This window comes from Rana temporaria, chromosome 6 (genome assembly GCF_905171775.1).
Source record: "Rana temporaria chromosome 6, aRanTem1.1, whole genome shotgun sequence".
Classification (NCBI taxonomy): Eukaryota; Metazoa; Chordata; class Amphibia; order Anura; family Ranidae; genus Rana; species Rana temporaria.
In genome coordinates, this window is record NC_053494.1 from 149,965,952 (window position 1) to 150,092,811 (window position 126,860).

At 43.7% G+C, this 126,860-nt stretch overlaps 2 protein-coding genes across 10 annotated transcripts; both read right to left on the reverse strand.

Annotated features, from left to right (window-relative positions):
- Positions 1-3,204: 3,204 nt before the first annotated feature.
- LOC120943901 (UDP-glucuronosyltransferase 1A1-like) lies at positions 3,205-108,687 on the reverse strand. 9 transcript variants are annotated; one of them, XM_040357570.1, is made up of 7 exons: positions 38,153-38,737; positions 33,154-33,162; positions 25,819-26,119; positions 19,011-19,142; positions 8,192-8,279; positions 6,863-7,082; positions 3,205-3,617 (listed from the first exon to the last, which is right to left on the reverse strand). In XM_040357570.1, the coding sequence occupies exons 1-7, from the start codon at positions 38,686-38,688 to the stop codon at positions 3,323-3,325; spliced, it is 1,581 nt and encodes a 526-aa protein (XP_040213504.1). In that variant the 5' UTR covers positions 38,689-38,737; the 3' UTR covers positions 3,205-3,322. The 9 variants fall into 9 exon arrangements, with proteins under 9 accessions (XP_040213504.1, XP_040213498.1, XP_040213500.1 ...); XM_040357564.1 differs by lacking the exons at positions 33,154-33,162; positions 38,153-38,737 and adding an exon at positions 32,102-32,205 and having other exon boundaries at positions 25,819-26,824; XM_040357566.1 differs by lacking the exons at positions 25,819-26,119; positions 33,154-33,162; positions 38,153-38,737 and adding an exon at positions 107,802-108,687.
- On the reverse strand, positions 84,257-85,166 carry LOC120942718 (UDP-glucuronosyltransferase 1A1-like). Its single transcript, XM_040355644.1, has one exon. The coding sequence runs from the start codon at positions 85,136-85,138 to the stop codon at positions 84,257-84,259; it is 882 nt and encodes a 293-aa protein (XP_040211578.1). The 5' UTR covers positions 85,139-85,166.
- Positions 108,688-126,860: the final 18,173 nt, after the last annotated feature.

The window sequence follows — 126,860 nt, forward strand, 5'->3', positions numbered from 1 at the left end:
ATGATGGGGGCAGAATTCCTCCCAGTGATGGGGCAGAATTCCTCCCAATGACACCAATGATGGGGCAGAATTCCTCCCAATGACACCAATGATGGGGCAGCATTCCTCCCAATGACACCAATGATGGGGCAGCATTCCTCCCAATGACACCAATGATGGGGCAGCATTCCTCCCAATGACACCAATGATGGGGCAGCATTCCTCCCAATGATGGGGCAGAATTCCTCCCAATGATGGGGCAGAATTCCTCCCAATGACACCTGTGATGGGGCAGAATTCCTCCCAGTGATGGGGCAGAATTCCTCCCAATGACACCAATGATGGGACAGAATTCCTCTCAATGACACCAATGATGGGACAGAATTCCTCCCAGTGATGGGGCAGAATTCTTCCAAATGATGGGGCAGAATTCCTCCCAATGACACCAATGATGGGGCAGAATTCCTCCCAATGACACCAATGATGGGGCCGAATTCCTCCCAATGACACCAATGATGGGGCCGAATTCCTCCCAATGACACCAATGATGGGGCAGAATTCCTCCCAGTGATGGGGCAGAATTCCTCCCAGTGATGGGGCAGAATTCCTCCCAACGATGGGGCAGAATTCCTCCCAATGATGGGGCAGAATTCCTCCCAATGACACCAGTGATGGGGCAGAATTCCTCCCAATGACACCAATGATGGGGCAGAATTCCTCCCAATGACACCAATGATGGGGCAGAATTTTTCCCAATGACACCAATGATGGGGCAGAATTCCTCTCAATGATGGGGCAGAATTCCTCACAATGATGGGGCAGAATTTTTCCTAATGACACCAATGATGGGGGATTTTGTACTCCTGATGGCCACAGTCCGGCCCCCTTGAAGTCTGGAGGACAGTAATCCGGCCCTTTGTTTAGAAAGTTTGGAGACCCCTGTGATAGACCAACATAAAGTGGCACTCTATATACGAATTAGGTGACTTCTGAAGGCAATTGGTTCCACTAAATTTTAGTAGGGGTATCGGAGTAAAGGGGGCTGAATACAAATGCACGCCACACTTTTCAGATATTTATTTGTAAAAAAAAAAAGAAAATCATTCATCATTTTCCTTCCACTTCAGAATTATTGTGAAGTGGAAGGAAAATGATGAATGATTTTCTTTTTTTTTTTACAAATAAATATATGAAAAGTGTGGTGTGCATTTGTATTCAGCCCCCTTTACTCTGATACCCCTACTAAAATTTAGTGGAACCAATTGCCTTCAGAAGTCACCAAATTCGTATATAGAGTCCACCTGTGTGTAATTTAATCTCAGTATACATACAGCTGTTCTGTGAAGCCCTCAGAGGTTTTTTAGAGAACCTTGGTCAACAAACAGCATCATGAAGGCCAAGTAACACACCAGACAGGTCAGGGATAAAGTTGTGGAGAAGTATAAAGCAGAGTTAGGTTATAAAAAAATATACCAAGCTTTGAACATTTCACGGAGCACTGTTCAATCCATCATCCGAAAATGGAAAGAGTATGACACAACTACAAACAGTGGCGGCCCGTCCATAGAGGGTGCACGGGCATGACCCCCCTATCCATGTGTCCGGACCCCCGATTTACATGTCACGGCGCCGGACTATGGATTCCAATGCCAGAGGCTCTAATAGGCCTCAAAAAGGGTGGGCTTGGGGCGCAGAGCTTTGCGCCCAACCCAGTTGTGAGATAATAGTAAATACATTTTTGCTATTTTCACACTAAAGTTTCTCCCGTTAATCAGAAGGCAGTCATGAGACCTGTTTCCCGATTGTCCAAAGCGTCAGGCGAGGAACAGAGAGGAGAAACGCAGCGGAGGAAATCTTCCTTCAATCGATCCTTCCTTTCTTGGAGCGATCACTTTAGACCTTTGTCCTGGTCTTGCCATTTTCCGTGAAATGTCCTGGGAAATTGCTGTTTTCCCAATTTTTCCCCGTCTCTGCCGCTAGAGGCACTGGTCAATTCTGTCTCTGTTGCCATTTTACAAAAGTCCAGCTCTTGAGGAAGAAACAAGAGGCAGAGCCCGGGTGGCAAAGAAAGCAGCTGCCAATAGAAATGGAGCTCCATTTCTATTGGCAGCTGCTTTCTTGCCACCCGGGCTCCACCTCTTGGTTCTGTACATGGTGTGGAGACCAAACCACACCATTCTGAGTGGCACCGGGGCCCGATGGAGAGTCCTGGGTCCCGGCACTGTTTCACTCTAGCTGGCTGCCTCCTGTCACCAGGCGGCTGCACTCTGAATCCTCCTCCACTACCCGGGGAGGATCTGTACTATTACACACACGGGGCCCGTGTGTGGGCCCCATCGTTTTTTTTTCCCATCGGTGAAAAAAAATAGAACCTGTTTTAAATTTTTCTGATGGTTAAAAAAACGATTGAAAAAAACGATCGTTTGTGGGGAAATCCATCGGTCAAAAATCCTTGCATACTCAGAATCAAGTCGACGCATGCTCGGAAGCATTGAGCTATGCATACTAGCTCATTATGCCTCTGTCTTGCAGGATTTTGTTTTTCCAAGGGTTTACAACCACTCTCGAGCCGTGTTTTATAAACACTCCCTGTAGCACACATTTCAGGTCTTTCTACTGGATGGGAGCATAGGTAGGGCATTGCTTAAATATTGGAAAACTAAGGCTTGAGTTGAGGGTTAAAAATCAATAAAATCACAAACCACCACATATTACAAGATTTATACATTTATTTAAGCCAAAAAAAACATATCCAATCCATCACCATATCTGTCACTTACGTTTTCTTTTAGTAATTTACTGTGATGATCGCCTGAAATACTGTAGACAGTTGGTGAAATATATATATATATACACACACAGTATATACCGGGTGGGCCATTTATATGGATACACCTTAATAAAATGGGAATGGTTGGTGATATTAACTTCCTGTTTGTGGCACATTAGTATATGTAAGGGGGGAAATTTTTCAAGATGGGTGGTGACCGTGGCGGCCATTTTGAAGTCGGCCATTTTGAATCCAACATTTGTTTTTGGTGTATCCATATAAATGGCCCACCCTGTAGATCTATATATATATATATATATATATATATATATATATATATATATATATATATATATCTCAGAGCTGTAGATCTACTAGCACTTTAGAGTCTAATGAAGGACATGGAAATGCTATTAATTTGGAACATGTCACTAAATCATAAAGGATGTCCGTCCCCCCCCCCCCCTCGATACCAATTACAACATATGGAACATAAAGCTACAATTTTGAAAAGTTTAATATGAACTGAATTTCGATGCCTCTCATTTTGTTAGTCTAAAATAAATTTGTTCTCTATTCTTTTTTGGACTTGGACTTTCCTTTAGAAGACTTTCGTCTACAGCAGCATCTAAAGGTGAAGGCGCAGCATTTAATACTTATGAATAGTGAAGTGACCAAGACTGCAAATAGGAAGGCAAAGACATCTATGGAGTGATACTGAATCCAGTTCAAGTCATGGGCAGCTGGGCGCAAGTGAGGAGCTCCTTTGTGTCTCATGACAAACTCTACCCAGTGCACTGCCAGGTCCAGAGGGTGGATGGGCCGGTCAAGATGCAGATCAGAAAGCCGCTGAATGTTTTCTTTGTAACTAAAGAAAAAAAGAAACATAAGTTGTCTTAGAGTCTTACAGTTTAACTATAGATAAGTAGAAGAAGCTCAAATAAAACCAGGTTTACTTTTCTTATCTAATGTTTAGTTTCTGGCTACAGTCCACACAAACAAACCTGAAAATTATCGTACAACATCCTATTGGCCAGAACTAGTTCAGGAATTTTAAACATTAAATAATAAAAATAAAAAGCAACTACACCAAAAAGCGATTTCTCATTTTTCGTTAAAGTGGAGGTTCCCCCTAAATTTTTTTTCTAAAAATACATTCAGAAGACTGATTACACTGCGGGTATGCTGTTTTTTTTCCCATACATACCTCGATATCGCCGTTTCATCCCTCGGCTTCCGGGTATGATTCTTGTGGGGCTGGGCGTTCCTAGTTGATTGACGTTCCTCCGACCGACGCATACTTGACGTCATGACTTTCCGAAAGAAGCCGAACGTCGCTGCGCAGGCGCCGTATAGAGCCGACTCTATACGGCGCCTGCGCAATGACGTTCGGCTTGTGTCGGAAAGTCGTGACGCGCAGTATGCGCCGGTCGGAGGAACGTCAATCAACTAGGTCCAGCAAGAATCATACCCGGAAGCCGAGGGATGAAACGGCGATAACGAGGTATGTACGGGAAAAAAAACAACATACCCGCAGTGTAATCAGTCTTCTGAATGTATTGTTAGAAATTTTTTTTTAGGGGGAACCTCCACTTTAAAGTGGATCCCTTTAAATATTTAGGCTGAGTCGTTAGTTGGGCCGGGGGGGCAAGGGACGAACAACAACACACTAGCAGCTAATCAGAGATCAGCGCGTTACCGGTGAATCTGTTGGCCATTTGGCACTTTATGGGCCTGTGTCAACAGTGTTTTTTCTCCCACTACCAGTCTATGGGAATTCAAACCCAACTTAAAGGATACGTTCACTATCGGGAACATGTTACACATTTCACCCATTTTAGGGTGGAACATGTAACATGTTCTCGCTCCTGCAGCTCTCCCTTCGGCCCCACCCCCTTCCTTGTGACATCAGGCCAGAAAACTTCTCCCTTCACCCACTGTCACAATTTAAAAAAAGCATGGCTGTGTGGGGCTCCGCCCACACGGCCGCATCATTCATTCACAGAGTTCTGGCAGCCTTTGCGGCTGAAGTCTTGTAGTCAATGAACTACAAGGGTGCTGGTTAGCATCCTGGACTGAAGTAACTGCCTGCCTATAATAGAGGTACGGGAAGACAGCTATGCTGACAATCTGCAGGAGCCTGACATTACACCCGTGATCTTCTGATCGCGGTTGCAATGCTTTACAGGCTCTAAGATTTTTTTTTTTATAAATGTACATGTTTTTACCTGCAAAAAAGGCAAACTTATCCTTTGAAGTAGATCAACTGCAGTTCAAATGCACCTGCAAAGAATTCTGGTTGATCGCGGAAGAGTTTTAAACTGATGTCAGAAACATGTGTTTTCTGATCTAAGCCCATCGACATCTAATGGTTTTTATTACATCACTATAGTAACAACATATTACAGTACATTGGGGTTGATTTACCAAATGCAAATAGGCTGTTTATTTTGCAAGGGAATACACCCCAGAGCTTAGTGAAAGAGGTGAAGCTCTGCTGACTTCCATCATCCAATCATGTGCAAGCAAAAATGCAGTTTTTTTTTCCCCTTGCACGTGATTGGGTATTCTTTGACACATTCACTAAACATTGGGGCAAATTCCCTTGCAAAGTGAACAGCCTATTTGCCTTTAGTAAATCAACCCCATTGTGTCTATACAGTATATGGACCTGGGTCCATTATCTAGCCACCAAATATTTAAATTTCCTTTACATGTGTGGTTAACACTTGCCCTGCTAAGGCAGAGCTAGAGTTCTCCAACAAGCTGGTAAAGGAGGTTTGCTGATTTCAGAGCTAAAGCCTTGACTGAGCAAGGGGCATGTCCATAGGTGTGCGCAGGGGGTGTGCCTCGGCATACCCTAATCCCTACTGTGCCGATTCCCTTACTGCCCGGGCTTCCCTCTGTGTTGCCATCCCCTCCTCCTCGCAGTGCTGCTGGCTCCCCTCCTCTACCCCCTGGCTTCTGGGGGGATATTTCAGGATGGTGAGTGGGGGAAGGGGCTAGTATATATGTAGTTTACCAGCCCCATCCTTTTCTAAATGAACACAGTGAACACACTCACTTACTGTGTTCATTCATAGCTGAAGCATAGTAAATGCAGTGGCAGCCGCTCCATTAGGGGTGCCTCCCCCATTCATGCGTCTGGCACCCTAAACTACATGCAGGGCACCGGACGCATCGATTCCAATAAAGTTTTTTTTTTTAAGCACGTGATCAGAGCCAGAGGCTCTAAAAGGCTTCAAAAAAGGGTGGGTTCGGGGCACAGAACAATGCACCATAAGTCCACCCAGTTGTGTGAAAATAGTGAATGAATATTTGCTATTTTCACACTGAATCTCCTCTCAGCCAAGCAAGTTTTGAGACCCTTTCCTGATTGGACGAAAGGAGAAGTGATCCTATTGGTTTAGGAGGAGGAGAAGGTCTGGGTGCAGGACAAGCACAGGCACGGTAATGGATGGTAAAGTTGCACGGAGGATGAGGAAGAACATGCAGCAGCAGCTCCAAAAAGTGTCAGTCCGGCCAGCCGGAGATGTGGGGGAGGATCTGTGTAACTTTAACAAGCTGGAGAATTATATCATCCATACCAACGACTTTCTGGAGGCCAAGGCCACCTTCCTGAAGGATCCCAGGAGATGTACAGCTGGAGGCAATGTCTGGACATGTGCTGTACGGAGCGGAGCTGCAAGGTGGCGGTTGGCAGAAAGTTGGACAACAATTGTCAGAAGGAGCGTACTAACGGTCAGATTTTAGGACAACAGTCTGTCAACAGACAATCCCCTTCCAACAATCGGATGGTGTGTACGAGGCTAACGACTGAACACTTTTTGTTTTGATGCATCTGGAATTTATGTAGTTGATTTGAACTAATAGTTGAACTGGGCTTTAAACTCTGTAGTAACAGATACTTAAAATATCAATAGAATTTTTTTTTGGACTATGTTTGTTAAAGAAAACACCTGATTGGATAGCAATTTTTTTTTGACAGTTCATAATTATTTTTTTTAATAAACCTGTACTTATGATCTGCTTTACTTTCTTGAATCCCATCTGATTTCATTACTGCAGACTATGAAGATAGACATGGAGCAAATATACATTTTTCATTCATACCTTGAATTGTTTATCACAGATGTCAGAGCATTGCTAAGATCTTCAGGTATCAGGTCTAAGACATTGAGTGTGATTCCGGCTCCTCGAGATTCAATCCTCTTAGCGTTGTCCATTTGGTCACCAAAGAGCGGTAACATGACCATGGGGACTGCATTACAAATACCTTCATAGATTCCATGTGAACCCGCATGAGTGATAAAGGCACGGGCCTTTGGATGAGCTGAAAAAAATACAAAACATGGTTGCTGAGGAACTTTTCTGCTTCTTATGTTGTTGCTGTATTATTGTATTGTGAAAAAGAGTTAAGTTGAACAGTTACTTGTGTATGAATGCAGCAGCCATCTTTAGCCACTTGAGCTCTGGAAGATTTGACCCCCTTAAAGGGTTAGTAAAGGTTTGTTTTTGTTTTTTTAAATAACAAACATGTCATACTTGCCTCCACTGTGCAGTTCATTTTGCACAGAGTGGCCCCGATCCTGGTCTTCTGGGGTCCCTCTGCGGCTGTCTCGGCTCCTCCCCGCAAGAGCTAACCCCCTTCTGGGAAGAGCTCACCCAAGGAGGCACACCCGTGTGATACAGTGGCGGCCATAGCTGCCAAGTGTATCATTTGGCCCTGCCCCCCGGCACGTCGCATCATTGATTTGATTGACAGCAGCGGGAGCCAATGGCTATCAATGATCCAATGAACAGCCAAGAAGACTGGGCCGAAAATCCAGCGCGTTCATGGCGCAGGACTTTCGAGGGCTCAGGTAAGTAAACAGGGGGGCTTGAAAGCATTGGATGTTTTTTCACCTTAATGCATATGAATAGGAAGCTATACAACTCCTTTAATAATCAGGCCATTTTTTGAAGAAGTGGGAAAGCTTCAGTGAGTGCCAAGCCAGGGACCCACCCAGCAGGTTAACGGGGGTGACGCTTGAGGAGTATACAGAGGGTTTGCTGTGGAAGAGCTCAGGAGATCCAGTGATGGCTGGGATCTGGAAGTCTAGTGACTGTCCTACCTATACAGACATGGCATCTGGCTGGGGCCTTTCCCTGTATAGCGGTCTACCTATAGTGTCTCTGAGTCTGCCAATTACCATGGCATCTACCTAAGGGTGTCCTGGCCCTAACCCACTCTCCCACAGTTCTTGTTAAGAGACAATAAATGTCTTGTTCGCATTCAAAAAGTGACTGGCGCCCATCATTGCATTATACCCACCATGCCCTTTAACCCACTTTACAAGGAAGGATGTCAACTCTCCCTAACTCTTGAGGTCACCATTAGGCCTCTGGAGGCCCGGGACCCTGCTACAGTAGTAATTACTTCAAAGCATGTCAAAAACTTACCCAACAGATCATTCTGTGGCAGCCATTTCACTAGGTGGGTGTTTTCACCCAGATTTGAAGGCACCTGCCCTGTATACCTCCATATAACCTGAAAGGAGAACACAATAAATTAGTGATTTATTCATATAGAGAATTGATATGGTAATGATAAGATGTGATCATTTACAGCTACTTTATTTAACTCTAATCCATTTTCATTTCCAGCAACAGGAAACTCGGAAGGCCCATTCTTATAATGCACTACATTAATACACACAGGTTATTGCAATTTCACTTATTAAGATGCACTGCATTAAGGCATTCATTTTAATTACATTAATTTTAAAGGACTAGCAACCCAACTCAAAGCAAGAAAAATAAGACCTGCTATTATTTTTAACACACCGCAACATATTGCACAGACAGTTCACATGCACATGTATTGTTGAGGTTGGGCTGATATTCAAAATGAATCTGCATGTTTGCAGAATTCGAAGATGTGAAAGGGCCCTAAAGCTGACTATATACAGTACATTACAATCTAATTGTACAATCTACCAACAACTGTGAGGTGCAACAGCCAGCCTGAATGGATACAAACAGAATAGGCTCTTTATGTACAATGCGGGATGTACTTTCATTAACATACGCTCATTTATTTTTTAAAAGATCAACAAAAAAAAAATTAAATTCACTTCAAGTAGAAGTTTTAAATAAAGTAAGGGAGGCTTATATCAGTATTTGCCATCTGTGTCCAATTGGGGGATTTTCCCTCACTTCCTGTACCATAGCCAAAACAGGAAGTGAGAGGAAATCCCACAAAAGAGAGGAAATCCTTGGTTGTCACCAGGGTCACCTGAACTAGTGCCCTTCTTGGATGATTTTGCCTCCTATTCCTGCTCTGGTAACAACCAAACATTATGTATTTTCTTTTACTTTACCTTTCAGTGATAATGGTAAATATGCAGGGCCGATCTGCCCTATAGGCTCACTATGCAAGCCACTTAGGGCCCCGCAAAGCTGCGGAGGGCCCCCCAAATTGCTAGAGGCCCCGCTGGGTGAGAAGTAATTTTCGTCCCCTCACCCCTCTTCTCAACTCGTTGGCTGCATGGGAGAAGAGGTAAGAAGTCAGCACCCCCTGCTTCTCACTTTAATGTAAGATGTAATTTCCGACAGCAGAACACCCCCTCCCCCGCTTCTCAACTGTAATGTGACATGTCATTTTCGGCAGCCCCCCGCTTCTCAACTTTAATGCGACATGTCATTTTGCTTAGGGCCCCAGGGAGGTCAGGATCGGCACTGTAAATATGATAAATAGAGGGCGTGGCTTAGCTGGGGATGTAGACGGTCGCACGTCCTGTGAGCTCCGCCGATCATCCGCTCGATTATCCTGCTGACAAGCCGTTCGTGGCTTTACTTTGGTCCCGCTACTTACCTGGACTCCCCTGGCTGCTACAGCGACCCTCGACGGTACCGGATCGGGCGTAGATAAGATGTCCCGGCGCAATGCACAAGGCCGCACGGCCCCGGACCACGCGATCCAAGATGGCGGCGCCGCGCAGTCGGCGAAAGAGAAATACAAAGCCGCGGCTCAGAAGTTGTTCTCCCCGATCAGCACACGCGAGCTCCTGGAGGTCCCTGGGGATGGCGGAGACAACCGGAGCGGGTCCCAATCCGATGCCGACGACACTGTGCCCCTGGAGGACCCATCCGCACCAGTGCTGCCGTGGAACACAGTGAGTACATCACCAGGGTCCCATGGGCTGGATGCGGTGGAGGCCTCAGGCCCGGACGGGCCTGAGCCCACACTAAGGGACATCTTTGCAGCAATTACGGCCTGCAATGCCTCAGTGACACACCTGGCATCAGAACTTAAGGGGGTAAAGGCAGAAATGACATACATGCGCCAGGACATGCAGAAGCTGCGGGACCGCACTACTGATGTTGAGGGCCGTGTTAGTGTATTGGAGGATGATATAGCCCCTATGCAGAGGGAGGCACATGCCCAACAACTGATGGTCGCTAAACATGCGGCAAAAATTGACGAACTCGAAAATAGAATGCGCCGCAATAATGTTAGAGCCATTGGAATACCAGAAAGAATGGAGGGAAAGAATCCGGTAGCATTCATAGAGCAATGGCTGACAGAGAAATTCGGAAAAGACTCTTTTTCACAAATGTTTGCGGTGGAACGCGCACACCGTGTCCCCCTGAGGCCTTTACCCCCGGGGAACCCGCCCAGGGCCTTTCTGTTTAAACTGTTACACTACAGGGACAGGGATGTCATCCTGTCTAAGGCACGCACCCTGGGGGAGGCTCTAGTTATAGATAACTCCAAGATATCCTTATTTCCGGACTTTTCAGCAGAGGTGCAAAAGCAGCGCGCCCAATTTAATGATGTCAAAAAGCGGTTGCGATTCCTGGAATTACAGTATGCCATGCTTTATCCTGCTAAGCTCCGTGTGGTAGCTAGAAATGAAGTGCACTTCTTTGAGAGACCTGCCCAAGCCATGCAATGGATGGATAGAGAGGAGCGCTCTCTGCGTGAAGATTTGGGGAGAAGACGCAGGAATGAGTGACCGCCACATGCTTCACTCACAAGCACCAACATTATTACCTAACAGCGGGACAGGAATGATGTCCTATTTCAACCTCCTTCCAAGGCGGAGAACTGTTTCCACAGGAGGTGTTCGCACAGTTTAAATATGTTTTGTTCTACACTGAAAAAAGATCCGCTGGAGGCGGATGCCCTTAAGCTGGCTAGTGAACTTTGCCCACTAGAACTGAGTCCCTCGTGGACAAGAAGTCTCATCGACGGTTTTTTATTATTTTTGGTTCCTTTGAGCTTGATAATGGTTCTCTTGAATGATATGTCTACAGTCTGCTTGACATTTGTTTCCACAGGTTGTGCCCAATGCGCCTGGACTGAGACATTGGGGAGACCTCACCCTGTGTTTTATGCTCCCCATAACATTAGAAATGAGATTCTCTCCTCCCCACCTGGTCACTCTCGCTACTATTATTTTTTTGTGTTCTGTCCCGACCGAGTTGGAATAGCGTTTATTTTATTATTTGTAAGATGGTCCTGGCCTATTGACTTGAAATGCATTTATGTGGTGTTCGCTGCAGATGATTCTATACTTAGGACATGGCAGTACAGATTGTGTTAACTAGCTGGAATGTTAGAGGGCTGGGAGATAAAGTGAAACGCATGGCAGTAGGTCATGTGCTTAAACGGCTGGGCTCCTCAGTGGTGTGCCTGCAGGAGACACATATTCTACCAGGTCAGGAATCTCCATTTTCCTCTAGGCTGTATAGCAACCAGTACCACTCTGCTTTTTCATCGTATGCCAGAGGGGTCAGTACACTTATTGGCATAAATGTACCGTATACGTTTATCTCCTCACTAATAGACCCTGGAGGTCGTTTTATTTTTTTGCATTGTTCCCTAAATGGCATACCATGTATTATAGCCAACATATATATACCGCCACCTTTTTCGGCGGAGGTTCTTAAGACCCTGGCCACCTTCTTGTCACGTCACCCCGGTGTCCCCGCTCTTGTAGTGGGGGACTTTAATAATTTTTTGTGTGCCGACCTTGACAAGTTTTCTCCTGGGGCGCGGGCGGCCACACCTAGGAGGAGCCAGACGCCTTTTGCTCGGCTTCTACAGGAGCTGGGGTTAAGAGATGTCTGGAGGCTTGCTCACCCACAGGAGAGATGTTACTCTTGCCACTCCGCCTCGCATAGGGGCCTTTCTAGAATTGATCTGGGCCTGGGCAACAGTGAGATGCTTCCCCTGGTTTCGTCCATAAAGTACGAGGCCAGGACTGTTTCTGACCACTCGCCTTTATGTATTGAGATACTGGCGTCTGGAATCTCTAAGCGCACTTGCTGGAGGCTCAATCCCTTCTGGATGTCGCTGTTCCCAGCCCCTGATCCTATTCATACTGAACTAGTAAACTTTGTTAGGATTAACAGGAATTCCACGGGCCTGGGTGTCCTTTGGGATGCTCTTAAAGCCTTTTTGAGGGGCCAGTTTATTAGGTCTATCAACTCCATTAAAACGGGGACGAAGTCTTGGGAACAATTCGTGCTTCGGGAGGCTGGGAGGGCTGAGTCGGCTTATGTGGACTCCCCCTCTGAGCATACCGAAAGGGCATGGAATGAGGCTCAGAATATGGTTAAGCATGTGACTATGACCAGGGCGGAGAATAAAAGATTTTTCCTTCAGCAGAAGTACTTCGAAGACGGGGAGGGCACAGGTCATATGCTGGCTATGATGGTGAGAGCACAAAGGGGCTCGCCACACATAGAGTCAATAACTAATGTCTCGGGGTCACTGGTCTCATCTCATGCGGATGTGCTATCCACATTTAAAGATTTCTATGCTGATGTGTATTCCTCTAAAGTCTCACCTACTACTGAGGAGATTGCCTCCTTTTTGGATCAGTGCCACCTCCCGCGTCTATCGGCCGCAGACGTGGCGCAATTGAGTGCGCCGCTCACGACTGATGAACTACTGGAGGCATTGGCGCTTTCCTCTCCTGGCAAGTCTCCGGGCTCGGATGGCTTGCCGGCGGAGGTATATGGGCGCTACTCTGAAGGCCTGATACCTCTTTTGAAAGAAGTGTTTATAGATGCGTATGATCAGGGGTCCCTGCCCCAATCCATGAATGAGGCCATTATAGTTCTCCTATTGAAACCTGGTAAGGATGCCCAAAGTGCTGACTCCTATAGACCTATATCACTACTGACAACAGACGTTAAACTACTGGCTAGGGTATTGGCCACCAGGCTCGCTAAAGTTATAACTAAACTAGTCCATACGGACCAATCAGGTTTTATTCCTTCCCGGTCAACTGCCCTCAACATTAGACGCCTCTTCCTTAATTTACAGATACCTGTAGATAACGAGAAACAGAGGGCGATCCTGTCATTAGACGCTGCCAAAGCCTTTGACAGCGTCGAATGGCCCTATTTGTGGGAGGTCCTGGGACGCTTTGGACTGGGTGACAGTTTTATTAGATGGGTTCGGTTACTCTATGCTGCCCCCACGGCCAGGCTTCGAGTGAACGGGGACCTTACGGACCCCTTTCCGCTCTACAGAGGCACAAGGCAGGGGTGCCCTTTATCGCCCCTGCTTTTTGCACTAGCCCTCGAGCCGTTAGCGGCGCGGATAAGGTCCTCCCCTGAGATAATCGGTTTTGAGAGAGGTGAACAGATAGAGAAGATTTCTCTTTACGCAGACGATACCCTGTTGTATCTGGGAGATGTGGATACATCTCTTACGGCAGCTATGGAATTGATCCAACGGTTCGGCTCCTTGTCGGGGTTCTCGATAAATTGGGGTAAATCCGTCATTTTGCCTGTGGATGGTCCGGTTGCCTCTCTACCGGAGGCGGCGGGGTCACTGAAGGTGGTGGAATCTTTTAAATACTTAGGAGTTCAGGTGTCAGCTAACCCACAGAAATACTTGGAGGAGAATTTGTTGCCCCTTTTCCAACGACTGCAAATGACCTGTAATACCTGGTGCAAACTTCCGCTCTCAGTAATTGGTAGAATAAATCTAATAAAAATGGTGTGGGGCCCCCAACTTCTATACATTATGCACAATTCCCCTCAGTGGATACCTCGTCGTTGGTTCACCCGGATAGATTCCTTGTTTAGATCACTGATTTGGAAAAAAAAAGTGGCCCGTATCAGATTGTCCACGTTACAATATGATAAAGACCAGGGAGGAGCGGCTGTCCCTAATCCTAAATTCTACTTCTTAGCCTCTCAAATGCAGCATCTGTGTGGCATGGGGCGGGCCAATGATAATGACTCAATTGATACTCTACTGCGAACGGGTTCGGGGAGTGCGTCGGTCCTAGCAAATTTGGAGGCGGGTTTTCCGCATCTGCCTCAGGCGGCACCCACCGTGGTCCTCCTTAGGAAGCTGTGGTCTATGGTTAGATCCACCTTGGGTGTCTCGGGATTTCTTGCGGACACTCCTTTGTGGGACAACCTAAACCTAATGGAGGTCTTCAGGCTTGAAGGCTTTCAGGTTTGGAAACTGGCAGGAATTAAGAACATCGCCCAGATTTACAGTAACAATGTGCTTAAATCATTTCAGGATTTACAAAATGAATTTGGTCTACCCAGACAACAATTTTATAGGTATCTACAACTCAGGCATGCCCTTCGGGCACAGGGGCAGGTGTCGGTTCTCCAGCTATCTGGGAATAGGCTGTTAACTGAGGTATTTTCTGGCACGGAAAGAAAGGGTATGATATCCCATGTATACTCCTCGCTATTGTCGTCTGTGCAAAACTCAGCAACTCTGCCATGCAGAAGAGGGTGGACAGAGGATTTGGGGGACATTGATGGCGAGACCTGGGAAATTTGTTTACAGGCTGGCCCTCTCACTTCTGTCTCGCAGTCTCACAGGTTGTCTCACCTGTTCCTGTTACACAGGGTTTATCGTACGCCTATTCAACTGTTTCGATGGGGAAGAAGGGACTCTTCACTGTGTCCCAAGCTATGCGAGGGGGAGGGGTCGCTTATTCACCTGATGTGGAGGTGCCCCAAGTTACACCGGTTCTGGAGGAGTGTCACAGAGGTTATCTCCTCGGTGTATCAAGTTAGGGTCCCACTGGACCCCATAGTATGTATACTGGGTGCCGTGGACGAAGAGGTATACCCCCCACCTATTAATATAGCAGTGATTAGGCTCCTATATCTAGCAAGGAAACAGATAGCTAGATTCTGGCTGTCCCCGCATGTCCCGACTAAGAAACAATGGATTGATCAGGTGAATCTTATTATAGTGAGGGAACATTATACATATCAGCATAGAAATGCCCCTAAGAAATTTAATTCCATCTGGCAACCCTGGCTGGAAACACCTGGACTGGCACCTCCGAGACTGGTTATGACCCGGCTGTTCCAGATGTAATCGATTCTATCTTCCTGACGCACAAAACATAAAATTATAAAATATGTCTGACTCAGTCAAAAAATGTATAAAACTTAGACCATGGTTGAGGTACGCGCCTGTGGGGATTACATAATATGGTCGGGAGAACCTACTTGAGGATGGATAAGGACTCTGAATGCTTAAGCAGACGGTGGAATGCAGACTTTCAGTTTTGGCCCGTTGGCCGAGTGTGTGTTAGTGTTGGGGGGAGAGGCGGTTTCTCACCTGCCCGGCATAGTTCAAACTCCTTCAATGACGGAATTTGGTTTAGGTCACCTCCTGGTGCCTCTGTTCTAGCATGCGTACAAAGCAAGTCTTTTTGTAATAATTTTATTTTGCAACGTTTTTTGTATGCTGATATATATCTCTGTACCGTACTTATATTTTTGGCACAATAAACCATTTTACTGATTTAAAAAAAAAAAAAAATATGATAAATAGAAAAGATAACGCTCCCCAATGGGGACACAGGTAGCAGTAGAAAAAACTGTCTCCCCTCTCCCCTCACTAGAAAAAAGTTTTGTTATACTTTAAAGCCCAGTAAATAAAACAAAAAAAATGCTTTTTTGTGTCCCTTAAACAAGCAATTATCCCTTGCTGTGGGGGCACAGTCCCACAACAAAGGATCATTTTATAGTGTCCCCATAGTATTGGTGCACAAATCAACTGAATCTTGCATAGACACATCATTTTATTGATATGATATTTTCACACAAATGTTCAGTATCGGTCTTGATACCGATACTAGTATCGGTATCGGGACAACCCTAGGTATTTAGTGAGCTAAACATTAAAATTAGTAATTTGAAGTGGTGATAATATAATTTGGCTTTGGGTGTAGGAAGCTCAAAGGAGGGAGGGACTAGGATCAGCAAAGAGGGACCCGAGAAGAGGAGGATCCAGGCTGCTCTTTGCAAAACCAATTGCACAGAAGAGGTACTGTAAGTATAACATGTTTGTTATTTAAAAAATAAAAAAACGAACCTTAACAATCACCTTAAAGCAGACATTTACCCTTAGGCTCCATGCACACTGGAAGCTAAAAAGAGCCTTTCAAAGTTTTTTAGCGTTTTTGCAATAGCGTTTTTCAGGTTTCTTTTATTTATTTATTTATTTTTTTCAATGGATAAAAAAACGCTAAAAAACACTGGCGAGCAGCGTTTTTGAGCGTTTATCAGTGTTTTGCGTTTTTTAGCATTTTTTTTTTCGCCAAAAAACAGCACTTTGAACGCAAATTTCTGGCGTTCAGAAAAAAGCCCATAAACTCCACTGCTCATTAACACTAAAAAACGTCCATGTGTGCATGGACACATAGGCTAACATAGAGTGCAGTCATAGGTGTGCACAGCCTATTGCATTAGGGTGTGCACCCCAAAACGCAAACCCACGCTATCAATCACTCACTGGGGGTTATTTACGAAAGGCAAATCCACTTTGCACTACAAGTTCAAAGTGCACTTGAAATTGCACTGAAAGTACACTTGGAAGTGCAGTCGCTGTAGATCCCAGGGAGACATGCAAGGAAAATTAAAAACAGCATTTTAGCTTGCACACGATTGGATGATAAAATCCGTAGAGCTTCCCCCTCATTTCAGATTTACCCCTGAGATTTACAGCAACTGCACTTCCACGTGCACTTTCAGTGCAATTTCAAGCGCACTTTGCACTTGTAGTTTGCACTTGTAGTGCAAAGGGGATTTTCCTTCGTAAATAATCTCCACTGTGTTCACTCAGAAAGGGAAGGGGCCAGTAAATTACATATTTACTGTCCCCTTCCCCCACTCATCCTAAAACATCCCCCTGTGTGTGCCCACAGTTGAAGCCCATGGGAGAGGAGGAAATCTGGAAGTGCTGAGGGGGAAGGGGGAGCCAGGGCAGTAGAGGGAATCTGTGCTGTATTGATTCTGTGCTGTATAGGGTGAAAAGGGTGTGCCTGTGTGCACGCCTATGCGTGCAGTTTATGGGCTTTTTAAAAAAAAGCCAAAACTCCAATAAACTACAGTTTATCAGCTTCAGTGTGCATGGAGCCTTATAACTGCTTTTCTCTTCTGATTGCTCCCCCTCCCTCCTCCATGATTAGTGATTGTCCCCTTACTTCTCCAAAGTTTTTAACCATTTCAATACTGCAGCCCAGAATTTCCTCCTTCTGCCCTTAGGCGAGAAGGACGTGCACCCCTAGCTTAGGGTGACCAGACATCCCCGGTTTCCGGGGACAGTCCCCGGATTGAGGACACTGTCCCCGGACCAAGTCTGTCCCCGGTTTTGTCCCCAGATTGGATTTGAACAGGGGCAATTTCAAAGACAGTCACTGCAGAATAAAAAAAAAAAAATCTGAATTACACACTCCTGCCACTCCTACTAGTTTAGGGAGGTGTATTTTTTCCATTATCTGTGCCCCTTTCTGATGATCATGTGCTGGTCGGAGCGGAGGGAATATTTCTTCAGCTCCGCTCGCATGTTCTTCTGCCTTGGCTCAATTCCCGGCCAGCCGCATACCTGCCTATCCCTTTGCCTTCCCTGGCGGAGTTATCTTCCTCCGCTCCCCACCCAGTAGTAGCCGGGGATGGAGAGTAAGACTGGCTGTGAGGAGGGCGGCGACAGGCTGATTACTTATTAAAAAAAAAGATGTCCCCAGATTTAATTTAAAAAATCTGGTCACCTTACCCTAGCTACCTCCTGGGATGTGTGACGTGGGAGTGTGTTGCTGAGGGGCACCTGTGCAATGTGAGATTCCATGCCTGCACACGTGACGTCATGCTCTGCCAGGCCCATGCGCACACATGGTGCAACCCCCCTTTCCCATGGCACATCTGCACAAACATGAGAAAAGTATGCATGGTGCAGAATAGGTGGGGGGGGGACCCCAATATTGCTGAAGGGGAGTTGCTCTGTAATCTGCTAAATGATTAAATGTTTTTTATATCGTTGACCATGCAATGGGGAGATTCAGAAACAATGGGCTGGATTCAGGTAGATTTGCGCTTTTTTTACGGAGGCGCAGGTCAAAGTTTTTGCCCTGCGCCCCCGCAAATTTACTGCGCTGCCCTTGATTCACGGAGCAGTAGCTCCGTAAATTCCGTGGGCGCGCCGGCAAAATGCCCGGCGTAAGCGCGTGCAATTTAAATGATCCCGTAGGGAGCGGGAATCATTTAAATTAGGCGCGTTCCCGCGCCGATCGTAGAGCGCATGCTCCGTCGGGAAACTTTCCCGACGTGCATTGCGGCAAATGACGTCGCAAGGACGTAATTTGCTTCAAAGTGAACGTGAATGGCGTCCAGCGCCATTCACGAATCACTTACGCAAACTACGTAAATTTGAAATTTCGCAACGCGGGAACGACGGGTATATGTAACATTGGCTGCCCCTGCTAATAGCAGGGGCAGCCTTACACGAAAACCGCCGTACGGAAACGACGTAAACTGCGTACGCAGGGCTCGCGTAACGTTGTGAATCGGCGTTAGTATGCAATTTGCATACTATACGCTGAGCACAACGGGAATGCCACCTAGCGGCCATCGCAAGAATGCAGCCTAAGATATGCGGGCATAAGAGCCTTATGCCGCGCATATCTTAGGCTGCAGTCGGCGTAACGAGGTTCCTGAATCAGGAGCATTCGTTACGCCGGGGCAAGTAAGCAATTGCGCTGTGTAACTATGGTTACACAGGCGCAATTTGCTTCTTGAATCCAGCCCACTATGTAATTGCCTGAGGAGAAAGGCTGTAGAGTGATTGGGAAATGATGGTGGTGAAGGAGAGTAATGGAGGACTACCTTGGAAGGCCTCAAAGATATAAAAAGCCAGCAGGTGATTAGTCTAGCTGACTTTACCAGTAACTGCAATACCACATTTATGTTTTAAAAACTGGGAAGAAACACTTACCGTTTGAGGAATAAATCTTAAAGCCTCTGCTATATCCATAGCCTTATGTATAGGGATTTCCGATACCATAGATCCAAGTGAGAAAACCACAAAGCCATGATCCCCAGAACTGTTTATCAGCTTCTCAAAGTCCTAAAGATAGACAAAAATGAAAGATGAAACAGTATTTCTTAAGTAAAATAAAATGTAATTGTTCATTATATTTAAAAGTTTATGATTTTTTTTTTGTGCAAAAAAACGTTTTTTAATTTTTTTTTCGGATACCTAATATTAAATGGAAAGCCCTGCTAATATCACATCTGCTATAGCCTCATTTACGCTGCTAGTGCAAAGAGGAACTAGCATTTTTTAAGTAAAATTTTAGTAAACCCCAACAATGACTTTGTACTAGGGTTGTCCCGATACCACTTTTTTAGGACCGAGTACAAGTACCGATACTTTTTTTCAAGTAGTCGCCGATACCGAATACCGATACTTTTTTTAAATGTGTCCCCAAATGCAGCCATGTCCCCCCCATGTGCAGCCATGTCCCTCTAGCCATGTCCCTCACATATGCAGCCATGTCCCTCTAGCCATGTCCCTCACATATGCAGCCATGTCCCTCACATATGCAGCCATGTCCCTCACATATGCAGCCATGTCCCTCACATATGCAGCCATGTCCCTCTAGCCATGTCCCTCACATATGCAGCCATGTCCCTCTAGCCATGTCCCTCACATATGCAGCCATGTCCCTCTAGCCATGTCCCTCACATATGCAGCCATGTCCCTCTAGCCATGTCCCTCACATATGCAGCAATGTCCCTCTAGCCATGTCCCTCACATATGCAGCAATGTCCCTCTAGCCATGTCCCGCGATGCGGCGGGGGGGGGGGGGGGAAGGGGGGGGAAGTATTCTATTTAGGTATCGGGGGTATTTGCGCGAGTACGAGTACTCCCGCAAATACTCGGTATCGGTCCCGATACCGATACTGGTATCGGTATCTGGACAACCCTACTTTGTACTATTTGCTATCATTCGGTCTTTTAAAATAATCTAGTTAGAACCCTTGCCAGGTTTTCACTGCTTTTGGCGTTTCACTGCAAATATGCACTCTCTTATTTTACTTGTTTCCTGTGTGTTTTGCTATACCTGTGCGTTCTGTCCTGTGCATATTCAATGTTATCTCAAGGAGTCTAATTAGCCCACCTAGGGCCAGATCCACGTAGCCCGGGCGCAACTTAACTTTCCCGATTTAAGTTACACGCCGCAATTTTTCCAAGCTAGTGCCCGATCCACAAAGCACTTACCTGGAAATTTGTAGCGGTGTAACTTAAATCCGTCCGCCGCAAGGCGGGCCCAATCGAATGAGGCGAGTCCCATTTAAATTAGGCGCGCTCCCGCGCCGGACGTACTGCGCATGCTCCGTCGGGTAAATTACCGGACGTGCATTGCGCTAACTGACGTTGCACCAACGTCATTTGCTTAGACGTTAACGTAAATGGTGTCCAGCGCCATTCACGGACGTCAGTCGCAAACGACATTGAGGTTTAAATTTCGACGCAGGAACGACGGCCATACTTACCATGGCTTAAGAGAACTAGGGCTCAGCCCTAGTTTTACGCGGCGTAACCCGACGGAAACTACGTAGATTTAGATCGACGGGCCGTTCGGGGATCGCCGTAAGTCTTCATTTGCATATTCTACGCCGGCCGCAATGGCCTTGCCACCTAGCGGCCGGCCTAGAATTGCATCCTTAAGATCCAACAGTGTAATTCAATTACACCTGTCGGATCTTAGGGCTAGCTATGCGTAACTGATTCTATGAATCAGTCGCATAGTTAGAAACAGAGATACGACGGCGTATCAGTAGATGTATCTCGTTTGTGGATCTGGCCCTTAGTTCTTACCTTGGGACTTTGAATAGTTGAGCTGACACCAAGTAGCTGATAAAAATGCTGTCAACCCACAACAGGACTTGTGGTATCACAAAAATGTATTTTTCTGTACCACAACTGGTATTTTTCTGTTCTTGTTGGGTCATGAAGAAATGTGCGTTTATTGTAGAGATGTAGTACATTGTTTTGTTTTTTGTTTTTTTTTGCCCTGACAGACACGTTATGGATAGAGGGCAGAGCATAGTTACATAGTTAGTCAGGTTGAAAAAAAGACACAAGTCCATCTAGTTCAACCATAAAAATAAAAAATAAATATCAAACAATCCCATATACCCAATCCTATACCCACAGTTTATCCAGAGGAAGGCGAAACCCCCAGCAAAGCATCATCCAATTTGCTACAGCAGGGAAATGTATATCAATCCTGATAGGAAACTGTGCATGCCTATCTGGTAGTTTTTTTTAATTATTAATTTTTTATTGAGATTTACATTTGACATCCATATATTATCAAAATTTCTATAAACATCTCAAAATATTTTGAATCGACAATAAAAAATAAAAAAATTAAAAAAGGGAATGGTAAGGAAAAAAAAAGTGAAGAGGAGCCCCTCAACTAAGGAGCCCTTCCATCTTCTATTCTTCCTTTTGCTATTTAATGTGTAGTATAAAGAATTAAACTAATTCCAATAAAAAATATATATAAAAAAAAAACTCAGCCAATCCAAACACCTCAACTTTAAATTACATTTGTAATACCTATATGACTTATTGAAGACCAACCTCTATAACTATATCCCATAATAAAAAATATATATATTATATATACACACACACACACACAGTATCTTACAGAAGTGAGTACACCCCTCACATTTATTATATCTTTTCATGTGACAACACTGAAGAAATTACACTTTGCTACAATGTAAGTGAGTGTACAGCTTGTATAACAGTGTAAATTTGCTGTCCCCTAAAAATAACTCAACACAGCTATTATTGTCTAAAGCCCCATACACACTCAGGGCCAGATTCTCATACATTCGCGCTGCTCCTGGGCAGCGTAATATATGAGATCTACGTTACACCGCCGCAGGTCTACATCCTGATTCTCAGAACACTTACCTGTAAACTTGCGGCGGTGTAGCGTTAGATTGCTCGTCGCAAGCCCGCCCAATTCAAATGGGGAGGGCACCATTTAAATTAGGCGCGCTCCCGCGCCGAGCGTACTGCGCATGCTCCGTCGGGTAAATTACCCGACGTGCATTGCGCTAAATGACGTCGCCCCGACGTCATTTGCCTAGATGTATACGTAAATGGCGTCCAGCGCCATTCACGGACGTCTTACGCAAACGACGTATTTTTTTTTTAATTCGACGCGGGAACGACGGCCATCGTTAACATTGGTTGCGCCTGCTAATTAGCAGGGGCAACCTTACGCGTCGGGTACGCTACGCAAACGACTTTAATTCGCTGCGTCGACCTCGCGTATGTTCGGGAATCGCCGTACTTACCTAATTTGCATAGACGACGGGGAAAAGCGACGATGCGACACCTAGCGGCGGGAAAAAAAATTACTTTTAAGATCTGACAGCGTAACAGCCTTACGCTTGTCAGATCTAATCGGTACCTATGCGCAACTGATTCTGAGAATCAGTCGCATAGATACCCGGGGCCAGATGAGGTGTTACGACGGCGCTAATGGTGTTGCGCCGTCGTAACGCCTTTGAGAATCTGGCCCATAGTTTTCCTGATGGTTTTCTCTTCAGGTTTACCAAAACCATCTAATATGAGGTCAAACCTTAAGCGTTTCAATTTGAATGCAATCAGGCAGGTCCTTGTACTACATGGTTTTGGTAAACCTGAAGAGAAAACCAGCAGGAAAACTGATAGTGTGTATGGGGCTTAAACCACTAGCAACAAAAGTGAGTACAAAGTGGCCAACTCATTTTAAATTCATTTTACTTGAGGGCTTTTTGGTTCCTTTGACCTACTTGCTGTAACCTGCCTGGTTATCCCGTCTAACACAAGTCTTCTACAAGTTTAATTTAGGTAAACACAAAAAAAGTCAAATGCATAGGTGTGAATCCAGCTTTAGTGATTTTTAAAGCAACCAGATGTCTACTCTTTACCAAACTCATTAAAAGATAAAGTATATTATAGTCATTTAAATATTCAGCTTAATTATTTTATAATATTTTCCTTTTTTTTATATATTTTTTGCCTGGCACGAATATGTTTGCCTTTAAAAATAGGCACAATTTCTATTTTAAGTCAAGAGGTTGAATGGAGACCCAAATACATACTATTTGTATTGTATATTTCCAATTTTTTTGAGGGGGGACATTATTTTATAAAAACACATAGAAACATCTATTCTGTCATCACTGTACAATAATCATCCACATAACATAAAAATGGAAAGGCAATGATAAAGTACTGCAGCAACATTTGTTGTATATCTAATGCCGCATACACACGGTCGTTTTTTTGTGATGGAAAAAAACATATTTTTTTCTCATGAAAAAAAACGACGTTTTTCAAACTTCATTTAAAAAAACGGCGTTGCCTACACACCATCGTTTCTTCAAAATGCTCTAGCAAAGCGCGGTTACGTTCAGCACGTACGGCTGGACTCTGTTACATTCAAGCTCGCGTCATAACTTGCTTCTGAGCATGCGCGGGTTTAAAAACATAGTTTTAGCCTACACACAGTCATTTTTTATGACACAAAAAACGACGTTTTGAAAAACGACATACAAAATTGAAGCATGTTCGAATTTTTTTTTTGTCGTTTTTTCAGAAGACATAAAACAACGTTTTCCCAACACACGGTCATTTTAAATGACGTTTTTAAAAATGTTGGTTTTTTTTCATCACAAAAAACGACCATGTGTACGCGGCATAAGGGTTATGTACATAATCTACAGTTAAAATGTCTCTCCATGAAAGAAAATATTATTTTATAAGTTCTATGCTATTACTGCTTACAAAGTCAGATGTCTGTTATTGCCAGCACAAATGTCAAACAACTTCATACTATGGCCCCATCTGTACACATGCTGTAAGAATCACAGTCTTCTAATTTCATTGTGTACTCAGCTGAAATAAACCTTGTATATAAAGATCATACCCAGCATGATGGCCTTACTGAACTGATATATCAAACAGATGTTTTCCCTAGAAATCTGCTATGGTCAGCATTTTCTGCTAAATATTAGAAGCTAGGAATTTATTGTTTTTATACATTAGTTTAAAGCATAGCTTCCAACTGTCCCCGATTTCATGGGACTGTCCCTGATTTGGAGCAATGTCCCTCTGTCCCTGATTACTCCTCTTTGGCCCTCATTGTGGTCCGACCTATATAGATGTATATAAAATGCACTTTTTATCTATCAAAAAGTGTTTTCCAGCACTAAACCTTTCATCTGATTTCTAAATTGCTGCATTTGTAAATAAGAAAACCCAATATAAAAGGAATATATAAAAAAAGCTCTTGTGGGTTTAACCAATCTTGTTTTTTTGTACAATTTTCCTTTAAGGGGCATGACAAGGGGCGTGTCCTATGCCTGCATACTTTTGCTGATAGGTGTCCCTCATTCCCATCTCAAAAAGTTGGGAGGTATGGTTTAAAAGCAAATCCTTGTATCCTTTAAAGACCACGTTTACCTTTTTTTTCTAAAATGCAACTTCCCTATGTACCAATACACCACTGAAGAGGTTCTAAAGTCAGAAGGTTTTTTTTTTACCATAAAAAAATATATACATTATACTCACCTAGGTGGAAGATTGCACTACATAGCTGATAGATTTAAAGGAGATTGTGCAGTCAGATTGACCTGTATATGGCCAACTTACAGGAAGAAATAGAAAAGTGGGTGGAAACAAAAAGAGGTGGTATAGTAACGAGGGAGGTGTGGTCCACAGAAGTAAACACATCCTTTTCTGTGATGCGGTAATGTAGTGCATGATGGTATATTACGGTTCCTGCAAGGTCACATGATGATACAGGAAGTCAGCTCAGAAAGCCAGCGGCTCTGATAGGCTTTCCCAGTACAGCCCTTCAGCTCCCGGATGTCTTATCCTCAGAACATAGTGGGCTACGTCCCTTGGATAAGACTGACAGCTGTCTCAGCCAATCAGGTTCACTGATTCTGGTTATCAGTAACCTGATTGGCTGAAGCGTCATCGAGGGCGGCAGAAGACATCGAGGGACTGTGGAAGGAGGATGGCGAACCCCAGAAAGGTAAGTGCCGGGCAGGGGGGGGCAATCTGACTGGCAGCATTTTACAGGGCACAGTGGGGACAATTGATGTGGGGACAATTGATGTGGGCACAGTGGGGACAATTGATGTGGGGACAATTGATGTGGGCACAGTGGGGACAATTGATGTGGGCACAGTGGGGGACAATTGATGTGGGCACAGTGGGGACAATTGATGTGGGCACAGTGGGGACAATTGATGTGGGCACATTCGGGGACAATTGATGTGGGCACAGTGGTAACAATTGATGGCATGGCACAGTGGCTGCGTTTAATGGCACAGTGGCTGCGTTTGGCATGGCACAGTGGTGACAATTGATGGGCACAGTGGTGACAATTGATGGGCACAGTGATGACAATTGATGGCACAGTGGCTGCGTTTGGCATGGCACAGTGGCGAAAATTGATGTCACAGTGGCGACAATTGATGGCATGGCACAGTGGCTGCCTTTTATGGGCACAGTGGCTGCCTTTGATGGGCACAGTGAGGCCGCAATTGTCTTTTTTTTTTTTTTTTATTGTTTGCGCCCCCCCAAAAAATTTTGAGCACCAGCTGCCACTGGTCAGAGGCCACATTTGAGTCCCCCTTTAGCCCATAAGTTGACAACCACTGAGGTAGACCCTGATAATTACAGATAGACAAGTCATATAATAACATTTTTCTACCTGTTTTAATGGCTTCCTCTTGACACAATTGATGCCACCTATAAAAACCATGTTTGGCATTATAGGTTTTGGGTACTCAAAGATAAAGTCATATCTCATCAGCCATATAGAAGCTCGGCTGAAAAGATCTACAGATTTCACATCTCTTTTCAGAAACTCTGAGGCAACCTGAGCGTAGGGGGAATAAAGCATACGACATAGTACATAGTCAAATAATCGGACTAGAACATTCTTCACTCTCTGGCTGAAGTTCATATGGTCGGTGTAAGTTGTGAACAATCTGGGTATATAAGAAGGTGGGCTTGGTGATTGAGAAGCTTCTTCCTCCATGGCAGAAGGAGTCCCACGCATGAAGTTCACAGATGGAATAGAGAGGTGCTCAGCTACAATCTGACCACACGGAACAGCCGGGTCACTCAGCAGAACATCAAAGTTGGCTTCTTCCAAAGATTTAATAAGTGTTTCATTCTGCAGAAAAAGCTTGCAGGAAATCAATAGCCAGTTAGCTGAATTTGTAACTCTCTCATAAAACGTCTTTAACTTTTGAGGCACTGTTTTATATTCAAACGCTTCTTTGCTCACTTGTTTTACCTGAGCTTCCATAAATTCTTTGTTGGAAGGCAGATTATACGATTGCACTGGGAAGCCCAAATCATTAAGAAAAATATTAGGTTCAGGAACAACAACAACAACCTGATGTCCTTTGTGAGACAACTTCTCCACCATACCACGCATACTGAGCCAATGGCTTCCTTCTTGAGGTATCACTAACAGTTTCCCACTTTCAGCCTGTTTAATAGTTTCCAAAACAAAAAAGATTCCTATCGTCAAAGAGAGAAACATGTGAATCTGCATAATTGCAGTATATTCACAATTCAAGTCAACAACAGCAGATTCCTTAGTACAATAATCCAGGAATGAAGGCTTGTACTAGCAGCAACAAGTGTTCTTAGATCTGCAGAGATATTTAAACTCCAGACAAAACCTGTGATTTCTTAATTTTCACCTGTAATGCATCAAATAAAAAAAAATGTAAATACGGTTTATAGTATGTACAAAATTGGATCTGATAGAAAATGACAGAAAAATGCTGTAAAACTCCCGTAAAAGTGCTTAGAATCCCCCCCCAAAGAACAACAAAAAAAAACCCACAATGACTTAGCACACCCTAACACTAACATAGTGTAACAATCTATAACTACTAATACAGATCAGGTCTTACCGTGTAAGTAGGGTTGCCACCTGTCCGGAAATCACCTGGACAGTTCGGGTTTCAAACTGCCTGAAACCTGGACACATTATTCACACTGGACTCTGGCTTGCCGTTGTCTAAGCTGAGAGTGTCTGTTACACTCTTTCACACTGCCCAAAGCCAACACTAACAACCAGAGAGAGGGCTCGATCTTCTCCTCACCCTCCCGCCCCTACCCCTCTGTGTCTGCCTACATTCCAATCCCCGGTGCTGTGCCTCAGAAAAGGAAAATGTGGGTTGAAAATTTGAAGTCCAGCAGCCTCACATATGTCTGGATGAGGGGTGCTGACTGCCAAGGGGTGAGTGAGCTCACCATCCATTCCTGTCTGTGACTGAAGTCTCCCCCCTTCTCTCTCCTGCCTCTGAGTGAGTACACTAAGGTAAATCAGGGTTCTCAGAGAACCCCTTACATCAGAGTTACCCTTTACACCAGAGGCCACAGTGTTCCCCCTTACATCAGAGTCCTCTCCGTACATCAGAGTTCTCAGTGTAGAGCTGAAAAAAGTCTTGCGTCGACTTGATTCTGAGCATGCGTGGATTTTTAACCGATGGTTGTGCGTACTAACGATCGGTTTTGACCTATCGGTTAGCAATCCGTTGGTTAAATTTTAAAGCAAGTTGCCATTTTTTTAACCTAAGGTTAAATAACCTATGGGACCTACACACGATCGGTTTGGACCGATAAAAACGGTCCTTCAGACCATTGTCCTCTGGTTAACCTATCGTGTGTACGAGGCCTTAGGGTGGCTCCATTGCTCCTCCATAGAATGGAGCCACCCTATGACAGGAAATGTGTTACTGGCTGAATAAGCAGGTGAAAAAAAAAAAAAAAAAGAAAAGAGAGAAAATGAACACATTTAAGGATTTGTGAGCTGCAATATCTAAAATTTTTGGGGTTAAATACTGCTTTATTGACTTACTATTTCGTTTAAAGAGGGTTTACAATTTGAGTTTATACTCACTTTATCTCTATTATGCCTTGTACACACGATCGGAAAAATCCTATCGGAAATTCTGATCGTCTGTGTGGAACTCCGACGGAGAAAAAAAACACGCATGCTCAGAATCAAGTAGACGCATACTTGGAAGCATTGAACTTCATTTTTCTCGGCTCGTCGTAGTGTTTTACGTCACCGCGTTTTGGACGGGCGGAATTTGGTGTGACAGTGTGTATGCAAGACAGCTTCGACTGAATTCCGACGGAAAATTCCATCGGATTTTAACCCATCGGAAATTCCGATCGTGTGTACAGGGCATAAGTCTATAATTGGCAGTGCAGGAGAAAAGAATTTGAGTTACTGCACTTATCAAGGATACACTGTACAGTCAAATGTTATGTGCAGCAACAGTACAGGCGAGTTGGAGCACAGGTCCATGTTAGGAAAACAATAGATAATCACAATCTCCCTTACTCCAATCACAGAAAGCCTTGCATTCACGTCTGGCGCCTAATCCCCCCCCCCGCTGTCTTCTAGGGGACACACAGGTCCCAGAAGACAGTAGGGACCAGTGTGATCACGCAGCTTGGCTCGCGTAGTAGGGAACCAGGAAATTAAGCTGCAAGGCTTCACTTCCTGATTCCCTTGCCGAAGATGGCGGCGGCAGCACCCGAGAGCCGAGGGACAAATCTGCTTCGGGACCCGACATCGCGGGCGCCCAGGACAGGTAAGTGTCCATATATTGAAAGTCAGCAGCTGCAGTATTTGTAGCTGCTGACTTTTAATATTATTTTATTTGGTGGAACTCCGTTTTAATAAATGTATGAAATGTGGCTTTACACAATCTATGTTTTTACGCATGATAGCATCATCCCGGAGTTATGGAGTGACAGAGAGGAATTGATCCATTTTACTATTAAGCCCCTTTTGACCTTTATATAATAAAAAGGTCCATAAACACCAGTGAGGTTACCTGTGCAAATGGGTTACTTTTTGAACACAGTGATTCACAAGTTTTGAAATTGTGGATTAATGAAAGTGGAACACAACTGAGCTTTCAGATTTGGGTGGAGCAAAGTTGAAAATCCACATTATTGTTGATTTTTCTAATATTGAATGCGACATATTTATTTTAATAAGCGATTTTCAGGACACTTTATATGCACTTTAGGATTTTGACTATTTATCGTATGAACTGTGGTTTTGAGCACTTTTTGTTTCACATTAGGTTTATTAGGATTTATAATTTTTTTATACAGTTTATGATTGGGGGAAGATATATATGATTGGGGGAAGATATATGCATTTTATTTTATTTATGGTGGTAACATTTGCACTAAAACACTTTAAGTAGTATTTTTAGCACTTTATTGTTTAGAAAAAAGCACAGAGCAAGTAGAAGCGCTTCCTCATCTTTCTATCTTTATTGCTTTGTCCTGATAGTATAACTAGAGGTAGCTGCTTAGTTAGCAGTATATATTCGTTTTTCTTTTATCTGTAGCACAGGTGTTTAATTGGTTTATTATTATTTTTTATCTGTGACTCAGATGTTTTGTTGGTGTATATTAACATGTTTGCTGATTTCAGAAGCAGCCAAACATGGGACAGGTAATTTATTTCTACACAGCAAAATACTAAATGTTTTTTTTCCCCTCACATTTCATATTCAAAATTCGCTAAGGCAAGGGTTTCTAACCTAAGGTCCATGAGGGTCAGATAAAAAAAAAAAAACATTTTCATTCAATATACAGCCCTCCCCCTTGTCGCAATAAATGATTTCCCATTGAAAAAAATGAAACAAAACGCACCCTGCCACCGCATATTGAGCCAACTCATTGTTGGCCCATGTTTATCATTTAGGCTGCATTCACACCTTTGCGTAGGCGATATGCGGCGTATTGCGTCGACATAAAATAGGCGTTTTGTCCCGCGATTTGCGGCGACAAAACGCGTAGTTTTTGAGCCTTGTTGTTTGCTGGAGGGGTGATTTTAACATTGTCGGCTATGCCCGAACGCCGAAGCCGCCCGAAAAAAAGGGTCCGGGACTTGTTTTGAGCTTCAGGCGTTTCGGCGTTCGGCGTGGAGATGTGAACCATCTCCATAGCCGACAATGTAAAATCACCCCTCCAGCGTATTGCAGGCTGCAATAGCGGCTGGTGGCGGGTGTGAAAACGCCTAGGTGTGAATGGAGCCTTAGATTTGTATCATTGTTCTCTACACAACCGTCATCTTGTGCACCCATAATAGTAAAGGCTCGTACACACGATAGGTTAAACCGATGAAAACGGTCTGATGGACCGTTTTCATCGGTCCAAGCCGATCGTGTGTGGGCGCCATAGGTTATTTAACCTTCGGTTAAAAAAAAGCAAACTTGTTTTAAAATTTAACCGATGGATTGCTAATCGATAGGTCAAAACCGATTGTTAGTATGCAAAACCATCGGTTAAAAACCTGCGCATGCTCAGAATCAAGTCGACGCATGCTTGGAAGCATTTACCTTCGTTTTTTTCAGCATGTCGCTGTGTTTTACGTCACCGCGTTCTGACACGATCGTTTTTTTAACTGATGGTGTGTAGGCGCGACGAACCATCAGTCAGCTTCATCGGTTAACCTAAGACAACGGTCCTTTAGACCGTTTTCATCGGATGGACTGATCGTGTGTACGAGGCTTAAGAGCTAATTCTAGTAGTAGTAATAGTAGATTTCAACAGAATTATATTGTTTTGTTGAACTTGCACATGATGATTGTGTTTCATTTTTGTAATAAGTGGGCATTACTTTTTGTATGAAAATAAGAAAAATATTTTTTTGTTAAGATTGTTTACTTAAAACGTTGGGTATGTCAAGAATGTTTAAGACAATCGAATCTCAGTCAAAAAAATTACACATACAGTACTCACTGCATGCAAAGTTGTGTTTATGTGAATTTTTCTGGGGAGGCGTTCCATAGCTTTCATGAAATTCTTAAAGGAGGATGAGACTCAAAAAAGAAACACTGCTTTAAGGCAAGGGTCTCTTCTCAGTATGAGGGCTGCAATGTATATTTTACAAGTAATAGCCAAATATTACCATTAGGGTACTCCTTACATCTGGGCCCTGATCAGAGTCCCCTTTACATCAGAGTCCCTCTTACACAGCCCTTATAAAAGCTTCCCCTTATATTAGGGTTCCGATCAGAGTTCTCCTATACACTGGGGTCCCCATCAGAGTTTTTCTTACAACAAACTTGGCCTTAGCAGTATGCCCTTACATCAGGGTACCCCTCAAAGTCCCCCCCCCCTTACAGCAGGGTCTCAGTCAGAGTCCCTCTTACATTAGGGCCCCAATCAGAGTCCCTCTTACATTTGAGTCCACATCAGAGTTTCCCTTACATCAGGCTCCCTATTAGAGTCCCCCTTACATTAAGGTCGCCATAACTCCCCCTCTGCTGACCTCAATCAGTCAAATCTCATAGAGAGTCAGATGTTGCCTAAGGGCTGTATTTTGGAGACCTCTGCTCGAATGCATGTTTTTTTTTTTTTTACACTTTAATGTGCATTTGAAAGGCAGGGAGTTTTCCCCTGTGCAACGTTATACATTCAAATTTTAACATGCTCTACCATTGATTTCTATTGAAGGTGTGCTTTCTGGAAATTGTAGGTCAACCGCAGAAAGCAGAGATAGCCCTGCAGCTTGCGTAATCTGTGAAACATCCTCAACATTACAGAACAAGCTGAGCTGAATGTGGTTAACTGCTTCTAGCTATACCACGACCTACATTATTGAAAACCTTAGAGAAAATTGTAGCAAGCAGGATTTTGTAATGTATAGGTGAACACTGTACTGGTGAAACAGTGGTACCGTACTCGGATTAAAACAAAAAGGCGTTCAGAGGACATAAGTATCATTAGTCAACTGCCTTGATTATGAAAAATGGGAACATGTTTTCAGCTGTGCAAAGCACCCTTTGAGGGAACTTTAAGGGCTTGTTCGCACTGTTGCGCTATCATGCGTTAAAATGTGTGTTACTTCAATGCACAGCAATGACTGCAGCAGACCCTCATTACTAAAGTCTCCCTGGCCTGTTAGCTATACATTAGTAAGCTGTACTTACTGTGCTCTTCTGTCTCCTCCTTGTTTGACTGAACTCTGCACTAAACTATACTGAACATTTAAAGGCATAGGGCTCAGTAAAGATCAAGAGACAGCACTATCAACAAATCAGCTTTGAGTGCAGGCAAGTCTGTATAGAGGCAGCCTTAGGGAGCATAGCAAAATCTGCAGAACTTTTCCTCCTGTACTAGTAAAGGCAAGAAGCAACAACTTCTCTATATTGCTCAATAGGTAAAATTTTCCAGGAAAAGATCCCCTGTCCCTTCTCCGTTCCCCTCCCAAATCTCTCCAGCTTCACACACCCAGCTTCCTCTCCCCTTTCTACAGCCTGGGAATATATAGGCATTATGCAGACTTTTGTCCGATTCGACCTATACAATGGCCATCAATATGTCTTTACCCTTGCCTTCACATCATAAAATCAATAAATAGTATTTTATTAGTACAGTACCTGGCATATAACTGGAGAAAATTGGACAAAACAATGGAAGAAAATTTTAATTTGAAGGTCTGTAATGTATTTCTACATTATGACATCATAATATAGACTGTAGCACTGTATGCATGTTAGTCAGAGCTCCATTCATGCAGCCTTAAAACAAGGGAACTGGTTTCCTCTTTTTGATAAAAAAAAAACATAAAGCAATTGCAAGTCGAAAAAAAAAAAGGTTCTTATAATATAAAAATATATAAACAAATAATATATATATATAATTGTAAAAAAAAAAGCTAAGCAATAACAGTCATTATCTGCCTGTTATTTTTTACAAGAGCTAAAAGTAACGGTCACTTGGATTAAGCAAATGATTGTTACAATAGGTTAGACGTGCATCTCCTTTATCTTCTTTTGATACTCTTTTGATACTCTTCACCTATTGGAATCTACCCTGAAAAACCCTGCACCTCACCCTGGAGAGTTTGCATTACACGTCAATACGCGTAGACGCATTGACACACAAGGCAAACACGGCAAACACGTGTGCAATTAAATCTCATTGAACTTTCTACATAAGTCAGCTAAACACAAACCTCCCAACTTTTTGAGACGGGAACAAAGGACACCTATTAGCAACAGTAAGTCGCCATAGGACACACCCCCACCATGCCGCCTTAGAGGAGAACTAAACAAAAACACGTATAAGTTAAACCCAGTGTTTTTTTAACAATACTAAAATTTACAAATTAAACAATTTAGAATTTGGATGAAAGGTTTAGCACTAGGAAACACTATTTGAAAGATAAATAACACATTTTATATAGAACTACGTACTGCAGATCAGACTAAAAAGTGGGACACATGAGGAGGAGGGAGGGACAGAGAGACTTTGTTTCAAATCAGGGACAGTCCCTCAAAAATCAGGGACAATTGAGAGCTATGCCCATCACTAAGCACCATTGATCATTCCCTAGTGAGTACCAGTGTTACTCCCTCAAGCCCCACCAATCACCAATGACCCCCCATCACTGACAACTGCCAGTGCATACGTCCAGCTATGGACACTCATGACAGGATTTCTTTTTCACAATGTCAATTCGGGAATTTTTACATCATAGCTGGTAATTGGTCTGTAAATGAAACAAAGCATATTGATTACTTTCATATATATATATATATATATATATATATATATATATATATATATATATATATATATATATAGTCTATTTCTTACATTTTTTTAACAGTGTGTTAATTTTTGAATAGTTATTCAGCTTACAAATTAAATAGTGTTGCTCTTATTTTACATTAAATGAGAAGTATGGGGTTTGTTTTTGTTTTTTTGGATTCATACTTACATAGGTGGATGCAGCATAGGTCCGATGCTGCATCTGTCCCCTGGCGCTTCTTCACTGAGAACCCAGTGATGGACACCGCCGATCGCTCGGTTCTCACAGCACCTCAAACAGAGAGCTGGTGACAGTCAGTCAGCAGCTCTCTCCTCTGCCCCCCCCCCCACACTCACTTGAGCACTGGGCTGTGCAGGGGTCGGGAGCGGCCAGCTCAGGCTCTCAGCGGCTCTCTGAGAGGCTGAGCCATGTGCCGGTCCAGGAATCTGGGCGGATCCCAACCCTGGACCGACTCTGTGACGTAAGCAGAGAGTTTACTTCAGCCCCCTCTGTTGAAAACAGGTCACAAAATAGTGCAAAACGAACTATACTCCTGTTATCCACAGGAGAGGTACAGCCATAGATAGACATGGAAGTGTCATGAATTTTTGAATCAGCTCCCACTGGAGGCAGAATAGTGGACCAGGCTTAGTCTTGCAGCTGGGAAGATTGGGGCAAAAGTCACAGAGTAGGTACAGAGTGCTTGGCGTGCATGAACCAGGTGCCAACTTAATGGGGGCGCCAAATTGTCTGCAGTGCTGACACTAGCTGGGATTTAGGAGGTTGAATCGGGCTGGACTGACCTGGCTGAGCTGCATTTGCACTACCTGCTGCTCTGTGAGCCCGCACTGCCGATCGCAGGGTAATCAGGATCCAGGCCCCGGGGATTCATCCTGCTCCCTTGCTGCCCTGAAGTCAGACCTGGACAGCGGGGGCAGCATTTGCTAGAACTGATTGGCTGTATTTTCCTCCTGCAGCTGCTGAAAGCCAGATCCAGTGGCTGCAAGAGGAAAATACAGTAGATGGTGACTGGTTCTAGTAAATGCCGCCCCTCCACCCCTCCTTTCCTCTTCGCCTGCTGCCTAGGTCCCCCCTGTCTTTTCTTTTCCCTGCGGTGCTGCCTGCCTGGGTCCCCCCTCTCACCTCTCCCACCGACTGCTGCAGTATGTGTTAGGATAGAGAGCGGGGGAAATATGTCATTTACCGGTCCCTTCTTTTTCTGTACTGATCACTCACTTTGTTTATTAAATAGTAAACTGTGTTGTTTACTATGGTTTGTGAATCAATGGGAAGCTGCTCTACACATGTGGGGGCAGGAGGTCACAGTACAAGGGGAGGCAGGAGAGGACACGACCAGCCTGGGACAGAGCTCTTTTATTCTATTCTATTCATTTATATTCTATTCTTTAATTTTCTGTTATATTCTATTTATATATTCTATTCAATTTTTTTTCTATTCTATTCCTAAAGTTTTTCCAATTTCTAAAGAGAATAAAATAGAAAGGATGATTAATCTTTTATATTTTATTCTCTTTAGAAATTGGAAAAACTTTTCAAATTAGAAACTTTTCGAATTAGGAAACGTTCCAAATTAGAAAACTTTTCTAATTGGAAAAATATTCCAATTTGAAAACGATTCGAATTCAAAAAACTATTTGAAATTGATTCGAAAACTATTCAAATTTCAAAAATTTGAATCAATTTTAATACGAATTAATGAAACTAATTCCGATAACAAATTAAACGGATTAAACTAATTTAATGACGTATTTGCTACCTTTTCGGGTTGTTTTTTGTTCTTTTATCGTTAAAGTTTTTCTAATGTACGTGGGTGCCCTCTGGTGTTCTTTTCAGCACAACCTGGTTATTGATTTTGAGACTGGTTTAGAGTATGTTTGCAAACCTAATACAACACAAGGGAGTTGAATTACTAAAGGCAAATAGGCTGTTCACTTTGCATGCGAGTAAGTCCCAGAATTTAATGAATGTAGTTCCTTTTGCAAAGAATATCCACGCAGGTGCATGGAAAAAAAAAATCCTTTTTCCTTGCACTTGATTCGATGATGGAAGTCAGCAGAGCTTCACCTCATTCACTAGGCTCTGGGGAAAATCCCCTTGCAAAGTGAACAGCCTATTTACCTGTGAACAGCCTATTTAATCAACCCCAATAAGAGGAAACTTTGAGGTCTTTTGTCTCTTATGGAGATGTTTTGCTTGTGAGGTGATCTGCTAGTAAATTATTTATATTTTCAAGATTTGGCTATATGGTTTTCTATAACTCCAAAATAAAATGCAAATGCAAACCTACAGGCCTGTTCACATCTTTAAATTAAGAGATAGCAATTCAACACCAGTATCTTTTTTTTTTCTGTTTAACCTCCCTGGCGGTATGATTCTTTCAGAAAAAAAGATGCTGAAAGCGGTACCATTATTTGCAAGGAAATTTGGAGTTTTATACTGTAGGCCTGTAATTCTTAGGAATAACTCACTTAAATCTGACCAAACAAGAGTATTGTAGGGATCCCGGGTATGACATTTTTTTAAAAACAAAATTATAAATTATAATATAATAAATAATTATAAATAATTATAACAAATAATAATATAATTCTAATAAAAATTATTCAATAATGTAATCAACCCAAAATCACTGAAATTTGCTCAGTTGCAGAATTGTCGCTGTCATTACTTTTATTTTTTTATGACGAATTTCCCCACAAATCGCTATCGCACAATTCTGCAAGTGATTATAATTTATTATCGCTGCTTTCTAGCTGCTCTAAAACCATTTTTGACATAAAGGGACACTTTTGGTTGCTATGGACAATCTACAGTTTGCAGGCAGAAAGAACAGTTTTTATTATATACTAGCTGAATACCCGGCGTTGCCCGGTCTTCCTATCTTAACCTTTTGGGGAGGAAAATCATAGTAATATAAATATACCCATCTTTTATATAAGGGTGTAGGTAAGGGTTAATTTAACTGTCATATATTTTTATTTGGCATATAAGTAATATGTGTACCAGGTATTATTGAAATATCTCCAGGCGTACAGAAGTTATGTGGGAACATACATTTCCCATTGATTTGCATGGGACTTTAAACAAAAACCCAGACCCTCACAAATGGGGGTAGTTAAGGGATAAATTAACTATCCTATAGTTTAAGTGGACATATAAGTAACATGTGACCAAGTGTTATCGAAATATCTACAGCCGTTTGGAAGTTATGAAGTAACATGTATTTCCCATAGAGTTGAATGAGACTTTAAAGGAAAACCCAGACCATGGCAAATGGGGGTGGGTAAGGGTTAAACCACCTATCCTATGTTTGTTGCTGACATATAAGTAACATGTGTGCCAAGTTTCATGTTAATATCTTTAGCCGTTTGGACGTGATGCTGGAACATGAAGTAACATGTATTTCCCATAGAGTTGAATGGGACTTTAAAGAAAAACCCCGACCATGGCAAATGGGGGTGGGTAAGGGTTAAACCACCTATCCTATGTTTGTTGCTGACATATAAGTAACATGTGTGCCAAGTTTCATGTCAATATCTTTAGCCGTTTGGACGTGATGCTGGAACATACATACATACATACATACATACATACATACATACACACACACACGTTGAGTTTTATATATATAGAAAAGTACATGTAGGGCACTGGGCAGACCACTAGGGACAAAGGGGGTGTGTATTTTTTACATACAGTACTGTAATCTATAAGATTACAGTATACTGTATGTATTGTGTTTGTTTACGTTTTTGAATTTGGCGCCGTTCTCCGCTCCCGTGCGTCGTAACGTCGCACGGGAACGGAGATCGGCGGCACAGGAGGACGCTGTGTGAATCGAGCGAGCACCCGCTCGCTCACACAGCGCGGTGGCATCGCTGGATCCAGGGACAAGGTAAGTAAACACTGTCTGTGGATCCTGCGAGGCAACCCCGAGTCTGACTCGGGGTTACCGATCGCAGCACAGAAATCTAACCTCGAGTCAGACTCGGGAACACCACCAGGAGGGTTAATGCATTGCTGGTCTTTATATAGGGCCCATTCACACCTTGGCATGCTGGATTGCATGCATTCTTTTCGCATTCAAATATTTTTAACACCAATAATTTCTACCTGGTTTAGATGCTTCTTCTTGGCACAGTTGATTCCTCCTATAAATACCATGTTTGGCATTAAAGGTCTTGGAAATTCAAAGGCAAAGTCATATCTTAATAGCCAGATTGAAGCCCGACTAAAAAGGTCCACCGCTGTGACGTCCCTGTGCAGAAAATTTGATGCCAGTTGGGCAAAAGGAGCATAGAAAATTCGGCACAAAATCAGCTCAGCATATCTCAACAGAAAGTTCTTTACTCTTTCTTTGAAGGTCATGTGGTCAGTGTACCCAGTGAAGAATCTTGGCACATAGGAAACTGGGCTGGGAGACTGGGTTGCTTCCTGGTCAACCCCAAATAAAGCCCCCCTCATGAAGAAAACAGTTGGAATAGATAAATGTTCTGCTAATATCTGTCCACATGGGAAAACCGGATCAGTCAACATAGCATCAAACTTAAATGTTTCCAAATCATTGATAAGAGTTTCATTGTAAAGAAGGCTCTGACATGCTGCTACACAATGATGTCTCATATTCATAATATTATGATACATATACATTGCTTTCTGTAAGCCTGTCCTCTCTCCAAACACTGTATCAGTATAGTCTTTTATCATTGATTCCATAAATTCTCTGGTGTAGGGAGCAGGAACAGTTCTCACTATGAATTGGTCTAAATTCTTGAAGTGAAAGTTAACATCGGGGACAACCAGAACACTCTCATGACCTCTGTGGGACAGATCCTCCACCAACTCTCGCATGCTGAGCCAATGGCTTCCATCTTGCGGTACAACTAGCAGCTTTCCACCTTCATTCAGTCTCAATGTCACCAAAAAAATAAGAAATCTAAGAACGTTGTAAAAACTCATGTCTGCCTTTGAGAAACCAAAAACTCATTACACGGCACTGTTTGCACTTATATGCACTCCGTAACTCCCTTGAATTCCTTATCAGCTATCACAAAATGAACTTTGCTTTTTTATTGAACTTTTTTAGATAACAAATGTTTCTCAATATCTGTCAGTCTTGCAGTTGGAAGCTAAATTGCTACATAGGCATTTCCACAAAGTTGAGAAAGTAGGTAGTAAGAGAAAAATGATTTAGATTACTTCATATTTGAACTTTCTCCCCAAACTCACATGCCTGAACAGACCGAGAAAGGCATTCAACTGTTTGAGGAAATGGAATTGTCCCTAGGTGAATAACCAGGATGATGGTTTTGAATGTTCTTGTTTTCTGTTCTAACAATTGTTAAAAATACAGGAAGTAAGGAGAACTTTTTGGGAAAAATAAGTTTACAGGGGCTGTAACTGTTCCTCACTCTAATCAAAATTTTTATATATATATATATATATATATATATATATATATATATATATATATATATATTGGCCTGAGTTGCACCTTAATTCACAAAGGCCTAGTGTGCTGGTTGGGAAATTCATCCCTGTTATTTACTGACAACAAATAATAACACAACCGTTATAAAACTAAGAAACACAGAATTTAAAGGCAGTAGCAAGCATTGCACCTACTTGAGTCAGAGGGTTTCTTCGAACACAATTGATGCCTCCTATAAAGATCATGTTTGGCATAACAGGTCTAGGAAATTCAAATACAAAGTCATATCTTAGAAGCCAAATGGAAGCTCTACTGAAAAGATCCATAACTGTGACATCCTTGTCCAAGTAGTCTGAAGCTAAACGGGCATAGGGAGCATAGAATAAGCGGCATACAATCTGGTCGATATAACTTATTATAAAGTTTTTCACTCTCTGGTGAAACTCCATATGGTCGGTGTACACAGTAAAGAATCTGGGAACATAAGAAGCTGGGACTGGAGACTGTGTTGCTTCCAGGTCTGCACCGAAGAAAGCCCCCCTTATGAAAGACACGGACGGTATAGAAAGATGTTCAGCAATGATTTCTCCACATGGGTAGACGGGGTCATTCAGCATAGCATCAAACTTGTAGTCTTCCAAATACTTGATAAGGGATTCATTTTGTAGTAAGTACTCACACTGAGTAACTACAAAACTGGTTATGTTTACTATTCTATCATACATAAACTTCACATCCTGCAGAACAGGCCGGAATTGAAATATATCATGACCAGTCTCCTTTACCATCGATTCCATGAACTCTTTGTTAAAGGGTACAGTAAAAGTTTTCACTGTGACATTATCCATCTTATTTACGTAAAAATGTACTTCAGGGACTACCATAACAATCTGGTGACCTCTTTGGGACAACTTCTCAACCACGCTACTCATGGCGAGCCAAAGACTTCCATCTTGTGGTATAACAAGCAACTTGTCACTTTCACATAGTCTAAATGCTGTGGAAAAAAGAAGAATTCCAATAAAACTGAAGCACATGACCCAGGTCCCCATGACTAGATCCAGAGGTTGCACAGAATGAATGTTACTGTAGCCTGAGCTGAAATCCTTTCAGAAATGAACTTTGAGTGCACATTGTATGGCACGAAAAAAAAAAAATCAAAAGCAAATGACCTTGAGACTTAGATAACAGAATGTTAGGTAAATGTGTATGGCACAAATATTTGAACATTTTGTGCACAAAGAATGCTGACACACAGTGTTAAAGGGGTTGTAAAGGATTTTTTTTCCTAAATAGCTTCCTTTACCTTAGTGCAGTCCTTCTTCACTTACCTCATCCTTCGATTTTGCTCTCAAATGTCCTTATTTCTTCTGAAAAATCCTCACTTCCTGTTCTTTTGTCTGTAACTCACCACTGTAATGCGAGGCTTTCTCCCTGGTGTGGAGAAAGCCTCTTGAGGGGGCGAGCAGGCAAGTCAGGACACTCTCTACTTTGCAGATAGAGAAAGGAGCTGTGTGTTAGTGGGCGTCCTGACACTCCTGCTCGCCCCTCCCCCCTCAAGAGGCTTTCTCCACACCAGGAAGAAAGCCTCGCATTACGGTGGTGAGTTACAGACAGAAGAACAGGAAGTGAGGATTTCTCAGAAGAAATAAGGACATTTAAACGCAAAATCGAAGGTTGAGGTAAGTGAAGGAGGACTGCATGTAAAGGAAGCTATTTAGGGAAAAAAATAATTCCTTTACAACCCCTTTAAGGCTGTGCAGAATGAGTGGTGACACCCAGTGGTAAGGATTTGTTAAAGCAACCACATAAGTATAGTGGGCCGGATTCAGAAAGAGATACGACGGATTCAGAAAGAGAACAACTCTCAGCCTGCAGTCAGTCAGTCAGTCAGTCAGTCAGTCAGTCAGTGTCAGAGGTGGAGTAGGGTGCTTCGGACCTTCCGTTACGAGCCTGCTCCCACCCAGACCTGACAGTCAGCTACTAGGCAGACTACCATTACCTGTCCTGCACAGGGAACAGCTACTAGGAACTACTGGGAACCAGGAATCCAGCTCTCTTCTCTCCTCGTGGACTCCTTCATTCGCCGCAGGTAAGACCCTGCCTCTCAGGGCCTACCATCCAGGGGAACCACTGACGGCCGTCCTTCTCAGGGCAGCCGTCACTCAGACCCCTCACTGCGGCTCTCTATTCCCCTCTTGGGCTCGGCATCCCCACTCGCACGGCTACCCACGATTGTGGTGGCCCCTAGACACCCCACCTGGGTGTATTCTCGGCGCTTCTCGGCGTTTTTTTACACGCCCGCGCCAGCCTGCTACTTTCCGCGGCCGCCGCGCCTCAGGAAAGTCCGCGGCTTCAGCCGCGGCCTACCGGCGCTCCGTCCGTTTTCTCCCTGCGCCTGCCACCAATAGTGCGGGTCTTTCTGATTATCGCCCCCGCACCCCCAGAGGTCCCCTCCACCCCCCTGCTAAGCAACCAGATTGGGGGAATCATTTTCTTACCAACCTGGTTGCCCCCCCAGCCTGGGTCCTGTATCTTTGCCTGGCGGCCATCTTGGTGCACCCCAGCAACAGTGACACCCAGCATCCCCCCCCCCTCTTTTTCCCCTCATTAAGTTCAGCAGTCTTTGACCCAGGGCTTGAAGCCGATCGCCTTTAGGGATCAGGAAGGAATTTTTTTCCCTGCCGCAGCACATTGGCCAGCTTGCCCAGGGTTTTTTTGCCTTCCTCTGGACCAAGGACTGCTGAGAGCGAGGATTCTCCGAATCCTCTCTCACCGATCACCCGCACCCCCGCCCACGGTGACTGGCAACAATGGTTAAATTGCGATACTCTGCGGAAACCATTTGGGGTCTGAGACAATTCGCAACAATATTACCTGCCGTCACCAAAAAAGCCTTAAAATCAGATCAACTTTTGAGAATCGATCGACGATCGATCATCAAAAATTTCAACCATTCAACACAGCTCAAGCACATATCATGTGCGTTGCTTAACACTAGATCAGCAGTTAAACACCGATCAGAAATCCATGATTTCTTACTACAAAACGATCTGGACTGCCTCTTCATTACAGAAAGTTGGCTGTCAGACGATTGCAACACCATTCTTGGAGAACTGGTACCAGCAAATTATCGTATCCTAACGGAAAATAGAATAGGGCAAAGAGGAGGAGGCCTGGCGGTGATTCATAAGTCTCATATTGCAATCACTAAACCGGTCCTTCAAAATCCTCTACCTTTTATGGAAACTCTTACGCTTCAACTTCAAGCTCACTCTCAGGAGACCGTTCACATTCTCCTCTGCTATAGGCCCCCTGGGCCCAAATCGCATTTGATTTCAGCATTAACGGAGTTCATATCCACTTACTCCCTTAACAGCAATCATCTTTTGCTGCTCGGGGATTTCAATTTGTGGGCCAACTCCTCACAGGATCCCATCGCGGATGCCTGCATCGACCACCTGGAAGGGTTAGGTCTTCAGCAACTTATATGCGGACCCACGCATGCTTCAGGTCACACTCTCGACCTAATTTTCAGACAAAATCTGAAAATAAACATTCTGGGTATTGAACCTTTGCCATGGACAGACCACCATGCAATTAGCTTCATAATTCCCAGAATTCCACTAGTCATGAAAGTACCCAAGCCGGTGACAATACACTGGGCTAGATCTCAGAGGAAGCTCCACTCGGAACTCTTCAGATCTACCCTGGGAAACCAAATTGGGGCTATTCCTCCTCAGCTAGCAGCCTCAGATACTTTGGATGCCATAAATGCAGCTCTGCTACAGTCAGCCGACTTAGCAGCACCAAAGCGCAAAGTCCGCAGCCGGGAAAAAAAGTCCAGCTGGTTCAATAACCAGCTGTCGCTATTGAAGCAAGAGCGCAGAAGGGCGGAAGCCGCCTGGATAAGAAGTCCTTCAGAAGACCGCCTCAACTTCTACAAAGCAGTAACTACACGATATCACAAGGAAATTTTCAAAGCCAAGAAACTTCACTTTTCCACGGTGATTAACAGCGCAATGAATCGCCCACGTGAACTCTTCAGGATGGTCACCCAGACCATGAATCCGGGATGTCTTGAAGTCCCCACTTCAGACACCCAAGAGTTCTGCAATGAACTATCGGATTTCTTCATCAACAAAATTGAAAAAATTCGGGTAAGTATTCGGCAAAACAATACTCCACTCAGCCCCCTCTTCAATCAAAACACCGACGGAACGCCTCTACAATCAACTAAGTTCACTTTGGAACCCATCTCCATTGATACCACAAAAAAATTCATTGGTGCGCTGCGCAACAGCACAGCACCCAATGACATCATTCCCACCAAGCTACTGAAGGAATGTGCCGACATCCTGGCGCCTCCGATCACACAGCTTATAAATCAGTCATTTAAGGAAGGCATAGTGCCTTCCCTGCTGAAAGAGGGCACAATCCTGCCGATCTTGAAAAAACCTAATTTGGATCCTATGGACCCAACTCACCGCCGTCCCATAACAGGTCTAAATGCTCTGTCCAAGATAATGGAGAAAGTGGTGGTAAATCAGCTGCAACAGCATCTAGATACCCACAACCTACTCGATCCATTTCAATCCGGGTTCCGTCCCGGACACGGGACAGAAACGGCCTTACTGAAAATATGGGATGATGCGCTCGAGGCCGCAGACGAAGGAGAATCGTGTCTCCTGGTTCTGCTGGACCTAAGCGCAGCCTTTGACACAGTAGACCATAAATTGCTACTGAGACGACTAACAGAAGTCGCCGGAGTCTCAGAAGATGCCTTACCATGGTTCTCCTCTTTTCTCGGAAACCGCTCACAAACAGTGAAACTGGGATCTTTCACGTCAGAAAAACGCGCGGTGCCATGTGGGGTCCCCCAAGGATCCCCCCTATCACCGGTGCTGTTTAATATCTATCTTCGTCCTCTCTTTGATATTATCAGTAGCCAAGAACTACTCTATCACTCGTATGCAGACGACACGCAGTTGTACTTTCGCATCTGCCAAAAAAAGGATCATCATCTCAGATTAGAGAAATGTCTCTCTTCAATAGAAAACTGGATGACTAAGAGTTATCTCAAACTCAATAGCGCTAAAACAGAACTCTTTATGTTCAATGCCAGTCGGAAGAGACAACCGACAACTAACTGGACACCTTCGCCCATCCTGGGTCAGACCATCTCCCCTAGCTCCAAAGTCAAAAGTCTAGGAGTCACGTTTGACACCTTCATGACAATGGACGCACAAATAGGGTCAGTAGTCAGCGGGACGCACCATTTGATGCGCCTTCTACGCAGACTTATTCCATTTATTCCCAAAGAAGACATAGCAGTCGTGGTGGGAACAATCGTGAATTCCAGACTGGACTATGCAAATGCCCTTTACCTCGGGCTCCCCAAGTACCAAATCGCTCGTCTTCAAGTCGTACAGAATACGGCCGCTAGACTTGTGACTGGGAAAAAATCTTGGGAATCAATCTCACCTTCGCTGAGATCCCTTCACTGGTTGCCAGTGAAAGACAGAATTGCATTCAAAGCACTCTGCCTGACACATAAGTGCATCCATGGGAAGGCTCCTCGATATCTTTGCGACAAGATCAAAACGCACAATTGCAACCGCATTCTGCGATCCACCGACCAAAATCTGGTCAAGGTTCCTAAAACCAAATACAAGTCCAAAGGAGAAGAAGGTTTGCTTTCCAGGGCCCCAGGCTTTGGAATGCTTTGCCAACCAGCATTCGGTTGGAGCAAAACCACCTGTCTTTCAGAAGGCAGATCAAAACCCTGCTTTTCTGAAAAGCATGAGACACTAACAACTAGCGCCCAGAAGCGATTCAGTTCGCATGTGCCGCGCTATATAAATTTTTCATTCATTCATTCATTCATTCATCTCCTGATATGCCGTCGTATTTCTGAGTGCGCTCGGTCGTATCTATGCGACTGATTCAGAGAATCAGTTATGCATAGATATTCCTAAGATCCGACAGGTGTAAGTGTCTAACACCGTCGTATCTTAGGCTGCAATTTCAGGCTGGCCGCTAGGTGGTGCTTCCGTATTTTTACGCGAGGAACATGCAAATTAGTATTTACGCCGATTCAGAAACGAACGACCGCCCGACGCTTTTTTTTTACGTCGTTTGCGTTCGGCTTTTTCCGGCGTATAGTTACCCCTGCTATATGAGGCGTAGCTAATGTTAAGTATGGCCGTCGTTCCCGCGCCGAGTTTTGAATTTTTTACGTCTTTTGCGTAAGTCGTTCGCGAATACGGCTGGACGTAATTTACGTTCACGTCGAAAGCATGCCGATTTGCCAACGTCATTTGGAGCATGCGCACTGGGATATGTCCACGGACGGCGCATGCGCCGTTCGTTGAAAACATCAAAAACGTGGGGTCAGTACTATTTTACATAGTACACAGCCCCAACCAGCCTATTTTTAATTAGGCGGGCTTATGCCGGTCCAGTTACACTGCGCCGTCGTAAGTTTAAGCGCAAGTTGTATGTGAATACACAACTTGCTGCTCAAACTTACGGCGGCGTAGTGTATCTGAGATACGCTACGCCCGCCTAAAGATAGGCGAAGGTATCTGAATCCGGGCCAGTGTATCTAAAGTCAAAACATCTTTTGGATACAGTGGTGAAGGGGTAGAGCCCCTGTCAGGCTTTATTGCTGCTATTAGGGAAATTCCCTTACTGTTTGTCCTGGGGACCACCGTCACTTGGACAGAAATTGAAGAAATATTCAAAAAATTTATTTAATAGAGGGTAAATCTTCCAATACAGTATTTTTTTTACTTTTGAGACATTTCCTCTCACTTGCTGTTGTGTTTACTATGCAACAAATAACAAAACATTTCCTTAGTGTGAAATAGATGACAGAACAGATATAGAAAAATTTGCCAAAAATTTTGCCATTCCCTACTCCATCCAAGATTTTTAATAGTTTGGCTTAACATTTATTTTCTAAAAAAAATGGGACAGTAAACCTCATATGTTAGCAAGAACTAATTAGGAAAAGTCTTGATTATGCCACTTACAGCCACGAATCACATTATTCTGTTCTAAAAGCTGAAATATGCAAGTATGGTATGTTGCTTAGTAAACAGACTATTACAGGAACATAACATATGTATATTACATTTCCCGGCGAGATGTGCATGCTGGGTAAGCCTTAAATCTCCTGTGTGCGCATTAGAGCGCCGCTCGTATCGGCGATTGTTTGTGCAGTTGTCATAACAACGGGTGGCGGCGGAGGAACGTCCCTCCCCGTTGTTATGACAACCTAAATAACATAATCCCCACACTAATAAAAAAAAATTCACGCCGATCTAGTGAAAAGTAAGGGCTTTGTGCCCTTTTTAAAAATGGCGCTGGAAACAGCCCCATTCGCGTCATTTCCTCTACTGAAATCACGCGATTTTTCAGGGCATAGGAGCGCACAGACTCCAGAGAAATTATGACACAACATTCCCAGGAGTGTGTGCGGTATAGGCAACAGAGGAAAACAACTGCGGTGCAGGAAGAAGGCAGTTTAGGAAGTCTGCCTAGCAACAACTGTTTTAAGGTATGTAAAACATTTTTTTTTTTTTTATTACTCGGCTAATGACATTTTTTTTAAAGTGCTGATGCAGAGTTTGATTTGAGGGTGGAGCTCCACTTTAATGCAAATACATTATTTTCTAACATTTTCAAAACTCAGTTCACAAATTATTACCACATTTATTATTGCTCCCTAAACCTCAGGCTGGTAATAACTGTGATTTTTTTATTAAAGGGCTTTTAAAGGTTTGTTTTTTATTTTCTAAATAGGTTCCTTTAAGCCAGTGCATTGTTGGTTCACTTGCCTTTTCCTTCGATTTCCATTTTAAATGCTTTTTTTCTTTGTCTGAATTTCTCACTTCCTGTTCCTCTTCAGTAATCTTGCTCCCATCATCCGAGCCATTCTGGCTGGGGGTTAGCGTGCTCGCCCCCTCCTCCCGTAGGGATGTAGTCCCAAGGGAGGGGGCAATCACGCTGACTAACCTCCAGCCAGAATGGCTTGGATGATGGGGGCAAGCTTACTGAGGAGGAACAGGAAGTGAGAAATTCAGACAAAGAAAAAAAAGCATTTAAAATGGAAATCGAAGGAAAAGGTAAGTGAACCAACAATGTACTAGTTTAAAGGAACCTATTTCGACACAGTGAGGCATGGGCACAGTGAGGCATGGGCACAGTGAGGCATGGACACAGTGAGGCATGGACATGGACGCAGTGAGGCACAGTGAGGCATGCAGATGGACACCCTAGGCTTATACTCGAGTCAATACGTTTTCCCAGTTTTTTGTGGTAAAATTAGGTGCCTCTGCTTATATTCGGGTCGGCTTATATTCGAGTATAAAGGGTATATATATTTTTTTATATAATTATAAGTAAATAAAAAAATATTTACAATTGCTTTAATAAGGATTATAAGTTATCCCTAAACACTACTCAGTAGGGGTTGCTGTGGCGCTCACCTACTTACAACAAAATGTCTCTTGGTTCAATATCATGGGCTTTAGCCTCATGGGGCCAAATTCTCAAAAAACCTGCCTAACTTAACTTCCAGCAGTTAAGTTACACAGGCGTTAAATTTCTACCTAAGTGCCCGATCCACAAAGCACTTACCTAGAAATTACACGCCGTGTAACTTAAGTGCCTCCGTCGCAAGGCGGTCATCTGATCGAGGGGGCGATTCCTATTCAAATGAGGCGCGCTCCCGCGCCGGACGTTCGGCGCATGCGTGTGACGTCATTTTTCCCGACGTGCATCGCGCGAACGTACTTTACGCCGGGCTTTGTGGATCGCGACGGGACAATAAAGTTGCGTCGGGTAAAAAAAAAAATACGCGCCGGGAAAATTTTTTTTAAATTTAAAAAAAAACGCGGCGATCGAAAAAAAGGTTTGTTTTTACAAGGTCTAAACAGTTTAGGCCTTGTAAAAGCATCCCTAATTTTACGCATGCAAAACGTAACTTACGCAGAAAACACAAAGCTAAAAAGCATTGTGGATCTGCCTAAGTACTCATTTGCATACGCAAAGCTGCATTTCGACTCGAAATGCCCCCAGCGGCGGATGCGGTACTGCATCCTAAGATCCGACAGAGTTACAGATGTCGGATCTTCTGACTATCTTTGGAAAAATCCTTCTGAGGATCGTTTCCAAAGATAGCCACAGGGATACGCAGGCTGAACAGCAGTTCCGCCTGCGTATCTCCTTTGAAGATTTGGCCCCTGGTGTCTACCCCATGGGGAAGAGCTTCTCTTCTACATCTTTTATATGGCTACTCTCTTTTCAGACACAGAACCTAGAACAGCTTCTCCACAACCTTACACAGCAAGGCGACGGGAACGAAAATATGAGTGTAGACTACTGTCATCACTAGCGCACACTGGCAAGCTCCGCTATTGTTAGATAGAACCTCACTGCTGCACACCATCGCATTTTTGGGTGTTATTGCTACTGTTTATGCTAGTCTGGGTGGCCTAAGCCCTTTTATATCTATCCCTTATGGTTAGCTATCCTTGACTGACATAATATTTCAGTGCTGCAGGAGTTTATACAGTTCTAGGGCTGTCAGGGGCTCTCAATAAAAGACCTTGACTATGCCTGTCTTTCCTTCCAGAGCCGTACTACAGCTTCTCTGAATTACATAGGATCTATTAAAGTGTTACTAAAGCCAGGACCCTGCATTCACTATATCTGGTCTCCCACAGTACACAGAACATGGAAATGCAATAGTTTTAGTAAATATAAACGACTAAATACCTTTTCTCATCAGCAGTTAAAGCAGTCTTGTGACTTCTATTAGTGTCTGGTTAAAGCTTGTAGGAGGAGTTTTGATTCTACCCTGACTGTCCTATGAGGTATGCAGGACTCCTGACCCTCTGTCTGGACAGTGCTGATTGGCCCTGTGCTGATTACATGCACTATACCAAGAAAAAAAAACTCTCTAGCAATACACACCAAACTGAGCATGTGCAGCTTGCCCCCAAGGCTCTGTTCACTCAGGAGAGGGTTTGGGGACTGTGGAAGAAGGGGAGGATCAGAGAACACAGGATCAAACAACCTTTTTGCACAATGCAGAGGATTAACCCCTTAGGTTCCACAGTGAGTATAACAAGTATGCTTTACTGCATATACGTGTAGCACTACCCCCGAAGGAGCTGCTGGTTTGTTTTGGGTGGCATGTTACCTCATGGCTCCTCCGCCATCTAAGAGTGTATGGTGAATGTAGCATTAATGGAATGTCCACGTCAGGTGTCTTTTTCTGAGCTCTTTATTACCCAGCCGGAGCCGGGTAAAAACAATAAAACTTTGTGGTGATAAAACAGTTGAAGTAAAAGGAGAAATAGCAGATTCAGGCGTAGCAATAGGGAAACAGTCCTGCTTCCAACAACACTTAGTCTTCTTCGCCACTCCAGCCGGAGTGGGTATAGCGTACCTGGACAGGCCTCTCTCACTGACCTGGCAGCCAGAGTATCACTTGGAACTTAGAGGAAAAGTCTCTGCCACAGACCCTCCTTAGGATTGAGGTAGCGGAGGTAATCCTTCTTAATAGACTTTGGCCTGGATCTCCTTCAGGTTACCGACTGACAGGTGACCAACCTCCATCCTTTCAGTAATCGGTTCCCTTGATCCCCGGTGGATTGTCGAGACCCTATTGGATTGCCAGCCTCTCTTGGCTCTCCTCAGATGGACTCCCCACCGAACAGCTATCTCGCTTGGGATCTTCTCAGGATTGAGGACCCACTTGATTACTGAGGCCCCACCACAGCTTTAAATGTCCCAGACCAACATGGCCCCGGAACCAGGAACACCGCATGGCATGCGCACCCGCCGTGATGCAGTCACCCTAAAGGTGGGTGCCGCACTCGAAGAAGAACCCAGACCAATGGCATCTGTCTCATAAATACCCTCCCCCAGCATGCACAGCGAGGAGAAACCCTCCTGATAGGCTGCTGGGGAAAAGCACCCAGACCTCGACTCCACTGCTGCCACCTATAGCCCTGGGGTGGGAACAGCACCCCAGGAACAACAGAATTAGGCCACAGCACAGGTACTTGGAAGTAACCAGGCGCTACATACAGACTGATTTTACTGTTGTGGGTTTAGTAACACTTTAATTTAGTGGGCAGAGTTATAAATCACCCCCCTGTCCCCCATTCATAGATCATGTGATTTTAGAAAATTTGTATACTGTCATTTGACAGGTTTCAGTTTGATTTCTGGTTTACTACAGATTAACTCCTGCCTTATTTGCAATTATTGGTAGTTCACATAAAAACATAGGGCCAGATTCACAAAAGAGATACGACGGCGTATCTCCTGATACGCAGTCGTATCTCTGAGATACGATTGTCGTATCTATGCGCCTGATTCATAGAATCAGGTTACGCATAGATAGCCCTAAGATCCGACAGGTGTAAGTGACTTACACCTGTCGGATCTTAGGCTGCAATTCTAGGCCGGCCGCTAGGTGGCGATTCCATTGCGGTCGGTGTAGAATATGCAAATGACTAGTTACGCCGATTCACGAACGTCCGCTTTGCCCGTCGCTCTAAATTTACGTTGTTTCCGTAGAGATACGTCGCGTAAAACTAAGCATGCCCTCTAGGTGGTCTAACCAATGTTAAGTATGGCCATCGCTCCCGCGTCAAATTTTAAAATTTCACGTTGTTTGCGTAAGTCATCCGTGAATGGCGCTGGACGCCATTTACGTTAACGTTGAAACCAATGACGTCCTTGCGACATCATTTAGCGCAATGCACGCCGGGAAATTTTAGGGAAGGAGCATGCGCAGTACGTTCGGCGCGGGAACGCGCCTAATTTAAATGGTCCCCGCCCCATTTGAATTAGGTGGGCTTGCGCCGGGTGGATTTACGCTACGCCGCCGCAAGTTTACAGGTAAGTGCTTTGTGAATCAAGCACTTACGCTGTAAACTTGCGGCGGTGTAACGTAAATGGGATACGTTACGCCGCCGCAGCGTAACGTATTTCTATGTGAATCTGGCCCATAATGCTTAAATCCCCACTTAAAAGGTACATTATTACAAAGAACATCAGCAGACCACATTCTTTAAATTTGTACATCGCACACTCTGTATCTGGTCAACAACTCTCAACACATTTTTTTAGACTGTTAAGGTTGAACACACTAAGTACACTTACCGGGTTTGCTCTTTTCTTCTCTGGACAGCAATGACCCCCGATAAACAACATATTTGGCATTAAAGGTTTAGCAGACTCTAGTACAAAATCATATTTGTATAACCAAAGTTCAGCCTGACTAAATATTTCAAGTAACTTTACATCTCTATGTAGGAACTTGGAGGCCAGTCTGTTGTATTCAGTCTCAATTTGCCGGCAGGCTAAGGGTTCTAAAATGTGAAAGAGAACATTCCTCACTCGCTGGAAAAGATCATTCTGATTGTTTCCTAGGTCAGAGTAATCTGAATTTGGGCAATTTACAGCCTTTTTATCCCAGCCACAGGGAAGCGAGGGTAGAAAATAAATGGATCGGAGCTGGAGATGTTTTGCAAGGATTGGACCACAGGGAAAAAAAGGATCCATGACTGAAACGTCAAAACGTATTTTTTCCAAGAAACTAAGCAACTCTTGGTCAGCCAGGAGATCCAAACAGGTAGAAGATGAAACTGACGCAGTATACTTCATCCTCTTATATTCTGTACTAATAGCACTTAGCAAGCTGTCCATCAGAGATTGACCTGATATAGGTTCCAGATTTATACTGAGCCCAGACTTGAGGAGAGGGGCACTGTACATCTTCACTGTTATTCCTTCAAATGAGCCCATGTCCATCATGTTCCTAGGTATCACCAACACAATCTCATGTCCGTTTTGTTGGATTTTATCCACCATAGTGCGCATGTCAAGCCATGTATCGGTATCTTGAGCGATTACCAGTACATTTCCACTCTCTGCCAAGGTGGGAAGACCCAGAATGACAACAATCCAGATGAACATCAGTGAAAGAATAATTGCCGCCATGTCTGAGTAGTCTGCACTCTCTGAGAACACACCTCAGAAATACATTTTTATGAATTGGGTTTTCAGTGAGTCAAATCATTTAAATAGCCTGTGTCTATCACAATGACTCAAGTGCTGGACACTCCCTTCTATAACAACAATCTGTCAGTCTTATCATAAAATGTGATAACTAATGTATAGTAGCCTTTAGAATTATTCATAATAAATAACATTTTAAAAAGATAAAGCAGGTGAGAGCCCAGTGTGCTGGTAAGGTGTAAACATGAGTGATTTTCAAAACTGAATACAGGTAAAGGTAAGGTTATACCGCGTACAAACGATTGGATTTTCCATCTGAAAAACCTTGGATGGTTTTTCCGACGGAATTCCGCTCAAGCTTGGCTTGCATACACACAAAAGTTCTCTGAACTTCCGTCTGTCAAGAACGCGATGACGTACAACACTACGACGAGCCGAGATAATTAAGTTCAATGCTTCCGAGCACGCGTCAAATTGTTTCTGAGCATGTGTCATAATTTTGCACGTCGGAATTGCTACAGACGATAGGAATTTTTTCGACTGAAAATTTGAGAACCAGCTCTCAATCTTTTGTTGGCGGAAATTGCGACAGCAAAAGTCCGATGGAGCATACACACGGTCGGAATTTCCGCTCAAAAGCTCACATCGGACTTTTGCTTTTTGGAATTTCCGATCGTGTATACGGGGCATTAGAAACTTAGGAAATTCCTTATTCAAGCGTTCTGCAAACCTCTGGAGTGTCTTTGTTTAAATGGTGTTTTCTGTTACTTATTTTATAATGACAAAAAAAAACAGTAAGGACAGCAGGGCAATGCAACCGGTACATTTTTATTGCTCCCCCCCCCCCCCCCCAGCAACATATACTCATGTTTACACTCCACTCCGTTCAAGCACCAGGAGCAAAGATTAAAGGGTTACTAAAGGAAAAAATGTGTTTTCTTTAAAATAACAAACATCTTATACTTACCTCCACCGTGCAGTTCGTTTTTCACAGAGTGGCCCCGATCCACGTCTTCTGGGGTCCCTCGGCAGCTGTCTCCGGTCCTCCCTGCAAGAACTCACCACATTCATGCGAGAGAGCTCGCATGGTGATGAGTCCTTGCGGGCGCGCTCCCGTGATACAGCGAGCGGCCTTAGCCGCTCACTGTATCACTCGGCCCCGCCCCTCGGCGCACCGCATCATTAGATGTGATTGACAACAGCGCCAGCCATTGGCTGCGCTGTATCAATAGTGCTACTACCCCCGAAATAGCCCTTAATTATAAGCAGGATAAGATATAGACTTGTGCTCGGATAGCCCCAGTACTCAGGCATCCAAACGTCCAATCAAAGAAAAAAGTAACCTGCACCACGATGTCTCAAAAATAAAACATATACGATTTTATTTATCACTTCAGCCCCAGAAGGTTTACCCCTCTTCATGACCAGGCTATTTTTTGCAATAAGGCACTGCGTTATTTTAACTAACAATTGCGCGGTCGTGGGACACTGTACCCAAATAAAATGTTTGTCCGTTTTTCCCCACAAATAGAGCTTTCTGTTGGAGGTATTTGATCACCTCTGCATTTTTTTTATCTGCTATAAAACATACCCTTTATATTTTTTTAAATAATTTCTTCATCAATTTAGGCCAATATGTATTCCGCTACATATTTCTGGTAAAGAAAATTACATTAAGCGTATATTGATTGGTTTGCACAAAAGTTATGTCATCTACAAACTATGAGATATATTTATTTTTGTTGTACTAGTAAGGGCGGCGATCAGCAACTTTTAGCGAGACTGCGATATTGCAGCGGACAAATCGGACACCTAACGGTGACTTTTGACACTAATAAAGAGATCGGTGCTAAAAAATATGCACTGTTGCTGTACTAATGACACTGGCAGGGAAGGAGTTAACATCAGGGGCAATATATGCCTTTAAATGTGTTCCTAGGGAGTGCTTACTAACTGTGGGGGAGGTGCTTTGACTGGGGAAAGGTAAAGATCTGTGTTTCTGCTTAGCAGAAACACAAGATGTCCATTTCTCTCTCTCTCTCACAGGATGGTAATCTGCCTTGTTTACATAGGCAGACCGCAGTTGTGCCTGTCTCCCAAACGATCGGCGGGTCCCGGTAGACAACGCATCCGCCAGACCCTCTGATTGGCTCTCGATGTGTCCAATCACAGCGGAAGGTGAGTCGCCGGTGGCGCGCACGTGCCTCAGACCCAGAAGTGTCAGATCATGTACTAGATACTGATCTGGCACAGGGCCCTGCCGCAGTAAATTGTGCATGGGGCAGTCAGCAAGCGGTTAATTCATCCAATAAAAGGAATCAATACCAGTAGTTATTAACTCATTTCAGCCTGTTTTCCATAGGCCTTAGTCATGTGTTTTACTCCCTTTTCTTCCACGTAATTGAGCTAGTGCTCTATAATTGCCTATTCAGGCACCCAGTCCTGTCACATGGAGCAGAGAGAGAGTTTCCTTTCCTCAATCCAGCAGATGAATAGAAGGTAAATACAAGTAATTTTGGGGACCAGGTTCACCAGAGTAATGCCGCGTACAGACGGTCGTTTTTTGTGATGAAAAAAAACGACGTTTTAAAAAACGTCATTTAAAATGATCGTGTGTGGGCAAAACGTCGTTTTATGTCTTCAAAAAAACGACCAAAAAAAAATTCGAACATGCTCAAATTTTTTGTGTCGTTTTTCAAAACGTCGTTTTTGTTTCACAGAAATTGACCGTGTGTAGCAAAAAACGACGTATAAAACGACGTTTTTAAACCCGCGCATGCCCAGAAGTTAGTTATGAAGTGAGCTTCAATGGAAAAAAGTGGTGAAACGTAACCTCGCTTTGCTAGAGCATTGTGAAAAAACGATGGTCTGTATGCTACGTCGTTTTTGAAAATGAAGTTTCAAAAACGTCGTTTTTTACATCACATAAAACGTCGTTTTTTTTCCATCGCAAAAAACGACCGTCTGTACGCGGCATTAGAGTGAATCTGTTGCTTTGCCCTACATGGGCAAAGCACAAGTTCTCTATAAAGTTGAACTCTAGAAATAATCAGTTTTTAATTTATTTTCTTCTTTTAATTCTAAACACAACTAAATATTACACTCTCATATAAAATCTCATAACACGAAAGGAAAGATGTATGAAGGAAAAAATATTATCTACTGTACATAACTCAGCACAACCAACTTATCTCATAACGAAATAATTACTTTTCCTATTGGTTAATAACTGGAATATAATAAAAATGAATAGTCTGTTTCTAAAACTTACATTGGGACAGCTTGGTAACCTGTAAATATTGATATGTCACGTCACGTGCAAGGGAGCTGCAAGGGAGTCTCAAAATTACAGCTGCAATTTTTTCCAATCAATACAAGGTTTTCTCTGATTGAATGAAATGGAGTGGAGGGGAGGATGATGTCACAACTACCATTTCATGAAAAAAATACATAACATTTGTTGAATGGCGGAGAAACAGAGTGAGCTACTCTCTGTGTTCAGTGTACCAGAGAGAAGATCTCTCCAGAGTCACTGGAACAGGAAAGCACTTCCTTTAGCACAGACTATTATGGTGACTTTGTGACTCCCCTGCAGCCCCGTGGATATGAAATATAGACAATTACGGGTAACCAAGATGACCCAATGTAAATTTTAAAAATGGATTGTTCCTGGAGTTCTTAAAATTGTAAAAGTGACTAATGCTATGTTACAAAATGAAATGATCAGTCTGAGTGAAAAATACTATTGCATTTCCAGAAAATAACAGCGTAGAGCTCAGTCACGAAGGAGCCACTGATACTTGGGTTTCCCACTTCCTGGTGTTAGCAACCCCCTAGGCAGTACCACACTCTCTAATTCACCAAGGCAGAAGGAAGGTATGTTTATTCAAGCAACATGCCCAGCAGAGAAGGACAATAATAATAGTACCACAAACTGTGGCAAAAAAAAATAAGAAGCAATTCCGCCAAAGACATAGATTACACACAAGATAAAAATAGAACTACAAATAACCCAGCAACTTGATTTCAGGGTCAAAGTTTTAACCTCCTAGGCTCTGGCTTAAAGGGTTCACCAAAATATGGGAGACACACGGGGGTTATAAAATGCAGTCCATCCTAATCCCCCTCCCACTGGCCTCTGGTAAATAGCTAGTTTTTGTTGGAGTGGTCTCAACAGCGTTTTATAATCCCAACAAGAATAGAGAAACACTCCACAGAACAGATTCCGGGTGGTCCCAGAAAGGGATAGTGTTGTCCCTTTAAGTAGGAATGTAACTAAGATGATGACAAAAGGCTTTTCACTATTGATAACTCTGTTTTTTGTCCCAAGAGGTCCCTCAATGGCCGGCAAAAGGGTCCTCCCTCTCAAGATTTGGATAAGTTTGCACATAATCTAACACTATTGAGTATTGAGATGGAAAAAGTGGATTTATTGTATCATCACAGGGTGACACTGTGGATACACAGGTAATAGTGTGCCAAGTTGCCAATGTCCCAGTAGTTTGAAAGAGAGTTTGAATCCCATTTGGTAGTTGGCACTAAGCACAGATTTTTACTTTAGATGGTTTATATGCAGTATATACCAGAAGGCAGATCTTGCTTCAAGACCCTTTATATGGTTTTAATTCTCTTCTTATCCCCTGTTGCAGAAAGTTGAATAGCTCAAGCTGACATTAGAGGTCCATTCACACATTTTTTTCAATGCAAGGACTTGTAAAAAATAAGGTATATGAATAGGAGCAACTCATACTGGTGCATTGCGATGATATGCACTGGTTTGCAGTGGAAAAAAAATACAGCAAGCTCCACTTTCTTTTAGAATGATGCAAGGCAACACATGGTAGCGCTTGCCAGTGCAGAGCAATGTGTCTCAATGAACAGGAAAAACATCAGGCCAGCACAAGTTTGGCATTTCAGCTATTCCGTAGACATTTTTTATGTTCCAGAAAGTGGGGATAAAAGTGCATGTTAAAATGCATTGCGATGCAGCATACCATTACACATCAATGCATATGTGTTTACCTGCGCTCAATGTAAACGTTTGGACAAGTGTGAATGGACCCTTGAACATAACTAAAAAAGTTTACAAAGTGACTCTTTCCTCCTCACTCCCACACCTCTCCCTACTACGTGTTCAGATGTTTCAAAACGAGAAATCTTGCCTGAAGGGAGATAGCGGCTCTGCCAAAGTTGGAGTACACTTATAGCAAATTTAGTAAGAACCTGCTAAGCTAAAAGCCAGCCCGAGCTCTGATTGCTATTGTTTTCTGCATTCATTGGGTTTGCCCTAAACTCAGAATATTGTTTGCATTTGCCTGTTGCTAGCAGGTGTCCCCCAGTAGACAGAGCAAGAAGAAATAATGTTATAAATTATGAATATTTATTTTGTGGCTAATCACTATGAGATTTGTTTCCCGTACTGTGTTCTAGGGAAGGAGATAAGTATTCAGAGAGCTCTTCTAAAAAGGTCATTGCCTCCAGGACTTTGCCTGGAGAGGATGTGACTCCAGGAACCGGGTAACCACACTAACACACATATATATACATAATAGATACTAGAACATCAAATGCTTACAATCCTCACCTGATTTAGAGGTTTTCTTTGAACGCAGTTAATTCCCCCTATAAAGACCATATTGGGCATCACCGGCTTTGGATAATCAAATGAAAAATCAAGTCTCATTAGCCAGATGGCTGCATGACCTAAAATTTCATGCAAATCGACCTCCCTTTGAAGGAACTCAGAAGCCAGTTGTTGGTATGGAGAGTAAAGTAAATTACACAGAAAATGTGAAACTATTTCCAAAAAGATGTTCTGTAGTCTTTGAGGGAAAGTCATATGATCAGTAAGGCCTGATAACTGCCGAGGTACATAAGAAAGTGGTGTTGGACACTGAGAAGATATTGCATCTTTATGACATGGTATGGAACGCAAAAAGTACACAGAGGGTATTGCCAAATGCTCTGCAAGGATCTGGCCACATGGAAGCATTGGATCTGTGAAAACAACATCAAAATTGGTCTCTTCCAATGTCTGTATTAACTCTTTGTTGTTCAGTAGTCTGACACAAGTATCAAGCATTAGGGCTGCTCCGTGTTTCATCTCCTCATGTATTTTCAGAATCTTCTGCAGAAAAGGTCTTTCTGTAAAAACTTCAGCTGAAAGATTTTTAAAATGACTCTGTAGATCTTCACGGGAATTTGATACAGGGTAGAACTTGATCTTATAACCTTCCGAGGCTTGAATATGGATATTGAAGTCTGGCGCTACTACAAAAATCTGATGCCCTTTTTGCCTCAACAAATCCACAACTGCACGCATGCTAAGCCAATGGCTGCCTTCAACAGGTACTACAAGCACGTTACCAGGCTCAACAAATGTTACGTATCCGAAAGAAAATAATATAACAACAGCCGTGACTTGTACATAGTGAAACATTTTGTCCATGTCTTCTGAAAGAAGCTCATCTGTAAGCTGCTTTTGAACATTTGTTATTTAATGTTTAACAGTCTTTATTACGTCACTATGTAATAAACCTGAACAGAGAGTTTAGAAAGTTCATTTGCGTATCTGTATTGGCCTTAAAGGGCAAAAATGTTATCTTGATGCACAGGTCACATCCTGGGGCCTTCAAGACTTTGATGTACAATATACAGTATATTATCATTTAAACTGAAATAAAAATTATTCTGATCTTCACATGTTGTTTAGCTATATATTAAAGCAAAGAACATGAAAAATAATATTAATAAATTGGATTAAAGCAGATCATTTTGAATAAAAAACATTTTTTTTAAATAGAAGCGTGACGACAGAAAAAGAACATGTGGTCTGCCCCGTTTTTTTTTGTCTGGATATAGATATATGTATATATAATTATTGTTGGCCGACTTGCTAATTCTGCTGTAAATATATTCCAAGCATCAACTAATCTTTCTGCAAAATAGTAATTTCTAAGATTAGTTTTGAATTTTCCTAGAAATATGTTTTCCCTTACTAGAATATCACCCTTTAGATTTATTATTTAACTTCCTGTGGGCATGATTACAGAATACAATTAATGTACAGATGGCCCTATGTAAGAGTGGGCCACCTTTCAACATTTCAGAAGAAAAGATCAGCAAAGGTAAATACTTATTGTGATCCAAATATCTAATATAAGGTCTGTGCTGTGATAAAAGAGGCTACTAGCAGAAAGTTTGATACAAAAAAAACCTATAAAACCCAAAAAACAATCACCTGCAGCACCACACAATCAACAATTGCAACAATTAATGACATAGTGCAGCAAATACTTGCATATCTATTAGTATATATTAATATTGCAGTGCTAAAAAGACAAATGAATTCAACTTGCATATGATTTTAGCAAGTTCTTAGAGGAAAGTTTTAATCACTTATGACATGGAGAAGTTGAAAAAGTCCCATCCGAAAGTCCATATACTAAGTGGTAAACACAGAATCCTCCGCCATGCTCCGTGTAACAAAACACACGTTAACATGCTTTCTCCAATCCCTCCACTCACACAGAACTCGGAAATAAGAGAAAAAGCACTTCCATAGTGCAGTATATCAAACACCAATTTATTGATAAAAAATAATAAATTGCACTTACAGGAATCTCCAGGTAAAATCAACACGTAATAAAATCCAAAGCTTTAAATGAGAAGTTGCAGCGTCCCTACGAGCTTCACTTTCAGGCTTACCCGTGTAACAACCAAACAGAAGGAATAGTGTGATGACGTCACTGTCGTAGGCCCCATCCTACGTGTTTCGTCAAATAGAATATCGTCTGGGGATAGACCAGTTTGACACATGTCATCACGTCATCACCCATGTCAATTATATAGAGCCGCAGCGCCACTTATTGCCCATAATCATTTTAATGAAGCAGCAGCAGCATTTTAACTGCTGCCGCTCGTTACCCAGGTCAGTTTAATGTAATGAGAACGGGAACGGAAGTATAAAGAAATCGCATATAAAACATAAGATACAAAAATACTACCATCTAGTGGGGAAAAATATTAATTACAATCTAACAATTAAAAAAATATATTTCCCTGGAAGGAAGCCAAAACATAAGGACACCACTTATAAACCAGCCCAAAAACTGAAAAGAAGAAGATTCTTAAGCATTTTTAATGAAACAATTTATGTCCCAGTCAATATTCTAGCCAAAAGCAACGTAAGATTTCATATAAAAAATCCAGTGGGTCTCGAGTCTAGAAATGGATCTAACCATATTGGTTCCTCTCCAATGGGGTGCCACCCTATCTAACGCAATAAAACAAGTACCCACTGAATCCCTGTCATGATATTTTGCATAATGCCTAGATAGGTTATGCTTCTTGAATCCACGTTTTATGTTGCCCACATGCTCAGGCAGGCGCACATGTAACACCCGTGTAGTATGATCAATATATTGCTTAGAGCACGGACACTGAATCATGTAGACAGCATACTCTGCGGAACATGTAATAAAGGATTCAATATATTTATTTCTGTGCGTTTGTGTAGATTGAAAAGATGCACATCTCCTCCCCTTAAAATAATTAATCTGACAAATACTACACTTTCTACAGGGATAAAAGCCCTTCATAGACTGAAAGAAGAAAACTGTTTTGGGGATATCAATGATATTAAGAGCAATTCTGTGTCGCATGAATGGAGCACCCTTAAACACCAGGACTGGACGATCAGGGAGTTACCACCCTTTGCCTTCAAAACAGCATCAATTCTTTATTTCTTCTAGGCACACTTGCACACAGGTTTTGAAGGAACTCAGCAGGTAAGTTGTTCCAAACATCTTGGAGAATTTACCACATATCTTCTGTGGATGTAGGCTGTCTCAAATCCTTTGGTTTTTCATCTAATCCTAGACAGACTCGATGATGCTGAGATCAGGGCTCTGTGAAAGCCAAACCACCAGTTCCAGGACTCCTTGTTCTTCTTTACACTGAAGATAGTTCTTAATCTCCATTTGCAGAATTTCAGCCCCAAACTTTGCAAGGAACATCCACCATGCTTCACTGTTGCCTGCAGACACTCATTATTGTACTGCTCTCCTTCCCCCCCAAACTTTTGCTACAACCAAATAATTCAAAATTTTACTCATCAGTCCAGAGCACCTGCTATGTTTTCATGCATACATGGAAACAGGGTGAAGCGACGCAACTATGTACATAGGGGATTTTTATTGACGTATTTTAACCTATTGTGTTTTTTTACATAACTGTTAATTTAACCTCTTGCCGGCCGAGGACGTCCCTGGGACATCCTCGGCTTTGTGCGGTGATATCTGAATGATGCCTACAGCTACAGGCATCATTCAGATATCGCCGTCTTCAGTCGCCGATTCTGTTCACCATAAGAACGATCAAAGCGGCGATCCCACCGCTTGATTGCTCTTATAGGCAGCAGGAGGGGACATCCCCCCTGCTTCTCCGGGCTCTCCCGTGCCATCGGGGGCCCGGAGAGCGAATCGGTCAGCGGTGCTGGAAAGCATAGAGATGACTGGTGACCAGATGGTCACCAGTCATCTCTATGACCGTCGGAGGCCCGGGCACGACGTTATGACGTCATGCCCGGTACCCGGAGGTAAACAAAGCCGCAATCGCGGCTGTCGGCATGTGATCGTGATTTTTTTTTTCTACAGATTTCATGCTTGTAAGCCTGGAGGAGAGATGTGGGGTCTTATTGACCCCACATCTCTCCATAAAGAGGACCTGTCACACTGATTCCTATTACAAGGGATGTTTACATTCCTTGTAATAGGAATAAAAGTGATCAAAAAAAGTGTAAAAATAAAAAAATTAAGTAAAATAAAAATTAAATAAAAAAAATGTTTTTTTCAAAAATGCCCCTGTCCCCGTTATCTCACGCGCAGAAGCGAACATGCATGCAAGTCCCGCCCACATATGTAAATGCCGTTCAAACCCCACATGTGAGGTATCGTCGCATGCGTTAGAGCGTGTGCAACAATTCTAGCACTAGACCTCCTCTGTAACTCGAAAATAGTAACCTGTAAAAAATGTTAAAGCGTCACCTATGGAGATTTTTAAGAAAAAATTATCGTGTGTACGCGGCATCAGACTACCCTCTAAATTTAAAGCAGCGCCGGCTAGAAAATAGCAGGCCGCTACATATGTATTGGGATTGAATGGTGGGTCCTGGCTGCTGATTTCCAGGGAGTATTGTTTTTTATCCTGTGTAGTGGGTGCACCATTTGCTGAATTATTTTTAGGTATATTTTGGTTTCATTGTAATTTTGTTTTATTTTTTATTTTGGAGAAATATTATTTTGGTTTGGTTTGGTTACGCATTTGTTTTTGTGTTGGTTTACATCAGATACATTGTAGCGTAATTCTATCTGGAGGAGTATATATTTACCACTCTATTGAATTACGGATGCAGATTATTAACAGGAGGTTAAATAAATGGAGCTGCAGGGACAGACTGATTGATTATGATTAAGAGTTAAGGTTAATGTGAAATGTGTCAACCCCCATCAGATAAATGGAGAGAAGCATGTAAGGACATGATGCCATCAGTGCAAAGTGCAGTCCGACACATGAATCATATTGAAGCACCACTCCATTCTTGTATCTAATCACATATTGCAATGTAGGACCCCCCTAGTTAAGCCGTTAGGCAAATTTAGTTCTTGTCTCCTGCTGTTCCTAGAAGAGAAGTGATTGTCTGGTCTGGTTAGGGCATCACAGATTGGAGTTTGATTACATCTCCCGCATCTAGGAGAAGTTTCTAGAGCTTAGGGAGGGAGAACACAAATGACTAGGTAGCAAACGACTTGATCAATAGAGCAAGGCCTAGCCAATCTTTTAGGGGGTGCCCAGTTGGTGTCTGGGATGCTGTTAAATAGTCTGGAGCCCTGAAGAAATGCATTAGTGAGCTAAGAGGAGGGGGGCTACTTGCCACTGGCACCCTTTGTACTGGATGCTAGGTTCCTTTGCAAGAGACTGCAACTATGGGCTGATCTTGATCCGAATTTTTTTGAGTAGAGCCTCATAAATAATAGGATTTCATCTCATAAATCCACCAGTCTTGATCTCACTTTTACAATGACTACCACACCAATGGGGCATAAATGTATCAATAGCAATTAACCTCAACTTGGTGGGTCCTGGGTGGGAGGCATAATGCCTAGAGAGACGTCCATGGACTCCTTTTCATATGGGCACATTGGAGACATGGCATTTTGCCTGGTCTTGTCTTTCAGTGTGGGGACTGCACTGGAATAGCCACCCAATGTAGTCCCAACGTATCTGGTGTGAATGGATTCTCATGCTATATCAATATTTACATTTAAATATTAGGTGAAAGCGGCTGCCCAATTTCACATTTGGTATCTGGCACTAAGCACAGATTTTTTTTATGTTTTTTTAATACTTGCAAGAAGATAGTGCTTCAACACCACATTTTAACTTTTCTTCCTCCTGTTGCAGAGAGTCTGTTTTTTACAAAGTTGAAAAGCTCAAGCTGACATTAAGGATCCATTCCCACCAGATGCACTGACAGATTTTGTTCAATGCATGTCAATGCAAGGACGTGTAAACAAGGAGGTATGTGAATGAGAGCAGCTCACACCGGTGCATTGCGCTGACATGCACTGGTTTGCGGTGGAAAAAAAAGTATAGCAAGCTCCAAATTGCCTTAAAAGAGGTGCTCTGGCAAAGTTAGAGTGCCACTAGGGTAAGTTTAGTGGGAAACTACTAAGCTTAAAGCCAGCCTGAGCTCTGATTGCTATTGTTTTCTGCATTTGTTGGGTTTGTCCTAAACTCTGAATATTGGTTACATTTGTGTAGCTGGTGTCATCCAGTAGATAGAAGAAGAAACAATGCTATATATTTTTTCACCCTGTCCAATCACTTAGGTCGCGTACACACGCGATGAGAATGGACCGAGGTTCAGTTTCATCGGTCCAAAGCGACTCTGTGTACGGCCCATCGGTCTTTTGTCCTTCGGACCAAAATGTTAAAACTTGCTTTAAAATCGAACCGATGGACTGCTGACCGATCGGGCCAAACCGATGGTTAGTACACAAAAGCATCGGTTCAAAACCCGCGCATACTCAGAATCAAGTCGACGCATGCTTGGAAGCATTGAACTTCGTTTTTTTCAGCACGTTGTGTGTTTTACGTCACCGTGTTCTGACCCGATCGGTTTTTGAACTGATGGTGTGTACACACATCAGACCATCAGGCCACTTCAGCGGTGGACCGATGAAAACGGTCCGTCGGACCATTCTCATCGGATGAACCGGTCGTATGTACAGGGCCTAAGAGGTTTTATTCCAGTACTGTGTGCTAGGAGGGAGATAGTCAGGGAGCTCTTCTAAAAGGGTCATTGCCTCCACGACTTTGCCTGGAGAGGTTATGAGTCCAGGGACCTGGTAGCCACACACACATATAACTACAAAATATACACTAGAACATCAAATGCTTAGAATCCTCACCTGATTTAGAGGCTTTCTTTGAACGCAGTTAATTCCTCCAATAAAGACCATATTGGGCATCACCGGCTTTGGATAATCAAAAGAAAAGTCGATTCTCATTAGCCAGATGGCTGCATGACCTAACATTTCATGTAAATCGATCTCCCTTTGAAGGAACTCAGAAGCCAGTTGTTGGTACGGAGAGTAAAGTAAATTACACACAAAATGTGAAGCTATTTCAAAAAAGATGTTCTGTAGTCTTTGAGGGAAAGTCATATGATCAGTAAGTCCTGAGAACTGCCGTGGTATATAGGAAAGTGGTATTGGACACTGAGAAGATATTGCATCTTTCTGACAAGGGATGGAACGCAAAAAGTAAGCAGAGGGTACGGCTAGATGCTCTGCAAGGATCTGGCCACATGGAAACAGGGGATCTGTGAAAACAACATCAAAATTGGTCTCTTCCAAGGTCCGTAATAACTCTTTGTTGTTCAGTAGTCTGACACAAGTATCAAGCATTAGGGCTGCTCCGTGTTTCATCTCCTCATGGATTTTCAGAAACTTCTGCAAAAGAGGTCTTTCTGTGAAAATTTCAGCTGAAAGACGTTTAAAATGACTCTGTAGATCTTCACGGGAATATGACACAGGGTAGAACTTGATCTTATAACCTTCCGTGGCTTGAATATGGATATTGAAGTCTGGCGCTACTACAAAAATCTGATGTCCTTTTTGCCTCAACGAATCCACAACTGCACGCATGCTAAGCCAATGGCTGCCGTCAACAGGTACTACAAGCACGTTACCAGGCTCAACAAACTTTACATATCCAAATGAAAATAATATAAGGACAGCCGTGAATTGTACATAGTGAAACATTTTGTCCATGTCTTCTGATAGAAGCTTATCTGTAAGCCGCTTTTGAGCATTTATTGTTTAATGTTTAACAGTCTTCATTACATCACTGTGTAATAAACCTAAACAGAGAGTTTTGAAAGTTCCTATGTATATTTGTATTGGCAAAAATGTTAAAGGAGTTGTAAAGGAATTCTTTTTTTTTGCTGAAATGACTGTTTACAGGGTATAGAGACATAATAGTTAACTGACTCCTTTTAAAAATGATTAAATATAGATACAAATCAATCATATAATGTACCTGCAGTTTCTAGTTTTGTTTTTGCATGTTGTTTCCTGCTTCTGTGATGTACAGAGCCACAGAGCCAATACAGGGCAGTGATGGTTTGGAAAACGAAACTGATTGGTGCCGAGGGGTTTTAGACACACAGTAATCACACCTCCTTGATTAGTGACCACAGAGAGAAAGCTCCCAGTACTGTGGTTATCAGGAAACAGACAACCAGGAAGTGTGGAGATCAGAGAAGAAGTACAGCAACTTGAGAGCAAAAACGAACAATGAGGACATGAAAACAGCACTGCAATAAGGTAAAGGAAGCTATTGAGATAAAAAAAAAATCCTTTACAAACCCTTTAACTTGATGCACAGAACATATCCTGGGGCCTTTAAAGGGGTTGTAAAGGTAAAAAAAAAATTCCCTAAATAGCTTCCTTTACCTTAGTGCAGTCCTCCTTCACTTACCTCATCCTTCCATTTTGCTTTTAAATGTCCTTATTTCTTCTGAGAAATCCTCACTTCCTGTTCTTCTGTCTTTAACTACACACAGTAATGCAAGGCTTTCTCCCTGGTGTGGTTGAGGGGGAAGGGGGCGAGCAGGAGGGTCAGGACGCTCTCTACTTTTCAGAGAAATGAGCTGTGTGTTAGTGGGCGTCCTGACACTCCTGCTCGCCCCCTCAAGAGGCTTTCTCCACACCAGGGAGAAAGCCTTGCATTGCGGTGTGTAGTTACAGACAGAAGAACAGGAAGTGAGGATTTCTCAGAAGAAATAAGGACATTTAAAAGCAAAATCGAAGGATGAGGTAAGTGAAGGAGGACTGCACAAGGTAAAGGAAGCTATTAAGGGATTTTTTTTTTACCTTTACAACCCCTTTAAGGCTTAGATGTACAATATACAGTATATTATAATATGAACGGAAATGAAATAAGGTTGATCGTCATATGTTGTTTAGCTATATATTAAAGCAAATATATTGAAAAATAATATTAATAAATTGGATAGATCATTTCTAATAAAAAGATAATATTTTTGAAATAGAAGACTGACGACAGAAAAAGACCACCAAGTCTTTAACATTGTTTTGTCTAAATATAGATTTCACTCACTGATGACTGACTCACTACTTCTGCTGTAAGTCTGAGCATCAGCTACCCTTTCTGCAAAATAATACTTTCTAAGTTTAGTTTTGAACTTTCCCCTTACTAGAACATCAGCTTTTGGATTTATTATTTAAACTTCCTGTGGGCATGATCACAGAATACAATTAATGTACAGATGGCCCTATGTAAAAGTAGACCATGCACTCACCTTTCATCAATTCAGAAAATAAAGATCTGCAAAGGTGAGTACTTGTAAGTTTTACCACAATCTAAATGTATCTACAAGTCCTTTTTGAAAAACAGATATCTACTATAAGGTCTGCGTTGTGTAAAAAGTGGCTGCTAGCAGAATGGTTGATATATATATAAAAAAAAAAATACCCTCTGGAAACATAAAAATAATCACCTGCAGCACCACACAATCAAAAATTAATCACATTAGTGCAGCAATTAATGAAATAACCATGTAAAGTGCAAAAATGTAACAAGAACATTGAAGTATGTGAAGTATGATATAACAATAATAATAATGTATATATGTATAAAACTGCATAAATTGCCAGCAAAGTGCAAAAAAGTTCTGTATAGTCCAGAAAACATATGTATTACAAATCCTCCAACAACTACTCAAATTGTTGCCAGACTCTTTCCAATGTAAAGAAGTACCAGCCAACAGCTCATGGAATGAACACTCCCCAGAAAATGTGCTGCAAAATGTGTAGCAAACTTAACATGTCATCTTAAAGTGGAGGTTCACCTAAAAATAAACTTTTAACATTGCATTTATGAGATTAATGACAATTAGAATCGGCAGTTTTTTAAAAAAAAATTATGTCCGTACATACCGTTTCCTATATGTGTTCTCACCGCCGCTTCCGGGTATGATGGTCGGGGCTGGGCGTTCCTAATTGATTGACAGGCATCCGACCGACGCATACATCGCGTCACGAGATGCCGAAAGAAGCCGAACGTCGGTGCGCAGGCGCCGTATAGAGCCGCACCGACGTAGGAAACGGTATGTACGGACGTATTTTTTAAAAAAAAACAGCCGATTCTAATTGTCATTAATCTCATAAATGCAATGTTAAAAGTTTATTTTTAGGTGAACCTCCACTTTAATATCATCATGGGCCCCTGGGCAAAGTAATGCTCTGGGGCCCCTAAATGGAGACAGCACAGGTAGACAGACCAGATATCCCCCCAGCACTCTGACCCCTCTACACCCCAGATATCCCCCAGCACTCTGACCCTTCTACACCCCAGATATCCCCCCAAAACTCTGACCCCTCTACATCCCAGATATCCCCCCAAAACTCTGACCCCTCTACACCCCAGATATCCCCCCAGCACTCTGACCCCTCTACATCCCAGATATCCCCCCAGCACTCTGACCCCTCTACACCCCAGATATCCCCCCCAGCACTCTGACCCCTCTACACCCCTGATATCCCCCCAGCACTCTGACCCCTCTACACCCCATATATCCCCCCAGTACTCTGACCCCTCTACACCCCAGTTATCCCCCCAGAACTCTGACCCCTCTACACCCTGCTTTGGGGAAACTGCAGGGGCCCCCCATGCAGCTGGGGCCCCTGGGCAGTGCCCAGGTGTGCCCTCTCATTAAGACAGCCCTGATGTCATCATAGATATCTTTCATCCAGGGTATGCATTTATCCACAGTGCTCTTCTCTCTGGTTCCTAGAGGATAAGCCTGCACTGATAAGGCGGCACTGATGAGCCTGCACACTTGTGTGCTAATAAACCTGCAATGATGAGGCGGCACTGATGAGCCTGCACACTTGTGTGCTAACAAGCCTGCACTGATGGACACACTGATGAGACGACAGAGATGTGTGCTAATAAGCCTGCACTGATGGGAACTGATGAGCACTGATTGATGGCACAGATGTGCACTGATGAGGCAGCACAGATGTGCACTGATCGATGGCACAGATGTGCATTGATGAGGGGGCACAGATTGATGGCACAGATGTGCACTGATTAGACAGCACAGATGAGCACTGATTGATGGCATACATGTGCACTGATGAGTTAGCACAGATAGGCACTGATAAGGGTGGCACAGATGAGCACTGATTGTCACTTATGAATGGAACAGATGGGCACTGATGAGGCAGCACTGATGGGCACTGATAGGCGGCACAGATGTGCACTCAGGAGGTGGAACAGATGTGCATTGAGGAGGCGACACAGATAGACACTGATGGAACAGATGGGCACTGGTGGCACAGACTGTTGGCACAGATGGTCACTGACCCTGATAGGCACTGTGACACTGGAACTGTGACACTGATTGGGCACTCAGTGCTGAAGTTGTGGGTGGGCGGACCAAACAGCTAGCCTATAAAACACAAGCCAACGGGATGGGGGGCTGGGTGGGCGGCTCTGTGTATGTGACTCCGTTCCCTTTATATCAAACATCAGCCAATGATTGGGCTCCTTAAGAAAGGGGAGGGGCCACATATACGGAGCAGCCCGCCCAGCCCCTATTCTGTTGGCTGGTGTTTGATAGTGGTTAGAAAGGGGCGGAGCCACATACACAAAGCCACCCGCCCAGCCCTTATCACATTGGCTTGTGTTTGATAGGCTAGCAGTTCTGTCCCGCCCACTCCCGACATCAGCGCCAAGTTTTGAGAGCTCCTCTCTGCAAGCAGTCACATTACATTACAGTTTCACGCACTGAGCGGCTCTTACATGCCTACATGAATGCAGCTGTTCAATTTTTTATTTGGTAGCTGGCACTATGTGCAGATTATTACTTTAAGTGGCTTATACACAGTAAATACCTGCAAGGACATGATGCTTCAAGACCCTTTACATGTTTTCAAGTCTCTTCTTACTGCCTGTTGCAGAGAGTCTGTTGTTTAAAAGTTGAATGGCTCAAGCTGACATTAAAGGGATACTATAGAAAAAATAAATGCTTTCTTTAAAATAACAAACATGTTATACTTACCTCCACTGTGCAATTCGTTTTGCACAGAGTGGCCCGATCCACGTCTTCTGGGGTACCTCGGCGGCTGTCTCTGGTCCTCCCCGCAAGAACTCACCACATTCATGCGAGAGAGCTTGCATGGTGGTGAGTCCCTGCAGGCGCGCTCCCGTGATACAGCGAGCGGCCATAGCCGCTCACTGTATCACACGGCCCCGCCCCTCGGCACGCCGCATCACTGGATGCGATTGACCAGCACCAGCCAATGGCTGCGCTGCTCTCAATCCATCCGCTCTAGCCAATCAGCTGCCAGGCTGAGTGGCGAAGAGGATCTCAGGACCAAGCGCGGGACTTTCGACAGGTCAGGTAAGTAAAACGGGGGCTCGGGGGGTCTGGCATCATCAGATATTTTTTCATCTTAATGCATAGATTGCATTAAGATGAAAAAAAAATTGTCTTTACAACTCCTTTAAGGGTCCATTCACAGCAGATGCGTTGACACATTTCAATGTTCAATGAATGTCAATGCAAGGACCTGTAAAAATTAGTTCCCTACCACTCCTGAGATTTCAAAGGAAGAATATTTACTGAAAAGAGGTGGAGCAGCTCTGATAAAGTTAGAGTGCCACTAGGGTAAATTTAGTGGGAAACTATTAAGCTTATAGCCAACCTGAGCTCTGATTGCTATTGTTTTCTGCATTTGTTGGATTTTCCCTAAACTCTGAATCTTGTTTACTTATGTCTAGCAGGTGTACTCCAGTAGATAGAAGAAGAAACAATGATATACACTGCTCCAAAAAATTAAAGGAACACTTTGAAAACATATCAGATCTCAACGGGCAAAAATCTCATGCTGGATATCTATACCGATATGGACTGGGTAATGTGTCAGGAATGAAAGGATCATTTGATGGAAATGAAAATTATCCACCTACAGAGGGCTGTATTCAAAGACACCCCGAAAATAAAAAGCGAAAAGTGAAGTGAAAAAATTATGCAGAAAACTAGTCCATTTTGCTGAAATTTCATTGCAACAACTTAAAATCGTCCTCAGTAGTTTGTATGGCCCCCAAGTGCTTATATGCATGCACCATCAGGGCATGCTCCTACTGAGACGACGGATGGTGTCCTGGGGTATTTCCTCCCAGATCTGGACCAGAGCATCACTGAGCTCCTGAACAGACTGAGGGGCAACCTGGCAGCACCGGATGGACCGAAACATAATGTCCCAGAGGCAAGACAGGACTTAGGGTGGTGGGGGCTTCTGGGCTTAATAATCGAAGGGGCCCCCTGGAGCAGAGAAGCGGGGGGGTTTGGGTTGTTACCGCCGACCGATTATAGTTGTTGAGGGGGGCTTGATCCGCCGACCAACCTATCGAAGTTGCTGAGCGGGGGGAAGGAGTGCGGAGTGCGCCGACGGATCATACTTGTTGAGCGGGGGGTGCCGAGGATTACATCCGCCGAAGTTGTTGAGTGGGGGGTGGGTGCCAAAATTGCCGCGAACGAAAGATTGCCGCAAAATTGCAGGAGGGGGTTGCCGCGATTGCCGAGAACGGGGGATTGCCACAAAGGGATTGCCGTGAACGGGGGGTTGCCACGTTTGAGCCCAGTCGAGCCCAATGGTAAGTCCGGCCCTGCCCAAGGCAGTGATCATTCCAGAGCTGCTGGAAGAGATGTTGAAGGCATTACAAAGGACCCTCTACTCAAAGAAGGAGGGAATTTTTTTTTTTTCAAAAAGTTGTTTTATCACAGTTCTTTTTATCACTGAGGGCACTCAGGGGGGCGGGGTAACTGGGTGATGCTGCATCCTCAGTTATAAAAGAACTGTCATAAGAACAGAAGCGTCACACGGCAGAAACTTCAATTGGAAGCGTGTCGTCCGGAGAACCAAACGGGGAAGAAGAAGCCGGTGCAAGATGCGGACGAGAAGACCAAAGGAAGAAGCAGAGGAAGAACAAGATGGAGGAAGAAACCTGAATGCAGAAAAGAAGAAGCCGGTGCAAGATGCGGACGAGAAGACCGAAGGAAGAAGCAGAGGAAGAACAAGATGGAGGAAGAAACCCTAATGCAGAAAAGAAGAAGATGGGAGAAGAAGCGCAGAAAGAAGACATTAATGAAGGAATTGTCAAAAACCGGCTATTGTCTTTTTTTACATTTTTTACACTTTTTTTAAAAAAATGATAGAGGTACAATGTACCCCATTACCATTTCACACGGGGGGGTTGCTGGGATCTGGGGGTCCCCTTTGTTAAAGGAGTCTTCCAGATTCCGATTAGCCCCCCGCCCGCAGATGACCACAAACAACCGGGCAAGGGTTTTGGGGATTAGGCCCTTGTCCCCATTAACATGGGGACAAGGTGCTTTGGGGAGGACCCCAAAGCATCCTCCCCATGTTGAGGGCATGTGGCCTGGTACGGTTCAGGAAGGGGGGGCGCTCTCTCTCGTCCCCCCTCTTTTCCTGCGGCCGGCAAGGTTGTGTGCTCAGATAAGGGGTCTGGTGTGGATTTTTGGGGGAACTCCACGCCATTTTTTTTTTAAATTTGGGGTGGAGTTCCCCTTAATATCCATACCAGACCTGAAGGGCCTGGTAAATAATTTTGGGGGGACCCCCACGCGCTTTTTTTTGTGTGACTGTTCTCTGTATTGCTGGGAGCCGACAATTCATTATAGCCGCGAGTGATTTTAAATGACTTTTTTTTCTTTTAGAATGTAATTTTGTGCAGGGACAGTTCTAACCACGGGAAACCTGCGCTAATTTATAGGCATACTATACACCTCCCTCAGATACTAAATTAAAAGGAATATTTCACTTTTATTGTTTCAATTTAAGCATTATTAAATTCACTGCTCCCGAAAAAACTTCTGTTTTAAAAAAAAAAAAAATGCATTGATACATGTCCCCTGGGGCAGGACTCAGGTCCCCAAACACTTTTTATGACAATAACTTGCATATTAACCTTTAAAATTAACACTTTTGATTTCTCCCATAGACTTCTAAAGGGAGTTTGGCGGCTTCTACCATTTACATATTTATTATTGCATTGCGCCCGCTGCTGTGCCAGTTCACACGCTCAATTAATAATTTATCCGGCCCACCAATTGAGCCATGAACCGGTGCAGCGCATTGTTTATAGTAAATCAGCCCCAGTGTGTGTCTACATATATACAGGTGATACTCGAAAAATTAGAATATCGTGCAAAAGTTCATTTATTTTACTAATGCAACTTAAAAGGTGAAACTAATATATGAGATAGTTCAAGCCGTGATTTGTCATAATTGTGATGATTATGGCTTACAGCTCATGAAAACCCCAAATCCACAATCTCAGAAAATTATAATATTGTGAAAAGGTGCATCATTCTAGGCCCACTCTAATCAGCTAATAAAGCCTTGACAAAAAACGGATGAGTGCGCTAATAGGTATTCAATATAAATAATAACTATAATAGAAAATAAATAAAAATATATATAAATAGCAAGTGATGCACCAGCCTACCTAATATAACCCAAATAACACAAAAAACACATTAACATCTAAACCCCAATGTGACAGGTGCCTAATCGTTACACTTGATAATTAGTGGTCATTAGGTGAAAATACATTAATATAATGACAATATTCCATAAATAATCACAATCACATAGATTTAATGAATTCATGTGCTGCTAATATGAGTCCATAGAACTGTAGTGTACTGCAAGATCCACAATTGCCACAAACATAATGGTCCACCTTCACTGACTCTAATAAGGACACCCACAAAAGTGCTCAAAAGATGGCAGCTTACCACAAGTAGTTGACCCCCTATTACTGGAAAAAGTGGTCAAATGTGCTTCATAGCAAGTTGGACTTTGCTATTAACAGATGAATAAGCAGATAATGGAACAAAGTCCAACTCAAGGGATGGTACAAGGACAAAGTCTCAGCCTGGGAGGGCTGAAGATGTTCCCAGCCTGGGAAAGGAGGTGTTTTGGATGAGAAGAAACTGGGCATTTTAGGGCTAAATGCCCCAAGGCCAGGGCAGGACTTAGGGTGGTGGGGGCTTCTGGGCTTAATAATCGAAGGGGCCCCCTGGAGCAGAGAAGCGGGGGGGTTTGGGTTGTTACCGCCGACCAATCATAATAGTTGTTGAAGGGGGGTGGGGGGGCTGGACCCGCGACCGACCTATCGAAGTTGTTGAGCGGGGGGGTGGAGTGCGGAGTGCACCGACCGATCATACTTGTTGAGTGGGGGGGCATCCAAAATTGCCGCGAACGGGGGGTTGCCGCGAAATTTGCAGGAGGGGGTTGCAGCGATTGCCGCAAATGGGTTGTTGCTGCGTTTGAGCCTGGGGCCCATGGGCTTGGGCCCATTTAAGCCCAATGGTAAGTCCGGCCCTGCCCAGAGGTGTTCTTTTGGATTTAGGTCAGGTGAGCGTGAGGGCCATTCAATGGTATGAATTTCTTCATCCTCCAGGAACTGGCTACATGCTCATGCCACATAAGGGTATTGTCATGCACCAGGAGGAACCCAGGACCCACTGCACCAGTGTAGGGTCTGACAATGGGTCCAAGGATTTCATCCCGATTCCTAATGGCAGTCAGGGTGCCATTGTGTAGCCTGTAGAGGTCTGTGCGTCCCTCCATGGATATGCCTCCCAGACCATCAATGACCCACCACCAAACCGGTTATGCTGAACGATGTAACAGGCAGCATAAAGTTCTCTGCTGGCTTCTCCAGAACCTTTCACGTCTGTCACATATGCTCAGGGTGAACCTGCTCTCACCTGTAAAAAGCATGGGGCACCTGTGGCTGGCCTGCCAATTCTGATGTTTAATGGAAAATGCCAATCGAGCTCCACAGTGTCCGGCAGTGAGCACAGAGCACACTAGAGGACATTGGGCCCTCAGGCCACCCCCATGAAGTCTGTTTCTGATTGTTTGGTTAGAGACATTCACACCAGTGGCCTGCTAGAGGTCATTTTGTAGGGCTCTGGCAGTGCTCAACCTGTTCCTCCTTGCACAAAGGAGCAGATATCAGTCCTGCTGATGGGTCAAGGGCCTTCTACGGCTCTGTCCAGCTCTCCTAGAGTAACTGCCTGTCTCCTGGAATCTCCTCCATGCTCTTGAGACTGTGCTGGTAGACACGGCAAACCTTCTGGCAATGACACGTATTGATGTGGCATCCTGGAGGAGTTGGACTGCCTGTGCAACCTTTATAGGGTCAAAGTATCCCCTTGTGCTACCAGTAGTGACACTGACCCTAGCGAAATGCAAAACTAGTGAAAAACAGTCAGAAAAGATGAGTAGGGAAAAAAATGTCAGACACCTCCACATGAAAAATCATTTCTGTTTTGGAGGTCGTCTCATTGTTGCCCATCTAGTGCACCTGTTATTAATTTTAATTAACAGCAAAGCAGCTGAAACTGATTAACAACCCCCTCTGTATACATCCTCTGCAACTTAACTGACCAGATCAATATCCCAGGATTCTGATTCAAAAGTGTATTTTATTCCAGTACTGTGTGCTAGGGAAGGAGATACATATTCGGGGAGCTCTTCTAAAAAGGTTGGTTGCCTCCAAGACTTTCCCTGGAGAGGATAGGAGTCCCAGGGACCTGGTAACCAAATACAATATAAATACATAATAAATACTAGCACATCAAATACTTAGAATCCTCACCTGATTTAGAGGTTTTCTTTGAACGCAGTTAATTCCCCCTATAAAGACCATATTGGGCATCACCGGCTTTGGATATTCAAAAGCAAAGTCAAGTCTCATTAGCCAGATGGCTGCATGACCTAAAATTTCGTGTAAACTGACCTCTCTTTGAAGGAACTCAGAAGCCAGTTGCTGGTATGGAGAGTAAAGTACATCACATAGAAAATGTGAAACTATTTCAAAAAATAAGTTCTGCAGCCGTTGAGGAAAAATCATATGATCAGCAAGGCCTGATAACTGCCGTGGTACATAAGACAGTGGTATTGGACACTGAGAAGATATTGCATCTTTGTGACAGAATATGAAACGCAAAAAGTACACCGAGGGTACTGCAAGATGCTCTGCAAGGATCTGGCCACACGGAAGCACGGGATCTGTGAAAATAACATCAAAAGTTGTCTCTTCTAAGGTCCGTATTAACTCTTTGTTGTTCAGTAGTCTAACACACGTATCAAACCTTAGGGCTGCTCCGTATTTCATCTTCTCATGAATCTTCAGAAACTTCTGCAAAAGAGGTCTTTCTGTGAAAACTTCAGCTGCAAAACTTTTTAAATGATTCTGTAGATCTTCACGGGAATATGACACAGGGTAGAGCTTGATCTTATAACCTTCAGAGGCTTGAATATGGATATTGAAGTCTGGCGCTACTACAAAAATCTGGTGTCCTTTTTGCCCCAACATATCCACAACTGCACGCATGCTAAGCCAATGGCTGCCTTCAACAGGTACTACAAGCACGTTACCAGGCTCAACAAATGTTACATATCCAAAAGAAAAGAAAAGGACAACCGTGACTTGTACATAGTGAAACATTTTGGCCATGTCTTCTGATAATCAGCTGATGTGTAAGCTGCTTTTAAGCAGTTGTTATTTAATCATTAACAGTCTTCATTACATCACTGTGCAAAATACTTGAACACTGAGTTTAGAAAATGTATCTGTATTTTTTTTAGTTCTAAAGGACAAAATGTTAAATTGATGTACTGGACATAGCACCTTGAAGACTTTGGGAAAAGAAAATATGAATCTGCGCCACAGAATATTTAAAAATAGTCTGGAGCCCTCAGATAGACTCTCAGGTGATTAAAAATATATATAATAGGTGTGAGAGGCTGCCCCTGCAAAAAAATCCCCACAAAATGGAGAAGGGTATGAAATAATATGAAAAGCAGGTGGTGGCGCCACCCTAAAGTGTAGAGTGTAAACTGGTGTCAATAGTAATTAATGATAGTGTGTGGGTGGTACAATATAAAAACAGAACAAAACAAAAGCGAAAAAATGCTTAGTGATAATCCAAATAACAAACAAAAAATTCAAATGTGTTCCAGTGCTAAAACAAAATCCTCATTCCATTTCTGTTTCATGCACAAATTGAGTGAATCAAAAAATATATGAATATATATATGGTGCTGTGTGCTTTCAACAGACAGTACTCATACTGTAAGTAAAAAGTCTTTATGCAAAAGTTCCATGCAATAAATAAAAATAAAATAAATAAAGTGCTGTGTGCTTCTTCCACGTGAATCAACGTTGATCTAAATCTTCTGTGCAAAAACCGTGCTCACTCCCTGTGGTCCCGCACTCACCAGATACTTGAACCCCTACAGGGGTAACGGGCGTTCACAGTATAATATACTGACAAAATCCCTGGATCTTCCCAGAATCTAAAAATCTTGACCGCTCAGAAGAGGAGACAAATAGATTGCCCAATAGCGTGATACCGTTTTTGAAGTGATAAACAACTTTTATTCACATATAACAGGGTACTCACATTTAGTAGAAAGGTTAACAAACATTAACATAAAACGTGCTGTGGCTTAGAATAGCGTCTGCTCTACCGGTTTCGTCGATCTGACGTCATCTGGAGCGCGCGCGCTCCAGATGACGTCAGATCGACGAAACCGGTAGAGCAGACGCTATTCTAAGCCACAGCACGTTTTATGTTAATGTTTGTTAACCTTTCTACTAAATGTGAGTACCCTGTTATATGTGAATAAAAGTTGTTTATCACTTCAAAAACGGTATCACGCTATTGGGCAATCTATTTGTCTCCTCTTCTGAGCGGTCAAGATTTTTAGATTCTGGGAAGATCCAGGGATTTTGTCAGTATATTATACTGTGAACGCCCGTTACCCCTGTAGGGGTTCAAGTATCTGGTGAGTGCGGGACCACAGGGAGTGAGCACGGTTTTTGCACAGAAGATTTAGATCAACGTTGATTCACGTGGAAGAAGCACACAGCACTTTATTTATTTTATTTTTATTTATTGCATGGAACTTTTGCATAAAGACTTTTTACTTACAGTATGAGTACTGTCTGTTGAAAGCACACAGCACCATGTATATATTCATATATTTTTTGATTCACTCAATTTGTGCATGAAACAGAAATGGAATGAGGATTTTGTTTTAGCACTGGAACACATTTGAATTTTTTGTTTGTTATTTGGATTATCACTAAGCATTTTTTCGCTTTTGTTTTGTTCTGTTTTTATATTGTACCACCCACACACTATCATTAATTACTATTGACACCAGTTTACACTCTACACTTTAGGGTGGCGCCACCACCTGCTTTTCATATTATTTCATACCTTGAAGACTTTGATGTACAATATACGGTATAATATAAACTGAAATTAAAAATAAGTTTGATCCTCACACGTTGTTTAGCTATATAGCAAAATAACTTCAAAATACATTTTAAATAAATTGGATATAAAACAAAAGAACATAAATGGGGAATTGTACCCATATATCCCCCACATCCCATCCCTGGGAGCATGCAGTGGTGCAAACTGTGCCCACTGCCCAGTACACTGGTTATTTTACTTCCACGCTGTGGGCTGCCCTGGTACTATGTACCCACTGTAGCCAATCACTGATCAAATGGATAGTAGTAAGCAATGCCATTTCCTTGCATCATTGTTTATTACTGTGTGATCCCTGTGATCGGTCAAAAAGATCACATGGTACTAGGCCACTCACAGCAGCACTGTACCATGTGATAGCTGTGACCAATCACAGCTATCAAAGTATTTCTCAATGACTGCAGGAATGCAGCCAGAGAGAGTGAGAAATTATTGCGTTTACAGCCATCATGGCTGTAAAACAATCACCGTTTAAAAAAAATAATCCTGATAACCCTCCCACAGAGAAATGCAGTGTCACTATGATGACACTGTACAGCTAGGGTGAAAGTATATAAAAAAAAATCTATGTAAAAAAAACTTTTAACTCACTGTTATCAGTCAGTCTCCCTAATAACCACCATCCAATCAAAGTGAGAGATCGCAGTGCATTGATTGCTGCTGATTGGCCAAAGCAAGCACCTGACTTGTATGCTTTGGCCAATCACAGTCATGTACTGTGAGAGCCATGATTGGCCAAAGGCAGGGTCCATGCCCCACACTACAGTAGGTGCACGCGATATTGTGTCAATCTCGCTCCCTTTCTCGGCGAGATTGAGCACCTACGAGCCCCATCGCGGGAGCCAGCGCCGAGCTGGCTTGCCGCGATAGAGACAAAGCCGTCATAGAAGCGACGGGAGATCCGACTTGGATTCCCGCCAATTCTACACGTGTGCGGCGTTTGTTATGAATCCTGAGGGGGAAGTCCCCGCCGGATTTTAAATACAAATCCGGCATGGGTTCCCCCCTCAGGAGCATACCGGGCCCTTAGGTCTGTTATGGGTTGTAAGGAGAGCCCCCCTACAATCCATACCAGACCCGTATCCAAAGCACGCTACCCGGCCAGCCAGGAAAGGAGTGGGGACGAGCGAGCGCCCCCCCCTCCTGAGCTGTACCAGGCTGCATGCCCTCAACATGGGGGGGTTGGGTGCTCTGGGGCAGGGGGGCGCACTGCGGCCCCCCCACCCCAGAGCACCCTGTCCCCATGTTGATGAGGACAGGGCCCCTTCCCGACAACCCTGGCCGTTGGTTGTCGGGGTATGCGGGCGGGAGGCTTATCGGAATCTGGGAGCCCCCTTTAATAAGGGTGCCCCCAGATACCGGCCCCCCACCCTAAGTGAATGGATATGGGGTACATCGTACCCCTAACCATTCACCTGTAGGAAAAATGTCAAAGTTAATAAACACACCACACAAGGGTTTTTAAAATAATTTATTTTTCTGCTCCGGAGGCTCCCCCTGTCTTCTTTATTAGCTCTTCTACCAGGGGGAGCTTCTTATTTAATGTCTTCGGGTGGGTGGGGGCCGCCGTCTGGTTCTCTTCCACCGCCGGGGGGGTCGCTTTTAAAAAAGCCCCCACCCCCGGCGGGTTTCTTCCGGCGTCTTCGGCGGGGGGGCTTCTTCTTCCGCTATCCCGACTGGTCTTCTCCGCTATCCGGGGGGTCTTCTCAACTCTCCGGGGGTCTCCTTTTATGTTCGCCGCTCTCCGCTGTTGACTCGGCGCACCCCGGTTCTTCCTCCAGCTGTCCGGTGCCTTCTCCTTCAGCGCTGAACGTCTATCTTCTTCTTCCGTGCTGTGACGTATTCTTCTTCTTCCGGGCTGTGACGTCATCTTCTTCACTTCTCCAGATGTTGACACTCCGGCTCTTCTCGCTGAAATGGCAGGTGCGCTGCTTTCATCGGACCTATATAGGCCTCACAGTCCCATCATGCTCTGTACCTACCCATGTGATACCTACCCACGTGGGTAGGTATCACATGGGTAGGTACAGAGCATGATGGGACTGTGAGGCCTATATAGGTCCGATGAAAGCAGCGCACCTGCCACTTCAGCGAGAAGAGCCGGCATGTCAACATCGGGAGAAGAGAAGAAGAGAAGACGTCACAGCACAGCGGCCTGAAGGGAGAAGTAGAAGTCGTCACAGAACAGCGGAAGAAGAGGAGAAGGCACCGGACAGCGGGAGGAAGAACCGGGGTGCGCCGAGTCAAGAGCGGAGAGCGGCGAACATAGAAGAAGACCCCCCGGAGCGAAGAAGACGTCACAGAAGAGCGGTGAAGACCCCGGAGAGCAGGAGAAGACCCCCGGAAATCGGAAGAAGAAGCTCCCCCTGGTAAAAGAGCTAAAGAAGACAGAGGGAGCCTCCGGAGCAGACTAATAAAATATTTTAATACCCTGTGTTTTTTATTTGTGTTTTTACCACTTTTCCTCCAGGTGAATGGGTAGGGGTACGATGTACCCCATATCCATTCACTTAGGGTGGGGGGCCGGTATCTGGGGGCCCCCTTATTAAAGGGGGCTCCCAGATTCCGATAAGCCTCCCGCCCGCATACCCCGACAACCAACGGCCAGGGTTGTCGGGAAGGGGCCCTGTCCTCATCAACATGGGGACAGGGTGCTCTGGGGTGGGGGGGCCGCAGTGCGCCCCCCTGCCCCAGAGCACCCAACCCCCCCATGTTGAGGGCATGCAGCCTGGTACGGCTCAGGAGGGGGGGGGCGCTCGCTCGTCCCCACTCCTTTCCTGACCGGCCGGGTAGCGTGCTTTGGATACAGGTCTGGTATGGATTGTAGGGGGACTCCCTACGCCGTTTTTTCGGCGTAGGGGGGCTCTCCTTACAACCCATAACAGACCTAAGGGCCCGGTATGCTCCTGAGGGGGGAACCCATGCCGAATTTTTATTTAAAATCAGGCGGGGACTTCCCCCTCAGGATTCATAACAAACGCCGCACACGTGTAGAATTGGCGGGAATCCAAGTCGGATCTCCCGTCGCTTCTATGACGCGCACGTTGGAATGTGCTGTCACTATTCCAGTGAGTGCGAGATCTCGGCACCATGTCGCCGAGAATCAGCGCGATGCTGTCATGCTAAAAACACAATATCACAAACACCTACTGTATGTAAGGCTGCTTACATGGCAGTCATGTATAATGCTGTGTATTAGTGGGCAATAGGCAGGTTCAGAGCTTTTTCTCTCAGAAAATAGGTGCAGGAACTCAACCACGACCCCGTTCAGATTTCACAAACAGTAGGAGGGTCTTAAAGGTGCATTAAATACCAGGATTGCATTACATACAGAGTGCAGAGTTCAGGGGGGTTACACACAGAGTGCAGAGCTGTCACTTGTAAACACAGAAACCAGACTTCTGTGTTTACAAGTGATTTTGGTGAGCAGGCACCAAAGGGTCTGAGCCAAAGGTGGTGGAACTGATTTCCCCCAAGTTCCCCCTGAAAAAAAGCCCTGGGCAGGTTAGTTAGTGTATTGTGCGGTCAGTCAGTTTGGTGTATATATAACACAGTGTAGTGCAGTGTATATAACACAGTGTAGTGTGGTGTATATAACACAGTGTAGTGCAGTGTATATAACACAGTGTAGTGCAGTGTATATAACACAGTGTAGTGTGGTGTATTTAATACAGTGTAGTGCAGCGTATACAATACAGTGTGGTGTTGTGTGAATAACACAGTGGCCCAGATTCTCAAAGGACTTACGACGGCGCAGCGCCATGTACGCCGTCGTAAGTCCTAATCTGGGCTGTCGTATCTATGCGACTGATTCTTAGAATCAGTTACGCATAGATATCCATTAGATCAGACAGGCGTAAGTCTCCTACGCCGTCGGATCTAAACTGCAAAGAAAAATTGCCCGCTAGGTGGCGCTTCCGTCGATTTTCGCGTTGAGTATGCAAATTAGCTAGATACGCGAATTCCCAAATGTACGCGCGGCCGACGCAGTAAAGTTACGACGTTTACGTTAGGCTTTTCCCGGCGTAAAGTTGCCCCTGCTATATGAGGCGCAGCCAATGTTAAGTATGGCCGTCGTTCCCGCGTCGAAATTTTTAAAAGTTACGTTGTTTGCATAAGTCGTCCGTGAATGGGGCTGGACGTCATTTACGTTCACGTCGAAACCAATGACGTCCTTGCGACGTCATTTGGAGCAATGCACACTGGGATATTTTACGGATGGCGCATGCGCAGTTCGTTCGGCGCGGGGACGCGCTTCATTTAAATGATACACGCCCCCTACCCGCCGAATTTGAATTCCGCCGGGTGATTTACGCTACGCTGCCGCAACTTTACAGGCAAGTGCTTTGTGAATAAAGCACTTGCCTGAAAAACTTGCGGCGGCGTAACGTAAATCGGATACGTTACGCCGCCGCAGAGATACGCCCAGTGGACAAGAATCTGGGCCAGTGTTCTGATACTACTTAAATGTTATTTTTTTTTTTTTGCAGTATCAGATTCTGTTGCTGCATTATTAGTACTCTCCCTTCTTTGTCACAGGTGTTACTCCTTCTGCGTCAGCAGTGGGTCCTTTTTTTTTCTTTTGGGCTTTTTGAAAAAAAAAATGTTTTATAGCAGCAGCAAAAAGAAAAATTCTCAATAATTACTGTTCTTCCTTCTGTATCACCACAGTTTTTTTTGGCCTTTCTTCATTTTTTTTTTTATTTTATTTTTTTTTTGCAGCAGAAGCAGTAAAAAAAAAATCTCCACAATTGCTGCATCCTTATTTTCTTTAGTAAAAATAAGTCCAGCCCTGCCCAGAGGTGTTCTTTTGGATTTAGGTCAGGTGAGCGTGGGGGCCATTCAATGGTATAAATTTCTTCATCCTCCAAGAACTGGCTACATGCTCTCGCCACGTAAGGGCATTGTCATGCACCAGGAGGAACCCAGGACCCACTGCACCAGTGTAGTGTCTGACAATGGGTCCAAGGATTTCATCCCGACACGTAATGGCAGTCAGGGTGCCATTGTGTATCCTGTAGAGATCTTTGCGTCCCTCCATGGATATGCCTCCCCAGACCATCACTGACCCACCACCAAACCGGTCATGCTGAACGATGTTAGAGGCAGCATAAAGTTCTCTGCGGCTTCTCCAGACTCTTTCACGTCTGTCACATATACTTAGGGTGAACCTGCTCTCACCTGTGAAAAGCATGGGGCACCAGTGGCCGACCTGCCAATTCTGGTGTTCAATGGAAAATGCTAATCGAGCTCCACAGTGTCTGGCAGTGAGCACAGAGCACACTAGAGGACGTCGGGCCCTCAGGCACCCCCATGAAGTCTGTTTCTGATTGTTTGGTCAGAGACATTCACACCAGTGGCCTGCTGGAGGTCTTTTTGTAGGGCTCTGGCAGAGCACATCCTGTTCCTCCTTGCACAAAGGAGCAGATATCGGTCCTGCTGATGGGTTAAGGACCTTCTACAGCTCTGTCCAGCTCTACTAGAGTTACTGCCTGTCTCCTGAAATCTCCTCCATGCTCTTGAGAATGTGCTGGGAGAGACGACAAACCTTCTGGCAATGACACATATTGATGTGGCATCCTGGAGCAGTTGGACTGCCTGTGCAACATCTATAGATAGGGTCCAAGTATCGCCTCGTGCTACCAGTAGTGACACTGACCCTAGCGAAATGCAAAACTAGTGAAAAACAGTCAGAAAAGATGAGTAGAGAAAAAAATGTCAGACACCTCCACCTGAAAAAACATTTCTGTTTTGGAGGTCGTCTCATAGTTGCCCATCTAGTGCACCTGTTGTTAATTGTAATTAACAGCAAAGCAGCTGAAACTGATTAACAACCCCCTCTGTATACACCATCCCCTCTGCAACTTAACTGACCAGATCAATATCCCAGGAGTTCTGATTCAAAAGTGTATTTTATTCCAGTACTGTGTGCTAGGGAAGGAGATACATATTCGGGGAGCTCTTCTAAAAAGGTTGGTTGCCTCCAAGACTTTCCCTGGAGAGAACAGGAGTCCCAGGGACCTGGTAACCAAATACAATATAAATACATAATAAATACTAGCACATCAAATACTTAGAATCCTCACCTGATTTAGGGGTTTTCTTTGAACGCAGTTAATTCCCCCTATAAAGACCATATTGGGCATCACCGGCTTTGTATAATCAAAAGCAAAGTCAAGTCTCATTAGCCAGATGGCTGCATGACCTAAAATTTCGTGTAAACTGACCTCTCTTTGAAGGAACTCAGAAGCCAGTTGCTGGTATGGAGAGTAAAGTACATCACACAGAAAATGTGAAACTATTTCAAAAAATAAGTTCTGCAGCCGTTGAGGAAAAATCATATGATCAGCAAGGCCTGATAACTGCCGTGGTACATAAGACAGTGGTATTGGACACTGAGAAGATATTGCATCTTTGTGACAGAATATGGAACGCAAAAAGTACACCGAGGGTACTGCAAGATGCTCTGCAAGGATCTGGCCACACGGAAGCACGGGATCTGTGAAAATAACATCAAAAGTTGTCTCTTCTAAGGTCCGTATTAACTCTTTGTTGTTCAGTAGTCTAACACACGTATCAAACATTAGGGCTGCTCCGTGTTTCATCTTCTCATGTATTTTCATAAACTTCTGCAAAAGAGGTCTTTCTGTGAAAACTTCAGCTGCAAAACTTTTTAAATGATTCTGTAGATCTTCACGGGAATATGACACAGGGTAGAGCTTGATCCTATAACCTTCAGAGGCTTGAATATGGATATTAAAGTCTGGCGCTACTACAAAAATCTGATGTCCTTTTTGCCCCAACATATCCACAACTGCACGCATGCTAAGCCAATGGCTGCCTTCAACAGGTACTACAAGCACGTTACCAGGCTCAACAAATGTTACATATCCAAAAGAAAAGAAAAGGACAGCCGTGACTTGTACATAGTGAAACATTTTGGCCATGTCTTCTGAAAATCAGCTGATGTGTAAGCTGCTTTTAAGCAGTTGTTATTTAATCTTTAACAGTCTTCATTACATCACTGTGCAAAATACTTGAACACTGAGTTTAGAAAATGTATCTGTATTTTTTTTAGTCTTAAAGGACAAAATGTTAAATTGATGTACAGGACATAGCACCTTCAAGACTTTGATGTACAATATACGGTATAATATAATATAAACTGAAATTAAAATAAGTTTGATCCTCACATGTTGTTTAGCTATATAGCAAAATAACTTCAAAATACATTTTAAATAAATTGGATATAAAACAATAGAACATAGAACAATAGAATAGAATGGGGAATTGTACCCATATATCCCCCACATCCCATCCCTGGGAGCATGCAGTCGTGCAAACTGTGCCCACTGCCCAGTACACTGGTTATTTTACTTGGCCGCTGTGGGCTGACCTGGTACTATTTACCCACTGTAGCCAAACACTGATCACATGGATAGTAGTAAGCAATAGACATGTGCACAACAAAAGTTTTCGTATTTTTTTGTTCCGCTTCGTCTCATTCCGTAGATTTGTGAAGATTCGTAATTTCGGAAGACTCAAGTTTTCCTATTCGGACCCGTTCGTATTTTCGTAACAGTTTTATTTTCGTTTATACTGAATGATTCGTAATTCTGTTTTATTTTCGTTGATTCGAAATTCGTAATTTTGTTAGATAATAATTTTCGTTTAATGGATTCGTAATTTTGTACTTTTGTAAATACATAGCAACACGCGGCTAATCCATTTTAAGATATACTTTCTCTTAAGCCCCGTACACACGGTCGGACTTTTTGCCAACAAAATGAGCATTTTTCAAAAAATCCGACCGCGTGTACGCTCTATCGGACAAACTTTTTCGGTTTCAAAAGTCCGGCCAACTCCCTTCAGGCAAAAATCCACGGAAAAGTTTGTTATAAGTCTGATTGTGTGTACGAGGCTTTACACTGTACAATGTGACTCAGCACAAAAGAGATAAGCTGATTGGCTAAGATATTAAGTAATCACTCACTAACTACACTGCCCAGTGCCCATTCGAAAGAACGATACAAGTACACAAATTTACGAACAGACAAAGAAACGGATTTACAAAACACACAAATGAAAATACGAACATACGAATGAAAATACGAACAGAAAAAGGATTTAAAAAACAGGAATGCAAATCTTTCGTTATAGATGTCATTTTCGTTCATTTGCTTTTTCGGTGTTTCGTAATTTATAGATGTCATTTTCGTTCATTTGCTTTTTCGGTGTTTCGTAATTTAGTAAGATTGTCCAATCATACGTTCGTATTTTTGCTTGTTCGTTACTTTGCTTATTCGTAATTCCGTAATTTTCGTATTTTGGTTCTTTCAGCTTTTCGGATGTTCGAATTGATACAAATGTACGAAAACTAACAAATTCGTACGAAAATCCATTAGTTACGAATGGGAACGCACATGTCTAGTAAGCAATGCCATTTCCTAGCATCATTGTTTATTACTGTGTGATCCCTGTGATCGGTCAAAGAGATCACATGGTACAAGGCCACTCACAGCAGCACTGTACCATGTGATAGCTGTGACCAATCACAGCTATCACAGTATTTCTCAATGACTGCAGAAATGCAGCCAGAGAGAGTGAGAAATTATTGCTTTTACAGCCATCTTGGCTGTAAAACAATCACTGTTTAGAAAAAATAATCCTGATAGCCCTCCCATAGAGTAATACAGTGTCACTATGATGACACTGTACAGCTAGGGTGACAGTATGTAAAAAAAAAAACGATGTAAAAAAAACTTTTAACTCACTGTTATCAGTCAGTCTCCCTAATAACCACCATCCAATCAAAGTGAGAGATCGCAGTGCATGGATTGCTGCTGATTGACCAAAGCAAGCACCTGACCTGTATGCTTTGGCCAATCACAGTCAGATGTACTGTGAGAGCCAATGATTGGCCAAAGGCAGGGTCCATGCCCCACACTATGTTAGGCTGCTTACATGGCAGTCATGTATATTAGTGGAGAATAGGCAGGTTAGTTAGTGTATTGTGCAGTCGGTCAGTTTAGTGTATATAACACAGTGTAGTGCAGTGTATATTGACATGGCAAAATTGGCTGTACGCAGAGCACACCGCCACTTTGCCCTGTGCTAAAAAGCACATACTCCGTCTTAATGAAATAAGCCATGTTAAAGCTAAATAAGTTCACTCACCATCCATTCTCTGCCCATCCATACAAGTCAATTGACCTCACCAATTGTTCTCATTCCATCCTAGCTCCCAGTCATCACTGGTTTGCCAACGCCCTCACAGGCAGTTTTATTAACACAATAGGCTTCACAGACCACATCTGATTGGAGGAGATCACAGCATGTGACCATAGAAAGTGATGACACAGCATGTGACCTCCTCCATGGGAAGTGATGTCACAGCATGTGGGCTCGATACAACAAATGCCCATATATTGATTTGGCAGCACAGATAACCCCGTCCAACAGGGATTCAATACAGTAGTATTCAATAACAATATAATACAACAACACCACAAAACAGCAATATAACAACACCACGATACGATACAGTAATAATCAATAACAATATAGCAATATAATAACAACAGTAGGATACAGTTCCTGATGAGAGGAGCTTATCTGCAGGTGTAGGCGCACATCACAAAACAGTGTTGATCAGGTACTGAGAGATGACAGGAGCGCACACCAGCTAAATTGACAATGCTCTTGCAGAGCGGACGCACCCGGAAGGCGAATATCTGTGCATCACACAGGGGCCCTTTTGCCAGCCGACACCCCCCCTCCACAAACACCATTCTCCAAATCAGGAAGTGTATCTCCACCAGTCTGTCTGCCCCAGTCAGCTTTCTAGAGCGGGCTAAAGGCAGAACCAACCATGGGTGACACTATGACAATACATAATAAATACATCTTGAAATTTCCACCACAATATAATACAGTGTAGTGTGGTGTATATAACACATTGTAGTGCAGTGTATATAACACAGTGTAGTGTGGTGTATTTAATACAGTGTAGTGCAGCGTATATAATACAGTGTAGTGTTGTGTGAATAACACAGTGTTCTGATACTGCAAAAAAAATAAAACATTTAAGTAGTATCAGATTCTGTTGCTGCATTATTAGTACTCCCCCTTTTTTGTCGCAGGTGGTACTCCTTCTGCGTCAGCAGTGGGTCCCTTTTTTTTTTCTTTTGTGTTTTTTTTTTACAGCAGCAGCAAAAAGAAAAAATCTCCATAATTGCTGTTTTTCCTTCTGCATCACCACAGTTTTTTTTGTCCTTTCTTCATTTTTTTTATTTTAGTTTTTTTTTGCAGCAGAAGCAGTAAAAAAAAAAAAATTCTCCACAATTGCTGCATCCTTATTTTCTTTAGTAAAAATAAACTATAATAAATCAGTTTATAGTGCTCAAGCACAAAAGTATTTCACCCAAGCACCATATTTCCATTCCACACTCCATAATAAAAAGTTATAAAAATCCCCCCCCCCCAAAAAAATAATAAAATGGTTTACAGTGCATGTAATTTCAATATTTTTTTCAAATTTTTAACAGCAGGGTCCATTCCTGTGCACAGCAAGAGTAAGGCCCCTTTCACATGGCCGTGTCCATGTTCGGGCTCCGTAATGCTCAGCAGGGATCGCTCCGTCGATCCCCGCTGAGCAGGCAGGTGACAGGTCTGCCTCTGCACACTGTGTAGGGACTGACCTGTCAGAGTGCCGCTCTCCCCTATGGGGGATCGGATGAAGACAGACCTTAGAGTCCTTCGTCACCTAATCCGATCCGCCAGACGGATGGAAAATAGGTTTTCCATCCGTCACACTTTGGCGAATCGGAGCGGGACGGATGTCAGCGGATATGTCACCGCTGACATCCGTGGTTCCATAGAGGTGCACGGAGCGCCCATTCAGGTCTGCCTAAAAAACCTTAGCGGTCCGCCCATGTGAACGGGGCTTAACTACACTTAGTGGGATGTTCGTCCACTGAGCACACAGTCAATAGGTTGTTAAGGCTTCCCCGCTGAGAGCTAAATTTAACTAAATAAGTGTAAAAAAAAGAATGTTAATAAAACTATTTAAAAATGGGGAACCTTTGGGTCAGTTATGGATTTTAACCACTTCCCTACAGGTGGATTTTAAAATGACGCCAGCAAGTACACTCCCTCCCTCCTGCATGTAGGCAGCTGTAGTGCAGGGCAGCCTAGTTGTCTCCAGCACCATTTTGGAGAAGCCTGGTGTCCTGACATCCTCAGAAATCAACTTCTCCCAACCATCCAAAAACTGTTTGGCGACGAACAATGGGCTAGATTCAGAGAGAATTTACGCCGGCGTATCTATAGATTTGCCGCGTAAATTCAGATCTGCGCCAGCGTATCTTCTTTCTGTATTCAGAAAGCAAGATACGCCGACATTAGCCTAAGATGGGACTGGCGTAAGTCTCTTACACCGTCGTATCTTAGGGTGCATATTTACGCTGGCCGCTAAGTGGCGCTTCCGTCGTTTTCGGCGTAGAATATGCAAATGACCTAGATACGCCGATTCCCAAATTTACGTACGCCTGGCGCTATTTTTTTACGTCGTTTACGTTAGGCTTTTTCGGCGTAAGGTTACTCCTGCTATTAGGAGGCGCATGCAATGTTAAGTATGGCCGTCGTTCCGGCATCGAAATTAGAATTTTTTACGTCGTTTGCGTAAGTCGTTCGCGAATAGGGCTGGACGTAATTTTGGATTTATGGTCAGGAAACTCCCCAGACTATAAACCTATTGAGAACTTGTGGTCAATCCTCAAGAGGAGGGTGAAAAAAAAAAACACGCAAATTCGGACAAACTCCAAGCATTGATTATGCAAGAATGGGCTGCTATCAGACAGGATGTGTTGCCTAGAATGATTGACAGCATGCCAGGGCGAATTGCAGAGGTCTTGAAAAAGAAGCAAATATTGACTCTTTGCATAAAGTGGATGTAAACCCTCACATATACCCAGTGAAGCGAACAGTCTCAGATGATACACAGGGATACAACAAATCCCCCTATATAAGTTTTACATGTATATCTGCTGTCTTTGCTTGCTATATTCTTTAGAAAGTGAACATCGTGGTTAGATTTTATTCTTCTTGTTTTCTAAGTGTCTTACACTGTGTGACAGCTGATTGGAGGAAAGGCCCAACCCCCCCCCCCCTCCACATAATCAGAGGAAGGAAGATACTTGCAGAGCTGTGAATGGACTAGCTCTCTGCTAATATATTTATAGAACCCTCCCCGACACAAATTTCCAGCTGCTTTTATCTCATGTGTCGGAAAACTTGTCAGAAATTATCATGCTAATAACAGAGGAACCGAGCAGCAGAAAGACACGGCACTTAGTGCTTTGTAGAGAGATACGTAAACACTGCAGGTATACGTGACCAGGTCAAATTTCATGAATCGGTTTACATACACTTTAATGTAATTGTCAATAAAAGCCTTTGCCACGTATGAAATGCTTGTAATTATACTTCAGTATACCATAACATATGACAAAAAGATTCAAAAATACTGGAGCAGCAGACTTTTTGAATATGAAAGCGGAGTTTCACCAAAAAAATGGAACTTCCGCTGTCCGGATTCCTGTCTAATACAGGTTTTTGCTCCCACTTCTGGCGAAAGATTGCTGCAGTATCCGCGGCGATCTACGTCATGTCCGTCCCCTCTTCCATCCCCCCGCTGTCTTCTGGGAAACACACAGGTCCCAGAGGACAGCATGGACCATTTAAAATGTGCAGTGGGACTCGCGCATGCGCAGTAGGGAACCAGTGTTAAAATGAAGAAATGGAGGGCGCTCTAATTACTAGATAAAACTACCTTGTAATTACCAATTAATGTGCTGAAGGCGGCGATACCTGGTCACGTGTATACCCACGCTATCCCCGGCACCTGTGGAGGTATCAGAAGTGGAGGGAGTACATGCCGCGGCTGGGAAGCTTGAGCGAGCGGGACCCCAAGACTTAAAATCTGACACGTCTGCAGCCCCAGTGTCGGGAGGCACTTCTTAATGTAAGAGGCCACCTGGCTATATTTTTTATGTTCATTTTTTAATAAAACAATATTACGCTATGGGCACTCTTTGTTTTCTGTCCTTATCTGCATCCTGGTTATGAGGCAAATATCCCAGATCCAGTCTATTCTACTACGTGTGCAGGCACAATCCTGTCAAAGCTTTGTGTGACTATCTTTTTCATTAAAGAAGTCATATACTTGTGGTAAGTGCAATATTTATCTTGAGCACTTCGGGTGAAGATGTTATATTCTTTATGGTGAAGGAACACACTAACACTTTGGAACAAGATTGCATGCAGAGTGTTTGAAGAAATCCTGCTGAATTTGTACTTCACGGGGGTAATCCACAAAGAAGCGGCGCAACGTAATTTTTCCTATTTAAGTTACACCGCCGCAAAATTTCTACCTAAGTGCCCGATCCACAAAGCACTTACCTAGAAATTTTGAGCGGTGTAACTTAAATCCGGCCGGTGCAAGGCGTTCCTCTTCTCCAGGGGGCGATTCCCATTTAAATGAGGCGCGCTCCCGCGCCGGCCGTACTGCGCATGCTCGTGACGTCATTTTCCCGACGTGCATAGCGCGAAATTACGTTACGTCGGGCTTTGTGGATCGCGACGGGACAATAAAGTTGCGTCGGGTAAAAAAAAGATACGCCGCCAAAAAAAAATTTAAAATTAAAAAAAAATCGCGTCGCTAGCAAGAAAGGTCTGTTTTTACAAGGTGTAAACAGTTTACACCTTGTAAAAGCAGCCCTAATTTTGCGTTTGCAAAATAAAACTTACGGAGAAAAAACGAAGCTGAAAAGCTTCCTGGATCTCTGTAAGTCCTAATTTGCATACCCGAGGCGGCATTTCGACGCGAAATGCCCCCAGCGGCGGATGCGGTACTGCATCCTAAGATCCGACAGTGTAATTCAATTACACATGTCGGATCTTCGTCCTAACTATGGGAAACGGATTCTGTGGATCAGTTCCATAGTTAGGACCAGGGATACGACGGAGTAACAGCAGTTACTCCGTCGTATCTCTTTTGAGGATTTGGCCCCACATTTTTATTGGGACAATATTAATCATTAGTCAGCAATGGACTAAACAGTGTCACTGGTTGGCATATTACTGTTATTTCACGAGAATTTCTATGTTATATATTTGTTTTAAGCACACTAATTGGTAATTACAAGGTAGTTTTATCTAGTAATTAGAGCGCCCTCCATTTCTTCATTTTTGGCATTTAAGTTACACCGCTGCAAAATCTCTACCTAAGTGCCCGATCCACAAAGCACTTACCTAGAAATTTTGAGCGGTGTAACTTAAATCCGTCCGGCGCAAGGCGTTCCTCTTCAACTGGGGGCGATTCCCATTTAAATTAGGCGCGCTCCCGCGCCGGCCGTACTGCGCATGCTTGTGACGTCATTTTCCCGACGTGCATAGCGCGAAATTACGTTACGCCAAGCTTTGTGGATCGCGACGGGTCAATAAAGTTGCGTCGAAAAAAAAAAAGATACGGCGAAAAAAAAAAATTCAAAACAAAAAAAAAATCGCGCCGCTGGACAGAAGGGTCTGCTTTTACATGGTGTAAACAGTTTACACTTTGTAAAAGCAGCCCTAATTTTGCGTTTGCAAACTAAAACTTACGGAGAAAAAACGAAGCGTAAAAGCTTCGTGGATCTCCGTAAGTGCTAATTTGCATACCCGAGGCGGCATTTCGACACGAAATGCCCCCAGCGGCGGATGCGGTACTGCATCCTAAGATCCGGCAGTGTAAGTCCCTTACACATGTCGGATCTTCTGCCTAACTATGGAAAACTGATTCTGTGGATCAGTTCCATAGTTAGAAACAGGGATACGACGGCGTAACAGCAGTTACGCCGGCGTATCCCTTTTGAGGATCTGGCCCAGTATTTTATACTGCCTAGAGGAGCAGCTGTCAAAATATATTTTGATATATATAGGTTTTCTATACACATTTTATATTTTAAAATTAATTGTATTTGGCGCGGAATTTACACTTTTTCACAGGGAACCAGTGTTGCCAACCAACCAGATTGAAATTTACTGACATGACACTCAAAATTTACTGGCACGGCCAAGTTTTTACTGGCCTATCCAAAAGTTACAAAATTACAGTTTTAAATGCAAATTTCAGTATTTAGGCTACACACAACTTACAATATGCAATTAGCAAGTGATTTAAGGTAGGTATTAAGGCAAAAAACATATTTCTTATTTTATTTTCGATATAGTAAATAAGTAGCTCAGGGACAGGAATTGAGAGGGCAAGAAATTAGAATGGGTGGCACAAACACATGAAATTGACTCTCAGGCCCCTTACAGACGAGCGGACAGTCCGATGAAAACGGTCCGCCGGACCATTTTCATCGGACATGTCCGCTCGGAGATTTCGGTCTGATGGTTGTACACACCATCAAACCGAAATCCGCGCAGACAGACGGCGCGGTGACGTGGCCGCGCCGTCGCCGCGACGATGACGCGGTGACGTGCGTGACCCTGGAAAGTCAATGCTTCCACGCATGCGTCGAATCACTTCGACGCATGCGAGGGCTTTCGGCCGAGCGGACATGTCCGGTAAGTCGTACAGACGACCGAACATGTCCGACGGACAGACTTCCAGCGGACATGTTTCTTAGCATGCTAAGAAACATTCGTCCGCTGGAAACCTGTCTGATCCGCCGGAAAATTGTCCAGTCGGCCGTACACACGACCGAACATGTCTGCTGAAACTGGTCCGTGGACTAGTTTCAGCAGACATGTTCGGTCGTGTGTACGAGGCCCTACAGTGTCACTGACGGCAGTGTGCAGCAGCACAGATGATGATGGCACCTCACCAACATGACACATCCCCTTCTGAGTCACAGTGAACTTCTCTCTCTATGGCAGGTGGTCCCCTCAGGCCACTACCGACTTGCATTCCTCCTGTCCTGCACATGAGGCTCTGGCTGCTCCATTCCCTTGCACCATGACTTCACGTGACACACTGCCGGCACAGTCCGAACACACTGTAGCAGGCATTCGGATGGTTTAGGCCAAGCGACACAGCCATATTTTTTACTGGCAACTTTTTTCTTTTACTGGCATTTACTGGCAGGAGAAAAGTGCCCATTTTTTCTGGCTGCCAGTAAAAATACTGGCGGTTCGCAACACTGTAGGGAATTAGACTGTGAAGCAGCAAGGCTTCACTGCCTGATTCCTTTACTAGCAATGTCGGCGCCTCCACCCAGAGCAGAGGGTTGGGTCAGCTTCGGGGGAGGATATTGCGGGCTCCCAGGACAGGTAAGTGTCCTTATTTTTAAAGTCAGCAGCTGCAGTATTTGTAGCTGCTGACTTTTAATTTTTGCTCGGAACTCTGCTTTAATATTTGTGTAATTTTCAAAACTTTTGGCCACGGCTGTATTTCAACTTTAAGGCCGGGTTCACACTGTCGCCGCATGCGGCGCACAGCAGAGGTCCGGTGTGTGCTGGTTCACCTGTTCAGGTCCGAATTCAGCCCGAATGTTGCGCTGAAATAAAACCTGAAACGCACCAAAAAAGACACGTTTTTCTAGCACACCGCACCAGACCCGCTGCGGAGATATGTGAACCGGCTCCATAGAGAGCCAGTCACATTCTCCTGCTATGCAAATTGAATGCGGGAAAACGGCCCTGCCCCCTCTCTCCCCTAATTGCGGACTTTGATTGACAGCCGTGGGAGCTGTGTCTCAGCCAATCAAGGGGGAGAGTCCTGGATGGCCAAGGAACTCGTGGACATCGCTGGACAGAGAGGGGGCACGGGTAAGTATTAGGAGGTGCTGGGGGGCTGCTACACACAGAACGTTTTTTATTTTAATGCATAGAATGTATTAAGATAAAAAAAAACTTCTGCCTTTACAACTCCTTTAAATATATTTTTGAAGGATTTTTTATTTTTATTTTTACCTGGTGATCCTGCCAGTAACACATTTTCTGCCCCAACACTACTCACTTGCTCTACTGTACCTCTGGGGATTGATTTACTAAAGGCAAATAGGCTGTTCACTTTTCAAGGGGTAGTTGTAATATAATTGACCCCAGAGCTTAATAATTAAGGTAAAGCTCTGCTGATTTCCATCATCCAATCGTGCAAGCAAAAATGTTTCTTTCATTTTCCTTGCAGGCGATTGGATATTCTTTGTAAAGTGAAACTTCACTACATTAACTTGGTTCTGGGGCAAATTCTCTTGCAAAGTGAACAGCCTATTTGCTTTAGTAAATTAACACATTAAAGCCAACATAGAACAGGAAGTCTGTTAGGTCTACAGGACTCTCAAAAGAGAACACCGGCATTGTTGGTTTGAGAATTCAGCGCAACTTTAACTCACTGTTCTGCCTCGTACACATGAGAGGCTTTCCTGTTGAAAAAAAAAACGATGGTTTTCCAGACGGAATTCCTCTCAAGCCTGCCTTGCCTACACATGGTCACACAAAAGTCCGGTGAAATTTTGACTGCCAAGAACGCAGTGACGTAAAAGACTATGATGAGCCGCCAAAATTAAGTTCTATGCTTCTGAGCATGCGTCAAATTGTTTCCGAGCATGCATTTTTTCCTGATGGGGAAAAAAGAGATCTTGCTCTCTTTTTTTTCTGGCAGTTTTCCTGTGGGAATAAGTCCGATGGAGCATACACACGTTCGGGATTCCCGACGAAAAGCTCTTAGTGGAGTTTTTTCGACAGGAAAACCGGTCGTGTGTACGGGGAATTCGAGTTTTACTACACAATAATGCAATGGATACATTGTAGATGTCAAGCCACCCTATGGGTATTCTTTTCCTTGTAACCAGGTGTGACCACATCTTTGTAGCTGCACAAAGGAGACTGGAACTAAGGGCCAGATCCACAGCCAGCCGCCGTAACTTATCTTTTCCCATTTAAGTTACACTGCCTGAAAATTTCTACCTAAGTGCCCGATCCACAAAGCACTTACCTAGAAATTTTCGGGTGTGTAACCTAAATTCCGCCGGCGCAAGGCGTTCCTATTCAAATGGGGGCGAGTCCCATTTAAATTAGGCGCGCTCCCGCGCCGGACGTACTGCGCATGCTCGTGACGTCATTTTCCCGACTGGCATAGCGCGGTTTTACATTACGCAGAGTTTTGTGAATCGCGCCGGGTAAAAAAAGTTGCGTCGGGGAAAAAAAAAGGTACGGCGAAAAAAAAAAAAAAACAACGTCGTGGGTAAGAAGGGTCTACTTTTACAAGGTGTAAACAGTTTACACTTTGTAAAAGCAGCCCTAAAGTTACGCAGGCAAACTAATACTTACGGAGAAAAAACGAAGCAGAAAAGCTTCGTGGATCTCCGTAAGTGCTAATTTGCATACCCGAAGCGGCATTTTCGACTCGAAATGCCCCCAGCGGCGGATGCGGTACTGCATCCTAAGATCCGGCAGTGTAAGTCTCTTACACATGCCGGATCTTCTGTCTATCTCTTGGAAACTGATTCTGTGGATCAGTTCCAAAGATAGAAACAGGGATACGACGGCGTATCAGTAGATACGCCGGCGTATCCCTTTTGAGGATCTGGCCCCCAGTTTTTTTTTTGGGACCACAGTGAAAGAACCATACAACACTACAAACATTTACAAGTAAAAGTGAACACGTGATAAGTGAAACATAACCTTACTATCTAACTAACTATATACAATCAGGGGGGGAGAGATCTGGTAGGGCTGAGTCAGGTGGGAGGTGTACAGGAGAACATGTTAATCGGTTTAAGAAGGAGGCCAGGACAGGGATCAGGTACAAGAGGAGGAATTAGAGACAACAGGATCATGGTAACAGGTATAAACAGTAGGAGCAATATGGAAGGTTGCAGGCAGCTGGGTCCATGACCGGATGGCAGGTACAAGACATACTGGGTGAGGATAAGAGGTACAAAGCCTGGATCAAGAGAAGGCATAAAAGATACAGAGAATAAACACTTAGAAACCGGGAAAACCTAAAGGAGGGACTAAGTACCTTTCCAGCAGCTTACATCAGGTGGAGACTAATTGCTGGGTCTGTTGGGTACTGAAAGATACCAAAACTTAAAGGGGTTGTAAAGGTACAATTTTATTTCCCTAAATAGCTTGCTTTTCCTTAGTGCAGTCCTCCTTCACTTACCTCATCCTTTGATTTTGCTTTTAAATGTCCTTATTTCTTCTGAAAACTGTCGTGCTCGCCCCCTCCCTTGGACTACAGGGGAGTCAGGACGCCCACTAACACACAGCTCCTTTCTCTATCTGCAACATAGTGAGCGTCCTGACTCTCCTGTAGTCCAAGGGAGGGGAGAGCACGACACTCTACACCAGGGAGAAAGTCTTGCATTACTGTGTGGAGTTACAGACAGAAGAACAGGAAGTGAGGATTTCTCAGAAGAAATAAGGACATTTAAAAGCAAAATCGAAGGTAAGTGAAGGAGGACTGCACTAAGGTAAAGGAAGCTATTTAGGAAAAACAAATTGTACCTTTACAACTCCTTTAAATAATAATAATAAATTACCGGTATGTACTGCCTGCTATAAGAATTCTTGGTTTTCATTTATAATGTGCCAATTGGTTGCAACACTATGACAAGAATAGTTAATGTAAGTGACAAAGAGGGATCAATATCCATTACAGAATAACTCCTGAGAATTTGTCATTACAGCTAATCATACCATTTGTCTTTATTCTGTTAATATATATATATATATATATATATATATATATATATATATATATATATTTTTTTTTTTTTTTTTTTTTTCTGAACAAATATTGAGTGCAGTAAAATGAAGAACAGATTGCAATCGAAAGTCATCAAGAGACTGGCTATTGTAGAAATTGGCATATCTCTGATGGGCATTCTGTGAATTTGACATTTGCTCTTTGGAATACCATTGACCACCTGACAGCTATAGTAGTGGTATTAAAGAAAAGTCCCCTCTTCAGCTTGATCTCCACCAGGTACATGACAGATAAATAGGACAAATAGAGGGGGCGAATCTCCCTACAGGAGGCACAGGCAGCAGTAAAAACCTGACTGGTGTAATAATCCCTCTCCACTCTATTCAAAACAAAAAAAAAGTTTTTCTTATAGTTTAGGAAACAGTGATGTAAAAACACATAAAAATACCCGTAGTACACTTACTTTATGCAGAACCTTCCCTTCCTTGCAATGGATGCCTCCAATGAATACCATGTTGGGCATTATAGGTCTCGGAAACTCAAAAACAAAATCATATCTCAAGAGCCATACAGAGCTTCTACTTAGAAGTTGCACAGGGGTGATTTCTCTTTTGAGGATCTTTAATGCCAGCTGCACATATTGTTCATATACTGGCCCACAATAATTTGGTTCAAGCACATTGATCATGACATTTTTCGCACGTTCCATAAAGGTCATCTTGTCTTCATTCTTACTGAACACTCTTGGTACATAGGAATGTGGAGTTTCACACTGTGCACTTACATAGTCAAAAAAGCAGGGCAACCCTCTTAAGAAATTCACAGAGGGCAGGTCAAGATGCTCCGCTAGAATCACTCCACACAGTAAAAATGGATCAGTAAGGACAACATCAAACTTTTCTTCCTGAAGTTCACGCATTAAGTCTTCATTAAGTAGCATTCTCTCACATATGTTGTAGAACATATTAAATACAACCATCATGCTGTTGAGCATTGTAATAGCAGTCCCAGGAAAATAATTGGGAGTAGTAAAGTGTTCACGGCCCATTTTCTGAAGTATTGCATCAATCTCTTCAGAGGTGTATGGGACAGGGAATGTCTTTATATTGTATAGATCAGACTTTCTCATTGACAAGCTGCTTTCAGGCATGGCCACCACAACATGATGGCCATTTTGACCCAGTTTTGCTACCAGTGAACGCATGCTGAGCCAGTGACTGCCATCCATAGGAACAACAAGCAGCCTGCCCCCATTGCTTTTACTAAGAGCTCCCAAAAAGAACAAAAAGACAGCAAGGCAGCGTGGCAACATCGCTATAGATGATCAGACACAAAACACAAAATGCTCTTTTTAATAGATCATGTTGGTAACCTTGATAGCTTCCCTTTATCTTGTGAAGGAACTTGGAATTTTGTCAGGAAAAGTTGCTGTTTAACCTGCTGTTTAATTTGTGACTTGTCAGTATTTAGATCTAAAACATCAAGAGATAATCAAGTATTGGTCTGGGACTTGAAATGATGAAACTAACCACCGGTCTTGCACAAGGCAGAAATAATTAAAGTGGTATTAAACCCAAAAACAAGAGTGTAATATATTGCAGCTTACCAATCCTTAAAGTCCTTGAATTGCAGGTATAGTATATTTTCACATAGTTACATTGGTCCAGAGTTATTTTTTTTCCCTACTCATCTTTTCTGACTGTTTTTCACTAGTTTTGCATTTGGCTAGGGACAGTGTCACTACTGGTAGCACGAGGCGATACTTGGACCCTATAAAGGTTGCATAGGCAGTCCAACTCCACCAGGATGGCACATCAATACGTGTCATTGCCAGAAGGTTTGCTGTGTCTCCCAGCACAGTCTCAAGAGCATGGAGGAGATTCCAGGAGACAGGCAGTTACTCTAGGGGAGCTGGACAGAGCCATAGAAGGTCCCTAACCCATCAGCAGGACCGGTATCTGCTCCTTTGTGCAAGGAGGAACAGGATGAGCACTGCCAGAGCCCTACAAAATGACCTCCAGTAGGCCAAGGGTGTGAATGTCTCAGAAACAGACTTCATGGGGGTGGCCTGAGGGCCCGACGTCCTCTAGTGGGCTCTGTGCTCACTGCTGGACACTGTGGAGCTCGATTGGCATTTTCCATTGAACACCAGAATTGTCAGGTCCGTTACTGGTGCCCCATGATTTTCACAGATGAGACCAGGTTCACCCTGAGCATATGTGACAGACGTGAAAGGGTCTGGAGAAGCCGCGGAGAACTTTTTGCTGCCTGTAACATCGTTCAGCATGACCGGTTTGGTGGTGGGTCAGTGATGGTCTGGGGAGGCATATCCATGGAGGGACACACAGACCTCTACAGGCTACACAATGGCACTTTGACTGCTATTAGGTATCAGGATGAAATCCTTGGACCCATTGTCAGAACCTTGAGTTGTTGCAATGAAATTTCAGCAACATGGACTAGCTTGCTGCATAATTTTTTCACTTCGATTTTCGGGTTGTCTTTGAATTCAGCCCTCTGTAGGTGGATAATTTTAATTTCCATCAAATGATGTGCCATCCTTTCATTCCTAACACATTACCCAGTATAGATATCCAGCATGAGATTTTTGCCCGTTGAGATCTGATATTTTTTTAAAGTGTTCCTTTAAATTTTTTTGAGCAGTATATATCTATCTATCTATATATATATATATATATATATTTATTAGTGCTGTCAAGCGATTAAAATTTTTAATCGCGATTAATCGCATTAATGTCATAGTTAATTCACGATTAATCGCGCCAAAAAATTTTTTTTTGTTTTCTTATTTATTTTTTATTTTTTTATAATATTAAATTGTGTTTTTTAAATTTTTTTACATTTTGATCACTTTTATTGCTGTCACAAGGAATGTAAACATCCCTTGTGACAGCAATAGGTGGTGACAGGTACTCTTTATGGAGGGATCGGGGGTCTAAAAGACCTCCGAGCCCTCCTTTGCACTTCAAAGTATTCAGATCGCCGAAAACGGCGACACTGAATACTGTGTACTTTTTTAAATCCGGCGCCATTGGCAGCCGAGAAACCCGGAAGTGACGTCATGACGTCGCTTCCGTGGTTTCAATGCGGAGACTGAATCAAAGCCGCTTACGGCTTAGTGTCAGTCTCCGCCTGGACACAGAAGGCGCCGGATGGAGGATCGGGTCTCCCGGTGGGACGGGAGGCCCGGTCAGAGCGGCGAAAGGCGGCGGGAGGGGGGGGGATGTCCCCTCCCGCTCCTCCGGCATAACAACCGAGCGGCTTTTAGCCGCATCGGTTGTTATGTTTGGATAGCCGATCGCCCGCTCTAAACAACGGTACCGGGATGATGCCTGCGGCTGCAGGCATCATCCCGGTATAACCCCCGAACGCCGCCTCATTAATCGCGCGATAAAAAAATTGACGGCGTTAACGTGGGTTTGCGTTAACGCCGTTAATAGCGCGTTTAATTGACAGCACTAATATTTATATATATATATATAGATTGATATATATATATATATATATACACACAGTATATATTTACATTGGTCCAAGCTGCACCAATGTAACTATGGTAAAATATACCATTAAGCAACAGTCCTCTTTTAAGCATAAGTTCACCTTTTAAAACATGTTACATATTCCATTGGTATTTAGGGTGGAACATGTAACATGTTTCAGCAGCTGCAGCCTCTCCCACTCCCCCCATGACAGCGATCGGGGGATCTTCATAACATCGCGCCAGAGTGCTCATTACTTTAGCTTACTGTAGTCTGCTATTTCAGTTTGTCTTTCGCTTCCGGTAGCGCCTATGCGGCCGGGTGCAAGCTTGCCCTCGTCTATAAGGATTGTCTGTGCGGAGCGGCTAAGGTGATCAAAAGAGCCTAACATCTGACTAACCTGTCAGGCGGAGTCGCTAGTGGGCTCCATAGGTAAAGGGAGAGGAAAAGAGAGAGGAACGGGAAGAATAGAAGAGCAGCACATTGAGGGGTTATTGTCACATTTGGCCACGTACCATCTCAGGGCGGGTCCTCCCGGCGGTGCCACAGCTCCCAGACAGCGTCATGTGCCTCCATCCTGTCCCGGAGCCTGTCGGTCATTTTCTCCATGGTCTCCACATCCTTGATCCGGGCGTACAAGGCCTCAGGGGGAGGGGGAGAACGGCGCTTCCAATGCAACGGCACTAGGCACCTTACTGCTGTAAGGATGTGACTGGCCAGTTTCCTATACGGGGACGGGAGACTTAGTGGTGGAAGACCCAGGAGGAAATATTTTGGGGAGGAGAGAATCTGTCTAGGAGTCGCTCCAGCAGCCGCCGGACCGAGTCCCAGAAAGAGATTATCAGCGGGCAACTCCAGTAAATATGGAGGAGGGTACCCCTAGCCCCGAGGCACCGCCAACAACGATCCGAGCTAGAAGGAAAGATGGCATGAAGGACGTCCGGCGTCATGTACCAGAAGCATAAGATTTTATAGGCATTTTCTTTATAAAGCGTGCAGATCAAGCTTTTCGCTGCCTGCATCCAAATACCATGCCATTGTTCCAGGGGGATCTCCTCGCCAAGAGCCTTTTCCCAATTAATCATGTACGCATGCTTGCCCTTCACCTCCGTGGGCCAGGCATTTAGTATAGCGTATATCACTGAGATCAATCCCCTCTGAGCTGAACCTGCCAGGATCAGGCGTTCAAAAGGAGTTGGGGGAGAAAATTGCAGTTTTGGTGCTATCGTCAAGGCATAGTGGCGAATCTGGAGATACCCGTAGAATTCCCGACTCGGGAGGTCATGTTGGGTCTGTATCTCGGCAAAGGGGCGTAGTCTACGGGTCAAGGGGTCCACCAAATTGCCAAAGTGGAAGAGATTTCGCAAGGTCCATGGAAAGGAAATTCGGTGAGTGAGGCTGTCTGGCACCTTAGGGTTACAGGCAAAATAGGTCAGGAGCATGCTGTCAGAGGCCAGCTTATGGTGGGGTATCAGCTTGCGCCACAGCCGTCGGAGCATCGACACTGGGCCAAGCATCCGCTCGAGGTCTACCTCCACGTTCGCACTCCACAGTAAGTTGTTAGGATGGATTGGGGCTAACCACAGCTTCTCAATTTCGGTCCACTTATTATATGATCTTAGCGTAAACCAAGACGCTATGGCCCGAAGCTGGGCTGCCTGATAATACCTAACAAGGTCGTGGAAGGCTAAACCCCATCCGATCGGGGCGCCGTCAGGACCGACCGCGGTATCCTGTGGCGCTTGTAGTTTCATGTGAATTTTAACAGGTCTGCCTGGAGTTTCCTCAGATGAGCGTATGGGACTGGCACCGCTAGCGTCTGAAACAAATATAGGACCTTGGGGAGGATTGTCATTTTCACCGACGCCACCCTCCCCAGGAGGGATATGTGATGTTTTTTCCACTGTAGGAGTAGGGCTCTAATGGGTCGGAAAAGTGGAGGGAAATTTTCCTGGTACAATCTGGGGGTAATCTGTATGCCCAGGTACTTCAGGGCTGTCGTTTTCCAGGTGTATGGGAAGCACGTTTGCAAGTGGGCCACCTCGCTCGTCGGCATATTAAGCGGAAGCGCTTCCGACTTAGATGCATTAATTTTGTAGCCCGAGAGAGCGCCATAACAATCGAGTTCCGCATGTAAATTTGGGAGGGACGTTCTGGGTTGGGTTAGAGTTAAAATTACATCGTCCGCGAACAGTGAGATTTTAAATTCCCGATCTCTGACCATAATGCCTTTGATGCTCGCGTTCCCTCGAATCATGGCTGCTAGGGGTTCTACGTATAAGGCAAATTGCAAGGGGGACATCGGACACCCTTGCCTGGTGCCATTAATCACCGGGAAAGCGGATGAGAGTGCGAAGGGTGTTTTAACTTGGGAAGAGGGGTTTGTGTATAAGTGCCGAATCGCTTGCATAAATGGTCCCTTAAATCCCACATGGCGTAGTGTGGCGAACAGGAAGGGCCACCCCAGTGTCATGGATATGCAATAAAGTCTGGCAGCTTACCTGTCTCATGTGTTCATTAGAGGCTTGACCCTCTTTCTGGCTGTCTTTTATCACCTTCCTCCCTGTATGGCTCCACCCCAGGCCATCCCAGGAAGCCTATATTAACCACTGCACTGCTAGTCTGCTTGGCTGTTCAACCTTTGTTTGTAGCTTGTTCCTGTCTGCAGTGTGTTAGGTTTACCTTCCTGTGTACCAACCTTAGCTCGTCTCTGACTTCTCCTGTTTGCCTGCTTCCCTGTCCCTTGGCCTGTTCCTTGTTTACCCTTGTCTGCCTGTTTCCCCGACCTCGGCTTACCCATTACTATAGCTTGTCCTGGTTGCTGCTTCCCCCCTCTCTCTGCGGAGCATGACCTTGGGGACCCCAGGGGTCGAGACCTGGATCCAGCTGCGGCGAAGGCCATCCTCACCACCAGAGGCTCTGGTGAACACAAAGCTGGGTCTTAGACTCTGCGCCCTGGGGAATCTTGGGCTCACGCTTCCTCTCTGATCGCAGCAGTCGGCCATAGGGTTCACTACCCTGTGGTGCATCCCTGACCCCAACGGGGTGCACGTGTCACCTGGCTACAGGTGACCTGACACCCAGGCGATCAAAGGCCTTTTCTGCATCCAGACTAAGTAGAAGGGACTGGAAGTTCTCCCTGTTCGCCACCTCCACCAGGTCAACTATTTTCCTGGTGTTGTCCCCCGCTTGTCGGAGTGGGACAAAGCCCACCTGATCTTTGTGGATGAGGGAGGGAAGGACCGTGTTCAGACGGACAGAGAGCAATTTGGTAAAAATCTTAAGATCTGAATTCAGGAGGGCTATGGGTCTATAATTGGCGCAGAAGGATGGATCTTTATCTGGCTTGGGTATCACCGTGTAGAACGAGCGTTGCATATCCACAGAGATGGGGGTATCATGAAGGAATGCGTTAAACAGTTTGCACATATATGGGAGGAGTATGGGGTGAAATGCCTTCTGGGCCCGGATTCAGAAAGAATTGCGTATCTTTAGGCGGGCGTAGCACATTTCATATACGTTATGCCGCCGTAACTTAAAGAGGCGAGTACCGTATTCAGAAAGAACTTGCGCCCTAAGTTACGGCGACATAGCGTAAATGGGCCGGCGTAAGCCCGCGTAATTAAAATGATCAAGGCAGTGGGCGTGTTGTTGTATTGAAATGAGCCGTGACCCCATGCAAATGAGAGGCCGAACGAACGGCGCATGCGCGCGCATGCTCAGAGTCACGTCGCAAATACTCCCTAAGATACGTTGGCTCAATGCTTTGTTGACGTGAACGTAACATACGCCCAGCCCCATTCACATACGACTTACGCAAACAACGTAAAATACGACGCTGTTCCGACGTTTCCGACGTCCATACCTTAACATAACTTACCCCTGCTTTATGAGGGTTAAAGTTACGCCGGACCGACGCCTTACGTAAACGGCGTAGCTAAATCCGACGGGCGCAAGTACGTTTCTGAATCGGTGTATCTACCTCCTTTGCATATTCAACGCGGAAATATATGGAAGCGCCCCTAGCGGCCAGCGGAAATATGCACCCAAGATACAACGGCGTAGGAGACTTACGTCAGTCGTATCTTGGTCGAATTCAAGCGCAACTGATTCTAATGCCCCGTACACACCATCACTTTATGTGATGAAAAAAAACGACACTTTCTGTGAAGTAAAAAATGACGTTTTTGAAACTTCAATTTTCAAAGACGAAGTTGCCTACACACCATCGTTTTCTCACAATGATCTTGCAAAGTGAGGTTACGTTCCACCACGTTTTACCATTGAAGCTTGCTTCTGGGCATGCGTGGATGAAAAAACGTCTTAGAAAACAACGTTTTTTGCTACACACTGTCAATTTCTGTGAAGTAAAAAGTGCACTTTTGAAAAACGACACATAAAATTGAAGCATGCTTCAATTTTTTTTGGTCGTTTTTTACAAGACATAAAACGACGTTTTCCCCCATACACAGTCAATTAAAGTGACGTTTTTAAAAACGTCATTTTTTTTCATCACATAAAGTGATGGTGTGTACGCGGCATAAGGATCAGTCGCATAGATACGGCGGCGTTCATTCAGACAGACATCTGGAGATACGCCGTAGTATGTCCTTTCTGAATCCGGGCCATAGTATTCATAAGGGAAGTCATCCGGTCCTGGGGCCTTGCTAGCCAGCAGGGACTTAATAGTGGACTCTAATTCCTCCTCCGTAATCGGGGCATTAAGGGGGATCAGATCCTCAGGCCGCAGACGGGACGTCCCACTCTGCTTGAGGTAGTGACTCATACGTTGGGCGATATCGGGGGGGAGGGGGCTGCTTGGGATGTCAGGGTTATTATAAAGGTGCGTGTAGAACTCGGCGAACAAGTGGGCTAACCCCCCAATGGTGTGTGATCATGGTCCCCGAGCCGGTTTTGATTTGGTGAGGCGTCGAGACTTGTGTGCTGTCTCGCAGCTTCCAGACCAGGAGGGAGTGGGCCTTGTTCCTCTTGTCATAGAACAACTGTCGTAGTCTGACTAGGGCTTTTTCAACCCTGTCAATCGATATGTTACTTAGCGTCGCACGCAGGGATGTAATCTTTTTAAGGAGCGCCAGGGTGGGCGAGCTCTGCAGTCGGCTCTCCAGTACCCTAAGCTCCCCCTCTGTCCGTACTTTCAGGGCTTGTGTGTCTTTCTGCATGGAGGCCGACAGGGCCAAACATTTGCCTCGTAGCACCGCTTTATGGGAGACGTCGTGTCTGGCGTGTCATTTTCCACAAAATAGTATTTCAGGGTGGACTCTAGTTCGGACTTCGATGGGGAGTGCTGTAAGAGAAATGTATTCAACCGCCAGGTACAGGGCCTGCGGATGGGGGCACCCAGTGCTATAGTCAGTAGGACCGGAGCATGGTCCGACCAGGATATCGGGAGGATCTGGGCCACACGGGTCAGTCTAAGTGCCGTGTTGTTAACAAAAAAATTGTCTATTCGGGAGTTGGTGCGGTGGGGGGCTGAGAAGAAAGTGTATTGTCTGACCCCTGGGTGGAGGACTCGCCAGGCGTCAAAGAGGGCGCGAGAGTTGGCAGAACTGCCTCGAATCCCGAAGGACTCAGCCCTGGGGTGTAACACATGATGATCTGATGCTGCCGACTGGGTCAAGTTAAAGTCCCCTCCTATCACTATATCACTAATATCCCGTGATCCGAGCGATGGAGGCGGGCATAGACTTTGGATAGAAATCCAAGTTGACGGGTGTTTGGGGCATATACCGCGCAGAAGGTAACCTTCTGATCCTGCCAGAGGCCATGCAGGATGAGGAAGTGATCCTGTGGGTCACTGTAATAACGCAAGCTTACAAAAGGGGATCCCTTCTTCACTAGTATGGCCACCCCTGCCCGTTTATGGGGACCCGAGGAGAGGAAGATCTGTGTGTAGTGCTTAGAGGCAAACGCAAAGAAGCCCCCCTTATCGAAATGTGTCTCCTGAACCATAACAACATCCGCCCCCGACTGCCTGAGCTCCCTCAACGTCAGATGCCTTTTTCTGTCAGAGTTCAGCCCGTGTACATTTAGCAATAAGATCCGAGCCATGGGGATGTGAGGAGGGGGGTGAGAGGGTTACTCACCGGCTGCGGGTGGAGGTGTTTCTGGAGTAGATGTCTGGGGCGGGTACACCGTGGGAGGAGTTCCAGACAGACTCTGCGATGCTTCTTCGTGACCTGGTGACAACTGTAGAGGAGAAAAAGAGAGGGAAAGACTAGAAGAAAAGGAAAGAGTAACAACATTCATGAACCAACGGTAAACTATCACAAACTGTACCTGTGGTCTGTTAAGACCTATGAGGGCACGTGGGCCCAGGTCTGGATGGCTTCCCACCTGCTCCCCCAGCCCACTGTCAAGAAACTAATTTCTAATGTTGACTCCTACCTTAGATAGACTCTTCTGTTCGACACAATTTATTCCTCCTACAAAGATCATATTGGGCATTATTGGTCTTGGATACTCAAAGATAAAGTCATATCTCAGAAGCCAGATTGAAGATTTGCTGTAGAGATCCAGTACAGTAACTTTTCTGTTTAGGAAATTTGATGCAAGGCTCTCAATTGACTGAAACATTAAGTCACAATAGTAAGGTTCCATAAGTTTGACCAATACATTTTCCACACGTTGAATAAAAGTCATACTGTCCGAGTTCTTTGTGAGAATTCGAGGCACATAGGAAAGGGGACTATCACACTGTGCACTTACATAGTCATAGGCACAAGGCAATCCCCTTAGAAAACTCACAGAAGGAACGCCTAAATCTTCTGCTACAATCAAACCACAAATCCATACAGGATCGGTGAGCACAGCATCAAATTTCTCCTCTCGAAGGTCACTTATAAGATGTTTGTTGCTAAGCAGGCTCTCACAAATTTTGCAGAAAAGTAAGGACATTTCTTGCAAGTCCTTAAGCATTGTATAGGCAGCACCGGGGAGTGGAGGATCAATAAATTGCTTTCTTCCAAACGTTTGCATATGGGCCTTCATATCTTTATTTTCATCAAACACCGGGTACATTTTAACTGTGTAAAGTTCAGATCCACTTATTGATAAACTACTTTCAGGCATCACCATCACAACCTGATGCCCCTTCTGTGCCAATTTTTCCACCACATGACGCATACTGAGCCAATGACTACCATCCATAGGGACAACTAGCAGTTTACCACCATCTGCCAAGTAAAAAATTCCTAAAAAGAACAGCCATATTCTAAAGAATAAAAATAATCCCATGCTGTAGAACTTCTCGGAAAGATTGCTGTGAATGTTATCATAATCAGTTTACATTAATCTGCCTTTATCTACCACTCTTGTAATAAAACATGGAATTAAAAATACAAAGTTATCAATTAACTTTGTTTCAAACAACAAAATCTATGAACATGTGACATCTGGGCATAGTTGCAGTTTGTACTATATCTTTTGGGTCAACCTAGGACAGAAAGTGTGTTAGGACTACCAAACTACTACTACAGAGCCAACGAAAACTAAGTCAGGGGTGAAAAATGTGTTTGAGATTTCTGTGCAACTTTGTGCTCATTGTTATTGTTTTGTCGGTTAATTCAACCCATAGGTGTGAAGCCAGCCTATGGATCTTCTCATCTGTGGGTACAGTAAACCTAATACAAAAAAACCCCCAGCAAAATCTTTTCTTCAAACTGATTTTGGCTGACTGTCTCTGAATCTGTTTTTCCACTGCAGACAGAACACATCACCTAAAATACCCATGGCTTCTCACAGCAAATTAAAAATCTATATTATAGTCTTTTACATAAACCAAAATAGCCAGGACTGCACAAATAATTTACACTTCGCCACCTAGGTACTTTTTGGCCATCAGTCCAGTAACCTATTAGGCCCCGTACACGACTTTTCCCATTGACTAACGAGAAAATAGAGAACATGTTCTCCTTTCGGCCCGACGAGTTCCTCGACGGGTTCCTCGCTAAAAAGTGTACACACGACCGAGTTTCTCGTACTACTTTTTTTGTACTATTTTCTTACACAAGATCTTTTGGTTTTCATTTATCAGGTGTTAATTGGTTGCAGCATGGTATAGCATTACAGTAACTTACTTCAGCCTTGCATCACTAGGGTCCTTGATTCACACCCCAGTGAGAACACTGCCTCCGTAACGTTTGGATGTTCTCCAAACTCCAAAAACATGCTGGTAGGTAAATTGGATCTAGAATTTGTAGAGTAACTCAAGAAAGTGAGTACATCCTTCACAATTTTGTAAATATTTTATTATATTTTTTCATGTGACAACATTGGAGAAATGACACTTTGCTACAATGTAAAGAAGTGAGTGTACAGCTTGTATAACAGTGTAAATTTGCTGTCCCCTCAAAATAACTCAACACACAGACAATATTGTCTAAACTGCTAGCAACAAAACATGTTAATATGTAACGTTAAAAAAAGGCAATTTATGCTTAAATATCTCTATGCAGTGGTTAATACAAATAACCAACCAAATCTCTTATCCATTCTGAGAATAACTGACAGATTAGATATACTGTATATACCTCTAAGCCCTGTACAAACGATCGGTTTGTCCGATGAAAACAGACTGATGGACTGTTTTCATCAGACAACCCAATCGTGTGTGGGCCCCAGCGGTTTGTTTTCCATCAGTGAAAAAAAAATAGAACAGGTTTTAAATTTTTCCTATGGATAAAAATACGATCGTCTGTGTGGAAGTCCATCGGTCAAAAATCCACGCATGCTCAGATTCAAGTCGACGCATGCTCGGAAGCATTGAACTTCATTTTTTTCAGCACGTCGTTGTGTTTTACGTCACCGCGTTTTGTCACGGTCGGATTTTTGACTGATGGTGTGTAGGCAAGACTGATGAAAGTCAGCTTCATCAGATGTCCGACGAAAAAATCCATCGGATTAAATTCCATCAGATATCCGATCGTGTGTACGAGGCTTTAGAGGTAGAATGTGGTAAATATCATCAGATATCATTAATAGAAATAATAGAAAACTTATTGGTCAAAGGAATTTTCAGGCAGTGTATGTGGTTTTCATTCAGAAATGATATTCATTTTAAAACTGAATTTTAAAAGCAAGTAAAAATTTCAAACAACATTCTTTCATTCAGCGAATGTACAAAGATTTTCCGCATTAATATTCTCGCCTGAAAATAGATCCATGTGGCCAGCATAAGGCTCAGTACACACCTTTGCAGTTTGCTTTTGATTTGTTTCTGAAGTTTTGCTGCGATTTGCGAGTTTGCATTTTTTTATGCTTTTTTTTTTGGGCCCGTTTGTTGCTGGGCAAATAAAAACAACACAAATTGCTGCAAAAACACATTACATGCCTTTCTGCAGCTTCTCCATTGAAGTATATTAAACCAACAAAAAGCACAGTTTTGCGTTGAAAAAAGTCTCTGACCCTTTCAAAATAAGCAGCAGCTGAAAAGCATATATGTGAACGTGTTCCATAGGAAACCATGGTAAATGAACTGTAGTGCGTTTAAAAAAAAAAAAAAAAACGCATATGTGTGAACCAGACCTAAGACGGTCAGTAACATAATGGGGTTAAAAAAATAAAAATTTGATCTTTATAGTACAAAAAGAGAAAATAATCGCTACTGTAAGGGGTTCATTTTATTTTATTTTTTACTGTGGAACAGTGAAAGTAATATTTACAGTAGCCATTATTTGTTCTTTTTGTACTATAAAGGGCTAATTTTAGTTTTTTTAACCCCATTATATTACTGGCCGATTAATCAATTATGAAAATAGTAATCGATTAATTTCATAATCGATTTGTCGTCGATTAATCGATTAGTTGTTTCGGCCCTAGAAATGTCCATTTTGGTTTTGCAGATTTTTTCTATATTTATCATGGTCAGGACCAGTGGCGGCTGGTGCTCCACATTTTTGTGGGGACGCAAACGAAAAAAATAAATAAAAAAATTGCAGCCTCACTGTGCCCATCAAATGCAGCCACTGTGTCATCAGTTGTCACCACTGTTCCATGCCATCAAATGCAGTCCATATGCCATGCCATCAAACGCAGCCACTGTGCCATCAATTCGCACCACTGTGCCATGCCATCAAACGCAGTCACTGTGCCATGCTATCAAACGCAGCCACTGTGCCATGCCATCAAACGCAGCCACTGTGCCATCAATTGTCACCACTGTTCCATGCCATCAAATGCAGTCACTATGCCATGCCTTCAAACACAGCCACTGTGCCACCAATTCACAGTCACTGTGCTATGCCATCAAACGCAGTCACTGTGCCATGTCATAAAACGCAGCCACTGTGCCATGCCATCAAACGCAGCCACTGTGCCATCAATTGTCACCACTGTGCCATGCCATCAAACGCAGTCGCTGTGCCATGCCATCAAACACAGCCACTGTGCCATCAATTGTCACCACTGTGCCATGCCATCAAACGCAGCCACTGTGCCCATCATTTGTCGCCAATGTGCCAATTGTCACCACTGTTCCCTTTAATTGTCGCCACTGTGCCCATTGATGTCACTGTGCCCTTTAATTGTCGCCACTGTGTCCATTGTCGCCACTGTGCCCATCAATTGTCGCCACTGTGCCCATCAATTTTCACCACTGTGCCCTTTAATTGTCACCACTGTACCACCCATTGTTGCCACTATGCCCATTGATGTCACTGTGCCCTTTAATTGTCGCCACTCGCCACTGTGCCCATTGTCGCCACTGTGCCCATTGTCGCCGATGTGCCCTGTAAAATGCCCCTTCCCCCCCGCTCGGAACTTACCTTTCTGGGCGGGTCAGCCATCCTCCTTCCACGTCCCTCGATGTCTTCTCCCGCCCTCGATTACGCTTTAGCCAATCGGGTTACCAGATTACCAGCATTGGTGAACCTGATTGGCTGAGACGCCTGTCAGTCTTATCAAAGGAACGCACCCCCCGTAACGTCCCCTGGATAAGCATCCGGAAGGCTGAGGGCTGTACTCGGAAAGCCTATCAGAGCCGCTGGCTCTGATAGGCACTTCCGCACAGCCAACCAGCTGCCGTTATTCAGGTAGCCGACTCTCACCGCACGGCCATCTGAATAGACCAGCGGCCGGCAACAATAACATAGATTCATGCAATGCATGAATCTATGTTATTGTATCAGTGGCGGTGCGGAGCCAGAGGGGGCAGCGCTCCAGCGCCCCCTATAGACACACCGCCAATTGTCAGGACTGAAAAAGCATTTACAAATTGTGACTTTTAAAACTCAGGTAGTTAGAAAATATGTCATAATAATATTTTCTATTCTCATTTTAGCCTGCAGGTGAAGATTTAGGCTACATATTTTAGCTTCTTTTCACAACCTGTTGCAAAAAAAAGAAAAAAAAAGCCTGTTGTGAACAGTGCTCAGTAGCTCAAGCTATATTTTACACACAAGCCAGAATATGGACTCCTCCCCCTCACCCCATTCTCTTTTGAAGGTTTGCTGTGCTCTCTCTCCCTTTTGTAAACTCATAATGCTCTGAGAATACAGTGTCATAATTGCATCCCATCTGTATTGTATCATAATTTTAGTTTCTGTTAAATGTTCTGTTAGAAAACATTTTTTTACACAATAAAAAATATATAAAACCTTAGTTTAAAACCTGAAAAGTTTATAAAATAAAACATGCCAGTGGAGAAGGCACTGAGTGCTTACCCTGGCATGTATAACAGGGGTTTTTGACCTTTGTTATAAATTAAGCCTATATTGGCTGCATCTTAAAAAACATGTCATCTGAGGATAGATTAATTAATAACATCTCTTATTTGGACTAGATTAAGAATTGTTTGTTGTTTTACTAATTAGTTCTTTCAGTCATACTACATTTTGCCAAGAGAGTCTAAATTATACCAGAATTAATGATAATGCAAAGCAATTGTACCAGAGTTGAAAGTAGTTTGAATTCAAAGTACACTGGAAGAAAGGTGCAGAATGTGAAAGGTACTGGTCAGGAACATCTAAAATATTAGATCATTTAAGGTTAAACCAGAACTCCAGCCAAAAATAACAAGATAAAAATTCACTGCCCATTTAAAGAAATGAAAAAAACATAGGGCCAGATTCACGTAGCCCGGGCGCAGCGTAACGTAACCGATTTAGGTTACACCGCCGCAAATTTTCTGTCTAAGTGCCCGATCCACAAAGCACTTACCTGGAAATTTGCGGCGGTGTATCCTAAATCACAAGGCGGGCCAATTCAAATGGGGCGGGTACCATTTAAATTAGGCGCGCTCCCACGCCGGACGTACTGCGCATGCTCCCGACGAAAATTTCCCGACGTGCTTTGCGCGGAACTACGACGCGCCAAAGTTTTGTGAATCGCGACGTGAAAAAAAGACTTGCGCCGGGAAAAAAAATTCAAATGCGACGCGGGAAAGGCGGGTACATTTTTACATGGTGTAGTAATTTTACACTTTGTAAAAGGTGCCCTATCTTTGCGACGGCAAACTAACACTTGCGAAAAAGTTTTGTGGATCGCCGTAACTGCTAATTTGCATACCCGACGCTGGTTTACGACACAAACTCCCCCCAGCGGCGGCCGCGGAACTGCATCCTAAGATCCGACAGTGTAAAACTAGGACACCTGTCGGATCTTAGGGATATTTATGCGTAACTGATTCTATGAATCAGTCGCATAGATAGAAACAGGGATACAACGGCGTATCCCTTTTGTGAATCTGGCCCATAATTTTCTGCGATATTCACCCTCATTTCAGCTATTTCCCCTACAGTATTTTTTCCCCATTAGAAATTCTCATCTGATGGTAAACATTATTCAACCCACTTCCTTTGAGCCCAGGCCATCCTGGATCTGCCCCAGCCGGTGACTGGATAGAGAAAGACGCCACACAAGGATGAGCTCATCTCTCTGTCAGGGTCCATGCACACTGGCTTAAAAATCACTGCTTCTATAGGAGTTTAATGTTTTGCCTGTAGAAGCAGCTCAATGTTATCCTATGTGTCCAAACACACTAGGATGATTGTAGTGCACGGAGCCTTATTCCCACTTACACACGGTACAAAGTTTGATGTAAGCTTTTGGTCGGAAATTCCGACCATGTGTAGGCTCCATCTGACTTTTTTGTCGGAATTTCCTACAGCAAAAAATTTGAGAGCTGGTTCACAATTTTTTCGACAATAACTTTTCTTGTCGGAAATTCCAATCGTCTGTATGCAATTCCATCTCACACATGCTCGGAATCAAGTAGACGCATGCTCGGTAGCATTGAACTTTTCTCGGCTTGTCGTAGTGTTGTCGTCACCGCGTTCTTGACGGTCAGAATTTTGTGTGACCGAGTATGGAACACAAGTTTGAGCCAACATTCCATTGGAATAAAATCCACGGTTTTCTTGTTGGAATTTCCGATCATGTGTACATGGCATTACTCTGCTTACTCTTCCTATCAGCATGCTCTTGACAGTACATAAGCTGATTTGCCCTTTGTACTGCTTCTTCCTTTCACACACTCCAGCTGTGCTGTACAGGTACCCAGTCCAATTCAGGTAATTACACTGCATTCATTAAAAAAAAAAAAATTGTGGCAGTATTGAATCATAAGTCTGTTAGCTTGCTGCACGTTTTCATTGGCAAGTTGAAACACAAGTTCAAGTTAACACTTTTCCAAAGTTGCAGAGGTGAGTCTACAGCAAGAGCCCTGCAAGTCTACAGCATGAAAATTCAGCCACAGTGACCCATGTGGTGGGATGACTATTGCACAACATAACTGAACCAGAACTTGCAGCAGACTGGCAGAATGTCTGCAAAGAAAATTGATCTGGACTCATGCAATGCGGACTTGCTGCAATCATAGCTCCCAAGCGTCCTTGATTTCGAGGGACTGTCCCTAATTTGGACCAATTTCCCTCTTTTCTCCTCATTTGTCCCTCATTTTGGTCTGATCTATATCGTTATATATATAAAATGCACTTTTTATCTTTTAAAAAGTGTTTCCCAGTGCTAAACCTTTCATCCAAACTCTATATTGCTACATTTGTAAATTTTAAAAGCCAATATAAAGGAATAGTAGTGGTATTTAATTAACCTTTTTTGGGGTTAATTCTCCTTTAAGGGGGTGTGGCAGGGGGAGTTTCCTATGCCTACATACCTTTGCTAGTAGGTGATCCTCATTCCCATCTCACAATGTTGGGAGGTATGGCTGCAATTGTGCAACAAACTTGTGAAGCCTGGTAAGTCTAGCATTAGCTTAACAAGTCATTTTCAAACTTGCAGCACGATTGCTTGCTATCTGGGTATTTGTGTATTAATATAATAGAGCTGCAATAATCCGTCTTTTTAACCACTTAAGGACCCCCCACTGTATATATACGTCCTCTTTTTAAACATGGATATCTCAGTAACGGCAGCAGCTGCTGCCACAACTGAGATATCCATGTTTTCAGCGGGCGGCCGTGTAAACGATAACGGCGGTCTCCGCGGTGGATTCGCCGCGAGATCGCCGTTATCGGTGGCGGGAGAGGGGCCCCCCCCTCCCGCCGCTTTTCCGCGCCCTCCGCCGCTTACCGGAGCCGTCGGTAGCGGCGGAGGAGATCCGATGCTGCCGCCTGGAGAGTGAGGACTTGAGTGAGGGGAAGATGGCCCCCACCCGTCCTCATAGCTCTGCTGGGCGGAAGTGATGTCAAAACGTCAGTCCCGCCCAGCCTCTTAAAGAGACAATTTTTTTTCTGTCATTTTTTTAAATGACAAATTTTCCTTTTTTTTTTTTTTTTTTGCATTTAAGCCTAAATATGAGATCTGAGGTCTTTTTGACCCCAGATCTCATATTTAAGAGGACCTGTCATGCTTTTTTCTATTACAAGGGATGTTTACATTCCTTGTAATAGGAATAAAAGTGATAATTTTTTTTTTTTTTTATATTTTAGTGTAAAAAATAATAAAATCAATAAAATTAAATAAGAAAACAAAAAAAAAAATTTTTTAAAGCGCCCCGTCCTGACGAGCTCGCGCGCAGAAGCGAACGCATACGCGAGTAGCGCCCGCATATGAAAACGGTGTTCAAATCACACAAGTGAGGTATCGCCGCGATCGTTAGAGCGAGAGCAATAATTATAGCCCTAGAGCTACTCTGTAGCTCAAAAAATGCAACTTATAGAATTTTTTAAACGTCGCCTATCTAGATTTTTAAGGGTAAAAGTTTGACGCCATGCCACGAGCGGGCGCAATTTTAAAGCGTGACATGTTGGGTATCATTTTACTCGGCGTAACATTATCTTTCACAATATATAAAAAAATTGGGCCAAATTTATTGTTGTCTTATTTTTTAATTCAAAAAAGTGATTTTTTTCCAAAAAAAGTGCGCTTGTAAGACTGCTGCGCAAATACGGTGTGACAAAAAGTATTGCGATGACCGCCATTTTATTCTCTAGGGTGTTAGGAAAAAAAATATATAATGTTTGGGGGTTTTAAGTAATTTTCTAGCAGAAAAAACTGTTTTAGTCTTGCAAACACCAAATCTGAAAAACACCTGAGGTCTTTAAGTGGTTAATCTGCTAATATCTGAGCTTTAATTTGGGGGGTGCATGGTTTGCCTGCTGGGATCAGTCACATCTAAAGGAGCTCCTGTGTCAAACTGAGTGAAAGCATGAAAAACTGTGCAATTTCTAATGTACCTCCCTCACAATGGGACTCGGCAGGACCATAGGAGCATGGAGAACTGGTCAAATGGCTCCACTGGCTCTTAGAAAGCCTGTAGGCAACTTCTTTAAACCCACAGTAGGGCCAGTGGGATCCTTACACTCATCCAACATGGTGCCAGAGGTATTGACTCCGATGCTTTCTCTCCTCCTACGCTCACAAGGAGAGCTAACTTTGACGTTTCCGTGACAAAATCCACAAAGCTGGGCCAAGCAGTCAATAACCTGCAATATAAAGCCATGTTCCAGAAACACTCTCTATTGCTGACTGTGACAAAAAAAAAGTGGGTGATAAATGATAATACAGATAGTGGAAATGTGACATTAAAACATGGGTGTAAGCTGGTATCACAGTTAATTTTAATTCCAGAAGTCAATAGCAGACAGATGTTCTTATTAATTTAGTGGTATAAATACAGAAATTTAGCGGTCAGTAGTAGGCAAAATGTCACAAACTAAAAATCTGAATAGACAGCTCTTGTGCCTGAAGAACTGACACCTATGCCTCGTTTCCACTGAGCGGATCGGTTCGGTACGATATGCTATTTTGAGTGTTTCCATTATGAAAGCTGCCCATACAACCGAACCATACCACACCATTCTGGGTCCTGCTTCAGATGTGGGGCCATAGAAAATAGTACGGTTCGGTTAGGGTGGAGCTACAATACATTCCACTGATTGGAGGACACGCTAGGCATTTTTTCTAAACCCTGTATGGGCCCTGACGGTCCGACTTGCAGTGGAAACGCTCACCTGAATAGGCCGGACCATTCTAACCCTTCCAAACTGTACCGACCCGAACCTTTCCGCTCAGTGGAAATGAGGCATTAGATGCCAAAAACAAAACTGCTACCTCGCTAAACCACAAATTGAATCTATAGCCGTGTCAAATCAATCAAGAGAAGAGGTCTATAAGCACAGAAGACTCTGAACCATCATATTTCACCTCTAATAAAATCTAAATTATCAGCCACAGAGAACTAAAACGAATGCAGATCATCGACGGATCTAAATTCTACCAGTTCAGCAGGGATGGCCGAATTTTGATCAGTGTGTGGCCACAACTGCTTGACAGAAGTCAAATACTTGATCAATTTATGTCAAAGCGCAATGCTGGAAAACGTTTGTCAGCAGCTAAAATCACTGATCAATACAGTATGTAATGGGGCTTATGACTGGCCAATGTAGTCGCCAACTGGTACAAGTCTCTGCCTCACTTCTAGGAATGAATACAGAAATATTTTACTTACGAGACTAAGACTTTTTTATTTAATAAAATAATTTATTTGTTGGTAATAATTGGCTGTAGCTCTTTTATTGTTGGTATTTTATAATAAACATATATTATAACCAATAACAGTACTTACAATACTCTTAAAATATATCATATATCTATAAATTAGTTCAGCCATAACAGCTCGAACTAAATACCATATACTTTCAAAAGAAAGTCAGGCATTAATCAAAAGCCTGGCACCCCACCCTGGCCACGGCTAACTTAACACTAGTCTGTAAATCCAAATTAAATAAATCTAGAGCCACATCAGATAAATGAACATTATCTAGACGATAAAATCCTGGAAGCCCACCTTCCATATCAATATGCCTAAAAGATAGTCCACCAATAGAGGGCATAAATTTAGCAATGGCCCTATTAATTTTCTTCCTAATCCTCTCCAAGAACAATAGTTCAGGAGACAAAAACCAAGCAAATCTTGGAGGGCCAGATTCACAGTCAGCAGCATAAATGTAGGTGGGCGCCGCAACTTAGAGAGGCAAGTGCTGTATTCACAAAGCACTCGCGTCTAAAGTTACGGCGGCGTATCGTAAATGTGCCGGCGTAAGCGCGTCTAAATCAAATGAGGAACAGGGGGGGGCGTGTTTTATGTAAACTAATCATGACCCCACGTAAATGACGCTTTTTTAGAACGGCGCATGCGCGCGCATGCTCAGTATCACATTGAATTTTCAAATTAAATTACGCCCGCTCAATGCCTAGTCGACGTGAACGTAACTTACGTCCAGCCCCATTCACGGACGACTTACGCAAACGACGTAAAACACGACGCTGTTCCGACGTTTCCGACGTCCATACCTAACATGACTTACCCCTGCTTTATGAGGGGTAACTTTACGCCGGCGTATGTCTTACGTAAACAATGTATCTTGCTACGCCGGGCGCACGTACGTTCGTAAATCAGCGTATCTAGCTCATTTGCATATTCAACACGGAAATCTACGGAAGCGCCACATAGCGGCCATTGTAAATATGCACCCTAAGATACGAAGGTGTAAGAGACTTACGCCGCTCGTATCTTAGCCGAATTTATGCGTAACTGATTCTAAGAATCAGCCGCTTAGATACGACGGCTCTCATTCGGACTTACGACGGCGTACATGGCGTTACGCCGTCGTAAGTCCTTTGAGAATCTGGGCCTAAAACTGTATTTGGAAGAACTAAATGTAATTGATAGAGGTCAACTTTAATCTGACTAATTAAATCCAAAGTCTTATAATGACCTAAGTCATTACCCCCAAGATGAAAGATAATAGCATCCAGAGGAGGCCATGAGGAATATAATCTATTTAAAGCAGGGCGCAAGTCAAACCATGACATTCCGCGCCTGCCATACCAACAAACAAAAACATTCTCATTATCTAACCCTAAGGCCGCGCACACACGATCGGTCAAAACCGATGAAAACTGACTGAAGGTCCGTTTTCATCGGTCCAAACCGATCGTGTGTGGGCCCCATCGGTCAGTTAACCTTCGGTCAAAAAATGTTGAACTTGCTTTAAAATTTAACCGATGGACTGATAACCGATAGGTCAAAACCGATGGTTAGTATGCAAAAGCATCAGTTAAAAACCTGCACATGCTCAGAATCAAGTCGACGCATGCTTGGAAGCATTGAACTTTTTTTCTGCACGTCGTTGTGTTTTACGTCACCGCGTTCTGACACGATCGTTTTTTTAACTGATGGTGTATAGGCACATCAGACCATCAGTCAGCTTCATCGGTTAACCGATGAGAACGGTCCGAAGGACACCGATCGTGTGTACGTGGCCTAAATGATTCCCATAAGAACGAACAGATGCAAGATGTTTAGCCCAGAACACATAAGAATGTCCTAATATCCAAACAGTATGATTTGACGTACCTGTAATATTCAGAAAAGGTTAGGTCTAACATAGGTCTTAAAACACTTAGGCCCAGATTCTCATACATTTACGTTGCTCCTGGGCAGCGTAACGTATGTGATTTACGTTATACCGCCGCAGGTTTACAGGTTTACAGCCTGATTCTCAGAACACTTACCTGTAAACTTGCGGCGGTGTATCGTTAAATCGCTCGGCGCAAGCCCGCCCAATTCAAATGGGGCGGGCTAAATGACGTCGCCCCGACGTCATTTGCTTAGACGTTTACGTAAATGGCGTCCAGCGCCATTCACGGACGTCTTACGCAAACGGCGTAATTTTTTTTTAATTCGACGCGGGAATGACGGCCATACTTAACATTGGTTGCCCCTCCTAATAGCAGGGGCAACCTTACGCGTCGCGTACGCTACAGAAACTACGTAAATTCTCAGCGTCGACCGCGCGTATGTTGGGGAATCTCGCGTAATTACCTAATTTGCATAGACGACGGGGAAAACGACGATGCGACACCTAGCGGCGGGAAAAAAATTGCTTTTAAGATCTGACAGCGTAAGAGCCTTACGCCTGTCAGATCTAATGGGTATCTATGCGTAACTGATTCTAAGAATCAGTCGCATAGATACCCGGGGGCCAGATGAGGAGTTACGACGGCGCAAATGGTGTTGCGCCGTCGTAACGCCTTTGAGAATCTGGGCCTTAGACTTCCAACCATCCAGGTCCTGGATCGCAGTGTCCGACAAACCAAGCCTAGAAGCTTCGGTAGCTGCACCTATTCTGAACGAATGAGTAGTAATATGCAAATGGCCAAGATTTAATTTGACTAAACATTTCCTCAGGACTGCTGAAAAATTAAACTGAGAAAGTGGAAGTCCATCAACATGTATAAATAAATGAGCCTCAAATTTTGGACGAAATAATAAATATTTATACATTAAGGGCCAGATTCACAAAAGAGATACGACGGCGTATCTCCTGATACGCCGTCATATCTCTGTGATCCGCCCGTCCTAACTATGCGGCTGATTCATAGAATCAGTTACGCATAGCTAGCCCTAAGATCCGACAGGTGTAATTGACTTACGGATCTTAGGATGCAATTCTATGCCGGCCGCTAGGTGTGAGGCCATTGCGGTCGGTGTAGAATATGCAAATGACTAGTTACGGCGATCCACGAACGTCCGCGTTACCTGTCGCTCTAACTTTACGTTGTTTCCGTCGAGATACGCGTCGTAAAATTAGGGCTGAGCCCTAGTTGTTCTAAGCCATGTTAAGTATGGCCGTCGTTCCCGCGTTGAAATTTAAAAAATCACGTCGTTTGCATAAGTCGTCCGTGAATGGCGCTGGACGCTATTTACGTTAACGTCCAAACAAATGACGTCCGTGCGACGTCATTTAGCGCAATGCACGTCGGGTAATTTTCCCGACGGAGCATGCGCAGTACGTTTGGCGCGGGAACGCGCCTAATTTAAATGGTGCCCGCCCCATTTGAATTAGGCGGGCTTGCGCCGAGCGGATTTACGTTACACCGTCGCAAGTTTACAGGTAAGAGCTTTGTGAATCAGGCACTTACGCTGTAAACCTGCGGCGGTGTAACGTAAATCAGATACGTTACGCTGCCGTGGAGCAACGTAATTCTTTCAGAATCTGGCCCTAAGTGACAAGCACAGATAGAACTGTCAAAAATTTTAGAAACCACAATCAGTCGGCCCTTCCCCAACTTATTAGTTTTACTACGCTTCAGAAGAAACTGAATACTATCACCATTGAAAGACAAATCTGAGTAGAATAGACCATTAAAAGCAAAAGAGGATTTAGGCACCAATTCCGAAATACGAAAAGCTCCAAAAAAACACACACTAAAAGAAACCTTAAAAAGATCTGCTTAATAAGTTGCATCGGTTGCCGTAATCAAGGCTTGGAGCAAATCAATAGTAACCGGAACTCGAGAATCAACAGCAAAAGTACACTTTCGATATCCTTTTAATACTTGCTGTACAGAAAAAAAAAATAGAACGAGAAGACAAATTACGCCATTTAACAAAAAAATAAACTCCCGCCAAAATTGTAATAATATGAGAATAAGAATACTCAGAACTCATCAACAATTCCAGAAAGGAAAGAACCAGATGTTCACTGTAATCGGCTGGATGATGACCAGCAGAAAGCAAAAAAAGAGTACCAGCTATTTCACGCGGCTTTGTAGTTTGCCCACGTGGAAAGAGCCAAAGAATTCCGGACAGCAGCTTTAACCTTCTCTAGATGATAGACCAAAGACGGACAGGGCACGGAAGACCAAGAAGATCCGCGTCTGGCACCAATGTTCTGAAACGCTCCTGCTGGAATCGAGACAACGAATTAGCAATATTGTTAAAATGACCCGGAACATATTTAGATTTAATCCAAATATTGAAAAAGACATTTAAAAACAATTTGGCGAAAAACAGCAAGCACAGGTGGAGACTTGGAAGACATACAATTAATTGCGAAAACCACATCCTTATTATCCTAATTAAAAAGCAATCTAGAGTTGCGAAATTCGCCACCCCACAATTTCAGAGCAACCAAAATGGGAAAAATTTCCAGAAAAACAATGTTCAAAGTCAAACCCCTTTCAATCCAATCTGCAGGCCAAGGAGAGGCTAACCAATGCTCATTCCAGTAAACACCATAACCACAGGATCCCGAAGCATCAGTGAAAAGGGGGAGTGCAGAAGCATCACAAAATGGAGATTGCCAAAAACAACAGCCATTAAAAGATGCTAAAAAACAATCCCAAACTCTCAAATCTTCTCTTAAATCAGAAGAAATCCTAACAAAATGTCGGGGATCCTTCAAACCGGCCAAAGCTTTGTACAAGCTTTTTGAAAAAAACTCTCCCAACTGTTATGACTCTAGTGGCAAAAGCCAACAAACCCAATAAAGCTTGCAAAGTACGCAGAGTAACTTTCTTCTTGCTTATGATGAAGGTAACCAAAAAGCGCATTCGACCCACCTTCTCAGGAGGCAAACGGAATTCTATTTTTACTGTATCAATAGTGATACCAAGGAATTCCAGAGAGGTGGTAGGCCAGACCGACTTTTCTTCAGCCAATAGCACTCCAAATTTTCTGCAAAGCATCCTAAATACTGTAAACAAATACAAACATTCAGTATTTGAAGCACCGATAAAAAGAAAATCGTCTAGGTAGTGCACCAAATTATGAGAACCCGTGACAAGCGAAACCGACCATTCCAAAAATGAGGAGAAAGCCTCAAAATAGCAACAAGAAATAGAACATCCCATTGGGAGACAACGATCGAAAAGCAGATGGGTGAATAGGTAACAAACGAAATGTCGATTTAATGTCAGCTTTAGATAATAAAGCAGAACAACCAACTGTACCAACTAAAGAAATAGCATCATCGAATGAACTGTAGGATACCGAACAAACATCAGGGCCAATATCATCATTCAAAGAAGAACCAGCAGGGAAGGATAAAATATGAATCATTCTAAAACTCTGAGCATCTTTTTTAGGAATAATACCCAACAGGGATATCCGAAAATTAGCGAACGGGGGAGAAGTGAAAGGACCCGCAACCCTACCTGCAAGCACTTCTTTACTGATTTTTCGCCTAACAATCTCCTTAAACTTGTTAATAGAGGGCAAATTACCAACAATCGAACAACCTACTCCAGAAAAAGACGGTAATAAGAAACCAAATAGAAAACCTTTAATTAATAAGTCCACTTCCTGTTGTCGAGGCCAAATGTGGAGACATTTCTAACAGCTTCCCCGGAGTTACTGCTTTTATGAAAAATATCCTTAGACGGAGGCTGCGCATTCAACGCAATTTTTTTGAAGCATCTAGAAGTACTCCAGAACAATTAGAACATTCATGCTTAAAACGGCATGTTTAAGGCCACTTACATTGACCCTCGTTAAAACTAAAACAAAGGCCTTGGCGAAATGGTCCAGATTGAACAGAAGGGGATCTAATAATCGATTTTTGAGGCAATAGCAAATTGAGCCACAACCCGACATCTTTAGATCCCCACTGCAAGGAACCATGAACCGCCAGTTTTTGACGAAAAGATTCGTCATAAGCAAACCATGATAAACCTGGAATTTTTTTGTATGCCTCTAATATAATTTCAACATGATGAAACATTTTATAACAAACTTCTGGGTGCTTTTCACCCATTACACTGGCATATATACAAAAGGCTTGTAGCCAATTATTGAAAGTGCGAGGCACGACCCTACGCCTATCATCAGCATTTTTATCCTGTTCTCTTTTGAGGGATCTGTCCTCAGCAGCCGGCAAGAGAGACAATATATCTATATAGTCACCTTTCCATATTTTAGATTTGACAGTAGCAGACAAATGAAATCCCAAAGGTGACATTTCACAGGCCATCGCTTCTCTAAAACAATGCTCAGGTACATTAGAAAGTTCAGGAGCACTTAAATTTGGCTCGACATGAACCACCTGTTCAACCACAGATGTGGATTGTGCAGAGTGCTGACCAGACCAAGCGCGTGAAACATCAACAGAAGGCAAGGAAGCTTTAGACAGAAATTGTTGCAATTGCTCAGTAATTTAAGAGAAGTTAGAAATCAAATTAGACAAAGCAGCAGTATTTTGAGACTCACCTCCCAAATTATGTAGAGAAACTGCATCACTTGTCACCACAGGTATAGGACTGTGTGCTGGCGCTGAAACAGTTAAAGGAGGATCAGTGTGACCTGCATGAGAGAAAGTATTAGAGACAGCAGGAAACTCAGTATGACCAGAGAAAGGACTACAATTATCAGCACACACAACAGCTTGAAAACTCCTCTGGATCTGAGCTTTCCTCTTTGCAACAGGCTGGGAAGGACCTTTCTTAGCACCCTTACCCTTCTTATTTTTTGCAGGCGGCGATGGAGAATAGAACCTACGACCTCCTTCTAGCCTTTTAGTCACTGACCTGCCCGATCTCACTCCGCTGGTACTAGCGTCCACATTCACCCCGTCAATCACGGCAAGAGGAGGGGGGGGCGATGACACAGTAATTCTGGCCTCAGAAACAACCAGAGGCAGAGCAACCTGTCTATCATTAGGCTCTATGGGAGAAGGAATGAACCCGGGAACCGGAGGCGAAGCCGTAGCAGGAAGGGACAGTGAAGCAGAGCACACCGCTGCATTCACTTCCTGGACAACCGAAGATGGAGGAGATAGAGACAGGCAATGCTGTATACATTCTTCCACGCCTGGCGCTGCGGCCCGCTCCATCAGCTGACGCAGATAAAATTCCATCCCAGCGCAGAGAGGGTGTCTTCTGAGATGTCACCACCGCTCCGCTAAGGATTTTGGACGTCCACTCCTATATATAGGCTCTCTAGCTTCCAACAGACAAAGGGCTCGTGCATAGGTAGGTAACCAATCACTTATGCCGCGTACACACGATCGGTCAATCCGATGACAATGGTCTGATGGACCGTTTTCATCAGACCAAACCGATCGTGTGTGGGCCCCATTGGTTATTTATCCATCGGTTAAAAAATTTGAAACTCGTTTTAAAATTAACCGATGGATACCTAACCGATAGAAAAAAAAAAACGATCGTTTGTAGGCACGTCCATCGGTTAAAAATCCACGCATGCTCAGAATCAAGTCGACACATGCTTGGAAGCATTGAACTTCATTTTTTACAGCACGTCGTTGTGTTTTACGTCACCACGTTCTCATACGATCGTTTTTTTAACTGATGGTGTGTAGGCACGACTGACCATCAGTCAGCTTCATCGGTTAGCTGATGGAAAAATCCATCAGACCGTTCTCATCGGATTGACCGATCGTGTGTACAGGGCATTAGACTTCAAATTATTATTATTTTTTTTATATAATAACTTTAATCCTAACACTAGGGTTGTCCAGATACCGATACCAGTATCGGTATCGGGACCGATACCGAGTATTTGCGGGAGTACTCGTACTCGTGCAAATACCCCCGATACCTAAATAGAATACTTCCCCCCCCCCCCCCCCCCCCCCGCCGCTCCTGCCGCATGGTGCCGCCGCATCGAGGGACATGGCTAGAGGGACATTGCTGCATATGTGAGGGACATGGCTAGAGGGACATTGCTGCATATGTGAGGGACATTGCTGCATATGTGAGGGACATGGCTGCATATGTGAGGGACATGGCTGCATATGTGAGGGACATGGCTAGAGGGACATTGCTGCATATGTGAGGGACATGGCTAGAGGGACATGGCTGCATATGTGGGGGACATGGCTGCATATGGGGGGGACATGGCTGCATTTGGGGACACATTTAAAAAAAGTATCGGTATTCGGTATCGGCGACTACTTGAAAAAAAGTATCGGTACTTGTACTCGGTCCTAAAAAAGTGGTATCGGGACAACCCTACCTAACACATATTCTGTCTCATTCCCATATTGATGGGAAACTAATTGTTCCCCCTTTCCCATTCTTGCTAGAGCAACCCACCTGCTTGGAGGCCTGAACCTTCGCCATATTGTACCCACTCCTTCCCAGAGGCCTTCCCACAACATCCCCAGCCATTTGCTTTTATATTCCAAAGAAAGGAATGTCCATATAAAAGAAATATAGTAATTCCACGTTATTGATTTTACTTCA

Excerpts from the sequence above, each read along its gene's own strand:
- LOC120943901 (XM_040357562.1), bottom strand. The coding sequence starts at position 65,544 with ATGGACAAAATGTTTCACTATGTACAATTCACGGCTGTCCTTATATTA. Across the intron at positions 7,083-8,191 it reads GCCACAGAATGATCTGTTGG|CTCATCCAAAGGCCCGTGCC; the intron begins GTAAGTTTTTGA and ends TATTTTTTTCAG. Across the intron at positions 3,618-6,862 it reads TCTGTGATAAACAATTCAAG|TTACAAAGAAAACATTCAGC; the intron begins GTATGAATGAAA and ends TTTTTTCTTTAG.
- LOC120942718 (XM_040355644.1), bottom strand. The coding sequence starts at position 85,138 with ATGGCCAAAATGTTTCACTATGTACAAGTCACGGCTGTCCTTTTCTTT.